We start from the raw sequence: 140106 nt of genomic DNA on the forward strand, positions 1-140106 counted from the left end.
CCCTGTTTACTTCTTATATATGAAAATATTATCAGTATTCTTATGACTTTCATCATTATTCGGGTAGTTTGAAAGAAAAGCTTCAGCTGATCCAAGTATGATGGCGTGATTCTAAAAAAAAAAATAAAACTATGTAGAGAAAGATAGAAAGGAGTAATTATCTCATACATATGAGACATAAAAGGAAAAACTGATACAGAAGAAGCTAGTAGGGGTTGGGCAGGTAGTGCTGGAGCCTTTCTCTCATTGGAATGGGTTAAAGAGTTAAATCTCTCTCTCTCTCTCTCTCTCTCTCTCTCTCTCTCTCTCTCAGTCTTCTAAACTCAGAAAGAAATAAGAGGGCAAGGGGATAGGGTGGGAGAGAGGACAAGAGAGGGATTTTTAGAGGGGTGGATAAGTTAAAGAATATGAGGGCAAGGCAGTGGGTAGAAGTAAAGCAGAGTTGTGAGGAGAGATGGGATAAATAGGGTGGGAAGGATAGTGAGGGAAAAATAAGAAGGAGAAAAATTATAGCTTGGAATATAAATGGGATGAATTTACCCATAAGATGGAAATGGATAGCAGATTAAAAATATAAATTCAACAATATGTTGCTTTCAGGGAACATTACAAAAATGAGAGATACACACAAAAATAAAAGGCAGAAATAGAATTTATTATGCAAAGAAAGCAGGTATAGTAATCATGATCTCAGACAAAGTTAAAGTTAGAATAGATTTGACCAAAAGTGAAAAATAGAAAAACTACACTGTGTCAGCAAAATTATCTGATATTATTTTAGACCATTTACAATACCTAGACATTGTATACTGAATGTATACCTGCCAAAACAGACACAAGAATTATATGAACATAAAGATAAAACACTTTTTATACAAATAATGTCAGATCTAAATAATTGAAGTAGATGTTTATTGTTCATGGGTAGGTAAAGCCAATATAGTTTTTAAATGACAACTTTATGTTACTAATCTATTTATTCAATGCCATCCCAATTAAATTACTAAAAAAATTTACTGAGTTAGAAAAAATAACAAAGTTCATTTGAAAGAGCCAAAGGTCTCAAATGTCAAAGAAACCAGGAAAAAAGAAGTAAAGGAAGCAGATTCAGCAGTATTAGACCTTAAACTGTATTATAAGGGAGAGCATTGTTGAAGTGTAAAAAGGATAATTTTGATTATTTTAAATTAAAATCTTCTTTTATAAATAAAGCCTATTAGCCAAGAATTGAAGGAATGCAGAAAATTGGGAGAAAACTTTCATAGGTCATCTCTCAGACAGGATGTGATTGGGTTGGAATGCTGCTATGGTGTAGGAAATGATGACCTAATTGATTTAGAAAAACATGGAAAGACTTGGACCTATGAAGGAAGATGACAGAGAAAGAGATGACAGGTGGAAATAGGCATGGTATGGTCTTACACACATGCGTATGAGTGCATATGTGTACATATGTATTTGTTTATAGATATTTATGTACATATAGGTATTTTATGTAGGTATATATGTAAGTATAGATATTTATGTAAATGTACATCCATGCTTAATTGTAGCCTTCTTTAGGGTGGTGGTCAGAAGCAGGTTAGGGAGGAGGAAAGATAAAGTAAAAAGGGCACAGCAAAGAACAAAAGAAGACCAACAAGGAAACAAAGAAAAGCCGGACAGCTTTGAAAACAATTATGTTGTATTTATTATATAGTTTTCTTGAAATGGAAATTTATTATTTTATATTGAATCCTTTCTTATGGTCTGCTGTGTACATGGCATTTTTTTCTTTTCTCATTTTGTATTTAAGTTTAAAATTTAAAAATTATTTTTAAAAATTAAATAAATTTTTAAAAAATACTTAGAATAGCCGCAAATTGAAGTCCCAAGAGATTCTTCTTTAAATAGCCAAATTTCACTAATTACAGCTTAGAGACAGACAATTGTCTCAAAATCTCATCTAGACTTTTTCAACTATTCACAGATTCCATCTATTCACAACCATCATTCCCCACCACCTTGGTCTTCAGATAAAGCCAAAGGGAAAACATCAGACCATTTGTAGAATATAAAGAGACAAGATGCCATCGGAGTACAGATAGACACTTTGGTCATACCTGGGCACAATTTCCTTGGTGAAAGCTATGGAATCAGAGGGAGCAGTGGCTTTAGCACTAGGGAATAGTTCAACCTTGGTCAAGGACTGACTTGGGCACAATAATTTTTTTTCTGGAAGTGCTCAAAAAGGGGTGCAAGTTAGCAGACAGCCACCAGTGCATGTGACTTGAAACACAAACTGCTTAAAAGCTACATAAGTTGAACAAGTTGTTGTTATGCCAGGACTTAAAAATGCAAACACAGGGATGGAGCCAAGATGATGGAGTATAGACGACTCAGCTTCCAACAACTTTGAAGTAATGTTTCAAATCAAATTTTGAAACACAGGGCCAACAAAAGGTCAGAATGATGCTTTTTCTAGCCAAGACAACTGAAAAGGTTGGTAGAAATCATCTGTGACACCAGGATGGGGGCTGGCCAGGAGCAACTGTGCCATCAACAGCAGCTATAGGCCTTGGAGGTGGCTAGGAAAGCAAAACCAACAGCAGCTTCAGGAGCCAAAAGCCCAGAGAAAGCAAAATTTATATCTCTAAACTTGCACATCAGTAAAATAATTGGGAACTGGGAGAAACCAGATTGGGAAAGTCCCATAAAATACATCTCATTTATTGCACAATTTCACAGAAGGCTGTGCTTATGGGGTAAATGTATGTACTGAATAAATAGGCACTGGATTTAGAGCCAGAGGACCTGGATTTGAATCCCATTTGAGCTTTCTGCTAGTCATGTGATCCTGAACAAGTCACTTCCCTTGTCCCAACCTCAATTTGCTCCTCTATAAAATGAGAAGGCTGGAATACAGATGTCAGTTGTCCCCAGGAGCCCTGCTTCCTCCTCTCCTGAGGCAGGATGTGTGGGTGATCTTTAAGTACCAGATCCATTGGAGACCATATCCACTGTAAAGTCCCCATCTTCCTTTATGGAATATTTCTCTTCTCCCATAGGAATATTTCTCAGTGGTACTCCCTCCCACCACTGAAACAAAGCTTTCCCCTTTCTTTCCCCCTTTCCAGTTCCTCCCTTTACCTTCTCACCCATTCTCCCATAGGTTCTTCTCTTCTTGAGAAACTAGGAGTTATTTTCCTTTCATTACTAGATTTCAACTTGATTAGGATACATTATATTCTCTTTCTTCTTCCTCCTCTCTTCCCTTTTATGTGTCCTCCCATTCTGTAATTTAGTCCCACAAAAAAAAATTTGATTTACCTGTAGGCAGTGTGTTGTGAGATTTAGATCATGATGTTTCTCCATCATCGCTGTACTTCTGCTTTCACCATTATCTCCCGGTTTACGTTTAGAAAGAAATCTCTAAATAGTCTCTTTGTGTGTTGTTTTCATTGTTGCTGTTAGAGTTATTGTCCTCATCCTTGGCTGCTATATTTGTTTACCCTTATATTTCTGTTGTCCAGGCTGGTTGAGAAGGAAAATAATTTCTTTAGGTCCGATTTTCTTTCTAGGAATGTTTCTAATGCTTCTTTTTCATTGAACACATCTTTTTTCATTTATACTTAGGCTCAGATATGTAGAGTAGGTCCCCCTAGGTTGAATTTTGAGCTCTTTTGCTCTTCAAAATATTTTATTCCCTTCCTTCCTATGGTTTGTGGTGGGTGCAGAATAGTCTTGTGTTATTCAAATTTCCTTTCCTTACTATATGAATGTCTAGAGTGCTAGACCTCAAATCAGGAAGACCTGAGTTTAAGTCTAGCCTCAGACACTTACTGGTCGTGTGACCCCAGAGAAGTCACCTGATCTCTGTTTGTCTCAGTTTCCTCAATTATAAAATGGGGATAATAACAGTACCTACCTCACAGAGTTTTCATGAGGATCAAATGAGATGATATTTTAAAATAGCACACAACCTACCACATAATAAATGCTATATAGATGTTGACTATTATCATTGTCATCAATATTTTCTTCTGGTCATTTGTAGAATGTGTTGTTTATCAATGGAATTGTAAAATTTAATCACTATGTATTATATAATTTGTAGCCTAGTGGATTTTTTTTCTGTAGTCGATCTGTGAATTATGAATTCTCTTGTTTGGCATTTTATTTTCTGTGTTCAAAAGTTCTGGCCAGTTTTCTTGTATTATTCCTTGCATTATGACACTTGGGTTTTTTAAAAATCTGTCATGTTCTTCTGGGAAACCTAAAAGCCTTAAGTTGTTTCTATGTATCCTGTCTTCTAGATCAATATGTTTCACTTACATGGAGAGAGTTTTCTTTTAATGTTATTGCTTTTCGTTTCTCTTCTTCCAGATTATACTTTCCTTTCATGGATTTGCATTTACAAAAGCAGTCCCTGCCCTCAAGGAGTTTGAAGTCTGTATCTGGGAACCTATGAGATCATACTGTGTAAGGATCAGTTAAAGGTTCTGGGGATATTCAAAGTGGAGGAGGGGAAACTCAATGGGGACCCGAAAGCTGACTTCAAGTATTTGAAAAGCTAGCTATTGCCTAGAAAAGGGATAAAATTTGTTCTGCTTGGTCCTGGAAGACAAAAAATAGGAACAATCTAAGCCTGGCACTAGATCCTGAGTGGCAAGTGTCTCACATGTGGTCCCCTGTATCAGGCATGATCCCATTAACTCCTCCATTACCTTCTCACCAGACACCTTGCCCTCTCCTATCATCACACACACACACACACACTCTCTCTCTCTCTCTCTCTCTCTCTCTCTCTCTCTCTCTCTTCAGTTTGGAACTTTCCAAACCAGAATATCTCTCCCTAACCACTGGCTGCCAGTACCTTCCCTCCCAAGATTACCTTAGATCTGCCTTATAGGTATTTGCATATGCCTTTTTATGTATGTGTGATTTCCCTTTTTGGAATGTTAGTTCCTTGAGGGCAGGACTGTTTTATTTCTGTCTTTGTATCACTAGCACTCAGCACAATGCCTGGCACCTAGTAGTAATCATAGTAGCTAACATATATTGTTTAAAATGTATCAGACACTGTGCTAAGCACTTCATAATTATTATCTTATTAGTTGTTATTGGTTGTATCAGCAAGGCAAAAAATCACAATATAGATGATAATTGTCAAAATGCCTATGTGGTTCTGTATCACAAAATATATGAGACTCTCCACCCAGAAGGTAGAAGAAGTAAACCATTTATTCAGACACCAAATAACCAGATCCCATATCCAATAAGTCCACAACATCACAGCAGAGAACCACTCCATCCCACAACCTTCCGCCGCCTCCTGGGGACCTGCCACCAACAAGCACAGCTATCACACGTCTGCTCTCTTTCCCTCAGTTCTAACTGCCGTAACTGCTCTCTCAGCATTTCCTGTGACACAATTTCCTTTTCTTCTCAGCAAGCTCCTCCCACCACATGTGACTTAGGTTTCCTGTGACATCAGCAGGTCACATGGCCTATGAATGGGTAGGAAAGATCTTCAAATCTAAATTGCTGTTACATCGGTGTTCAGTCATTTCAGCCAAGTCTAATTCTACAGGACTTAATTTGGGGTTTTCTTTGCAAGGATACTGGAGTGGTTTGCCATTTCCTTCTCCAGATCGTTTTACAGGTGAGGAAACTGAGGTGAACAGGATGAAGTGACTTGTCCAGGGTCACACAGCCAGGAAGTGTCTGAGGCCAGATTTGAACTCATGAAGAGGAGTCTTCCTGATTCCAGGCCTGGCACTCTATCCACTGCTCCACCTAGATCTCCATCTTATTAGTAGGTACTTATTAATGCTTATTGCCTGACTGATTGATTTGTTGAATAAACATTTTTTAGGGGACAATATTGGGACAGTTGAGTCAGAAATATATCTGAAGACTTAAAATAGCGGCCAGTAGACAGAGGAGAAAAAATGAGGTAGATTGTTAGAAAGTCTTTTTTTAACTTATTATTATTTATTTAATATTTTTAGTTTTCAGCATTAATTTTCACAAAAGTTTGAATTACAAATTTTCTCCCTATTTCTACCCTCCCCCCCACTCCAAGATAGTATATATTCTGATTGCCCTGTTCCCCAGTCAGCCCTCCCTTCTGTCACCCCACTCCCCCCATCCCCATTTCCCTTACTTTCTTGTAGGGCAAAATAGATTTCTATTCCCCATTGCCTGTATAGCTTATCTCCTAGTTGCATGCAAAAACAACTTTTTTAACATCTGCTTTTAAAACTTTGAGTTCCAAATTCTCTCTCCTCTTCCCTCCCCACCCACCCTCCCTAAGAAGGCAAGAAATTCAACATAGGTCACACGTGTATCATTATGTAAAACCCTTCCACAATACTCATGTTGTGAAAGATGAACTATATTTTGCTCCCTCCTATCCAATCCTGCTTTATTCAATTTTCTCCCTTGACCCTGTCCCTTTTTGAAAGTGTTTGCTTTTGATTACCTCCTCCCTGTCTGCCCTCCCTTCTATCATCCCCCCTTTTTTACCCCCTTCCTCCTTCTTTCCTGTGAGGTAAGGTACCCAATTGAGGGCGTATGTTATTCACTCCTGAAGTTAAATCCAATGAGAGCAAGATTCACTCATTCCCCCTCACCTGCTCCCTCTTCCCTTCCAACAGGACTGCTTTTTCTTGCCACTTTTATGTGAGATAATTTAACTCATTCTATCTCTCCCTTTCTCCCTCTCTCAATATATTCCCCTCTCATCCCTTAATTTGATTTTTTTAGATATCATCTCTTCATATTCAACTCACCCTGTGCCCTCTGCATATATATATATGTGTGTATGTGTATATATACATATATATATATATGTATGTATGTATGTATGTATACTCCCTTCAGCTACCCTAATAGTGAGCTCTCATGAATTACACACATCATCTTTCCATGTAGGAATGTAAACAAAACAGTTCAACTTTAGTAAGTCCCTTGGGATTTCTCTTTCTTGTTTACCTTTTCATGCTTCTCTTAATTTTTGTGTTTGAAAGTCAAATTTTCTATTCAGCTCTGGTCTTTTCACTGAGAAAGCTTGAAAGTCCTCTATTTTGTTGAAAATCCATATTTTGCCTTGGAGCATGATACTCAGCTTTGCTGGGTAGGTGATTCTTGGTTTTCATCCTAGCTCCATTGACCTCTGGAATATCATATTCCAAGCCCTTCAATCCCCTAATGTAGAAGCTGCTAGATCTTGTATTATTCTGATTATGTTTCCACAGTACTCAAATTGTTTCTTTCTGGATGCGTGCAATATTTTCTCCTTGATCTGGGAGCTCTGGAATTTGGAAACAATATTCCTAGGAGTTTTCTTTTTGGGATCTTTTTCAGGAGGTGATCTGTGGATTCTTTCAATTTCTAATTTACCCTCTGACTCTAGAATATCAGGGCAGTGCTCTTTGATAATTTCTTGAAAGATGATATCTAGGCTCTTTTTTTGATCATGGCTTTCAGGTAGTCCAATAATTTTTAAATTATCTCTCCTGGATCTGTCTTCCAGGTCAATGGTTTTTGCTATGAGATATTTCACATTGTCTTCCATTTTTTCATTCCTTTGGTTCTGTTTTATAATATCTTGATTTCTCATCAAGTCACTAGCTTCCACTTGCTCCAATCCAATTTTTAAGGTAGTATTTTCTTCAGTGGTCTTTTGGACCTCCTTTTCCATTGGGCTAATTCTGCCTTTCAAGGCATTCTTCTCCTCATTGGCTTTTTGGAGCTCTTTTGCCATTTGAGTTAGTCTATTTTTTAAGGTGTTATTTTCTTTGGTATTTTTTTGCTTCTCCTTTAGCAAGTCATTGACTTGTTTTTCATGGTTTTCTTGCATCATTCTCATTTTTCTTCCCAATTTTTCCTCTACTTCTCTTACTTGCTTTTCCAAATCCTTTTTGAGCTCTTCCATGGCCTGAGACCAATTCATATTTTTCTTGGAGGCTTTTGATGTAGGCTCTTTGACTTTGTCTTCTGCTTCTGGCTGTATATTTTGGTCTTCTTTGTCACTAAAGAAAGATTCCAAAGTCTGAGACTGAATCTGAGTGCATTTTCGCTGCCTGTTCATGTTCCCAGACAACTACTTGACCCTTGAGTTTTTTTTTGTTGGGGTATGACTGCTTGAAGAGTATAGAGTACTTTATCCCAAGCTTGAGGGGCTGTGCTGCTATTTTCAGAGCTTTTTCTACATAGCAAGCTCTGCCACACCAGTGCTCCTCCTCCCCCAAGAACTGCCAACCCAGATCACGAGTTAGAGCCAAGCAGGTTCTGCACTCCCTCTCTAATCAACCGCTCAGTTCCTCCCACCAGGTGGGACCAGAAGCAACTGCAGTTGTAGCTCGGGAAGCAGCTTCAGAGCTGCACCACCTCTGCTGACCTCGAGTGGTGACCGACCATGAACTTCTTTCACTCTGTCCCAGAAGCTTTTCCCACTAACCTTCTCTGTTGTCTTTGGCATTTGTGGGTTGAGAAGTCTGATAACTGCCCCAGCTCACTGATTCAGGGCACCATGGCTGCTCCTCCCGGCTCCTGGTCTGGTTGGTCCTGGTGCAGCCCACACCGGGCTCTGCTCTGCTCCACTCCCAGCTCCGTGCAATAGACCCTTCCCAGTGACCATCCAGGCTATCCTGGACTGGAGCCCTGCTTCCCTTTGCTATTTTGTGGGTTCTGCAGCTCTAGAATATTTTCAGAGCCATTTTTATAGGTGTTTGGAGGGACCTGGCAGGGAGCTTACACAAGTCCCTGCTTTCCAGCTGCCATCTTGGCTCCGCCCCGCCTCGATTGTTAGAAAGTCTTACAGGGAATCATGCCCAGCATAAAGACTATGGAACCTGAAATCACCTAATAAGGATGCTTGCAGAGATTAGAAGGGCAATTTGGTGAGGCTTGGGTGCCATATCAAGCAAATGCTAGATTCATTCAATCTACTATTCATCAAAAGGGGAAAAGATCCTTTTGAGTTTATAACTCAAGTGAACAGACAACTACAGAAGCTTAAAAAAAGAAGAGCAGTAAAATCAGAGGAAACAGATGTGACAGAGGGGAGCAAGGGCATTGGAGCTTGGTGGACTCCAAGGACTGATGGCACACGTCATTGGCCTTGGTTACCAAGAGAGCTGCCAAATTAAGATGAGTTGTTAGAAACAGTAACTCAACTTGAATGTGTTGATGTAGGAGATGAAATGCCATATGCTGGGGGAAATGCAAGGAGGCTATTTTGATAGGAACATGGAATCCATGAGGGGTGGAAAGGAGGCAGTGCACAATGAGCAACCAGCTTGGAAAGATGTTTGAGACCACCATGAGACAGAGGTTCAATGTGGTAACCAAAAACAGCCAGTGCGATCTTAGATTGTGTGGAGAGGTGAGTCTTCTAATGGTAGTAATCAGAGCTATCCCCAAATTAGATGGACTTCCGTGTGAAATGGTGGTCATCCTCCCTCTCCTGCGCCCATCCCCCACTACCACTGAAAGTCTTTATAATTAGTAGTCACTAGCATTTATATAGCACTTTAATATACATTATCTTGTTTAGTCTGCATAACAACCTTGTGAAATAGGTGCTGTTATCCCCACAAGGTCACACAGCTAGTGTTGGAGGCAGCATCTGAACTCAACCCAAGTCCAGTGTTCTATCCACTAGGCCACCCAGCTGCCACATTCTGAATGCTTAACAAATGAACGTTTCTGTTTTCCAAAAAATATCCATAAGGGTATGAGCTGTTGTGTAAATCTGCCAAGAGGCACTATTGCCAATGTTAAAAGGTTCCAAGCTCATGGAAGGCCAGTGGGGTACTACACACACACACACACACACACACACACACACACCACACCACAAATCCCATGCTAAGACTCCCCAAAATTAACAAGCTCCAAAGACTTATGGGTATTGAGTTCTGTGGATAAGCAGAATGAGTCAGGAACATCAAGCACCAAGGGAATCTCTGATGTCTTACATTTGTCAGCTGTCGCCTTGGGCCAAAGGCATCAGCCCTGAAGCTAGGGCATCCATCCTCTTGGCCTCAGTCACAGAGACCTTTCACAGTCCTGGGGCGGTTGGCCCTCCATAGCCCCCAGGGCCTAGACGTGCACTGCCAAGTCTAACGGAAGCTCCTTCTTGGAGGGTGTGCTGAATCCAGAATTTTACTATGAGAGACAGCCCAACCGTTGAGTTGGCCATGCTTTGGCCACACCCAGTGCTGGCTGGATCTTCCAGAAAAATGACCTGGGGCAGACAAAAAGAACTTTTCTTTAGTTGCTTGTGATAAACAAGTAATGATTTGATTTATTAGAAGGATAAATCGGAATTATTAGAAGAGGCTATTCTCTATCTCGTAATTGTTTTTAAGCCTGAGGAATGTGGACTACACTTGAGAGTTCATTAATGCAGAGAATTGCTGGATGAAGAAACTCCCTCTTCCAAAGCAGATGGGCACCAGCACTGTAACTGACAATCCTAGAGAGTTATCTTTAGGGAATTAATTTCTGTGAAAACTGGAAAGTAGCCTGGGAAAAACCGGGCTTAGACCAACCTCTTAAAATATATTCCATAATAAATTAAAAATGGATGGATGATCTAAATATTAAAGATCAGACCATTAAAAATTAGAAGAGAGAACTGTATATATTTCACAGATATGGGTGTGACATGAATTCTTAAACAAGAGGTAGAGGCAATTACTTTTTATTTTCTTTTTAAACATTGTTTTATTACAAACTAGGAAATCAAAAGCAATTATGACACATGATGTTACATAAGAAAAGCCAGAAAATAGGGTCTGTGAATGAAACCAGTAACCTATTACATAAGGTATGTTCCTTTTAACATAATTAAATATATAATTATATAAATATATATAATGTAATTAATTTAGTGTGATAGTAGCAATGTTATCCTGATTGCCTGCATCCTTTATAAAATAGATAATTTAAATAACATGAAATTGAAAATTTTTTGCACAAACAAAATCAATGCATTTGTGATAAGAATGGAAGTGGTGAATGAGGCAGGGGGAATCTTTGTATCAAATATCTTTGGTTTGTATCCAAAATACATAAACAACTAAGATAAATAAATAGATTGGAAGAAAGATAGGAAGATACACACACACACACACACACACACACACACACACACACACACACACACATATGACCAAAAGTCATTCCCTAATAGATAAGTGGTCACAGAGTAAAAGCAAGCAATTCTAAAAATAAGTTGCAAAGTATTAACAGCCACATGAAAGGATCCTCCAAATCACTAATAAAAAGAGAGAGATGCAATTCTGAGATTTCACCTCAGACCTGCAAATAAGCAAAGATAGCATGAGGTGAGAATAGTCAGTGTTGGAAAGGATATGGAAAGACAGACACACTGATGCATTATTGGTGAAGCTGTGAATTAGAATAAACACTGTGGAAGTCAATTTGTATTTATTTAAATAAGATGACCAAAATGGTCATGCCTTTTGACCCAAACATCCCACTACTAGGCATATATTCCAAGAAGGCTGACAAAAAGAAAATCCGCATATGCACCAAAATATTGATAGCAGTACTTTTTTTGATGCAAAGGACTGGAAACGAAGTGGGAAAAGCTAAACAATTGTGGCACATGAATGTAATGGAATATTATCATGCTGTAAGAAATTATTTGTGTGGTGAATACAAAAGAAACATGAGAAGATCTGTATGAATTGCTGCAGAGTGAAGTAAGCAGAGCCAAGAAAAAATACACATTAACAACAATAACAATGATAGCAAAGCAAATAGGAAAAACAACCACAAGACGATGAAAGATGAAGGTTGTGAAATTATAAAGAACAAAGGAGAAGAAGCCCCAAAGAAGAGATACAAAAAGACACCCCTCCACACTCTTGCAGACGGGGGAGTGGGGAGGGGCATTACATTTAACATTAGATTTCTTCAACATATCAATCTTTTGCTGGGGATTTTTTCTTTTTTTGTTTCTTTTTAAAAACTCTTTGTTATAAGGGATGGCTCTCTGGGAAGAAGAGGCAGAGGGATGAAAGAGAAAACTTAGGTGATGGAAAAACAAAAGATATTAATAAAATTCTAAATTTTAAAAAGAACTGTGCCATGCGGACTTTGTTGAGACCCTTTCTTGCAAGGGACTGGGAGAGATACTTGAAAAGACAATGCTTTATCCTCCCTAAGTTCCCAGAAGACTTTCTAGAATTGAGAATGTGGACAAATGTGCCAAAAGCACCATAACTGATTTGTAGAAGACAGAAAACATTAACCTAGGAGGAAAATATAATGGATATAATCAGCCCCACCCTCTAATCAATTGGACTGGGGCACTTCCTCTCAAACTGAATATGTGGCCTGGCCCCTTCCAGTGGTCAGTGTATCAATGTCCTTCTAAATGTCCCTCGGATTCCCATAAGGAGAAGACCCTAGCCTATTGTCATCCCCTTTCCATGGTGCCTTCTGGAAATCCTGTTGTCTCATGAATAAACTTTTCATGTTCAACCATTTTCTCTCACACTCCCTCCATCTTCCTTCTTTCATGAGAACTTGTCCCTATGACATTGAACCCATGGCTATCTTTGTTGGTACTAGGAGAACCTTAGAATATGGCCCCGCTTCAATGGTCCAAGAGAAAGAATAGACATGTTTCACATTCCTCAGTGACACTTCTAGACCCTCCCTCTGCCCCCATCTCTCAGCAACCTCTCCTCCTTCGATATTCACTCTCTCAAAATGTATCTCCCTACCCAAGTCATTGGTGTAGTCACCCACTGGTTTCCAGGTCATGTTCTCAATTAGGCTCTCACTGTTTTTATTCTTCTCTGACCAATTCTCTATCTCACTTGTCATAGTGTCTGTGCCAAATGGCCTCTTTTTCTCTCAAGTATCCCTCACTATCCCCTATGTCCTCCCTCTCAGTAGAGGACCTGGCCTCACACTTCAATGAAAAAAAAACTGCAAAAAAGAAAAGAAAAGAAAAAATTGCAACCCTCCACCATGAGCTCCTTCTCTTCCCCAGCGCTACACTCCACTCCAACATTATCTCTCATTCTCTCAACTCCTTTGCTCCAGTCCCAGAGGAGAAATGGCCATTCTTCTTACCAATCTCAAGCCCTCTTGTGCCCTTTATGCCACCCCCTCCCTTATGTGAGCTCACCCTTTCAATCATTCCCTCTCTTCCCAGTGTTTGATCTCTGCTTATCTACTGCCTCCTTCCATGCTGCCTACAAACCTTCACTTGACCCTGACGCTCTTGTCCTTGTCTCTTCTTTTCACAGGAATTCTCAGTTCTTGAACACCAGAACAAGTTCCTGTGATGGCGGTGTCAGTGCTGAAATGGATGTCCCACTAGGGGGCAATGTTGGCCATTTGGTCAAGGAACATCAGTTGATGGGCTCTTGTAATTGTTGGATTTCTTTGGCTTCCGTATCTTCCTCTGTTGCCTTAGCCCCAGGACTCTGGTTCTTCGAGGACTGCCCCAGTAGTCTCTCAGCTGGAGAGGTTTCAAATTCAGGTCCAAAGATGGACTGTGGCATCTGTCATCAGAAGGCCAGCCTGGCTAAACTCAGAGGATCGTAAGCAGATTGACCATGATGGGAATGGGAAAGGGAGGAATGGATCCATTTTTTCAGACATAATTATCAAGATCTTCTGCTAAGTTATAGACAGCTTGTGTCCTTCTGAGCCAGGGGAGAGGAACCTGGAGCCTTGAGGCCACATGTGACCTTCTAGGTCCTCAGGGTACAGCCTTTTGACCGAGTCCAAGTTTTACAGGACAAATCCTTTTATTATGGGGATCTGTTTCTGGGAAGTATGGATTCAGTCAAAGAGCCGCACTCCAGGACCTAGATGGGATTTGTTCTGGGAAGTATGGATTCCGTCAAAGGGCTACACTTAAGGACCTAGAGGGCCACAAGTGGCCTCGACAAGGCAGGTTCCCCACCCCTACAAGCCAACCCATATCTGAAAAGAATCCCTTCTATATGACAGGCTCATGGTAGCAGAGATCTGGGCCTAGAAGGCCCTCAGAGGCCATCCAGTCTGGCCATCTAGACTCTTTTTACAGAGGAGGAAACTGAGGCCCAAGTAGGTGAAGTGACCTGCCTGATGTTCCACAGGTGGAAGTGATAGAGGGAGGATTTGAACCCAAGTCCTTTGACTAGAGTCTCTACTCAATCACCTCTTTTTTTGTCATGAATATTTTATTTTTTCCCAATTACACGTACAAACAATTTTTAAGCTTTCACTTTTTAAAATTCTGAGTTCCAAATTCTCTCCCTCCTTCCCCTTTCTTTGAGACAGCAAGCAATCTGATACAGGTTATCCTTGTGCAATCATGTCAGACACATTTCCACATTCGCCAAAACAAACAAATAAGAAAAAATAAAGAAACTTTTAAAAGTAAGCTTCAATCTGCACTCCATCAATCCATTCTTTGGAGACAACAACCTCATTTAAAAAAAAATTTTCTTTTTTGTTATAAACCTTGTAGACATTAACAAATATCAGCATTTCCTAATACCAAGAACAGAAAGAGGAGCTTGAGACTTTTTATAAAAGTGTGTCTTAAATTTAAACGATAGTAACAAAACAACCGTGTTGATCCCCATTCCTTTCTGAATCCCCTTCTGAGTGTTTCTATAATGCTTCATTGATGCTCCTTTCTTTTCTTCTTTTTCCTTTTCTTTTTGGTATCTCTATCACTACACCCTCACTCCCTCCTATAACCTTTTCCTCTGAATCCCTCTGCAACTAAAAGCCTTCCCTTGCAATAAATAAGTCCAGCCAATCGAAACAGATACAGAAATTGGCCACGTCTAAAAATGTCTGCCTCGTTCTGCACCTACAGTTACTACCGTCCTGCCGAGAGATGGGCGGCTTGATTCCTCATGGCTCTCCAAGTGTGAGTGTTAGCCTCTCGTTTACAAAGGGGGAAACTGAGGCACAGAGTGGTTAAGTGGCTTGCCCTGGGTCACACAAGTCGGTAGTATCTGAGGTAAAGTTTGAACCAAGACCCTGTGACTCCAGTCGGTGCTCACTCCTCTCTACTGTGAAGTCTTCTACTTGTCGTATGCCTTGCAAATGGTATATTCTTATCCATATAGATGACAATGGTCCAGCAAAGGGGACCATTCCATCTGGGGACAGTTGTCTTGGTTCTTTGTTGTTTGGTGTCCCTGCACCAAGACTAAGCCCCTTTGGTGAAACACTCCAACTCTCCACTGTCACCTTTTCTGGAGGCTTTTCCTTCCTTATCCTGTTGCTTATCATGCCCTTGGATCACTCCCACAATCCACTGCTTTCACTCCTATTCATGTGCTACTGAATGAAGATGGAAAATCATGAAACCATATTGACGGGGTCCATTGCAAATTTGTATCAGGTTCCCTCACTGAGGCAAAGCAATCCTATTACACCGCCCTAATCAATTCATACCTGATCGCCACAGTGACTCTTCCAAACTTTCTCATCCCCCTCAAACCTTCCCTGGCTCCCCTTCCCCTGCCCCTCTCAGCTGAGAACCTGGCCTCCCCTCCCCCATCCCTCTTGGCTAAGAACCTGGCCTCGTATTTCACTGAAATCATTGAGGCCATTTGCCAAGATCTCTCTTGTCTCTCCTCTTCCTCATCTCATTTCAATCAATGCCCTCTGCTGCTATCTCCTCCTTCACTCTTGTCTTACATGATGAGGTGGCCCTTCTCTTTGCCAAGGCAAACCCCTCCACGTGCACAAACGATCCCATTCCAGCCTCTCCTCTCCAGCAGATTGCCCTTTCTACCATTCCTCTCTCTCCCGGCCATCTTCCATCTCTTCCAGTCTTCCCAACTGTCTAAAAACATGCCCATGTCTCTCCATCCTCACAAAACCCTCACTTAGTCGGCCATCTCTGCTAGCTAGCATCCCCTAGCTCCCCTAGGTTTTATGGGGTTAAACTCTTTAAGAAAGCCATCTGCAACTGCCACATCCACTCCCTTTCCCCTCATCTTCTCTTGACCCTGCAGTCTGGCTTCCAACAGCACCATTCCACTGGAACTGCTCCCTCAAAGTAATCAATCACTTCCCAATAGTCAGATACATTGGCTTAGATGCCGCAGAACGCTACTGATTGGCTGTCTACCCTAAGGGAGCCAGAAAGTTGTAGAGACCTAATCTGTACCCTATGAACTGAAACTACTCCTCCTGGACAGTGGCCTTCCTTAGCATAGGAATAAATCTTTCTACTTTGGTTGGCCTCCTATCTCCGACCCACAGTCATCGGACCTACTGACAGGTGTAACTCTTGGTCCAAAGAATTCTGTGACATCAGCTCTGTGTAGCATGGGGCTCAATCCTGGTGCCTTTGCATAAGACTCTCTCATTGATGGGGAGAATGATTACAGGGGGAAAGGGGGAAATGTTGGCAAGAGCTGGGGAGAACTTCTTGCTTCTCATTTTGAGAAGATCCACATGATTTCAAATTCTTTTGAGAAGGCTTTAGGAAGTAGCTGACACATGGAGGAGCCAGTGCCTCCATATGTCTCTGATTCCCAACTTGACTCCCTAGGAACTTCAGGGAATTTTCCCTGGACATTCTCTCTCTCTCTCTCTCTCTCTCTCTCTCTCTCTCTCTCTCTCTCTCTCTCTCTCTCTCTCTCTCTCTCTCTCTCTTTCCCCCTTTCTGTGTCTCTCTTCCTGTCTCTGTCTCTCTATCTCTCTGTCTTCCTTTCTCTGTCTCTCCCTCCCTCTCACTCTCTCTCTGTCTGTCTCTCTCTTAATTGTATAACTTCTTTGATTTCTGTTTGCTCTCTGGATAAATGTGTTTACACTGTTTTTGACGGTATTTTGTGTAACTAATATTTAGTGGAAAAGAGTCAAGCCTTTAGTTATAAGCTGGGGGCTCTCTTTGCCATTAAGGGATAGCAGCTACGAGAATGACAAAGCAAAAACTCATTTCCCCTGGGCTGATGATATGAAAGGGGCTCGTAGGCATAATTAGTGTCTGGTGACCCATCCCTGAAAAAAGAGAGGAGCTTCTAGCTCCGGCACCCCGTTCAATCTCCCATTCCCCTTCTAGCAAGAATCGAGCTGTCCCTTGGAGAGAAGAGGGAAGGGTTCAGGTATTTGTGCCTCCCCAGGAGGCTCATTTAGACAACCATTGTAGGCATAAACAAAATCTGCAGGAGCAACGCACACTTTATATGTGTTTAGTATAATGACCCCTGATTGTGTCTTTCTTAATTCACACGAGAGAAGGCTTAAGGTCTAACATGAGACACCTGGGAGCCAGGACGGGGCAGAGGGGTGGGAAGAGGAGGATACAACCTGGGTGGGGGGAGGAGCAAAACCTCAGGTACAATCTAACTTCGGGCCATGACAAGGGGGAGGAAGGAACCCGATAATGGCTCTGTGGAGAGGCTGCTCTTGACCTTGGCGTACCCAGTTTCACCAGCTCTCCATCACTCCCCACCAACTGCTAACTAATGCCACCTACAGGGCAGGCAAGCCAGCCTTGCTGAGATAAGGCACCCTGATAGAGAGACAGGAGGCAGCAGGTGCCAGGAGAGTCAAACCACCCCCGTGACCTTGACCACCATCTCCCCCCAGAAGCCAATGGAGACATCCCACGATCCTAAACCTAGGAATCTTGGGAAATGCCAGTGCCTGATGCCCCTATTCTGGGAAGCACCCCAGCCCTGCCTCCATGGACATATAGCCTGGTGACGGCTCCTGCAGCCACTGCTAGGATTTATCAATAGAAATTACCTTGAAGGAGAAGCCTGACCATCTGCTTTGGCCCTGATGCCCTAAGCACCATGGGACCCTCTGGCTTGCAGCTGAAGCCGTCATGTGCTGTGTCCCCCATTAGAATTTGGCTTTAGAAGTAGGGAGTGTCATAATGTTGCACATGTATTCCTTTGCACCCAGTAAGCACTTAATGAATGCTGATTCCTTTCTTGTCCTAGTAGACTAGGGTCCTCTCACCTTCCCCCAGGACAGCTCCATTATTCTGGCATCCATCATTGGTTTCAGAGAGAGGGAACAGGTTTTTGCTCATGCCACATGGGCCTCCCATCTCTAGTGTCAAAGGCAGGAAGATGCTGGGTTCTGGCCAGTGAGGCCCTAGCACATGGCATGGAAATTTCCAGAAAAAAGCAAGGGTGTAGAATCCTAACAATACCAAGGAAAGGGAAGAAGAAATCTGCCACCAGGGAGCTTGATAGGTCTCAGGAAAGCCCAAGAAATAAGAGGCTTTTTCTAGCTGTTTAATGGCTGGTTAGGAGGGCCCTCCATCACTTCTGGACCCTCCCTCACCTCTCTTGCTCTGGAGACCCCAAGGCCTCTCCTAAGGCAGGCTGAGATTACATAAGCATTGTTGGTTGCTACACCACTGTTGACTCATTCTGACCTCAGGCACAAGGTGAGCTGGTGACCAAGGCAGAGGAGAAGTCTGTCAGGGACTTTGGCCCAGTCTTTGCTGGCTCTCCTAGTAACGGCCCCAAAACAAGGTCCCTCGTGGGCCAGACACTGGCTGTTCCATCCCCTGGTGGTTTGTATCTCATCACTGTCGCCATGGTTCCTAAGCACTGAATCAACAGAGTGAGCAAACACTCCAAGCCTGGTGGGGAAGGGTTGGACTGTGAGCGCAGGTTGTGAACGTCTAAAAATCCAGTGTTTTTACAAAACTTGATTGGAGAAAATAGAATTTAAGGAGGACCTAGTTATCAAAAATTGACATGGGTCCCTTGGCGCCCAAGGCATTTTCACTGTGCTGGGACACATGGGGAGAGGAGGCAGGAAGCCGGGAGTGTACCATGGGCCAGACAACGGGCTCGTGCTTAGCAAAGGAAAGGGTAATTTAATGGGATGGAGAGAGAGCCTAATTAAAGGGGCCAGCAGTCCTGGGGCCAGCTCTGCTTCAAGCTTCCCCCAGTGACCTGGAGCAAGTCATTCCCCGATCCATCAATCGTTGGCCCTTGCTTCTTCATCCACTACATGAGAACTGGACCAGCATGTATCTGCAGGTCCTTCTAGCATGAATATTCTAGGTTCTAGGTTCTAAGTCTCCTCCCAGCTCTGACATTCCCTCTTCCAAGGGCCCTCCAAGCTCTGATGTTCTCTGTTCTAAGACAGATCCCAGTCCTGACACCCCCTGTTCTAAGGCTCCTCCCTGCTCTGACATCCCCTGTTCTGAGACCCTCCCAACCCTGGCATTCCCTGTTCTAAGGGCCCTCCCAGCTCTGATGTTCCATGTACTGTCATACTCCAGCTTACACTAAAGCCTCGGCTTCCTAATTTGGGGGCTAGTCCCAGGGAATGGTGACAGACTGTCCACCCTCTGGTCCTTGTCTCCTGTCTCTACCCTCCTAGCTTAACTACCCTCAGCTCCCCATTAGGAAGCCTTTGATCTGGTTAGTCTAGTCTTTTCACAATCCCCCAGACATACCTTGCACTTTCCTGTCTCCACATCTTTGTCCCCACTGATCCACACTGATCCCCTCAAGTGGATGCCCTCCCCTCTGACACCCATCCCCCATGACCCCTACATCTCCTCCAGTTGAAAGTGTGCCCATCCTGTCAGGCTCAGGTAAAAAGCCACTTCCTCTAGGAAGCCTTCCCTGTCTACCCCCAGCCTCAGAACTCCCTTTTTTAAGTAGTAACTTACCAGCCCTGGCACCATTGTGCCTTGACCTGTGGTTGTTTGTATCCTTGTCTTATCTCCTATCAGACTCAGCTTCTGGACACTTGTTTGTGTCCTCCAAAATGCCTTGTACAAAATACAAGGGGGAGCAGTGTGTGGAGGTGGAAAGAATGCCACAATTAGAGTGTCTAGGGTTGGTGGCAGCTGGGTGGTGCGGTGGATAGAGCACCCCCCTGGACTCAGGAGGACCTGAGTTCAAACTAGGCTTCAGATACTTGCTAGCTGCATGACCCTGGACAAGTCACTTCACCCCGTTTGCCTCCAAAGGAAAAAAAAAGAGTGTCTAGTTTTGATCCTGATTCTGCCATTTATTTCCTGTGTGACTTTGGGCGAATCACATTTTCTCATTTGTGAAATAATGCTGAATGATCTTCTAAAATCCCTCCCAGATCTAAACCTTTGAGCCTCCTGATAGCAGTGGATGCTCAGGAATTAGAGTCATCTCTGGGATCTGTGGCCACCTCCCAAAGGAGCCATCTAGGCTCTCCTCAAAGACCCCCCTCCAACAAGGGAGCCCACCACCTCCTGAAGCAGTCCCTTCTACCTTGGCCCAGCTCTCTTTGTTAGGAAGGTTTTCCTGACCTTAAGTCTAAATCTCTGTACCCAAAACTTTCCCTCATGGCTTCCGGGTCTGTCCTTTGAGGACAGGGAGAGTATGGCTATTGAAAACAGCTCCTCCTAAGTCTTATCTTCTTCACACTAAACATTCCCAATTCCTTCCATCATTGTATCATTGTCTCCAGTCTCCCACCAAAGCCAGCAGCCCTCCTGTGGAACTTGTCTCACTGAATGTGAGAGATGGAAGAAATCTTGGCTCTTATCCCTGAGTGGTCTTGTGGAAGTGGGAAAAAACCAAACATTGGACTTGGCTGGGGTTGGGGGGTCATTCAAGAAGCAATGGGGCACATGGCAAATATTTACTAAGCACTTATTGGTTGATTAATTATCCTCATTTCTGTCTCCCCACTGCCTCCCAGTAGAATGTGAACTTCTTGAGGGCTGGACGGCTTCGTGTTTGTCTTTGTAGCCTAATGTCATGCTTCACACACAAGAGCTGCATGACCCCTTGTCAGAGATATTGTAGAGAGGATTCTTGACCACAGGTGAGTTGGATGGGTGCCCTCCCAGATCTCTTCTAAGCCTTAGACTCTTTGATTCTGGAATCATTGAGTCCCACCCTCCCCTCTGCCCCTACTTCATTTTACTTAGGAAGAAACCCATTATTTGCCCAAAGTCACACAATTAGTATGAGGCAAAGCTAGGCTTCAAACCCAAATCTTTTGATTCCAAATACAGTCCTGCCTTGCTCCCCTTCATTCCAACCTCTTAACCCCAACCCAAAGTATTTTGCCTCTATGCCACTCAGAGAAGTCCCCCATCTTCTCCTGGCCCTGGGAGGCCCCAATGACCCCTGCTACCTCACCTTTCTCACCCTGCCCCCACCCAATAACCACTCCTGTCTTCTTGGCTTCTCCCCAGGTAACTTGGAGCCTCCAATTAAAGGGATTAGGGAGAGGAAAAGAGACTGGTGAGAAAACAGTTGGGGATTAGAGAGGAGGATTGGAGGGGGAAGGAAGGAACCCAATATAATGGCTAAGCTCAGGCTTCACAGGGAAGTGGGTGGGAAGGAGGAAGGCAGGAATGTGAATTGGGGGAGGGGTGCCAACAGACGTGGAGGGAACCTGGCCAGTGAGACAGGTACCCAGAATCTTTGGAGAGCAGCAAGGCACAGTGATTGAATGAAGGCTGTTTGTGGGCTGGGAGCAGATTGGGATACAGAATACAGTAGGACAAGGAAGTAGGATGGGAGACAAGGGGAGGGGAGGGAAGGAGAAAAGAGGGGAGGGGAAAAGAGAGGAGAGGAGAGGGGAGGAGAGGGGAAGGAAGGGGAGAGGAGGGGAGGGGAGAGGAGGTGAGGGGAGGGGATACTATTCAATAGAATATGATATGTGATATAATGCAATGAGGTACAATATAATCCAACATGACTCAATCGATCACCAAGCATTTGCTGTTTGCTGGGCCCAGTGCTGAGAGATGGGGGTCCGGGGCCTCCTGTGACTCTTCATTAAATGTCCCCTGAGCACAGAGCTGGGGGTAGCCCCTGCTCTCAGGGAGCTCTCACAGTCTAGGAAAGGCATCAGAGCCCTGCCCAGACAATGATATTCATGCTCATACTGGGCCCAGACATGAGAGGGACAAAGCAAAGTGCCCTGGGAAGCCTGCTGGGGCTGTTGCTGCAGCTCCTCTGTCTGAGGAACAGAGAGGGTTTGTGGGCATCTGTTGTTCAGACAAGTCTTTAATTTCATCAGTAAAGGGACCTCCCAGGTATGGAAATTCCCATCCCAGAATTCATCTGTTCTGATTTATTATCTCAAGAGTTGCCTAAGGTGACATGATGTGCTCAGGATCACCTGCCAGCAGCTGTATGAGACAGGACTTGAACCCAGGACTTCCTGGATTCAAGGCTAGTTCTCTATCCAGTACGCCACACACTGCTCTAAAGGATAGTGCGGGGAAATGGAATTCAAGAGCTGGAAAGGGTCTTAGAACGGAGAATATCAGGACTGAGAAAGGCCTTAGAACAGGGGATGTCAGGGCTGGGAGGGGCCTTAGAACGGGGGATGTCAGGGCTGGGAGGGGCCTTAGAACGGGGAATGTCAGGGCTGGGGAGGGGCCTTATGAACGGGGAAGTCAGGGCTGGAGGGGCTTAGGACAGATGATGTCAGTGTTGGGGGTGGGTAGGGATTGGGGAGGGGGTTCCATAGGAGATAAAATGTCCTGACTAGATGGGACCTATGAGTGTAGAACAGTACAATGAGAAAGGGCCATATAACTCAGGACATAGGGCATCAGAACTTGAACGGGGCCTAGTCACCCAGGCAGGTCTCCCAGGCGTGGGCAGTAGGAGCCACTGAGCTCCCTGACGCCTGGGTGAGGCTATTTTTTCCCTAAAACTGGCCAAGCTCTTTGAGCCTCAGCCCCCTGGATATAACCTTTCCGCGCTATTGTTCAGTAAATCTCCTTTTGTTAACTGGGCAGTGTCTTGTTTCATTCTAGTCTTGAACCCAATGGTTCTGAAGGCCCTAGGTCAATCCTGGCCCGGGACTCCAGGCTAGCACCATTTCCCTTGGGCTCAGAAGGCAAACTGCAGCCACCCAGAGTAGCTTGGATTCCCTGTTTCCAATGCAACATTCCATTCTGAAGATGGATGTCCTTGGTCCTCCCGGCCCATCCATCTGGGCCCTGGCCTTGAACCTGGGCTCCTGGGCTCACTTTGGTGGAGGGCCCAGCCAGGGGGTGGTAGGGAGTTGGGGGGTGGGGGGGAGGAGGATCCACACTTAATCTCCATTATGTAAGATGCAGCAGGGGCCCTGGGCCAAGGAGGGGGCCGGGCTTGGAGGCTGGCCCAGAGAGCCTGGCAAAAAGCTGGGCTGCCCCAGGTTGGTCCGACTCGGGCCCGGGATCCTCCTGGAAGGCACAGGAGAGCAGACCGCCGGTCATCATGAGTGGGCGAGTCGGGGACCTGAGCCCCAAGCAGGCAGAGGCCCTGGCCAAGGTGAGAGAGATCCTTCTCCCTACTCAGGGGCCCTGTTCACTTCCCTAAAGCAGCCACCTGAGAAAGGGGGAGAGGAGATCCCAGGTGAGACTGGGGATGAGGGCAGAGGGGATACTCCAGGCCCATGGATGGAAGACCTGGGTTTGAGTGACCTTGGACAGACCCTCTACCTTCTCAAGACCTCAGTTTTTTTTATCTATAAGATAGGGATATAACCCATCTCACCTTATGATTTAGAGTTGGAATGGGGCCCCCAAAATCACCTCTCCCGGGGATTCTTCAAAAGATCTGCTGGTCCCCAAGGATCCACGATGGGAAAACAATTACATCTTCATTGTCACTAACCTATAGCTGAAATTTAGGATGTCTTTCATTTGTGAATGTAGGCAAGCTACGTAATTCTGTAAAGGGGTCCATCCACAGACTGTCAGTCAATAAGCATTTATTAAGCACCTACTGGGTTCCAGGTACTCTGGAGGTACAAAGGAAGCCAAAAGACAGTCCCTGCCCTCAACAAGCTCACAATCTAAGGGGCAAGACAACACGGAAGCCAGTGTGGGAATGGTCAACAGAGGGAATGCACCAGAATTAGGAGAGGTTGGGAAAGGCTTCCCGTAGATGGTGGGATCTAAGCTTCATCAGACTGTGACCAAAGGGGTCCAGAACACAAAAAAGGTGAAGAGCCCCTGACCTAGTCCAACTTCCTCATTTTACAGGTGAAGAAATTGAAGCCCAGACAGAGGAAGGGGCTTGCTCACAGTCAGAGAGCTCAGTAGATTGAGAACCAGGTCCCTCAGACCCCCAGCCCAGCATTCCCTCCACCCACAGCCCCAGGGGTCTTTCTGTTAGGAAGGTGACAGTAGAGGCAGGCAGGGCTCAGATGCTAGGACTCCACTCACTCCCCAGGGCCACATTCACAGTCAACTCAGAGAGGCTGAAATGGGTCTTTGGTAGATCCATCCAGAGTTATAACTAGGAGGGGCCAATGGAGCTTTGTCCCAAGGCCAGAAAGTGAGAGGGTGCCAACAAGGGCATCCTGGAGTGTCTCCATCCTCTCCTGCTCTGGGAGGGGCTTATCCCGGGCCAAGCTCCTCCCCATTCAGAAACATGTCTCAGGCCTTGCTTCCTCCTCCAATGTCCCCCTCCCCTCACTGGCACCCTCAAGCTGCCCATCTCCAGCTACAGCCCTCCAGGTCATGGTCCCCCCCCCCCCCCCGGGGAGCCCTTCCCTGACCCTCCCCGACCACACACATACATAAACGTACACACACACACACACACACACACACACACACAGAGAGACCACTGCTTGGTGGTCCCAGGATAAAAAAGCTGCTTTGATATCCCTGGAAGAACAAAAAACAAACAGAAGGATTGTTTTATGATCAGCTGGTATTTCTGTACCAGACATCAGTGTAGCACAGGGGATAGAGGAGACAGCCTTGGAGTCAGGAAAATCCGGGTTCAAATCCTTCCTCTGACTGGCAGATACCTGCTGTGGAACCATGGGTGTCATGGATCTCCTCAGTGCCCTAGTTAAGTCCAAGGCCTTGGAACCTTTACTTCATTTCCTTGGACCCATTTCTTTGTCCATAAGATGAGGCAATCAGACTCCATAATCTCTGAGGGCCCCGCCCGCTCTAGATCTAGGATCCTAGCTTCCTCAGTGGTGGGACTTTCCACACTGGAAGTTCCCCGCACCACTAAAATCGCAGGCCCAGAACAACAGAAATGGCACTTTCCAGGCCTCGCAGCCGCAGTCTCATTTGGCTTTCATGATCTTCCTGAGAGGCAGGGGGTGCAGCGTTCCTACGTTCCAAGCCAGCTGGAATGTACCAGAACCTCAAAGAGTACCAACTCAGTATCTGTGCCTGTCTGTGCCTGGGGAAAGGGGCATAGCCAGGGCCACACATTGGGCACTCGGCTCAGAACGGCGTCATTGTTCTAGTGATGAAGAGACGGAAACTCCAGCAGGAGAAAAGGCTGGCCTGCTGGAGGGTAATCCCCCTAAAAGCAAACCGTAATCGCTCCTAATAATAAGCATATACACAGTGCTTTAAGCGCTTTACATATATCGCATCATTGGAGCCTCACAACAACCCTGACGGGTGGGTGGCCTTAGGATCCCCATTTTACAGATGACAAACTGAGACAGAGGAAGTGATGAGCCCAGAGTCAAACCACCAGGAAGTGTCTGTGACTGGATGACTGTGACTCGGGTCCTGCGACTTGGTTTATCTTCTCAGCAGAGCTAAGCCCAGGGTCCTGCATGAAGCAGGCTTTTAACAGTCAACTGTGAATCATTTGTTAAACATTGACTATATGCCAGGGAGTATGCTAAGTGCTGGGGATATACTAAAAAAAAAAAAAAAAAAAAAAAGCTGAGGGTCAGAGGGGAACACAGGAGCTGCCCTCAGGGAGTTCACAGCCTAATCAGGGAAACAACAAAGAACCAGGGAGTCTATAAATAGAGAAGCAGGATCCGCTGCACAGCTGTTTGCCTCAATTTGGGGGTGCAGTTGTGCATTTTGGGGAGGGTTGTGTTGTTTGGGTGTTTGCTAGCTCAAAACAAAAGGTCTCTTTTTTAAAATTAGAAAGTCCCTGCTGGTGACCGGTGTCACCCATCTCTTTCGACCCTGCCGGCCCAGGCCCAGTGGACAATCATTGGGTCCTGCTGCTCCGCAGGGAGCAGAGTGTGGGGAGGGCAGGTACATAGATGGAAGAGAAGACTTGGGGAGTGGAGGGCACCCTGGGTGGGCAAGGAGACCACGGGAGAGTGGCCCAAGAAGCAATGCCAAGGGCAGCCTCTGATATCCCTGGCCTCCAGGGCCCTGGTCCGTCCCGGGGGCAACTGCGCTGAGTCTTCCTGTAGATATCCACTCAACAAATGTTAGCTCTCTGTTTGTGCAGGACCTAAGCAGGCACTGATGGAGAGTGTCAGGGGAGTGAGGCAAAGTTATGGACTGCAGACATCTGCCCTCAGGGCACTTACAGTCCAGTAGAAGAGATGAGGCAGAGACAGTGTGGCAGGAGTCTTGCTAACACTGCTAACATTTAGCTCTAAAATTCTCCTCCAGAAATAAAGACCATGAGATTTGAGCAATTAAATGAGATAAGGTCTGGCAATGACTTTGGGACAGTAAGACTCAGTAGAAACTTGAATCTGGATTTAAATATCCGAAGGGCTTAGTCCTCACTTGTGACATCATAGCACCTGGTAGGAGGAGGTCGATGCATGAGAAAAACCTGAGGAAAAACTCTGAGGAGGGAGGCTGGTGGGATTTCCCTTATAATCCTATCTGATCTTACCTACCAGCTCTCACCTGAGCCTGGAAATAACCCTGTGAGTCAGGAACCACCCCATTTTCCAGATTAGTCAACTGAAGCTCTGAGAGATTAAATAATTTGCCAAGGAAATGGGATTTGATCCCAGGCCTTCCAGATGTGAAGCAGACACTCCCTTCACTAGACCAGTGGTCTCCAAACTTTTTTGATAGCACACACTCAGCAAAACAAAAAACCTCTTTTACACCTAAATGTGTGTGTATTTACTCCTTCATAAATTGTGCTCATGTACTCCTATAGTAATAATTGGTAACATAATAACTTACAAAAAATAGAAACGAAAAAGTGAGATAAGGATGAATAATGTTTTGGAAATCTTTTATTTATTAATGGTACGAAAACCCTTTTTGTTCTCCCCAAGACATTATCATTGGTAATATTTTTAACAACAGCAGTGTAATTGAGTATGCCTTCAATATTTTTAAAAATCTTGGCTTAATACTTTTATTAAACGAGAGGATGTAAAACACTTAGCATAGTGCCTGGCACACAGTAGGCACTTAATAAATGCTTATTCCCTTTCCCCATCCAAACCCCTACCTTCATTTTGTGGTCAGTGATTCCAAGGTCATTTGGTTCTAAATTCAGTTTCTTCCAATAACTGGTTTTAACAGCTGTCATGGCTGATGAAGATATTTCTCAAAGCTATATCAATCAGCCGATTAATAAACATTTATTAAGCCACTACAATGTGCCAGGAACTGTGCTAAGTGGTCCAAATGGAAGAATTGTATCATTGGCCAGGTTCGCTAAATCCTGATACTCACTTTTCGGTTCCTATCCACCAATCATGTAAAGGTTGTGGATGAAATTTACCCACTCCATTCCCTTCCTCCCCAATGACAATCAGCTGTTTCTCACTAACTAATGGGAAGAGGTGGTACAGGCCTGTAATCTCACCTCCCAGGAAGGTTGAGGAGGGTCTCTTGGACTCCAGAGTTCTGAGTTATGGTAGGCTGAGCTGGCTGGGTGTCCACACTAAATTCGTTATCAATTCAGTAAGCCACCAGCACTGAGGGCCACCAGGCTACCTAAAAAGGGACAGAAAGCCCTAGGTCAAAAAAGGACCAGGTCAAAGTTCCCATACAAACAGATCAACAGTGAGCTAGACCTATGAATATCTCCTGCACTTCCAGCTTGAGCCAGATGGGGAAACCCAGTCTTAAAAGAAGAAAAAAATTAACTTAATTGGAAAGTCTTGTTTTTTTTTTTAATATTTCTAACAAATTTGGTAGATTTGAAACCCATTGAAATTCCTCATCTGGGAGATTTTTTAGCAGGTTAGAAAGTTATGTTTCCAAGTTGTTCACACATGCAGACATGACAGTTTTTGTAGAAGACTCTCGTGCCTGGCGTTCAGTCATCCAGAGAGGCTAAGTGTCCAGGAGGAGAGGGTGATTGACAGATAGTGTCAAGAGCTTCAGGGAAGTCCAAGAAGGAAGCTGGCTGAGAAAACCCACTGGATTTGGCAGTTGAGAGACCATCGGTCCCCAGGACCGGACGTGACCTGACCCAAGTGGGGTCGGGCTCGGTGGGGAAACAGCCTGACCTGCCTATCTCTCTCCACAGTTCCGGGAGAACATCCAGGACATACTGCCCAATGTGCCCAACCCTGATGATTACTTTTTCCTGCGCTGGCTCAGAGGTGAGGAGGGAAGTTAGGGGAGTAGTAGGATCCTGATAAGTCCACCAGGGGGTGCTGTGGCATAATGTTGGCAACGTGAAGCCCGAGCATTTGGGCAGCATTAAAGTCCATACTGCCCTGTGTTGGCGCCTGTCCCCTACGCATCTAACCGATGGCCGTAATTACAATGACAACAATCATGCGGATGAGGATGAGGCCCAAAGGGCCCAAGGCAGAGAGGCCGGGGAGGGGCCGTATTTATTGAGAATATTAATAATCCCTAATCACCCCGGACATTCTGAGGCTGCAGGTTCCCCACCCCAGGACCTAGGTCACCTTGGGCAAGTCACAGACTCCCCAAGCCTCATGGTTTCTCATCTCTACAATGAGGGCACTGGACTGGATGGCCTCCGACAGCCTATGCAGCTTTGTGTCTAGGGGGCTGTGGCCACATTCCCCTTCTAAGTCCTATGAGCCTCGACTTCAGCACCTGTAATTGCGCAGGAGAAGACTTGCACCAAGCCTGCTCACAAGGTGGCTGGTGAGGCTTAAACTGGAAAATCCACAGAGAGTGTGTCGAGAGGCGATTTGGCCGGGGGGGAGGGGAGTCAGAAATTCCAGTGCTGGAACTGGAGTCAAGAGAGCCCTGGGTTTGAATCCCAACCTACTAGCCATGTAACCCTGGGTAAGTCACTGTGCTTCATTGAGACTCAGTTTTCCCATCTGTAAAAGGGGCCTCAAAGACTTGCCCTCTGATTTCAGAGTTGTGGGGAAAACAGGGGAAAAGGGTTCCTCACCCTTAAAAGGGTCCATAATGGCCAAAATGCTCCATGATGTTACTGCTTAGGATAGGGAGGCAGGAAGGGGGGACCCGGGATTTCATTAGTATTATTTTAGTATCTTTCTGGTGAAGACATTTCCTCTATCAATAGACCTTCTCTGCACCTTTTAGTCTCGGAGGCTTGTCTGAGAGCCCTGGGAGGTTGTGACTTGTCCAAGGTCACACAGCCTGTATGAAACAGTCTGCCTGGGCCTGGGGCTGGCTCTCTACCCACTACACCACACTCTCTCTTTGACCTACTATGATGATGCCTGTTTTCTCCTCCTCTTTTTAAAATCATTCTTGCCTTTATATATCCCCCCTTCAGCTCGAAACTTCGACCTGCAGAAGTCGGAAGCCATGGTCCGCAAGGTGAGTCCCCCCAGTCCCCAAAATGGCTCTAGACCGAGCTGCCCATTCCTGCCCACACCCTTCCCATTCTTGGCATCTTAGCCCGATAGCCCGGGACCCCTGCTTCCCCTCCCCAAGCTCTTCTAAGCCTGGCCCAGCCTCACAGGTGCTGCCTGTTATCTCTCTGCAGTATGTCGAATTCCGGAAGAACATGGATATTGATCACATCCTCGACTGGCAACCCCCGGAGGTGAGGCTCCAGCAATACCACCCAAGCATCCCCTGCATCCAAGGGTGCCTATGGAAGGAGGGGATAGGACCACTGAAGCAGGCAAAATTTAGTCATGCATTCACTCATTGACTCAATAAATATTGGTTAGCCAACCACAGAATAATGGTATGTCTTACATAATTGCTTACCATCTCAGGGAGACAGGAGGGGAAGGAGGGAGGGAGGAATAGAATTTGGAACTCAAAACTTTTTTTAAATGTTAAAAACTGTTTTAACACGTAATTGGGAAAAAATTAAATATTATATATAAATATGTGTTATATAAATAAATATTATACATATATAAATATATACAAATAAATATAAATATATGTAAATTAAATATTATATATATATATTTTTTTTAAAGAAGAATAATGGAGTTAAAAGCATCCTGGGCTCAAAGGCAAAGGACCTGGGTTCAAATTCTAACACTTACCATAAGGCAGGTTCTCCATCTCTCTGGGCCTCTGTCCTCAACTGTGGAACTGTGTTGAGGAAATCCCTTTGTATAAGGCTAGAGAGATAGAAGGTGCTATTATGAAGCACCTACTGTATGTATAGCTGAGTTGTGTGATCTGTATCCTTTGAGAGAATATCCACGTGAAGGAGAATACAGGCTGCCAGAGCACCCCAAGGTGCCTAATCTGTGCCACATACCACAGTCTGCTGCATGGGAGCTGGAAGGGCCCTTAGAGGTCATTACAGGAAACTGAAGTTTGGAGAAGGGTCATAGATTTAGAGTCAGAAGGGGCCTCGAGATTGGTTCCTAACCTCAGAAGGGAAAACTGAAGCCCAGAGAGGGAAGGGATTGGGTCAAGGCCACACAGCAAGGCCAAGCTTAGAACCCAGGTACCCCGTGCTGAGCACCCCCACACCTGACCTGAGCCCTGCCCCACCTCTGCCCCTGCCCAGGTGATCCAGCAGTACATGCCAGGGGGCCTCTGTGGCTACGACCGGGACGGCTGCCCCATCTGGTACGACATCATTGGCCCCCTCGACCCCAAGGGGCTCCTTTTCTCCGTGACCAAGCAGGACTTTCTCAAGGCCAAGATGCGGGACTGTGAGCGAATCCTACGTGAGTGTGACCTTCAGACTGAGAAGGTGAGGATGGAGGCTGGGGAGCTGGGCCTGGTTGGGGGCAGGGGGCTGGTGAGAGCAGCAGCTTCAGCAGGACAGCTGTGGAGGTCAACACTGTCCATGAAAAGAGAGGGAATGTGAGGGCCGGGGAATAAGGGGGTCAGAGGGACACTAACACTGGCTAGGACCCTGTGTGAAGGGTGAGAAAGCTGGCCATGGGCTCAGGCCTGCTGCTGACTCTAACCTGAGGAGAACACTGCCAATCAATCTCTCTCTCTCTCTCTCTCTCTCCCTCTCCCTCTCCCTCTCCCTCTCCCTCTCCTCTCTCTCTCTCTCTCTCTCTCTCCAGTCTCTCTCTCTCTCTCTCTCTCTCTCTCTCTCCCTCTCCCTCTCCCTCTCTCTCTCTCTCTCTCTCTCTCTCTCTCTCTCTCTCGCTCTCTCAATCTCTCTCTCCTCTCCCCCATCTCACTCTTCTCCCTCCCTCCATCCTTTTCTTTCTCTCTGTATACGTGTGTACACACACATGTACACACACACACACACACACACACACACACACACCAGCCTATTTCTTCATCCATAATGTGAAGGGAATTGGACTAAAAGGTCTTTAGGGTTCCTCTCAGTTCTGACATCGTGTGTTGTAAGTGCCCTCCCAATTCAGACCTTCTCTATTCTAAGGACTTCCCCAGCTCTGACATTGTTTTAAAGTCATCCCCAGCTCTGCCATGCCCTGTTCTAAAGCCCCTCTCACCAGCTGATCCCCTCTCCTGTGCCTGGAGGGCTCCTAGCTTTCTGACTCTCCTCCCCACCCTATCCCACCTGGTGGAGCCCCTCCTAGGAGCTCATCAGCCCCTCTCCTCTCTCTGCAGCTTGGGAAGAAGATCGAGACCATTGTGATGATCTTTGACTGTGAAGGGCTGGGCCTGAAGCACTTTTGGAAGCCCTTGGTGGAAACATACCAGGAGGTGGGTCAAGCTGCCCAGGGTTGGGGGGGGGTGGCACGAGTTTAGCAGCAGGACCCACCAACTATGTGCACCCTGGGAGCTATTTCCTTTAAGGGAGTAGAGTTTGAGCTAAAGTAGTAAAAAAAAATAGATCCCTTTTATTTTAATGGAGAGAGAGAGGTCAGGTAGGAGAGTTGTGCCTGAAGTGAGAACCTGGGTTCAGAGTCCACCTCTGACACCTTCTACCCTGTGACTTTGAAGAAGTGGCTTCATCTCCCTGGGTATCAGTGTTTGCATCTATAAAATGGGATTAAGAGAATAGATAGAGAGATAGCCTCAGAACCAGAAAGATCTGGGTTCAGGTTCTATTTCAGACCCACCTGGCCACTAGACCCTGAACAAATCACTCCACTTTTCAATGTGTTAACCAATTCCCCAACACTATTGGTTATGGAGACCCGGGATCACAGATTTAGAGTTGGAAGGAACCGCAGAGGTCACAGAGTGGTGGCATCAGTCCAAACCCACCCTTATTTACATATAAAGAAACGGAGGCACACTGAGGTTGAGTGAGTTGCCCACAGGCCCACAATTACCAGTATCAGAGGTAAAATTTGAATCGGGAATGCCTGACTCCAGTTCTGTGCCCTGTCCACTTCCTCATGGTGCTGATCTACCAGGGAAGCCACAAGACCAGTCCTGGTCCTTATCCCTAAAATGAGATTGAAAGACAGAGTCATCATAGATGGAAAATTGGCCTTGGAGGCAGGAAGGCCGGGCTAAAGTCAAGTCACTTAACTTCTAATTATCACACCCACCCAACCACACATACTTAAACATAGGCTGTCATGAAAATTTTGCTTTGTAAGGCAACCACAGTGCACGGAGCCTTGGACCTGGAGTCATGAAGATCTGAGTTCAAATCTGACCTCAGACACTTACTAGCTGTATCATCCTGGGCAAGTCATTTAACCTCTACCTGCCTCAGTTTCCCCATCTGTAAAATGGAAGTAATAATACCACCTGCCTCCCTGGGTTATTGTGAGATAATGTAAATGAGATCAGAACTGTAGAGCAGTTAGCACAGTGCCTGGCACACAGTTGGTGTCACATAAGTGTTAGCAATTATTATTGGCAGGAATAGCATTTGAGTTCAGGTCCTCTGATTTTCAATCTAGCACACTTCCTTTTACCCGTGTCTCACAAGGCTGAGAGATTTCATCCAGGAGGTCTGAGAGGGGGTTTTGGAAGAGGGGTCTCCCTGGGCTGTACCCAGAGAGGGCTGGTCTTGGGGAAGGGGAAACCCCCAGGAGAAGGAAGGGCTTGACTTCTAAGATGCCCTGATTCTGGCTTCCTGGAACTTCTGAGCTGGGAGGGACAGAGTGAAGGGGACTAGGTGTGACCAGGAGCCCAGGGAAGAGGGTTCCACAGGGTCTAACGGGCACTTATCTTGTTGGCTCCACAGTTTTTCAGTCTTCTGGAAGAAAACTACCCTGAGAGGCTCAAATTCATGCTCATTATAAAAGGTAAGTGTGATCACGCCCTGGCCTCAGAGAGCTCCACCCCATGGGCCCATGGCACGGAGCTGGGCTTGCCACCCACCATGCCCACACCAACGTCTGTCCTGAGCCAGAGGCCAATACTGCCCCCTCCGAGACATTGGCAAGAATCATTTCAGTTTTGTCTTTCTGGCCCTAGTGTTGAGCCCAAACCATGGCACATAACAGACACTTAATAAATACTTGCTCGTTGATAGGGTTTGTGGAGCATAGGCAAGCCAATTACCAACTCTCCCCATGGCTGATCTGGGAACTACAAGATATGGGTTCAAGTCTAGATTCTATCACTTACTATTCTGATGACCTTGGGCAAGTCCCTTTTACCACAGAGTTTCCTCCTCCAAAAAACATCAGAAGTCATGCTTGTCCTGCCTTGATTCAATTGTTCTCTTAGGTCCAAGAGGACAGAACCAGGAGCAAAGAACAGGAGATACAAAGCAGCAGAATTAGGCTCTGTGTCAGGGGAAAGTTCTAGACAATGAAAGCTATGATAAAGCATCCTGCCCCGAGGGTGGCAGGCTGCCCTGAGGGTGGGGAGCTCCCCTTCTGCATAGGATAGAGGACCACTGGTCACTGGGCACAGAATAGTGGTGTTAAACCTGAAAAATTTGGTTGAAGGAAACAACAGAGCTAGGTGATAGAAAAATCCATGTTGTTTATTATTTTCCCTTAAAGCATAGTGGAGCTAGCTTACTTGTACGTACAAGGAGTCAGAGCATAAGCTCTGGCTGTCTGAACAAAGGAATGAGAAAACCTAGATACGTTATTTTAGCAGAGCTAGCAAGCCTGTATTACCTCACGTTTATGACCCCCATGTATGTTTAACCATGATACAAGAAGAGGATTTTCCTTAATGGAGTAGAGTTGTAAAGGATGTTGACAAAAGTCAGTTGAAACTACAGCCCAGCGTCTCTGTGTCTCATTACATTCCATAACATAGTATATACCTGTAGAATATTAAGCGAGGTAGTCTCTCTTGGGGTTAGGGTAATGTCCTTAATGGCTAACAGGTAAGAATGTCTTGTTGACAGAGGTAAGGGTATTGCCTGAGCAAACTTTTAGAGAGAACAAAGAAGCCCAGGTCCTGGATCTTCATCCAGTTACTCATTAATTCAGGCTCTGGGTCTAGTTGAAATTAAAAATGATATAAAATAATATAATATTTTCCATAGTGGGGATTCCTTTCCTTGATGGATTGGACCCAGAAAATGGACCCTTCCATCTCTCAGATTCTGTGATTCCGTAATTCACTTCAATTAAGCACCGACTTTGTGCCAGGCACTGTGTGAGGCACAGGGGTAATGTTGACCAAAAAAGAACCAGTTTCTGCCCTCGGGGCATTTACAGTTTATTAAGGGCAACGACATGAACAAATAAAAGTAGATACAAAATATAAGCAAGATAATTTCAGGGGGGAATGCCAGGAGCTGGGGGAGGGGGGATCAGGAAAGGCTTCAGGGGCTGTGAGATATTAGGGAAGGGAAAAGTCACGCAGGTGTCTTAGGGAGGGCTTCATGGGGGACGGGCTCTTGAACTAGGTCTTGAAAGTAGGGGTGTATATCAACAGAGGGAAATGTGGGGGAAGTCTACTGCAGAATGGCTTGTCCAGGCAAGGGGAACAGATCAGGACCAGAACAGTCAGGATAGAGAAGTTCAGTACATGAAGGTGGCTAGTGTGACACCTTCATCATCATTATAGAAGCAGCATTTATACAGCACTTTAATGTTTGCAAAGCGCTTTACAAATATCATCGCATTTTATCTTCACAACAACCCTGCGACATAATTAGGCGCTATTATTGTCAACATTTTAACAATGAAGATACTGAGGTAGACAGCGGTTAAGTGACTTGCCCAGGGTCACACAACCAGCAAGCGTCAGAGGCAGGGTGTGAACCCTGTGCTTGCTACACTGTGTCAGTCTGCCTAAAGGTCACTATCACTGTCTTTAGCGCTATCTTGTATCTTTTTCCTGTTGTTTTCCATATGCCAGTTTCACCTCACACAACTCCAATGTTAGTTCCAGCTCCTCTCCAATCCCCACAACACCTAACCCAAGACTGGCTTCAATAAAAACCACTGTTCCTCTATTAAACTGTAAACTCCATGAGGGCAGGGGTGGTATCATACAAACTTTATATCTCCTCCGGGCTGAGCCCTGGGGCTGCACCCGATTGGTTTTTAATTACTTTTGATTGTCTGGATCTGTCCAGGCTTGTCCTTGCGCCACCAAAAGAGAGCTTTCTTCAGGGCTGTAGCTGCAGAGCTTCTCATCCAGCTCTCCACATTCCTCTTTCTAGCCACCAAACTGTTCCCTGTGGGCTACAATCTCATGAAACCCTTCCTGAGTGAAGACACTCGAAGGAAGATTGTCGTACTGGGAAGTGAGTATCTCTACTCTCCACCAGGCTGGATCCTCCTCCTCTTCCTCCTCCTCCTTCTCCTCTTTCTCCTCCTCCTTCTCCTTCTCTTCCTCAATCTCATCCTTCTCCTCTTCCTCCTCATTTTCCTACTTTTCTTCCTTCTCCTCCTTTTTTCCCCCTCCTCTTCTTCCTTTTCTTCCTTCCTCTCTTCATTCTCCTCCTTCTCTTCCTCTTTCTCACTTTCCTCCTATTCTCTTCTTCCTTCTCCTCCTCCCCCAAGTCCTGTCACCAACGAGCCTGCCCAAGAACTGGACTAAGAATTACTTCCCCCCAAGCTTTGGGTGCCATGAGAAGTAGGCATGTCCTGTAGCAGATTTTCACTATCTCAGGTTCTTTGTAAGCCCACAAATCAAGTTGGAGAAGCTGAATTGCCTCAAAAAAATGAGGTTATAATTAACCTACAATGAACCAACCAAGAGTTAGCCTGAAACCGCACCTGATAGGGCACCACGAACCTGTAGAGATACCCTACAAACTGTAGTAACCTTAGAGAAAGACCCAATAGAGTGTTGTAACATCACCAAGCTTACTAAGGTGTGACCCTGCAGAAAAACTCAGCAAGGCATCCCGAACCCAAAGACATCCCTGTCCCAGCACCCCAGAATCTCAGAGTGGAAAGAGGCCCCAGAAGCCATTGGGTCCAAACCAGACATAGAAAAGAATCCATTCCAATGGTGTTCTAGCTTTTGTTTGAACACACACACACACCTACACATACACACACATACACACACACACACATACACACACATACACACACACATATACACACACACATACACACACACACACACACACACACACACACACACACACACACACACGCACACGCACACGCGCACACACACTTGCCATGAGGGAATCTCACCCAAGAAAGCCTGGTCCAGTTCTGGATAACTCTTGTCAAAAAGTTTGTCCTGACAACAGGCCTAAATTTCTCCCAGGGTAAATTCCACCTTGTTCTGTCTTCTGGGGCCAAGCAGAACAAAGCTCATCCCTTTTCCACCATGACAACCCTTCACAGACCTGAAGATGGCTCTCACATCCCTTGAAATTATCTCTTGTACAGGCTAAGCATCCCCAGTTCCTTCACCCCATCCTCATACGCCATGGACTTAATGCCCTTCCCCACTCTGGCTGCCCTCCTCTCGAGCCTCTCCAGTTTGTCAATGACCCTCCTAAATTTTGACACCCTGAACTGAACCCAGCACTCCAGATGGGCTCTTCCCAGCACAGATTCCAAAAGGGCCATCCCTTTCCTGGTCCCTCCTGGACTCTGAACCTCTCTTCATGTAGTCTAAGATGTCATTAGCTTTGGCAGCCGCCATATTGCACTATTAATTCATGCTGACCTTGTGGTCCTTTGAAACCTCCAGATCTTTTTCAAATGAACATCAAGCCATTCCTCTCTTACCTTGTTCTTATGAAAATGATTTTTGAAATCCCTTTATCTCTTTTAAACTTCACTTTAGTAGCCAGAGCAGTCATAAGGCCAATTGATAGAATGTAATTAATAATATCTAATAGGATAAAGTTAATCCCACAGAACTAATAGTGAACCTAGAGAGACTGTCAACTCTTCATTCCTTACCTCTGGCTTTCCCCTACTGTAACTAAGTCCCCATCTCTTCTCCCCCAGTGGTCTGACCTGGTTTCATTTGGTTGCTAGGCAGCCATACAATGCATCTGGGCTCAAACAGCCTCCTACTGCTTCCAAAAACAAACCAGGCTAAGGATGAAGGGGAGGAGGAGAAAATATTCAAAGGACCCCAGGATCTGGACCTTAGAGATTCTCTAATCCAGGGTTGGGGAACCTGCGACCTTGAGACCATATTGTGGGTTTGGATTCAGTCAAAGGGCTGCACTTGAGGACCTGGAGGGCCACATGTGACTTCAAGGCCACAGATTCCCCACTCCTGCAAGTCTGATCCAACCTTCTCATTCCAAAAAGATTAAGTAACACACAGCTAGTCACATAGCTGGTAATTAATGGATCCAGTTATTCAAGGATTATTTAAAAAAAGAAAGAAAGAAGGAAGGAAGATAGAAAGGAAGAAAGAAAGGAAGGAAGAAGAAGAAAGGAAGAAGGGAAGGGGGAAGGAAGAAGGGAAGGGAAGGGAGGAAGAAAGAAAGAAAGAAAAAGAAAATCACTTGTCTGCCCCTGGCTGCAACATTGCCTTGTGAACACATCACAAAATCTTCTGAGCCTCAGCTTCTTCCTCCTTGCATCGCAAGGTTGCCAAGTGGAAATGCTGTATAACTGTGCTTGTGGCTTCTGTAGACATGGCCAGATCCCTCCCTGGCAGGAGCTGACAGGAAGGAGTGAGTGACAGAGATATATGGCAGAGTATAGCAGGCTATCTAGCCTAGCGTAGCGACCTGCCCAGCTGCCCAACAGGACGGTCAGCCTAAGCCAATCAAATAGGACAGAAAACCTACCCAGATACTCCACAGAGTAGTTAACGGAGCTAACAGAGTACAGCCCACAAAGTGTGAATAGCTTCTCACTCACACCTGATAACCCACTGTCCCTCGCCTTCTCCCCCACCCCCCAGCCAACTGGAAGGAAGGTTTGCTGAAACTCATCAGCCCCGAGGAGCTGCCTGTGCAATTTGGGGGAACATTGACAGACCCTGATGGGAACCCCAAGTGTGTAACCAAGGTATAGTGCCCTGGGCCAGGCTGGGGTAGGAAGGAACAGGGAAGGGGAGAGACAACGGAGGAGGGTAGCACTGATGTCCTTGTTCACCCTAGACTCTGCTTTCAGATTAACTACGGAGGTGAGATCCCCAAATCCATGTATGTTCGGGACCAGGTAAAGACCCAGTATGAGCACTCAGTACAGATCAGCAGGGGCTCCTCTCATCAGGTGGAGTACGAGATCCTCTTCCCTGGATGTGTTCTCAGGTAAGGGACCTGCCTCTCCCAGCCCAAGGCTTCTGGCATACTTCCCCAGACTCGGATGCATAACTAGGCTCTTGGGTCCATGACAGGTGGCAGTTCATGTCAGATGGAGCAGATGTAGGCTTTGGGGTATTCCTGAAGACCAAGATGGGGGAGCGACAGAGAGCTGGGGAGATGACGGAGGTACTTGCTAGCCAGAGATACAATGCACACATGGTCCCCGAGGACGGAAGTCTCACCTGCACTGAGCCTGGCGTGTGTAAGTCTGTTTTTCTATCTCCTTCCTCATCCTTCTCAGGACTTCTCCTCTCCTCTCCTTGCTTCCCCCTGCCTCTCATGCACACGCGCGCTCGCGCCCACACACACACACACACACACACACACACACACACACACACTCCTTCCCCAAACCCACCTCTACTTATCCATCTTTCCATACAAAAGACTATGGCAGCAGGCCCATCCATCACCATACTCTAAGGGGACAGAGTCCCTGAGTTCAACAGGGCAGTTTGGTAGAGTGATTTGGAGTCAAAGAAATTGGGTTCAAATCCCAGCTCTGTTATTTACTACCTGTGTGACCTTGAGAAGTCATTAACTTCTCTGAGACTCAGTTTCCTCACATACATGATGAGGGGAGTTGAACTAGGTGACCTGTAGCATCTCCTCCCATTCTAAATGCCATGATCTTCGGACCCTGTTCTTTGCCTTGGGGTTCACAACATTAGCTTATATGTTTAGGGTTCTAAAGTGTACACAGTCATTATCTCCTTCCGCCTTCCCAGGGAAGGAAGTCTTCTCTCCATTTTGCAGAGAAGGGATGTCTTACAGTCATAAAACTAATAAGTGAGAGGCCCTTTCCACTCCTCCTCCTCTGTGGACCACACAGGCTGCCAAGTGCCAGGACAATCACATGGGCTCAGGCCCCATGGCCTCTCCCCATTGGGGCAGCTTAGGCCAGGCTGGGGCAAGAGCCAGGTGGGAATTAGTGTTGGGTGACAGGCTCAGGAAAAAGGAGGGCAGTTCCCAAGGAGAAGAGAACACAGGTAGGAGGAAGTTGGTCCAACGGAGACCAAAAAACACAGTCACAAGGAGAACCCAACTGTCTAAGCTCAGAATGTAGCTGCCTTTGCCTGCCACCTGCCTGTCTCTGTCCCCATAGATGTCCTGAGGTTTGACAACACCTACAGCTTTGTCCACACCAAGAAGGTCAGCTTCACTGTGGAGGTGCTGCTGCCAGACGAGGGAATGCAGAAGTATGACAAGGAATACACACCCATCTAGCCATCGGAACATAAAGGGTTGGGAGGCAGGAGGGTCAGTCAAGGCAAGGGACGTCAGTGGTGAAGAATGGACGACTGACTCACGGCACCCCCGCCCCCACCATTTGCTACATCCTATTATTCACTTCTATAAGTTAACTAAACTCTGGGCAGGGGCCCTCTGTCAGTGAATCATACTCTCAATTACTTCTTTTGGTTAATTACACATAATCACTACTCATGTAAGGTCACTGGGTAGACCTGTGGGTTTAATAGACTGGGGTGGGCTGCTCCCTCAGTAAACTATGCTGTCAGTTTCTCCATGGACTCTGTTGGTAATCTCTAAAGGTTAATGACACCATTGGGTAGCTCTCCAGGTAAACTATAATCTGTCAATTTTCTCTATAAACTTTCTTAGCTGGGTCTGTAAGGTAACCGTACCCTTTGGGGTAATTAATTAGGTACATTCAATCAATTTCCTCTTTGGGCTCTATACATTATTTCTCTAGATTAATGTCATTTTGTTGTGCAGCTCTAGAGTTAATTGTACTCAGCAGAGCAGGGAGGAAGAGGTGGGCTCTGTAGGTTAACTTGGCAAGGTCAATTCCCCTCTGCCAATTTCCATTGGTCAATTCTCCTCTGTCAATTCCCCTTGGATAATTCTTTTCTGTCAATTCCCCTCTGCCAATTCCCCTCAGACAGTTTTCTTGGTTATCTCTAGAGCTTAACAGCAGTGTCAGTTACCTCTATAGGTTAACTTAGCAAGGTCAATTTCCCTCTGCTAATTCCCCTTGGTCAGTTTTCTTCTGTCAGTTCCCCTGGTCAATTGTCTTTTGTCAAGTCCCTTCTGCCAATTCCCCTCAGTCAGTTCTCTTGCTCATCTCTAGAGGTCAGTGATGGTGTCAGTTGCCTCTGTAGGTTAACAAGTAACTTGGCAGTTTTGTTGGTTAACTACATTCCATGGGTTGCCTCTCAGATTAATTGTGCGCTGCCTGTTGTATCAATCAGTTAAGCCCACACTGTGAGTTATCTCTATGACTTATCTATATTATACTGGCTATCTCTATTTTGTGGGATGTCTCTGTAGGTTAATTGCATTAGAGAGGCCAAATGCTCCCTCTCTCCAGGACTCCTCTCACCTTTTGAAAATCCCCTCCACCAGACCTTGATTTTTCAGGCTTCCTTTGACTTAAATGGCTCCCCCATCCTAGTATATTGTCTCCTTCTCTCCATTGAAGCCCTCCCTGCGTGGGTGGAGGGAGCTCTCTCTAGGAAAAGGGGGTGGAAGGGAAGGTGACCTTGTGATGAAAGTGAATGCTCATGACAGCCCCATGGAAAATCATCATGAAAGGACCTAGGATGAGGCCTTCCCCAAAGTACCCAAGCCACGCCCTGCAAAGTACCCAAGCCACACCCCCCCAAAGCTCAGCACCCTAGCCCAGCATAGATTAAACTGATGAAATAATATTGTGAATTGGTTACACAATGGTGGGAAAAGAGATTCCTGGGCACCCCAGCCTTAATTATCCCCCCCCACCCCCCCCCAATCTCACCTCCACCCTCTAGTGACTTAGCGATACTAAGGGAGGTCAATGGCATGGGGCTCTGTAGAAACATCTGGGTCACAGATCATTAGAGCTGGTAGGAACTTTAGACAGAGTGTGTCAGAGCTGGGGGGCCGGGGTAGAACATGGAATGTCAGAGGTGGGATGAGTCTTTAGAAAATAGATTGGAAGCTGGGAGGGACTCTCCACCAGCAGCCTTTTTTACAGAGGGGGAAACTGAGGTGAGAAGGGGAAAGGACTTGCTCAAGGTCCCCCAGCCCCTTTCTCTGTATACAAACAGTGAGAGTTAGCTGTGCAGGTGAAGCAGTAAAGGGATGATTAATGTGTTCAAGGATTTTGATAACAAAGTAAAACAAGTGTGAGAAGGAAAGGGGTGGGAGGAGAGGGGAGGAGGGAGAGAAGCTGAAGGGAGCCCCCTGAGCCCAGAAGTTGTGGCTGAGGAGCCCTTCCAGCAGGGGATGTGGACCAATAAAGTACCCGGTGTGTGCCGATGGCAATGGCATGGCTGTTTCCTTTCTAGGCCCCTCCCCGATTTCACACTTTCCTTCACGCTCTGACCCCGGGTCTTACAAGCAGAGCCATTTGGGAGATGTTGCTTTCCCCAAATTCTGCTGCAGAGAAGAAAGGCCCGGTGACTCCCCTGGGTGACCCACTCCAAAAGTGACCGGGAGGGAGCGGGGGTGATATACCCACTTCTTCTGACTATCCTTAGCCAGGAAGTCACAAAACTGTATCTAGAGCCAGAAGGGCCCTCAGAGGCTGGAAACTGAGGCCCAGAGAAGGGAAATGACTAAGATACCACATCGGTATCTTAGAGCCAGAAGGAACCTCACAAGCCCTTTGGTCCAGCCCTTCCATTTTGTAGATAAGAAAACTGAGGCCACAGAAGGAGAGTGATTGGCCCAAGGAAACACAAGGAGCAAGTGGCAGGACTCAAACCCAGGTCCTTTGACTCCACACTCAGTGCTCCTTCCAGTAGGACCCATTGCTTCCCCAAGTCATGACCAAGAGGAATGCTGGGTTCCATTGACTCAGACGCATTGCCCATAATGACCATAAGAGCTCATACTTGTCTAGTGTCCTGCATGGATCATTTCATTGGAACCTTGCAATCAGCCTGGGAAGCTGGTGATGTTCTCACCCCATTTCACAGATGAGCAAACTGAGACTCAGAGAGGGGCTCTTTTATAAATGAGGAAGCTGTAGCTCAGACAAGTCAGGTTATTTGCCCAGGGTCACCCAGCTGGTGAGTGTCAGACACAGGACACTGTCGATTCATGCAGGGATACACAGTGTCCTGTGTAGGGAGGAGAGAGAGAGCAGAATGGGCCGGCTCAGGCCCCAGAGAACAAGGCCCGAAGAGAGAGGCAGAACCTGGGCAGAACTGTGCGCTCCCGCTGTGTCCCCACCACCTGCAGGCTTACCTTCAAACCTTCTGCACCACCAAGGGTCTAACTAGGAGCACCTGTGCTCTGCCTTCACCTAGAAACTGTAGTGAAAAACCAAGGGATAGTCACGCTGATGACTCACGTTCTTAGGTCATGCCCACTTAACAGATAGGAAGGTTGAGGTTCAGAGAGGAAATCCAGAGAACTTCCAGCCAGTGAGCCACCAAATACAGATTGGCCTCATACAAGGGTGGGCTGGAGCCAGTTGTGCAGGCTTGGCAGAGCCAATCATTACATTTTCGGCATGAGCCTTTTCAGCCTTAGAAATCGGTACACACTAAGAATCAGGGCATTGTTTGTTGATTTAAGGGAGTAATAGAGAAAATGTTAACCATTTTTTTCCAGAAAACTAGCAATTAAACATGGCACCTCTGGCCCAGATGCCTCTGTTCCCTACCCAGTCACCTCCAGCTTCCTCCTCTCTAGGCCCCAGGCACCTATGTACCTACCAAAAATATGAATCAGGTTCTAAAAGCACTCTTCCTCTCCCCACCCCAATATCTAGATACCTTGTATTGCACTGAATCACATAGGATAGGTGAGAAGGGGCTGAGGAAGGATGGAGTAGACTTCACAAGTACAAGATGGTGGAGGTATGGTTAAACATTAGTTTGTCTAAAGAAGATCTGGGGGTGTGAGTGGACTGCAAGGTCAGTCAACAGCATAATGGGACAGCCAAGAGAGCTGATTAGATCTTGAGCTGCAAAGAGAGGAAGAGCCTCCAAGAATAAGGAGGTGGGAGTCATCCTGCCCTCCACCCTGGTTAGCCCAATCTGGAATTCTATGGTCAGTCCTGGGCATCACAGTTTAGGAAGGACTAGATAGAGACGGTCCCCAGGAACACCACCAGCATGTCAAAGAGCCTTGAACCCATGGCATAGGAGGATAAATCAGAGGAATTAGAGATATTTAGCAGAGACTCTCCGAGTTGGAAGGGGCCTTCCTCAGTATCCCCCCATCCAACTGGTGCTTAAACATGAGATGCCCATTAATGGTTATCAGGGCGCCTTTACCCCTTGAGGCAGCTCATTCCATTGCCCAAAGACCTCCTCCTTAGGAAGCTTCCCTCTGATGTGAGCTTCTTTGCGTCTCACGCCATTGCTCTGGTTCTGCTTGGCCTCAGGGGGCAGGACAAACCCAATCTCTTCTCCACTTGATAGCCTTCAAACACGTGGAGACAGCTCTCATATGCCCCTTGAGTCTTCCCACCTGCCGGCTATACATCCCCAATGTGTTCAAGGCTCTTTGTCATTGTCGGTGCCCTCAGACCCATCGATGTCCTCCACCCCCGACTTCCTTCAAGTCTCAGCTAAGATTCCACCTTCTGCAAGAAGCCTTCCTTGGTCTTTCCCAGCGCAGGCCCTCCCCTCCACACTTCCTTGCCAGCTACACTTTATATATCTCGTATTTTTTTAGTTATTTGAACATTGCCTCCCCTGTTGGAATGTGAGCTCTTTGAAGGCAGGGTGGATTTCTGCCTTTCTTTGTACCCCCAATCCTTAGGGACTGACTGATCATGGGCACACACACACGCACACACAATGGTAGCACTCCCGAGTCAGTGCAACGCGCCGCCCCCCCTCCAGCCACTGCACCGTCCAGCCCCTCAGGGAGAAGGTCAGTGGATTCCCCTTCCTTTGAGTCATACCCACTGCAAAGGACAGAAGAGTAAAGCCAGCAGGCTTTGAAGGCGCCCCCCCCCCATGCCAAGAGGCTGAGAAGACAGAGCACATGGAGAGAGACATCAAGGGCCTTCGGAGCTCTGGGCCAGTACCTGGGCCAAGGCTTCGGGTCCCCTGGTAACACATTCTAGGATGGAATGGCAGAGCTGGGAGGGGCCTTCAAAGGCCCAGCCCCCGCTCCTGTAGGACCCCAGACTTAGAGCTGGAAAGGGCCTGAGACCCTGGAGTTACAGATGAGGAAAAGCAAGGCTTATCCAAGAGTAAAGCAGGGGGCCAATGTCATACAGTGAGCTGACAGGCCAGTGATGGAGACCCGAGAGATTGTGACAGCAGAGGGAGAAAGGGACAAGCCTCTGTCATATTTATCGGATGACCCCCCCATCTTGCTCCTCTGCCCCCTTCCCCCAATGTCCTCTCGTTTTCTACCCCCTGTCATTAAGGGATGAGGCCATCGCGTTCAGTATCGTCCAACTCTCCGTGACCCCATTTGGGGTTTTCTTGGCAGAGATGCAGGAGTGGTTTGCCATTTCCTTCTCCAGCTCATTTTACAGATGAGGAAACTGAGGCAAGCAGGGTGAAGTGACTTGCCTAGGGTCCCTCAGCTAGGAAGTGTCTGAGGCTGGATTGAACTCAGGAAAATGAATCTTCCTGACTCCGGGACCAGCGTTCTGTGCACTATGGCGCCACCTAGTGGCCCAAGGATGTCAAAACACCTAGGTTCAAGTCTGGCTCTACCCATATGTCCCTGAGACTCAGTTTTCCTCCTCTGTGAAATGGAGGCAGGGATGCTGGTACAGAAAGCCCTGCGATCTTCGGGAAGAGCGGGATGGGGGGTGGGGCCCGGGCCCCCCACAAGGACCCCATCTGCTGACTTTGTATCTGCCCGTATACGCGTGTGGTCTCATCTCTGCCTGTAGAATGTAAACCTCTTGAAGGCAGGGACTGTTTCGGGAGTTTTGCATGTGTCCCCATTTGGCCTGGTATGGAGTAGGCGTAAATGCTCATCGACTGATTAATGCAGAGGCAGAAGTCCCAGCTCCACCAGTAATTTTGTTTGACGCTGGGGGACTCACTCCCCTCCCTGAGCCTCAGTTTCCCCATCTGTAAGTTAGGAGGGTTTTTGGACCATGGTACAATAGCTCCTATTCCTCTAGATCCCTGCTCTGAGGCCCCTCCCAGCCCTGACATCCCCTGTTCTGAGGCCAGGTTAGGAAGGGCTTTAAAACATCAAACAGAGGATTTTGTACGTGGTAGGGGGCCTCTGGTGTTTATTGAGGAAGAGGGTGACCTCAGAAAAATCACTTGAATGGCTGAAGGTCCTGGAGTGGGGAGACTTGAAGCAGCAGACCCACCCCCCAGCAGAGGGTCTGCACTGGAGTGGGGGCAGGTCAGAGGAGAGAAGGGCACCAAGAAGAGGGATGAAGCAGAGGTGAAATCTACAAGAGATGCTGCCCAGGTGAACTCAACTGACCTTGGCAACAGCTTGGATGGGCGTGGTGAGAGATAGTGAGGGGTCTGGGATGCCTGGGAAGGGAGGGGTGCCCAGGGACAGTGTTAGAGCTGGGGCTGCTAGTAAGATGACCTAAGACAACTCCAAAAGATTCGTGATGGACAATGCCCTGTACATCCGGAGAAAGAACTATGGAGTCTGAATGCAGATCAAAGCATACCTATTTTCTTGGTTTTTTTGTCCCTTTCTCGTGGTTTTCCCCTTTTGTTCTGATTCTCCTTTCACAACACAACTAATGTGGAAGTGTTTGAGGGTACGGGTACGGCCTATATCAGATTCCATGCTGTCTTGGGGGCAAGGGGAGACATTGTAGAACTCAAAATCTTATAAAAGTGAACGTTGAAAACTGTCTTTATGTGTAATTGGAAAAAAATAAAATACTGCTAAATAGAGGGAAAAACTGGGACTGCTGGAAGGAAAGAGGGGTGAACAAAGGGGCCTGGGGCCCAAGGAAAGGCCAGAGGATGCAGCCTGAGAGTTCTCAGCTCCTGGTCCGGGACAGGGTCAGTGATGGGGCTGGACTGAGCTGGTAGGAACATTGGGGCCAATGAGAAGACTTGAGGGATGAGGCCAGGGGTTTGGGGACCTGGCTGAAGGGGGCTGCTCTGATTCAGAGCCTAGCAAGGCACAGCCTGGTGAGTGGGCCTGGCCAGTCTGCTTCAGCCAGGCTTTGACCCATCTCCTCTGAGCCTGAGGGGGCTCTGCAGGCTGGAAAATGGCTGCCCAAGCTGTCCATCCTGGGGGCTGGGCCCCAACTTCACCCACAAATTCTCTTTCCTATCTGGGCCCTGCTCCTAAGTGCCCTCTTCCCTCTGGGCTTCAAATGAGCTGAGGAAGCTGGACCTGCCTTGGCCAAGAGCATGCCAGCTGGGCACCCTCCCTCTGTCCTCCTCAGTCCCTGCAGGCCAAGCAGAGGGTGCTGCTCCAGCAGCTGGACAGCCTGCACCAAGAGTGGAAGGAGCTCTGGACCAGTTTGGAGAAGGCCCACTTCTGTGCCTCAGCTTACCCTTCTGAGAAATGGGGCCATTTCCAGGGCAGCTCCACTAAGAGGCTGTTATGAGGACAGCCCTTTGTGGACCTTCAAGCACACAGACATGAGTGACTGCTCCTTCCCAGAGGGCCCAGGGTAGGGCAGGGCAAGAATGGAGGAACAGGGTCACAGATCAGGGATGAGAGCTGAAACCCAAGGCATCCTCCCCTTGGTGGGCCCTGGGCAGACTGCTGGGTCAGCCTTACCTTGGCCAGGTTGAGAAAGCAGAACCCGGGACAGTTTTGGAGCAGAAGAATGGGGAGTGAGCCCAGAGGCCCAGGGGTCCTTGTTCTAAGGGAGATTGGCCGCCCTGGGACTTCACTGGCCTGGGAGCCCTAAGGAGAAGCCTCCTGTGGCAAGGCCCATCAGCACCTGGTCAGCTCCCTGAAGCCCCTGTTCTACTCCCCCCCCCCACCCCACTTAGAGCTGGGGCCCTTAAAGCTCCTGCCTTCCCTGTCAGGAAGCCCCATATTCTCCTGTCTGTCCCCAGTTGTGGGCCTGGTCTCTGCCATTAGACTGGAAGCTCCTTGAGGGTAGGGACTATATCCTGCCTTTCTTTGGAGCCCCAGTGCTTAGAGCTCAGGGCATGGCACACAGTAGATGCTTAAGTGATCATGCCGGCCATACAACAGTATTGTTAGGATCAGCAACTCTGAAAAACACAATGGCTGCTTAAGGAGGCTGCCACAGCTGCGCACCTTCTGCAGGAGGGGGATGGACTTCTGGGGCCATGATTCTGGCCAAGGGCATTGCTGGCCCTTGTTCCCTTTAATTACACTTACTGGTACAAGGGTTTCTCTCCCTCCCCACAATGGGGGAGGGGCAGGGCTGGAGGAGAAGAGAGAAAAATCCATTTTTGCTCACTGAAAAAAATGAAATTCAGTTTTTTTTAAAAATGAAAGAAACTGACAGCCCTTAGAGAGTTGCCTTGGGGCCCAGAAGTGACCACAGCGCATGGTCGAGGCCGCCTCTCCCTCCACATGAAATAAGGGATGCTAAATGCTATGTGAGAAGTCCAGAACTCTCCGGATGGGGCCTGGTCCCTGTGCCTGCCTGGGCCCAGGTGGCTGGAATAGTAACAGCTAATGCTTACAGGGTGCTTTACCATTATCACCTCATTCGATCCTCACAAAAACCCTAGGAGGTTCAGGTGCTATTTTTAACCCCACTTTACAGCTGATGAAACAGTCAGACAGTGGTCAGGTGACTTGCCCAGGTTACAGCTAGTAAGTATCTGAGGCTGAATTTGAACTCGGATCTTCCTGATTCCAGACCTTGCATTCTACGTACTGTGGAACCCCCAATAACTACAAGGTCTGATGGCTTGAAGCCCATTCTGTTGACATCATGGCCTACAGGCTGATTCGCCCTTGATCACACAGCTAGTTCTCTGGGAAGGATTTGAACTCAGGTCCCTCCTGCCCAAACCCAGCCCTTTTTGCCTCTAACCTAAAAGTCATACAACATGCTGCCCTTCCCAGCTTTGGCAAGAGCCTTCTAGAGACAATTCCTTAACCCACATCCTAATAGAGGTTTTGATGAGGGCCCTCTAGACATCTGCCTGGTTTTCCTCTGTTCAGGGCACAGTGAGGAGAGAGACCCAGGGACCAATCCTACCTCTGACACTTAAAGGCCATGTAGCTCTCGGAGCCTTAGATGCTCCCTATCTGTGTCATCTTGGACAACTACTCCCCTTTTCCCCTTCTCTGGACCTCAGTTTCCTCATCTCTAAAATGACTCGATGGCCTCTAAGGCTATGACCCTAGAAAGCCTGTCTCCCCCATCCCAGGGGTGGAAAAGACAGGGAGTCAGGCATACCATGCTAGGCTTTTATTGAGAAGTTCTCCATCAGGCATTCTGCGGGGCAGAGGATGCAGAGTTCCCCGTGGGAGATGCCCAGCGGGCCCAGGTCTGAGACTTTTGCTGAACTCTGGTGCGGAAACAGAAGGCTGTGGCCAGGATGGCAAGCAACATCACCGTCAAAAGCAGTGAGCCCAGGATCAGCAGCAGGAGGTCTAGGGGCCCTCCTGGAAGGAGGTGGGGTGGGAGCAGAAAAAGCAGAGATGAGCCCTGAGGGTCAGAAATAAGACTGCTGATGTCTATGCCTTCATTTAATCATAACCTTGGGCAGAAATGCAGGAATTATCGCCCCCCTCACAGATGATGAGTGAGGCCCAGAGAAGGCCACCCGCTGGGCCAGGTCAGAGAGCAGGTATTTGGCAGAGCCCAGGCACAGAGACAGCCACAGTCAGAGACTTTAACCAAAGCAGGAGATGCCTGAGGCCAGCTGGGATTGGGCCTCTAGTTCTGCTCAGGCCTTGATGGCTGACCCTGAACCAGCTTCAGCCCTGCCTCGGAGGAAGCAAGGAACAATTGAGGCTTCAGAGATATGGAGGCTTGCAGCTCTGGGCATCCTTGATGCAAAAGTACCTCGAGGCCTTTTCAGAGGGGCCTGGCCTCTGAAACAGGGAGGCCAAAGTGCTTGGTCAGACCTCCTGGGGCGCGTTGGGCTCAGTTCTGAGGGCCATGGCCCAAGAGAAGCTGGAGAGGGCCCAGAGGAGGGTAGTGAGGATGGGAAAGGCCTGGAGCCTGGACCAAATGATCATTGGGAGAAGGGGCTGGGAATATTGAACCTGGAGGAGGGAAAAGGGAGGACAGGGACAGGAATCTGACAGTTGGCTTCAAGGGAAGGGCTGTCATATGGAGGAGGGAACCCAGAGCACAGAACCAGGAATAATGAAGGGTATGGAGGCAGATTTCAGCTTGATGTAAGGGGAAAAACTTCCTAATAATCATGGGGGAAGGAAGGAAGAAATAAGTATTTATTAAACACCTACTATGTGCCAGGCACTGTGCTAAGAGCTTTACAAAGTATGAAACTGGCTGCTTCTGGGGGTGGTGAGCTCCGTCCTCCTCCCCACACCCTCTCTGAATGTCAGAGATGGCAGGATGACCCCTCACTGGGAACTTTCTAGCGGGGGTTCCTTTTGTACAGTGCTTGGGCTAGAGGCCCTCAGAGAACAGGACTTAGTCATAAGACCCGGCCCTTTGACTCTGAGGCAGTTTCCCCTTCTGGGACTCAGTTTCCCCTTCTGAAACAAGGACTGGACGAGCGTTAAGTTCCCTTTTCTATCTCAGAGATTCTACAGTTCTCCCTAGAAGACCAGAGAGAGCCAAGCAGGGCAAGAAGGCACCTATACACTTAGGGCACTAGACTGGGAGGCAAGAAGATCTGGGTTCAAATCCTGCGTCAGACAACTATATATGACCCATGGTTGTCACTGCCCCTCTCTAGAACTCAGTCTCCTGTAAAAATGAGTTTTGGATGCAATGGTCTCTTGCGTCCCTTCCAGCCCAGCTTAAAGCCAGGATGCTAAGTGGATGGCTGGCCCAGATTTTCCACAGGGGTCCATAACCTTCGCCCCATCACTTACTTTTGTTGCTCTTGTCTTTCAGGAGCAGAAGAGGAGCTGAGAGCTGGGAGGAGTCTTCCTTTGTGACCGCTGGATTGCTTTGTATGTGAGTAACTTCAGAGGGCTCCCCAGACCCTGAAAGGCAGAGGCCACCCCCCCTCCCATCATCCTCAGCTCCCAATGGACAGCCCCTTCCCACTTCAGTGCATCTGCCCCATCCCCTCCCTCTAACCCTAAACTCTCCCTGCCCACAAGGCCAAGGGGTGGCTGGGCAGAGCCAGCTCCTACCTGCCAGATCCCTCCTATGCAGGGGCTGGTTGGGCAGGCAGCGGGTCTCACAGCAGTGGCATATGCTGCTCATCGAGGGGTCATCCAGAAGCACCCACCTGCAGCCATGGGTGGGGGCACAGTAAGGAACAGAGGAAGCAGCCTAGGCTAGGCCTCAGGATACCCAAATTCTGCTCCCTGCCCCCTGGTGTCCTGCCCTCTATATGGTCAGCCCCCCACCCAGCTGACCCAACCCAACAGAAATAGACCACGAATCAATCCACATCAAAGGCTCCATACTCTCATCGCCCCCAAAGGACCAAGCTATGATTCCCCTAAAGCACACATCTGACTAGGTCACTCCCCTGCTCATGAAGCTCTGATAGCTCCCAGTCTCCCCAAAGTTATAGCAGAACCCTTTGGCTTGCTGCTTTGGGATCATCACTCTCCTTCATGAGCAACCACCTGACAAGTCCCTGGACAGAGGCCACCAGGGCACCTGCCTCCACAATGAGCTACCGAAGACCCAGAGAAGAAAGTTCTCCAAAGCCCGTGGCACCACCAAATGGTGGCCTCATGGCCAAAACAGACCCGGTTTTATTCACGTAGATCCTACAGAGCCCTAAGAATCACCAGGCCTCTCACAGAGTCACAGTCAGAGCTGGAAAGGAACTTGGAGGCCATTCGACCCAACCCCCCTCATTTGACAGTAAGGTCCGGTGACCAGAGCCATTTGTCCTAGGTCACACTGTTACCAAGCAGCCAAGACAGGGTTTGAACCCATGTCTTCCTAAGAGCCAGACCAGAACTCTAGCCTCTAAGTCACCTGACTTGCAGCAGAGGATCCCTTCTCCCTAGCAAGGCTAGCTTTGCCCAAAGCAGGGACTGCTTGTTTCTTGGTCCCACAGGATCTAATTCGGGCCCCAGCCTCAAAGTGACACCTACCTGTTTGTTTCTCTGTCGAAGGAACAGGCCTTCTTCATGCTGTCAGAGGGGACTTTGGGGTCCCCTACCAGCAGGTGGCAATGAAGATGGACCTACAGGACAGAACCAGGCCTGAGGGGGGGAGGGCCAGGCCCAGGGGGGCCCAGCTGTACCTAGCACCCCACATTCAGAGGGGCCCAAGTATGTAAGCTCAGTCCTGTTACCAGTGGGGAGGGCGCTCCCCAAGGGGGCCATGACTAGATTTGCGGCAGGGGGAGTTTGGTGAACCCCGATGGCAGACAAGGTCACTTCTCTGTCGGCACTTGGCTCCATGTGAAAGTTAGCATTTCCTTCAAATACTTTAAAACTATATTCTTGAGAAGCCTGGCCACAGAGCGGGTAAGAGCCGGGGCCTCAGACCGGATTCAGGCCCCCGGACTGGGATGAACCAATCCAGAGGGAAATAAGAGAGACCAAGAGAATGAGACACAATGGGTACAACATTGTAAAGGAAATGATTCCCAAAAAGAAGCCAATTCTGAGTAACTGGAAAATAATAAAAATAAAATCTTGCAAAATATGATAATTACTTATTAAATTAAATAATTAATAATAAAAATTAAATAATAAATAATGAAGACGACCAAAAATCTAAAAATAAAAGATGCTTCCTTCTCAGAAGTGGGGAACAACTGGAACAAGATGGTGCATACAACATATTTGTATACCTTTTTTGCCTCCTTCTCCCTAGGCACCTTAATTTGGTGCCTGATGTACAGTAGGTGCTAATTAATGCTTGTTTAGAGGTACCTAGTTGGCACGGTAGATAGATCCTGGGTCTGGAGTTAGTAAACAGTTCAAATCCAACCTCAGACACTTACTTGGCTATATGAACCTGGCCAGGTCACTTAACCTCTGTCTGTCTGTTTCCTCTGTTGTAAAATGAGGATAATAGTAATATAAAAATAAAAAGGCAAAAATAAAACTTGTTTTTAAGAAAAAAGAAACAGGTCCCTTGCACACCTAGGGAAGAAAGCCCAGGAAAACATCCAGTTCCAGGCCAAGAAGAGTCCTCACTCACATCTGAGTCTAGCTCGGTGAATCGGAAAGCCTGCAGGGAAAGCAGCAAAGTCTCAGGGGCTGCCCGGGGCAGGAACCGGGATCTGGCTTCCCTGCTGTCCACAAAACACCTAAACAGAAGAAAGCAGAGGAAAAAAAGACATCCCATCATCGATTGGGTCCTTTAGGGAAAAGGCAGCAAGCCCGGGAGAGGCAGAACAAGGACCATCCCATTTTAAAGATGAGAGAAAGAAAAACAGAATGGATAAGTGACTCTAAGGGCACGCAGCACAGTTGGACCTAACCCCAAGTCTTCTGAACCAAGGCCGAAGGCATCATTAGAATTCACCCTGCCTCAGACACCTATACTGTTTCCTGGTAGGAGAAAAGTCCCAAACTCCCTCTGGAGAAGTGCAAGGGACCTGCCTTCCCTACCCTGCCCCACCCAGGCTGCCATATAAGAGCCTCTGGCCATAAGAACAACACACACGTATGTATGTACGTATATGGACAGACTAGAAACAAGCTCTCCCAACGCCAGCCTCTCTACCACAGGCCCATCTAGAAAGAAAGATCTGATGGGGAGCCAGGAGACACTGGTTTAAAGTCTGCCTCAGCTACCAACTGGCTTCATGACCTTGGCCAAGTTTCTTCCCTTCCGAGTCTCAGTTTCCCCTGCTGTGAAAAGAGGATTAAGATAAGTGATCTCTACGGCCCTCTACTGACATTCTAGGAGAATCTGTCTTTAGGATGCAGATGCCCATAGGGATTTAGAACCTCCAGCCAACCTTTATACCTGGGACAATCAGACTTGGACATGTCCCTCTGGATTTTTCAGGGCATCTGTACCTCTGATCCCAAACCATACGTAGCCTGCTCAAGCATGTCTCCCTACATGTCAACAGCCTCCCTGGGGCCACCCCCTTGGTCAATCAGCAAGAGAAGAAATAATGAACACCAAAATGAAACTGGGGGAGGGGCATTATGGGCAATAGCCCCTCCTCCACATTTCTCACTCCTATGCTCCAGAAAAGTACCTGTGGTATTGTGGCAAGAGACTTTTTCTCTATTGGCTTTGTGATTGATAGTTCCTTAGAACGAGTCACATCAACTAGCCGTAGAGAGCAGATATAAACTACAGCCCTGGTGCTATCTGGTTAGTTCCTGCTCCATCTGCAAAACTCCAGTTTGAGTTATCAGCTTTAACCCTGGTGTTTGCTAATCATTTTATTATTTATCTGACATAGATCTTTTTCTTCTATCAACAAATATTTGCATATTTTTGTATCAGCACTTTCCTCCCAGCCCCTAACACAGCCGGCCCTGACACCCACCCATAGTTCTCAATAACGTTGTAACGCAAGCCGGGCTGGTTCTGCGCTGGTCCAGGGTAGGCCACACAGGTATCCACGTAGAGCTGCAGGGGCTGCTGGAAATCACTGGTGACTGAGAACTCAACCTGGAGCTCAGAGCCCAGGGTAACGGTGGTGGAATTACCCAAGTTTCCTAGAAGAGGGAGAAAGGGAAAAGATCTATTATTTCAATTGGTTATAAACTAACCTCAATTGTATTCAGAGGCAGGTTGTAGGAAGGTGGGAGCCCTGACTCTGCCTCTAATTCACCGGCGACCTTGGACACAGGGAATTCTTCTGGGCTTCTGATTCCCCCATCTGCCTCATGAGGGTCCTAAACTAGATGGCCTCTGATGCCCCTTTCACTTCTGAACTTCTGTTCCAAGGCCATTCCCAGCTCTAACTTTGGCTACTAGATGACTCATGGACTTAGTGAATTCAGGAAGGCCCAAGTTAAAATCTTTCCATAGACAGTGCCAAGCTGTACCACCCTGAGAAAATCACTTCAGGTCTCCCAGAATCAGTTTTTTCAGCTGTAAAATGGGGATGATAATAATAGCATTTACCTCCCAGGGTTCTTGTGAGCGAACATGTAAAGGGCTTTATAAGGCTTAATGGGCTATTAATATTATTATTATGGCACCTCCCCCTACCAACATACTCTGTTCTAAGGTCCTTTGTTTTAAGGTAAGAAATATTCACACGTGCCTGGAGGAGGTGGTGAGACCTCGGCCACCCCCCTAGAAAAGGAAGCCTAGCTCTTCATACCCCGTCTAGATTTGGACCAGGGTAACCCTTCCCCTTCCACTCCCAGTTAGGACTCACCAGGCCAGAGTCTCACTGAGAAGTCCAGGTGCCCCATGCCAGACAAGGATCCAGTCACAGAAGAGACCTGGGAAGGGGTTGGGGCCTCTAGCCTTGTAAGATAAGCAGAGAGTTAAAGCTAGGAAAAGGGAAGGGATGTAGAGGTTGTTAAAGCCACTGGACTTCATCCCTCCCTACAAACTAAGGTCAGTTATAGAGGTAATGGTTGAGGTGTTAGGGTTCTCTTAGGTGAATACCTAATTGTGTTAGAAACAGCCTGGGTCTGAGGAAAGAACCCTGGATTCAAATCCTAGGTCTGCTATTAGTACAAACTTGGGCAAGTCATTCCTGTCTCTGAATCTATTTCCTGCTCTACAGACTTTGATGTACTCCTTTCAGACCTAGACAAATCTAACTAAAATTAATAAAATAAGATAAGGGGGGAAAAGGTTGGACTAGGAGTTCTAAACCCCCAAATTCTTAAATCTGCAACTTCAGAAGAAAACCCAGAGGAGGTTAGTGCTGGGATGTAACAGGAAAATGGAAGAAGTATCTCAAACTCAGACTCTACACCCCATCCCCAGGCTCCTAGCCAGCCACCTCCCAGAGGGGGCTCGAAGGGTACATCTATCTAATCTATTCCTTGTACTCTTGCTCAGCCTACCCGGCCCCAAACACCCTGGATATCATGACAACTTACCCAGTGTAGGTACAATTCACTCTATGACTGAAAGCCTCAAGGTAGGGCTGTGCTGAGAGCCAGGGTGGGGGGCTGTAGACCAGGTCAGCAAAGAACTCTACCATTCTCCCAGAAGTCTGCAAGAGACAGGCAGGTCTCTTATTCTCCAAATTCCTCAGTGCTGGAGCCCACCCAAGACCTTCCTGGAAATTCCTTGGTTGTGGGGCCTCCTTCAGAGGAGAGGCAAGCACAGCCAAACATAACTAAGATAAGACAACTTGATATGATCACACACACACACACACACACACACACACACAACCTCTTAAAAACAAGCAGCTTCATCCTGGATTGGGAAACCAAATTGTGCCCCCAATTCTGGGCCTTTGACTTCATAGAACCCCAAAATCTGACTTGGGACCTCAGCCTATCTAGTCCAACCTAGACCTAGATAGGAATCCCTTCTTAGAAGATCTTCCTCCTACGCCTAGTTTAAAGACCTCCAGCGATACAGAATTCACTGCCTTCAGAAGAAACTTTTAGATAGGTTTCATTAAGTTTTTCTTGATATTAGGCCTCAATCTGACTCTGTACAGCTTCCTAGGCTACCCCCAACCCCATCCCTCCTGGTTCTGCCTTTTGGTAACAAACAAAGCTTATCCCTCCTCCCTGTGACTGCCCTTTGAACACTTGAAAACAATTGGCATGCCTAGTCCAAAAATTCCTCTTTCTTCTGGTCGGTGGCCTCCATGGCACTGGCCTCCAATGGAGACCCTAGGTTTCTGTTGGAGGCATCTCCACCCTCCTAGTCCTTCAGGCTCTTGATCTCAGTCTAATCCTCAGCTCTTCCCTCGTTGACTCACCCCTTGGATCCAACCAATTGGCCATTTCCATCTCTGACTCCTTTCTCTTCACTTACATGGCACCATCCTAATCCAGACCCTCATCACCTCTCACCTGGACTATTGGGGCAGCCTCCTAATCAGCCTCCCTCCCTTTGGTCTCTTCCTTTTCCAGTCCATCTTCCACAAAAATGATTATCCTCAAATCTCAGGTCTAATCATGCTACTCCTCTCAAAATATAGATATGTGTGTGTAAATAAGCATATTATCCATATTTTCCAGTGGCTCCCTATTACTTCTAGTACAAAACACCCATTTCTCAGCCTGGCCTTTAAAATCTTTTACCATCCGGCTCTCACCTGTCCACATTTTATATTCCACCTCCTAACAGCACTTAGTCCCTTAATAAATGCCTGTTGCCTTCCTTCTTATCCAACATGCTCTAAATTCCAGCCAAGCTGGCCTCTGCTGTTTCCTATATGCAATATTCCATTTTCTACTTCCATGTGTGGTACATACTCCTTCCTTACCACCATACCTTGAAATCCCTAGCTTCATTTATTCAAAACTCATCTTAAATGCTACCTCCTCCATAAAGCTTTCACTGATGTTCCTGGTTAGTATTCTCTCTCCCTTATCTATGTACATATATTTTTCCTCTGTACCCTGGATAAGTCACTTCACCCTGTTTGCCTCAGTTTCCTTACCTGTAAAATGATCTGGGGAAGGAAATGATAAAAAACCCTCCAGTATCTTGGCCAAGGAAACCCCAAATGGGGTCAAGGAGAGTCAGACATGACCGAAAGTGACTTTAAAAAAGGTTGAACTCAGATCTTCCTGATGCTATGTCCAAGGAAAACAAAGTGACGTCCAGCTACCTATGACATTCTGAATGTCTACTGTGGCCCACATTGATTTCACCTTTCTCTGAAATTGTTGCCCTCCAAAGGAGCTGGGTTTACAACCAAGAATCACCTACCCAGCAAAACTGAGTATAATTCTTCAGGGGAAAAAAAATGGATATTCAATGAAAAAGAGGACTTTCAAGCATTCTTGATGAAAAAAGTCAGAGCTGAATAGAAAATCTGATTTTCAAATACAAGAGTCAAGAGAAACATAAAAAGGTAAATAGGAAAGGGAAATCACAAGGGACTTAATGAGTTTAAACTTTTTACGTTACTATATAGGAAGATGATATTTATGACTCATAAGACCTTTCTCATTATTAGGGTACTTAGGAGTGTATACATGTATGTGTGTGTGTATACGTATATATATATGTATACACACACACATACATATACATACACACACACTCGGGGTGGGGGAGGGCCCCCACAGGTGTGAGTTGAATATGAAGGGATGATATCTAGAAAATAAAACTAAGGGGTGAGAGGAATACACTGGGAGAAAGAAAAAGGGAAGGTAAAATAGGGTAAATTATCTCACATAAAGGAGGCAAGAAAAAGCTTTTACAGTGGAGGGGAAGATGGGGGCAGGGGTAAGTGGGAGTGAGTCATCAGGATTGGCTCAAAGAGGGAATAACATGCACATTCAATTGGATATAAAATCTATCTTACCCTGCGGGGAAAGTAGGAGTGGAAGGATAAGAGAAGGGAGATGACAGAAAGAAGGGCAGATTGGTGTGGGAATAGTCAGAAACAAAACACTTTTGAGAAGGGACAAGGTGAAAGGAAAGAATAGAATAAATGGGGGGTGGGGTGTGAATAGGATGGAGGGAAATACATTTAGCAATAGTAACTGTGAAAAAATTTTGGAGCAAGTTTCTCTGATAAAGGCCTCATTTCTCAAATATATAGAGAACTGAGTCAAATTTATAAAAATAAGAGCCATTCCCCAAGAGATAAATGATCAAAATATGATATTTTCAATGAAGTAATTAAAGCTAGCTCTGGCCATATGGAAAAATACTCTAACTCACTATTGATTGGAGTAATGCAAATTAGAACAATCCTGAGGTACTACCTCATACCTATTAGATTGGCTAACAGGGCAGAAAAGGTAAATGACAAATGTTGGAGGAGATGTAGGAAAAATGAGACATTAATGTACTGTTGGTGGAGTTGTGAACTGATTCAACCATTCTGTAGAGCAATTTGGAGCTATGTCCAAAGGCTATAAAACCATGCACACCCTTTGACCTACCACTACCGCACTTGACAATACCACCACAAGGTCTATATCCCCAAAAGGAAAAGGACCTATATGTACAAAAACATTTATAGCAGCTCGTTTCTGGGGTAAAGAACTAGAAACTGAGGGGATGCCCATCAACAGGGAAATGGCTGAACAAGTTGTGGTATGTGATGATGGAGTACTCTTGTACTGTAAGAAATGATGAGCAGGATGCTCTCAGAAAAACCTGGAAAGACTTGCATGGGCTGAGGATGCAAAGTGAAATGTACTGTGTACAAACAAACAGCAATGTTGTCAGATGATCAGCTGTGAAGGACTAAGCTATTCTGAGAAATACAACCATCCAAGACAGCTCTGCAGGACTTAGGATGAAAAATGCTCTCCATCCCCAGAGAAAGAACAGATGGTCCAAATATAGATCGAGCATACTTTTTCCCCCACTTTATTTTTCTTGAGTTATTTCTGTCTGCGTTTTCTTTTACAACATGACTTATGAATGTTTTGCATGAATACACATGTATAACCTATATTGAATTGCTCACCTTCTCAATGGGACAGGGGGCAGAGGGGAGAGAGTTTGGAACTCAGTTTTAAAAACAAATGTTAATAATTGTCTTTCCATGTAACTGCGGGAAAATAAAATACTAAATTTTTTAAAAAGTTGAAATTGTTGCCCTTATCTGTTTTGGTACCAAAACCTTAAGTTTTTAAGGAGTCCATAGACCCAGTGGATAAGGTTCTGGGTAGGAGAGAGGTCAGCCAAGAGCACCACCATGACTCATTTTGGGGTAGATGGCAGGTTTGGTTGGCTGCTTCAACTCCCCCTAAAAACCCTACCACCCAACAGGTCATCCACGCCCAGCAGCCCAGGCTCACCAGCTGGGAGAAGCCACAAGCCTTCAAGGGGCCAGCAAAGACGACATAGCCAGGCCTGGTGATGGCTCGGGAAGGGGCGCAGCTGCCCAGATGCAAGTATCGGTCATCCAGCGAGGGCAACTTCTTCACAGCCAAGAGGATGTCCAGGCCGTTACACTCCTGGAGGAGGGCATCATCAGCCAGAAAGCTGGCGCTGACTTGGGGAAAACAAAGATCAGGCCTTTGGAATCTCTGCTGCCTTGGATGGTCCTGAAGAGCTCAAGCAGTGGGCTGGGAAGCCAAGTGCCCTTGGAGCAGTGGGTGAGGAGGCAAGGGGACAGCTTCCATAGGACCCAGCCCAAGGCGGGGCCAGTCCTGCCCACAAGGCCAGAGACACCACCCTGGGCTCTCCCACTGGCCTGGTGCTTGTTCCATCAGGTATAGATCTTGTGAGGTTCAGTAGAGCCTTGCCCACCTGCTCTTGAAAGGCAATCCCTCCCACCACCCTCTCCAGAGGAAGGGACGTGAATCTCTTCCTCCAAAGCAGGGGCCCAACCTTTTTTTGTATGGTAGCCCCTTTGGGCAGTCTAGAGAACCACATCTTTAAATCATTGAAGAAAGCACTCCATTTTGGTGTGAGGTCAGTGAAAAGAAAGCTGGTGATTTTCTCCCATCCAGATTCACAAACTCCCTGGAATCCACAGAGTGCAGGTTAAGAACTCAATCTGCTCTTCAGCGATTGGGTTGGGCCATCTGACCTCTGCATTATTGTGTGTACACGTGCATGTGCGTGTCCCATCTTTCCAGGATCCCACCCCGCCACCACCACCCAACCAGCAGGAAGGCTTCTCAGTCTTTGGACTCCAAGTTCTCCGAGGCAGAGGACCCTCCCTCAGGCAGGCCAAAACCCCAGATCCACATTACTGAATGACTTTGGGGCAAGCTGCAGAGACTCTTGGCCGACCCTTTTAACAAACACCAAACCCTTGGTCCTTCATGGACCTTCCCAGCTCCAACATCCTTCCTTTGGTGTTCTAATAGTTTTCCCAAGTGGGAGATTCTCAGTTGTGTATCCTAAAAACCTACCCTTCTGACCTGAGAACCTCCTGTACGGTCTAAGGGTCCTGCCAGTCTTGACAGTTTATGTTTTGACAGCCTGTGTCCAGAGGCTCCTTCCCCACCTCCCTGAAACACCCTGGACTCTTAAGAACCTCGGTAGCTCAGAAAGTGTCAATTTCAGCATCGTTCGATGAGCTTTCCTCCAGCTGGGAGGGCAAATGAAGGAGGAAATAAAGGAGGAAACTGGGAAGAGAAGGGCTCCCCTTCCCCTGCGTCACTAGGGCCTGGGCCAGGCCCTCCTCAGTATAAAGAGGGCCCCCGGACCCAGGTGAAGGCCCCTCAGTGCCCATGGGCTCTCTTGGGCTTCCCCAGGCACCTACAGGGTATAAAAATAGACAGAGATATAAATACATGCCTTTGGAGGGAGAACCAAGGAGATTCACTCACCCTCCAACCTAAGACACCAGCAAAAGGCCATCAGTAGCTGCCACCAGGCCTTGCCTTCAGCCCGAAGGAGGAACATGGCCACATCACAACTCCCCAGCCCTCACCAGACTTTATAGCCTGTTGCCCCACCCCTCCTCAGGCCCAGGTGTGGGTCATTCCCCTCCTCGGGCAAGGGCTTCTTCTAACTTCCCCATACCTGCTACTCCCCCTGCCAGAGGCAGGGCTGGAGGCAAAAGTGGAGGGGGCTGGGATTCAAGTGACTGGGTTCCTTTCAGTTCCATTTCATCCAATAATTCATGGTGTGACCTTGGGTGAGTCATTTCCCTTTGTCTAGGACTCAGTTTTCTTGTCTGAAAAATAGGGACAACAACCCCTGTTTGTCTCCCTATCGGGGCAGCTGTAAAGATCAGAGGACAGAGAGAATCTGCAAGGTTTTGTCAGACCTAAAATGTAACATGAATCTAAGTGATTAATATAGAGCGTCAGGGCTGGCATGATGATGACGTTCAGTCTTGTCTGACTCTTGTGGTTTTCTTGGCAAAGATACTGGAGGGGGTTTTCATTTCCTTCTCCAGCTCATTTTACAGATGAAGAAAGACAAACAAGGTTAAATGACTTGCCCAGTCACACAGCTAGTGCCTGAGGCCAGATTTGAACTCAGAGAGATGAGTCTTACTGACTCCAAGCCTGGGCTCTACCCCACTGCACCACCCAGTCCCTCTGATTCCTGCCAGTCTATATTCTCTCCCTGTAACATGTGAGGGACTGAGACCCCGGCACCTAAAAGGTGACCGCTTCCCTCCCTGGCTGCCTGCCCATGGGTCACTGGCCCCTCTCTGGAAGTTTCTGGGCTCCTCAGATCTCTTAGCAGAAGTCCCTTTCAGACTTTCCCCATCACCTGCCCATCCCCAACCTGTCTTCAGTCAGAGGGCACCCCACAACACCTGGGCTGTCCCACTGGAGCCAGGGCACTTCCCTGGCTGGCCTTCTGCAGGGCTCATCCCCCCAGGGTTCTGACCCAGATCCCTTTGGCCCTCAGGTGGAGCCAATGGACTCCTTCTCAGAACAACGGTTTGAGATTATAATAAAATTAAAAAGCATAATATTCATAATAAAACTTAAAATGCACAAGATGACAAAAAAAGCAATTATCCTGGAATTGTTAAGAGTTAAAAAAAAAAAAGGTCATGGATGGCAGGCTAGGAGTCTTTGTCTCTCCTCCGGGACATCCTGGGTCCTAACCTTTGTATCTCAGACACTGCCTGTTCTAAAGGCTCTCCAGCTTACATCCTATTTTCACACAGATAATGGTGAACTTGCAGGCACCCGTTGAGGTATTTCTGGGCAGGGCCCTCGGCCATCTGTTCTACCCCCATATAAACCCTGCCCAACCCTCAGCAGGTGTATTGGCGTTCAAGATGGGCTCTCAGCACTTATTCAACCAAGTGCCCTTGAAGAGTTTGGCCTTTGTTTCCTTGACGACCTCCTTGCCTAAAGGGAAAGCCTAGTTTACATGGGTTTGAATGACATGTTTGTGACACCAGAGGCTTTTAGACCACGTGGGTTTAAGTCGCATTTTCGTGACGATCTTAGGTCAGGTGAGTGAGTCGAGTGTGTGACTCACCTTTGACCCTGAACAAGACATATAAACCCAGAAGTCGGCTCTCTCTTTTAGAGCTCTGAGCCATAGCAGGAGTGGCACTTGACTCTGAGTCAGCCATTGTCGAGCTCCCAGCTGCACTCAGATGTTAATGGTTCCTTGGTAACTATGAATTGTATTTGGTCTGTTTATATTGTGTATGTTTGTAATTTGTTTGCCTTTGCTCTAAAGTTCAGGGTGCTGGCTTTTTCCCTTGAACTAAGTGAATGATATTTGTACACTGGATTAAACTGAGACTGTTAACCCCTTAACGTTGCTTTCTTTAGTAGAGCAGATCTAAAGAACCTGGGCTTGCAGTGTTCTTGTTGTTGGGCTCATGTTGGTTTTTCGCCTCCACGGCAGCTGCTAGCCGGATTGCTGAAACAGCAGGGTGAGTCCTAAGGGAGAGGGAACAAGAAAGCTGGCCCACCCGCCCACTCCCTCGAACAGAAAAGGCGAATTCTGCTGGACATGTTTATTGAGCACCTCGAGAAGCCAGCCACCCAGAGTCCTGCGTGGCCGCCCACCGGGCCCTCCTCTGGGCAGAGAGACGGGGAGGGAGGGCTCTTCCTGGCTCTCCATGATTAGGTCACAGTATCCTGGCCTTCCCCCCTCCCCACTTCCGGAGAGACCACCAACAGCTCTGAAGGGTATGGCACACTGCCAGAATTCTCCCTGAGCAACTTTGGGCAAATTGTTCTCCCTCCCTGAGTCAGTTTCTTCGTCTATCAAACGGGGCTAAAAATACTGGCATGAAGTCCCTCTCAGAGCTGTAGGGAGAGAAAGCACTTTGTAAAAGTCAAAATACTGAAGAAATGGGGCAGGGGGCGAGGTGGGGTGGGTGCTTCTTACACAGTGTTAGTTTGGGGCAGGGGTGAGAGAAACCACAACCCAGCGGTCCCAGGCACTGGCTCTACCACTAACTTCACAGTATAACCTAGGGAATGTGCTTCCCTCCACTCTGGCCATCAGGCTCCTCCTCTATCCAATGGGGGTGGGGTGGACAAGATGATGTCTGGGCTCTGCTGATTTCAGGAGATGTCCAGGAGGTTGGGATGTCAGCTGGCATGCAGGCAGAGCTGGGCCCAAGACAGGGCCAGAGGCATCAGGCAGAGCTGGACTTCTCCCGGGAAGGGTAGATTTTACGTAGGCTGGAGTCCATCAAGAAGTCAACTGACCTGTGGACAGAAACGGAGGCAGCGTTTGGGATGGACAGGAGGGGGCGCCGGCGGCCCTGCAGGGCACGGCCAATCAGAGGTGGAAGGGACGTCAGTGGTGGTCCAGCCAGCCCCCTTTTACAGAGGCCCAGCGATGGTAGATGGCTCCCCCAGAGTCACACAGCCAGTAAGTAACTTAAGGAGAACTTGGATCTGAAGCCAGGTCTTCCAGACTCCCAAGTTTTACACGATTCTATCCACTGCATCCCCATAAAGAATGGAGCACCCGACCTGGAGTCAGAAAGACCTGGGTTCAAACCCAGCCTCAGACACATCCTAGCTGTGTGACCCTGGGCAAGTCACTTTACCCTGTTTGTCTCGGTTTCCTCATCTGTAAAATGAGCTGGAGGAGGACATGGCAAACCATGGTATCTATGCCTAGAAAACCCCAAATGGGCTGCAGAGTCAGACGCTCCCAGGTGCCTCATTCCAAGAGGTAGCCCCCTCCACCTGCAAATCGTTAGGAAGTTTTCTCCTGGTGTCAAGCCTAAACCAGCCTCTTTGCAACACGCCCCTGTGGCTCCTAGTTCTGCTCTCCGGGGCCAAGCAGAGTCAAGCTAATCCTTCCTCCACATGACAGTCCCCTCGGTCTCTTCTTAGCCTTCTCCTGCCTGACATGGCCAATTCCTTCAACAGAGCGTCCCATGCCATGAACTCAAGGCCCTAATCTTATCAAGGCTGCCCTCCTCCAGCCCCTCTCCAGGCTTTATCTTAAACCACAAAGCCCAGAAATAAACCCCAAGGCACAGGACAGTGAGTACTGCCTTCCTCTTCCAGGAAGCTCTGCCCCTCTTAGTGAAGCCCGAGATACTGGGGAAGCCAAAAAGCTACCAGCCTGCTGAGTTACTGGGCTGGAAATGTACTCAGAACCCAACTGTCTTCAGAAGTGCCATCTAATGGTCACACACATACACACCCCCCTACTGCTTCTTCTCAGTGCCTCCCACCATGCTCAGGCCTCCCTCATCCCTAACCACACCAGACTTCCAAGCCCTCCTGCCATCATCCCTTATCTCCTCTCCCTTTCTCAAACAACTCCTCTCCTCCCACTCTCCTGACTCAACACAAACTGTCCTGTCCAAAGCTGTCTCTTCACTGGCGGGTGTGATGGGCTCTTCTTCATCGTCCTCCTCCTTAGCCTCTGGGCTGCAGCTGACCCCACTGACCACCCACGCCCCCTTGGAGTCTGTGATTTCCAGCTTCGTCCCCTTTTCTCCTCCGGCCTCTCTGCCAGCTCCTTCTCTGGTCCCTCTGCCGACTCATCGTCCCCACCAAGACCACCAACCACAAATGATTTCCTAGAGGTCCATCGTATGGCTGTAGCTCTTTTCCGGTCAGCTACACTGGCCACCTCAGCAGCTCTCATGGGCTTCTCACATGACTCACAGACAGACATTTCCCTCAGCCTCAGTCTCTCCCTTGGGCCTGCACCACCAGGTGTCTACTGAACGTTTCTAACCGGACGTCCCACAGGTATGCCCCAAACCGAGCCCCTGTCCTTTCTCTACGCCCCCCCCCCTCCCCTCTTCCAAACATCCCTCCCAATGCCCAGGTTGGTAGCCTCAGCCTCACCCTGGGGCCTTCACTCTTCCTCATCCTCCTTACCCACCCTGTCTGCAGGCTTCCTCCTCTAAGACATCTCTCACATCCACCCTTTTTCTCCACTCATCCCCTCCCCTACCTTATTGCAACTGCTGCCTGGCCTCCCTGCCTCCTCTCCCTCCACCCCAGTCCATCCCCCACACTGCTCCCAGATTTTCCTTAGGCACAAATCTGACCACGTGACTCCCCATCCAATCATCTTCAGTGGTTCCTATAAACCTCCTCCTCCCGGCTGGGATTCTGACTCTCTGGACTTGACCACAGTGACCTGGACCCTCCCTCTGACCCTCTGCTCCCTGGTGATGCCCCTCCACTCAGGGATGGCCCAGCCTGCCAGGATCCACTCTCCTCCCAGCTGGGATTCTGACACTCAGGACTTAGCCCCCACCATGACCTGGCCTCTCCCTCTGCCATACCGGCCCCTCCTCTCCTGGTGATGCCCCTCCACTCAGGGACAGCCCGGCCCGCCAGGCTCCACTCTCCTCCTGCCTGGGATTCTGACTCTCAGGACTTGACCATGGTGACCTGTCCTCTCCCTCTGCCATGCCGGCCCCTGCTCTCCCTGGTGATACCCCTCCACTCAGGGATGGCCCGGCCTGCCAGGCTCCACTCTCCTCCCAGCTGGGATTCTGACACTCAACACTTTGCTCATGCCAAACAGATCTCTAAAGGCAATGGGAGGAAGGCCGGGGATTTCCAGCAGTGCTACCCCTGGGTGAGGGCCCTGTGAGCACCTGTCAATGGGGTGAATGATGACAGGTATGGCCATCAGCCCCAGGGCCGTGGTGGTCCACTTGCGGGCAGCCAGGGGCCAGCTGGTGGCTCTGTTGAGGACGTAAAGAGAAGCGGCGCACAGACGGTTGATGGTGAAGCCCGGGATGGCCACAGAAGCCAGCGCCTGCCAGACGAATGTGTCCACCACAGCCACCGCCACCTTGGTGGTCCTGCCCGACTCTGGGCTCAGGGCCTGTAGGAGGGACAAGGCTGCTGGAGCATCTGAGGGGGGACACACTGCTAAAAGGGGGGAGGGCCCACCAGGAACACTTTGAGAGGGGCACTCCCAGGGGAGTGAAGGTGGGGTGAGGGGCAGGACAGGCCAAGCTTTGTCCTGATTCTTAGGAAGAAGGAGTGGTGATACCATTCCCAGGGATGCAGAGGGGGTGGCTGGTGGGAGAAGGGACCACGGGGCTAGACCACATCCGAGGAAAGGGTGGGGTGAAGATGGGCTGTACCACACCAACAAACTCTCCCAGTACGCACAGCTCCAGCCTTCTGGCCCTTGTCCACAGCATCAGCCACCACATAGGAGCTGGCCACTCCATAACTCAGCCACACCACAGAAGTGGGCACAAGAGCTCTGAATGCCTCTCCTACTTCATTGGCATAACCTGGAAGAGAAAGGGGCTTTCTTTTCAGTCTTTTCAGTTGTGTCTCATTCTCTGTGACCCCATTTGGGGTTTTCTTGGCAGAGTTACTGGAGTGGTTTGCCATTTCCTTCTCCAGCTAATTTTACAGATGGGGAAACTGAGGCAGACAGGGTGAAGTGCCTTGCCCAGGGTCACACAGCTAATAAGTGTCTGAGGCTGGATTTGAACTCAAGTCTTCCTGATTCCAAGCCCTGTGCTCTATGCACTGCCCTCAGAGAAGGAGCAGAAATGGGTTGGGAGGAGGAGGAAGAACAAAGACGGATTAAGGTAGAATGAGGTCAAAAGTCAGGGAGGAAGCCTGGCTTGGCAAAAAGTGGGGAAAAGACAGGGAGACAGGCGTCTGTCCTTTGGCCTCTGGGAGAAGCTGCCTCTGGGGTCCCAAGGCCCAGACCCCTCCCCTCCATCTGCAGCTTGGGGCCCTTCAGAAGGGGCTCTCCCAGAATCCCCACTGGCTCTGGGCAAGCCCCCAAGGTGGTCTGGGGCAGCTTCTGGGCCTCTTCTCAGAATGGTTTTAAATGTACAAAATAAAATACACAGGATTACAAAGGAAGCCAATATTTGTTAAAAATTAAAAACCTAAAAGCAAAACAAGTTCCTAAGGCCCAAGCCAAGGGCCCCTGCTCCAGAGTCCGCCCAGCACGAGATGGGGGCCTGGGAAGGGAAGACCTCTCCCCATCTCTGTCCCTCCAAGAGGAGGTGGGTCTTTGGGGCAGAGCCAGGGAAAAGAGCCCCAAGTCTGAGCTCTGTCACGACTCATGGTGGGCCGGTGGACACGCCTCTTCCTCCCGGGGTAAGTGATGGGGAAGGGGGCTTTGTTTCTATGATGGGGGGTAGATCCCTCGATACCAGCAAAGCCCCTGTCTGCCCCATGCCTGGAGCCCTGTCTGGGAAACCAGCCAGATCCGTATAGCCACTCCTAAGGGGAGACCCTGAGCAGTCCCCTCCCCGGGCAGAGCCCCTGAGCTCCAGCCCCGCCCCACTAGAGTTGTCTGCCCAACGCTGCCAAGTTGGAAGGGGGTGGGGGCTTCCATTTAGGAAGGAAAGGGCCCCAGGACTCAGTCCCCACGGCATCCCAGCTTGGACTCAGGGTTAAGTGACCCCTGAGGCTCCCACAATTTAGAAACGGGAGAGGCGGAACAGAGCACCCAGACCATGCTGGTCAGCCCTGGGACAGACCCCGGGGCACAGAACCTTAGAATCAGACAGACTCCGGTACACAGAACCTCGGAACAGGGAAGACCCTAGGACACAGAGCTTCGGAACCGGACAGACCCCAGGGCACAGAACCTCAGAAACCCTAAGACACAGAAGCTCAGAACCGGACAGACCCCGGGACACCCTCAGAACCAGGCAGACTCCAGGGCACAGAACATCAGAACTGGACAGACCCTGGGACAGAGACCCTCAGAACCGGACAGACTCTGGGAAACAGAACGTCAGAGCTTGGAAGGGACCTTAGAACAGGGAATGTCAGAGGCGAGACAGACCGCGGGATGTCCAACAGCCAAAGTCAGCTGGGGAGGAATGTCTGCCCTGGGGGTCATCAGCAGCAGAGCGTGGGGCAGTGACAAGCCCAAGGTCACCCGGCCGGCCGAACTGGCCCCCGGTCCGGTGCCCTGCCTCCCAGTACGCATCCCCGGCGCTCCTGGGGGCTCCGTGCCTTGGCCCCCACGTGGGCGCGATCGCCCGGGGGCTGGCAGGCGGGGCGCCCCTAAGGTCCCTCCCACGACCCCGCCCGGCTCAGGGCTGGCCCCCCGCGGCGCGCGCTCACCCAGGTAGCGCACCCACGTGTCGCGGTAGAGATCGGGCTGGGCATCTTGGCCAGGGTCCGGCATGGCGCGCGCCGGGATGGGGCGGCCACTGTGCTGGCCACTGTCACCGGCCCTGAAGGACGTTCTCTCCGGCCGGCCGGGGACCGTCTGCAAATTACACGCCGGCTGCACGCGCGCGCAAACACACACCCGCACACGCGGAGACACACACGTGGGGGGCTGCGGGAAAGGGGGTAACCCGAGGCCCCGCCCCGCTCCGCCTCTGGGACGGTCTGAACGTAGAGACCGCCGCCACTCCCCAGGCTCCCCCTGGTCTTCCGGGCTTGATCCCTGCAAGGCACCGTGGAGGTGGTGGGACCCAACCTCCCCCTCCCCTTGTACAGATCGGGAAACTGAGGCTCAGAGGGGGACCCGGCGGGCTGGCGGGGCTCAGAGATTTAAAGGGGGAAGCCATAGAGGCCACAGATGAGGAAACAGCCCCACAGAGGACAAAGGGCTTGCCCAGGTTCACCCGGTGTCCTAGGTAACACTCGAACCCCGGGTCCGAGTCCAGCCTTCCATCTGCTACTGCGCCATGCTGGAAACGGGACTTGCCCAAGGTCACACCGCTAGGAAATTGTGACGTCAAAATTCGGCTCTTAGGATGAGAAGGGACCCTAGAGGTCATCTGGTCTACTCCAACCTTCTCATTTTACCGATGGGGAAACTGAGGCCCAGGGAAATCAAGAGGAACTTGGGAGTCAGGAAGTCCATCTTCAAGTCCTGTCTCAGATACTGTGTGACCCTTGGACCTCTGCGAGCCTCAGTTTCCCCATTAGTAAAATGAGGGGGGAGTATGAACTTCCGGCTCTAAATCTATGGTCATGTGATGCATGACTTGCCCAAGGTCACCTAAGTTATCACTGAGGTGACATTCGAACCCAAGCCCGGTGACCCTCGCCCAGCGTTTCCAAACCCTCTTCGGAACAGGAGGCCGAGCACTTGCTCGTGTCCCTGGAGCCCCGTGGGGCGACCAGTCCGGAGGGAGAGCTTCCTACTAGACGGCTCAGCCTCAGTCTACCTCCTGGACCCGGGGGCTCCGGAGGGGGCTCCAAGAGATGCGGGAACGCTGGGGGCGGGGCAGAGACCGCCAGGAGTCTGAAGGTCTGGGGGGGCAGGGACCACCGGGGGTCTGAGGGCCTGGGGATGGGGAGCAGGGACCACCGGGGCCTGAAGGCCTGGGGGTACCGCAGAGGCGGGCACCCCCATTGCAGAAAACCACAAGCCTTGGCACGGGGGCGGGGCTGCTTTTCTTAAAGATTCAGCACGAGGACTTTCCTGACCGCCCCCCTCCCCCGGCCAAGTTCCGTTTCACGAGCGCGCATTGCCGGCCCCGCCCCCACCCTCCAGCTCCTCCGGGGGCCGCCCACCCCCCATTTGTGTCCCCAGTGCCTAGTACGGTGCCCTGCACACAGTAGGCGCTCAATTAAAGGTGGTCGATTGACCCAGGAAGCCTGGGGGAGGGGGGAGGGGAACCTGGTTGGGGGTTGGGACTGGAAGGCTCTGGGCTCGCCAGAATGGGGGTCTTGGACCAGGCCTCTCACATGGGGCTGGGGGTGGGGGTAGCCCTCGGTGGGGAGGGGTCCCGCGGAACCCAGGTGCAAACTGGGGGATCCAGGGGAACTCTGTGGGACGGAGGTACTCGGGAGATCTGGGGGTTCCCATGGTGGGGGACCTGGGCGGAACTCGGGGGCGACAGTCAAAGGGGTTCCCGAACCCCCAAAATGGAATTCAGAGACAGTCCCCGGGGCCATGTGGCTCCCTCCAGCTCGATTCCCCCTCTCCCCACCCCTCGCCCCCGGATTCCCGCAGATCCTACTCCGAGCCGCAAGTCCCCTAGACTACGTGGGGAGCCGGCCTCTGGTGTCCTGGGGGCGGGACTTCCGCCCTCAATGAGAAGCCCACACTTGTCCCTCAGTAAATATGGTGGAAACACGCGCCCACCAGTCCATCCAATGACAGGAGCTCCAGTGCGCAAGCGCACCCGTTCATTTAGCACAGAACCACCGAGACTGAAGGACGGATTCTTTGGTCGGTGATTGAGCATTTGGAGTTCTCTGGCGCCCCCCAGAGGGAAGTAGTGAAAACAACACGGCAGAGAAAAAAGGGTGGAGAGCCAAAGTCACATATTTTTCTTTATTTGTTGGTTAATTTTCCTAACAGAGCATTTGTAAACCGAGACACGCTCCAACCCACCTCTGGGAGTGGCCAGCTCTGAGCATCTAGTTCACCCCATACCTGAGCAAGAACCCCATCTACAGCATCCCTGACCAAGTGGGTATCCTGTCTCCACTTGAATAGTTCCAGTGATGGGGAGCTCACTCTCTGTCTCATTCCCCAGAGAATCATGGAATCTCCAGAGCTGGAGAGGTTCCAAGGGATCTAGGTATCCTTCCGAAGGAATCCCTAACAAATGGCCTCCCTTTGAAGGTTTCCAGTGACGGGGAGCTTACCATCTACCACCCATTCCGCTCCTAAACAGCTCGTATTGTTAGAAAAGTTGGGGTTTTCTGCCTTAAATCAGTTGATGAAGTCTGTCTCCCTACCACTTCCTACCCACTACTCCTGGTGCTGCCCACTAGGGCCAAGCCTTCCGAGGGTTTGAAGGGGAACATGGGCAGTCTGCCCTGGACCCCCTCTGTCACGAAAGACACACAGGAGGCTCTGGTCCCTACTCCCCAGGCCCCTTAAACCCTTGGTCATGCTGGGTGATGCACCTTGGACCCAACTACCTAAAGGAAAATGGATTTCTTTGAATGGGGAAATGGCCCTTCTTCCATTCCAAGGGGGTTTGGCCTGGCCCCACCCCAGGCTGCTGAAACATCCAGTGACCAATGGCTGCACATCCAGGGGCTTTCCCCAGTCCCCAACCACACACCTGCCAGCCCCTGTGTCCCCCACTTTAGTCAAGAACCAACAGGAGAGTGGAAAGAATCCTGCGGCCATTGGAGACCGATAGTCTAGCCTTGGCTCTGCTGCCAACTCAGCAGGGGTGACCATGGTCCAGTTCCTTCATCCTTCCAGGTCTCTGTTTCCTGCTCCTTAAAATGAAAGGGTTGATGGAGATGCCTTGGACAGCCCGAATACTCTGTGCTTTGGGGGTTTTGTGCCAGTTTTGGGCTGGGTTAAAGTTGGCCAGTTTATCTTATTGGGAGCTTACTAGACTCTAAGCCCCTGAGGGCAGGGACAATGTCTTATTTGAGCTTTGCATCTCCTTCTGTATGGCCCACAGAACAGAGGCTGGCAGTGCTGGGCAGAGGCCCAGGCCTTGGGGGTAGTTAGCTCTCAGTATTAATTATCCGTATTCATTAGCGATTAAGCCAACCTGGGCTGTAGGAGGCCTGGAATCTCTTAAAATAGGGAACAGCCTGGAGAGACCTGTGCCTGACCTCCTGTCGAGGAGGACCCGCCTCTTCTGACCTAACGTGGGGACAAAGCGCTCCCATGCCCAGCCCGGCCCCCTGATATCAGCTAGCTCTAGGAACGGGCTTCTTAGGGCCCAGTCCCAGAGTCTCGATGTCTAATGCCAATCATTTCCCTCTACCCTTCTTCCCTCACCAATATCTGGCTCCCTTTCCCCCAGCCTGGGGGAGCTGGCCCAGGACAGAAACTGAGCTTGGCACTAACCAAAGGAGGGACAGATCCCATCAGCGCCCAGCACCCATGGAACCCTGTGTTCAGCTGGAGGGTGAAAAGAGGGGAGGTGGGGAGGGACTTTTCCTGAGCCACCCTGCCTCTATCCACCCCACCAAGTTCTCTCTCACCCCATCTCCAGACTGGGCTGGCTGCATCCCAGAGGTGAGGCAGGGGTGGGCACTGTCCTGACCTCTGCCCAGGTTCCCTAGTTCAGAGCTGCAGGGAGTGGGGCCTGGGCAGGGGCTGAGGCCAGGCGGCTGTGATCTTCACTGCCGAGAAGGAGCCATGCCCTTCTCTCCCAGCTGCTGCAGCCTCTCCTCCGAGGCCTTGTCCGGGAGCAGCACCTCCACAGTGAAGCTGACCTTCTTGGCATGGATAAAACTATAGGTATTGTCAAACCTCAGGACATCTGCAAGGGACAGAGATGGAGAGGAAGGTTCTCAGATGTGGGCACGGGTCAGTTCAGAGGCCCTTAGGAAGCAGGGGCTGCTTCGTTGCTGTCTGGAACATAGTAGGTGTTTAATACACGATTACTGATTGATCTAGGGACTCGGAGGGGACCAGGTGGCTGCTGGGACAGCAGGCCTGAGAATGGGACCATAACTCGGCAATATAAACAATTTTTAAAGCATTCCCCAATTCTCTAGGTTTTTACTAAGCCTTTTCCTTGAAACGACCCTGGATTGTCTCCATTTTACAGATGAAGGAACTGAGGCTGGTAACTGAATGGGGGGATCTTAGACTCTCAGGGCTGGAGGGTCCGCTAAGTAAGGAGTCCCTGCCTAAGCAAGCATCCTGACCACGATGCTGATAACGATGCTAGGTAGTGTGGAATTAGTACTTTCAGGTCAGCAAAGCTCTGCCTCACAGATGAGATCTCATTTAAACAACTCAACTTCACCAACTCCGGTTTTAAAAATAGATATTTGGATAACTGCATTTCCTCTGGTTCCATTGTAATCCCAGTGTTGCTATCATGCACCACCATTCTGCACAGGGCTTCAGCAGACTACCCAGGGGGTGTGTCACCAACAAGAGTGAGAACCCCTGGTCGGGAACATCCTCTAATGTGGGGCGCAGCGCTCCCTAAGAGAACCCCTGATCTGGAACATCCCCTGACACGGGGCGCAGCACTCCCTAAGAGAACCCCTGATCTGGAACATCCCCTGACACGGGGCGCAGCGCTCCCTAAGAGAACCCCTGATCTGGAACATCCCCTGACACGGGGCACAGCACTCCCTAAGAGACCCGGCAGCGATTCCCTAGCCTCCATCAGCCCCAGTGTCCCCCCAACCCTTCAGGCACAGAATCAAAGGAGCATGGGATCCTAGACTTAGGGCCGTTGGTCCCCTGAAGGTCATGGGATCTGACAGACAAGCAAAATGGGTCTGACGGAGGCCAAGCCCCACAGCTAGTCAGAGTCAGTGTTGGCACTCAGGTCTTCCCGACGCCCAGACTGTCGCTCTATCCGCTTCACTACCGGCTGCCTCAAAAAGACCACAGAACATGGGAGCAGGCAGGGATTTCCAGAGCACCCGGGGCCAGCTGCCACCTGAACAATTATCGATGTCCAAAGTGCCTGACAAGTGGCCTTAAAGAGCTCATGGAAGGGGAGCTGAGCACCCCCTGAAATAGGCCATTTCTGCTTTGGGAAGGAAGGAAGGAGGGAGAAAGAGAAGAAAGAGAGGGAGAAAGTGAGGAAAGAAGGAAGGGAAGGAGAGAGGGAGGAAGGAAGGAAAGGAGCATTTTTAAGCACCTACTATGTGCTAGGTACTGTGCTAAGAGCTTTTATCGATATTATTACATCCTTACTACAAACCCTTGGAGGTAGAAGAGCTAGCATACCCCAGTGCGTTGGGATAATGAAGGGGTGAAGGGAGCCAGTGAATGAGTGAAGTGGAATGGGCAAATGCATGAAGTAGATAAATGAGTGAAGTGGAACAGATGAGTGAATGAATGGAGTGGATATGAAGAAGTGAATGAATGGAGTGGGCAAATGAGTGAAGTGGATGAATGAATGAAATGGACTAGATGAAATGAATGAAGTGGAGTGGGCAAAAGAATGAAGAAAAGTGGATGAATGAATGAAGTGAAGTGGAGTGGGTCAATGGAGTGAATGAGTGAAGTGGAATAGGTGAACGAGTGAAGTGGGAGAATGGAAGAGTAAGTGGAATTGATGAAGAAACGACTGAGTGGAGTGAATGAATGATTTAAGTGAGTCCAGAACAAAGTGGACTCCGACCAAGTTTCCAGTTTCTAGTTTCTCCCCCGTGTGCCTAGCCCAGGTCCAGCCAGGAGAGGCCATGTGGTACAGTGGACATGGCCGGGCAGAGCCGGCCCAAGCTGGCTTCCAGACAGACTCTGGCCAAGCCACTTCACCCCTGCGTCCCCAGGTAACTCTCCTAGAGAGTGCCCACCTGCCCCTGTAGAGGGACTGTCCTCTGCTAATGAAATCCCAGACGAGTCCCTGGCCCCTGGCTCCCCTCAGGTGCTCCTGAGTCTCAGTGTCCAGCCTGGCCAGCCCGAGCTGGGCCCTCCTGCCTCAGCCGAGGCTGCAATCTAATCCTCCCTTCCTTCCAGGCACCTGCCCCAAGGTAAACCTGAGCCCAAGTGGGAAAAGAGCAGGCTCAGCCCTCCCGGTCCTGCCCGTGGGGTGCGGGGGCAGGGCCGCCCAGCTGTCTCTGCATGTGGCCAGACCTGGGGTTGGCTTTACAGGAGTGTTTGTGCACCTAGAACTTGTGCAGCCTAGTGTCTGGAACACAGTAGAGGCCTAACGAATGCCTGTCCTGGCCAGTGAGGAGGCTGGGCCAGGGGAGGAATTAGAGGCCATTCTATCTTATTCTGCCCCTAGGATGATGGCCCTGGGCCTGTAGCTTCCTTCCCTCAGTTTCCCTCCTGGGAAGAATCAGAAGTTTTGCAAAGTAACACAGCAGAAAGAGTGTCGATATTGGAGTCACAAAGTTCTGGGTTCCAATCTCTCCTCTTAAAATTTACTAGCTGTGTGACCCTGGGATAGTTACCAGGCCTTGCTGGGCCACTGTAAAATCAGGGGTTTAGGCCACTCACAGACTCAGCCGCCCACCCCAACCAATGGGATGCCCCTCCCATCAGGACCAGTTCTGACAGAAGAGTCTGTAGAGAGGCCGGATATCTTAGGGCTTCCCGGCCTGCCGGCACTCCAGGCCCAACACCTCATTGGTAGCACAAGGGACCTTGGACCAGTCCCTGTTATCACTAATCCCCAGGCTGTGCCAGCTAGGGCTAGTGGAGGGGCGGGAGCAGGCCAAGATTGACAGTGGGAGGTGAAGGCTGGGCTTGGGGGGGCAGGGAGTGAGTGTGGGTAGGTGTGCGTGTATATGCGAGTGCAAGTGGGGGATGGGGGTGAGTATGTGGGTATGCAGGTGAGTATGTGAGCACGGGGAGATGTTCAGGTGAATGTGAGGGGGGGAGTGAGGAGGGTATGGGGGGCTGGGGCAGACACACAAGGCCAGGGCACAGAGGCAGCTGGGCTTGGGAAGGAGGCGGGCCTAGGAGGGCCACTGAGGCACTGATCAACCACAGATCACAGTGGAAGTCTTGGGTCCACCCCCTGCCTAGGCTGCCATGGAGATGAGCCTGGGGCCCCTTGAGGCTGCCATCATCCTCTCCCCTGTGCCCCATCATCCCTCCTCCCTGGTACTGCCTCCCGGCCCCCTCCCCATGGGCCTGGCCCTGATGCTGCTGGGGGGAGGAAAGCTAAGGGAGCTGGAGCTTCAGCTCCCCAGCCCCTAATTGGGCTCCTGGGGCTTCTCAGAGCTCAGTGATCACCAGGAGCCTCACACCTGCCCAGCAGCCAATGCTCTGAATGGTCTGACCGATAGCAGAACAGAAGCCCACAGAGAGGGCTGGCCATGGGTTCTAGCCACCAAGTTCTGGAGCTGGAACCCAAGTGATCTCAGCTTCCAGAAGGTGGAGGTCGAGAACTTTATGATTTAATATTTATAAAATGAGAAATTGGAATAGATTATCTCTATGACCCATCTACTCAGCTCTGACATCCCCTGTTCTAAGGCCCCTCCCAGCCCTGACCTTCCCTATTCTAAGGCCCCTCCCAACTCTGATATCCCCTGTTCTAAAGCCCCTCCCAGCTCTTATATGCTGTCATTCCATGCTAAGTCCAAGCATCTCCTGCAGAGAAGGTGTCTTAAATCAAGACAGAGGAGCACTTACAGATCCCAGGCTCACTGCAGGTAAGTGTCCCATCCTCAGGGACCAGGTGAGCATTGTACCTCTGGTTGGGAAGGACCTCCGTCATCTCGCCTGCTCTCTGCCGCTCACCAGTCTTTGTCTTCAGGAACACCCCAAAGCCCACGTCTGCCCCATCTGACATGAACTGCCACCTGCAGGTAGGCAGAGACCCCAGTCACAAGCGTCCCTCCCCAGCTTGGGCCTTTTTTGGGGCCAACAACCTCAATCTGGCTTGAGAGACTAGAATCTGGGGCCAAAACTAATCAGATGACATTTAATAGAGATAAATGTAAACTCTTGCACTTGGGTCCAAAATGTCAATTGCGCTAGTCAAAAATGGAAACCCTGTGGCTGGCTGGATGACAGCTGGATGGAAAGAGACCTGGAGATTTTATTGGACCACAAGTCCAAAGACTAACTTTGTGACAAGGTCATCCAAAAAGTTAACACAATCCTAAGCTTCACTAAGGGGGACCTTTGCTGGGGTCTCCTCCCCTCTCCCCCGCCCCCCGCCATTAATATTAATCTATTTTGTACCAGTCATTGTGGCTAGAGGGCTGGCCTTGTAGCCAGCAAGCTCCGGGTTCAAGTCCTGCCTTTGACACACACCAGAGTGTGACCCTGGAGAGTCCTTGAGCCTCTCAATGCTCTGACCAACTCGCTAAGACTATTAAATGGCAGAGGAGGCACCGGCCCACCCCTCCACCAAGGAGATCCTGGGTCTAGCCCCTGTACTTAATTTGCATATAATTTGTATCTAATTTTATGTGTCCATGTTTCCCACTCCCCAGTAGAATGTAAGAGCCTTGGGGGTGGGGACTGTTGCATCTTTAAAATGTTTGTATCTGTAGCACCTAGCACATTACCTAGTACCTAGTAGGTGCCTAATAAATGCTTGTCGACTGATTGGTATATCCAGAACACAGAAGGTTCTGGTCAGACCCCATGTGGAATAGGGTTTTCGGGCCTGGATACCACAGTCCATAGTTTAGAAAAGCCACTGATGGAGAACAATCAGGATAGGAAAGGGCTTTGAGACCATGCCATAAGAGGAGGGACTGAGAGAACTGGGAAGGCGAGTCAGAGTGAGGCATGATCACTCCATCAATAAACATTTATTAAGTGCCTACTGTGTGCCAGGCATTGTGCTAAGTGCCGGTGGCTGTCTTCAAGTGTTTGAAGGGCTATTGTGTGGAAAAGGCCTTGGCACAACACCTGGCACACAGTAAGGACTTAATAAATGCTTGCTGCCCACCTGCCTAGACTTGGTCTGCAGAACCAGATACAATGGACAGGAAGCTGCAAAAAGACAGATTTGGGCTTGACAGAAGGAAGAACTGAACTGAAGCTATCTCAAAGGGATGCATTGGGAGGTAGTGAGCTCCCCATAACTGAAGGTCTCCAAGCAGAGGCCTGTCAGGGTTAGACTAAAAGATTGAGGAGACTTCTCTGAAGAAGTCAGCTCCTGTCCTTCCCTGCTCAGCTCCTGATAATTCTGAAGGGCTGCAGAGGGAAGGTGGGTAGGGCACCTGGAGGGCCTGGGTCCCCCCTTACCTGAGGACACACCCCGGGAAGAGAATCTCGTACTCCACCTGATGGGAGGAGGCCCTGTTGATCTGGACCGTGTGCTCATACTGCTGCTTTACCTGGTCCCGGATGTAATACTTCTTGGGGATTTCACCCCCGTAGTTGATCTGCAGGGAGCCCAGGGGGTGAGTAGGGGGCGGGAGGGGGAGGAGAAGTCCTGCCCGAGCTCTACCCCTCCCCCTGCCCTCGGACCCTGGAGGCCCCGTACCTTGGATTTGCATTTGGGGTCTCCATCGGGATCTGTCATGGTGCCCCCATACTCCACGGGCAACTGGTCCGGGCTGATGTGCTTCAGTAAAATCTCCTTCCAGTTAGCTGGTGGAAAAGAAGGTGGTGGGATCACCACAGGGCAGAGGGGCCATTATTTCCAATGGCTCCTGTATTTAGCTTGTCTGTCCATAGGCATCTCTCCTATTCACCTGTGACTTCTCACAGGAACTGTCTTTTACCTGTCTGGCACATGCCTGGCATGCAACAGGCGCTTAATAAATGTTTATTAAAAATCCAACATGAAAGAAATGGATGGTTCTCTGAATCTCAAAGTGAGGGGATCATCTGAACCCAGTACTGGAAAGGTTGGCTGGCCCTCTCCTCGTCCCATTAGCCAGTCTCCCCAAGGCCTCTGTTTTCTACCCAGCTCCAGCCTTACTGGCCTCCCCGTATCTTAGACTATGAAAAACCACAGACCCTCAGAAGTACAGGCCTCAGAGATGGAAGGGGCCCTGTCCCTGTAATGGGGAAGCCCAGGAAACCATCAGCTACAGACTGGAAAATCCATGAGGTCTGGGAGAAGAGGAGGCCTCAGCTTGACCCTGGTCACTGACTAGCTTGACCCCCTAAAGCTGGAAGGGATCCCAGGGGCCAGCTAATACAAACCTTTCATCTTCCAGAGGAGCCTGAGGTCTAGTGACTTGCCCAAGGTCGCATGGGTTTCATAAGCATCAGAGACAAGATTTGAACTCAGACCCCAGAGCCCATGTGCAAACCTTCATTTGCTGAAGGAATGGTAAGAGCCAGGGTTCACACTATCATACGAGCCTGTCTACATCTACGCTCTCCTCACCCATTCCCTGTGGAAGGTGAGCTCCCCCAGGGCAAGGCCTATCCACACCCAGCACCAGGTAGAGGGCTAGGCACAGAGGAGGCATTTAATAAAGGCCGCTGGGATTAAATGGTGGCAGGAGAGGTGAGGGTTGGGACAGAGGGGTGACCAATGCAGGATAGAAAAGGATCTTGCTGTGATTTCTTCCTGAGCAAGGCCAGAATCATCGGACATTCACAAAAACGCAGAAAGAACCAAAGCTTCCCGAGCCCGTCTCCTGACGCCAGTTCAGCCCTGGTGGGTTCCAGCTCTGTGCCCACTGAGGCCAGATGCTTGCTATCATTCATTCATGCCTGACTCTTCGTGACCTGGTGGACCATAATGTCCACAGTGTATTCTTAGCAAGGATACGGGAGTGGTTTGCCATTTCTGTCTCCAAGACATTGAGGCAAACAGAGGTTAAGGGTCTTGCCCAGGGTCACACAGCTGTAGCTGAGGCTGGATTCAAACTCAGGTCTTTCTGACACCAGGCCCAGGGCTCATCCACCAAGCAGCCTCTTTCAAGGCCAGGAGAGGGCAGGGATTGAGGCTGAGAGATGCAGGGGCTACTCACCCCCCAGAACCATGATTTTCTTCCTTGTGTCCTCGCTCAGGAAGGGTTTGATGAGGTTGTAGGCCACCGGGAATATCTTGGGAGCTAGGACACACAGACACAGGAGGGAAATCATGAGGCAGCCAGGTCAGGAGGGGGCACTAGCCCACCTGTGCCCTCTTTCCAGGGCTGCCCCCTGAAGCCAGGTAGAAAGCCTTGGCTCACCTCCCCCCTCCCCCCATCCCTGGTCTCTGAGCCCTCACTCAGCCCACACTCCTGTTCTCCCACGTCAAGGCCTCCAGACAGGGAGCAATCCCCTCCCCCATTCTTGAAGCCCAGGGTCAGTCACGGCCTCCAGGGAGCCTTCCTGGCTGCCCTGGCAGCAAGTGTTCTCTCCCCTCCTCATCTCTCCTAGCACCCTGTCCTCTCAGGCAGTGACCAGAAGCAGCTCCTATCTCCCTTCCAGCCTGCAAGGTCCCGGGGTACAATGGCCACCTAACCACTAAAGCAAACACCGATTTAACCCTCCTTAGGCAAGACACCTCGCCTGAGCCTGGAAAACAAAAATGCACCAAAGATCCCCTCCCCCCCTGCAAAAAACTGAGGAGGTTGGACTAGGTGCGCTCAAGGTCCCTTCCAAGCCCACGATCTAAGAGCCCAGCAAACAAGGCACAGTCCCTGCCTGCAGTGATAACAGCTGACCAATCCCACATGACTCCCAACCAAACCAGCCCACTTACTGTTCCCACAGACAACATTCCATCTTCCCACCTCCACACCTTTGCACAAGCTGTTCCCTCCTCCCCCCATTCCCTCCCACCTCACTTCCTCCTCATGGAAACCTGAGGTCCCTTTAAGGGTCAGCTGAAGTGCCACCTCCTACAAAAAGCCTTTCCTGACCCTGTGCTATCACTGGTGTCTTCTCCCTCCCCAGTTATTTACTTATCCACGATCACATTGTTTTCTGAACCACCCCCCCACCCCCCAAGTGTGAGCTCCTTGAGGGGAGGGACTGTCTCAGGTTTTCTTGAATCTCCAGAACCTACCACAGTGTCTGGCACACAGCAGGTACTTAATAAGTGCTAGTTTCATTAACTGACTTATTGAGACAGCTTGTAGAATATAAGCTTATAGAGGGCAGGCACTGTTTCACTTTTGTCTTTCTACCCCTCCCTTCACAGGACCTAGCACAGCATCTGGCATACAGCAGGTGCTTAATAAATGCCAGTTTCATTAATTGACTCTCACCCCCTTTTATTGAGATTGCTCACAGAATATAAACTGTTTCATTTTTGTCTCTCTCCCCCACTCCCCCCAGGACCTGGCACAACATCTGGCTTAATAAATGCTTCTCGATTGGTCGATCTATCCCTAGTGTTGAGAGGGCTTAGAGAATGTAAGCTCCTTGGGGCAGAGAAGAGTTCATTTTTGTCTGTATCCTCGGCACCTAATATGGTGCTTAAAGCACTTTTAAGATTTACCAATTCCTTTGTAACTATTACATAACTTGAGCCTCACACCCATGAAGCTGAACTGTGTGAGGTGGGTTCAAAGTACAAAGATTATCCCCATTTTGCAGATAAAAAATTGAGGCTCAGAGAGGGAACAGATTTGCCTGTGGTCACACAGCAAGAATATGTCAGAAGGGTCTTTTCAAACATAAGAGTGTTTGCCATCTGATCAGCATCTCTCTCCATGCCCAGCACAGTGTTCTGTATACTGCAGGCACTTAATAAACAGCCTTTGAATGACCAAAGGAAGCCCTCAGCAGTGGGGGCACAAGGGTGAGGAGCCCCTGAGTGACCACCCTAATGGCCGTGCTCACCACCCTCTGGTAGCCAAGGTTTAACACCAGGCCCATCCACCGGGCCTCCTCCGCACTGACCTCTACATCTCCTTCCCTCTTGTCTCACCATTCAAGGCCCCCACTTACCTTTCACAACAAAGAGGCGTCCAAGGCTCTCTGGGTAATTCTCCTCAAACATGCAGAGGAACTGGGGGAGGTGGGTTGGAGGTAGAATGAAGAGACCTGTTACATTCCTAGCCTCTTTCTCTCCCTAGGCAGGGCTGCACCAAGCCCCAGCTCCAGCCCCACCTACAGTGTTCCGGACCCTTCTCTGACGGGCCGGCAGGGGGTGACCTGACCCCTACTGTACCACCCTCCCCAGCCCTGGCCTCCACCTGGACAGCCGGGCACGGGCTGGACGTGGCCTTCGACTAAAGGAGAGAAGGCCGAACGATTCCGGGCCCTGTGAGCCGGCATCGTGGGATGGCCTGGGAATCTCTGCTGGGACTCTCAAGCTAGTGGCCAGGCCAATGCAGCTCCCCAGGCCGACCGGCCGGCCCCTTCCCATCTCCCTCAACCACAGCTAAGGACTGTAAGAAACAAGCCACATTTCCACATCAGAGGCACAGATGTGGAGCTCAGAAACCTCGGACACCATCATACAGATTAGGAACCCGAGTCTCCAGGAAGCTGACTGACTCGCCCAGGGCCATTAGACCCTCGATCTAGAGTGGGGAGGGACCTCAGAGGCCCTATCTAGGCCCAGCCTGTACCCAAACAAGAATACCTCCAACAAGTGGTTACATAGCCCCGACTGGAAGCCCCCGGTGATGGGGAACTCGCTACACGGAGGTGGCCCAGTGGATAGAGCACAGGGCCTGGAGTCAGGAAGACCCGAGTTTAAATCAAGTCTGACACTTTCTAGCTATGTGACTCTGGGCAAATTCTGTCTGGCTCAGCTTTCTCCATTGTAAATATAGGGATCATCACAGCACCTGCCTCCCAGGGTCATTGTGAGGATCAAACGGATATTTGTAAAGTGCCTAGCATGTGCCTGGTACATAGTAGGAGCTTAATAAATGCTTATTCCCCTCCCCTCTCTAGCCTGTCCTGATGGAAGCTAGAGGTCCTGGTGACCTTACCTCCCCATAGAGCTCCACAGCAGGCTTCCAGAGATGCTTAAGGCCCAGCCCCTCACAGTCATACACCATGGTCAGGGTCTCGATCTTCTTCCCCAGCTGTGGGAGACGGGAAAGGAGCTGCCTATTGGAACTGCTCAGCATAATGCCCCCCTTTCCTCCTTTACCCACCTTCTCAGGCTCATGACATGGCAGAGCTGGGAGGGGCCTGGGAACAGGGAATGTCAGGGCTGGGAGGGGCCTCAGAACTGGGGATGTCAGAGCTGGGAGGGGTCTCAGAACAGAGGATGTCAGAGCTGGGAGGGGCCTCAGAACAGGGGATGTCAGAGCTGGGAGGGGCCTCAGAACAGGGGGTGGCAGAGCTGGGAGGGGCCTTAGAAATCATTTAGTCTGGTCCCTTCATTTCCCAGAAAAACAAGAGGTAATTTGCCAAGGTTCCATGATGAGCTACAGAGTCAGGAGTAGAATCCAGATCTCCTGACTCCCAACACACAGAAATTAAATATAAAATCCTCTTCCTGACAGGTAAAGCCCTTCCCAATGTGGCCCCTTCCTCCCTCTTTTGTCTTCTCACACATTCCCCACCTCCATGAACTCCAGATCCAGTGACACTGGGACTTTCCATCTCCCAACTCCAAGCCTTTGTCCTGGCTGTGCCCCATGCCTGAAATGCTCTAGCCCTTCACCTCGCCATCTGAGTTTCCCAGGCTTTCTTCAGGACTTGGCTCCAAGCCTACCTTCTGTGGGCCTGTTTTGGGGATCCTTGAAGAGTTTGGCCTTTGTTTCCTTTGATTAATTCAGTATGTTTGATTCTTACTAGGTGCTAAACCCCAGGCCCAAACCTCTATCTATTAGGTGCTAAGCCTATGTGGGTGTGAATTGGTAACTAAGGTGGGGCTCCAGGTGGGGCCAATGAAGGGAGGTGCTAAGACCAGAGCCAATGGAAGGAGTCTAAGTGACGTTTGATGACATCTGAAACTGCATAAAAAGGGAAGACAGAGCTATTTGCTTAGGGCTCTCACTCTCGGCCAGGTGCTGGTGTGGAGACTTTGGGCAGCTGTAGCTAGGAGCCCGCCAGCTCATAAACCCGGATGTTCAGACTTGGTTAAACTCTGGTAACTATGAATCGAGATTTGAATCAGACAAGGTGGGTCTGTCATGTTTGTAGTTTGTGTTTGCTCTGAAGCTCAGGGTGCTGGCTTTTCCCCTGAGCTGAGTGAATGATGTCTCCGTGCTGGATTAACGTAAGATTGTTGACCCCTTAACGTTGCTTTCCTTGGTAAAGCACATCAAAGAACTGGGCTTGCAGTGTTCTGTGTGCTGGTTGTTGGTTTTCCACCCCCGCAGACGCTGCTAGCTGGATTGTTGCAACAGGGCCTTTCCAGGTCCCCCCAGCTGCTGTCTTCCCTTCCAAGTTACGTTTCCCCTGTTGCCTACGTCTTGTTGTAAGCGCTTTGAGGGCAGGGGCTATATTTTTGCCTTTTTTTGTATCCGAAGGACTTAGCACAGTGCCTGGCACACAGTAAGCGCCTAATGAATGCTTGTGACTGACTGGCCCTTCCTACCTCGTGGCTGCGTCCTTCAGCTTCTCATCAATGAAGAGGACTCAGAGGGGCCCATGGCAGGCTTCTCCTCTGGGCAGGACGTATCTCAGGGGACACAGGGAGGGTCCTTCTCCCCTCCCCCTCCACCCACCTTCTCAGACTGCTGGGCACACACTGTCCGGATCATCTCACAGTCTCTCATTTTGGTCCTGAGCAGATCCTGCTTGGAGGCGGACAGCAGCAGCCCCTTGACATCCAGCGGCCCGATGACATCGTACCAGACGGGACAGCCATTGAGGTCGAAGCCGCACATCCCCCCGGACAGGTACTGCTGGACCACCTGGGTAGAGATACGGGCAGCAGCCCATCCTCTCAAGGCCTTGGCCAAGGCTGGCTGGAGGAAGGAGGGGAGGGCCCAGGACAGAGGGGCGCCCCACCCCTGCCCTCGGGGCAGCCCCGGTCCCCAGAGAGGTTGTGGTTTAAAAGAGAATTCTAGCATGCCAGCCCCTTTGGGGGTTGGCAGAACTGGAATTGGGTGGGCATGCGGGGCTCGGGCTGGGGGTAGCAGGGGAGGGGAGAAAGATGCTTTTGCCTCCTCACCTCTGGGGGCTGCCAACTCAAAATATTTTCAAGATTCTTTTGTTTCCGGAACTCCACATGCTGTGAAAACACACACACACACACACACACACACACACACACACACACACACACACACACACACGCAGCATGTTCTGAAATCACTCATTCCCACAAGGACCTCCACAACCTTCAGACCAACTGCACCAGGAGCCACAAGAACCGGATTCAAATCCTTATTCGGGCAAATACTGACTGTGTGACCTTAGCCCAGGCCCTTTCTGTCTCTGAGCTCCCTGCTCTTCCCACGCTCCCTCCCTCACTTGGACGTCTTCCTCGAAAGGACAGAATTTTGTAAAGTAGAAGTGCTCTAAAAATGGGGCGTTTATTATTAATCTTATCAGGCCGGATATAGGCCTCCTTATCGACTCCTTCCTTCTCCCACAAGAGCGAAATTTCTAGTGACCCTGAAAACGTTGGGGTTCCTGGGGTCTTGTTCTCAGTGATCATAGAAATGGTCTAAATGAAAAGCCAAAACCCAGGGGCAGCCCTCTGCCCCACCGATATCCATACAATGTCTCTAATCGGATCTTTCTGTGGCTTCCGCAGGGTCAAGGGAGCAGGAGTTAGGTGCCCGGAATCCTCATGAGGACTTCCCGGGAAAGCAGACAAGAGTCACCGGGGAGGAGAAGGTCTGGGTAGGCTGCAATCTGCAACAGTGGAGGGTATGCCCACACAGGTAACTTCGCAACAACCATGATAGTCCTAATTCCATAATGGCTCCCAATGCTATAATACTTTGTACACCTCTTCCTCCATTGCTTCATTGTGGGCTGGCAGTGACCCTGGACTCTCCCAGGTAATGTCAAGCTCAGGCAATTTCCAATCCCAAAAGAGAGCTCGGCACTTAGGAAGGGACCAGAGCACTTCAGAAGACCCAAGTTCGAATCCCACCTACCCTCCAACGCTTGGTAGCTATAGAACCCTGTCACTTAGCCTCTTAAGCTTGTAAAATGGAAATGTCACCCGACACTCCCTACCTCACAGAGCTGTCATGAGGAAAGCACCTCGGAAACCCTAAGTGCTAGAAAAATGGAAGTTGTATTTATTTGCATCGTGACCACCAAGCTAGAAAGCATTCAAGGAAAGGCCCGGGGACAGGCTGCATGAGGTCCAGCCTGGCTAAGGGAGTCTCATCGCCAGGAGGACCACAGGCAGATGAATCCGGGGGGCCCGAGCAAGGGGCCCCTGGAAGAGTATCTCCTCAGGATCAGAGCCATCCGGGTCTGGGCTGGTGGAGGGAGTGAGGACCCCTCCTGCAGAATCACAGACCCTGGGAAGCCTGACTCCAATTCCCCTCAACTAGCACACATTAGGCACTTGGTTTCATGGATGCCTTCAAGGCCTAACAGAGCAATTTCACCAGAACTATCCTTTTGGGATGGAATGAAGAGACCCCAGGGGAGAGGAGAAAGAGGAGGGGACCGGCGGATGAGCTGAAAGGGAGCCTCACCTTTCTCAGCATGGCTTCCGACTTCTGCAGGTCGAAGCTTCGAGCTATAAGGAGAAAATGGACTGGGTCACAGCGAGGTCGCCGGACTGAGGTCATTCTTCCCACCTTGGACACCCTCCCTCCTCCAGCCATCCTGCACTCACTGGGCCTGAAGTATAGGGGCTTCCAAGGTTCCTTCCTTAGAAGGGCTTGGGCAAAGATGGCAAGTTTGGGGAAGTAGGCCTCTGCTTCCTTTTCAGTAAAATAAGGGCAGTGACTTGTCACACAGGTCACGCGGGTCACACAGGCAGTGGTAGTGACAGGCGTGATCGTAGAAAGAATGAGAGGAAGCCAGGTTTTGTGGGTGGAGGGTCAGCCTGGGCTCCCTATGGTCTCTCAGCTCCACTATGGTTCTATAACAACCCACCTGGGCCATGGCCTTAAGCTGGCACCAGGTTCACCCCTGAGGTCAGGAGAGATCGGAGCTCTAGGGCCAGGGAAGGCCTTGGCTTCCATTGATCTTTCTCTTTCCCCAAAGCAGATGAACCCTGAGCTCCTTTATCACCCGGCCCTCCCCCTACCCTGGGCTTATCTTCCTCCTCGGGGACTTTGGCCCATGGACTTGGGTGCTGGAAGGTGATCAGGCCAGCCAGAAGGAGGAGAGACTGGGCCCGAGGAGGGAGCATCTCCAGGGATGGAAAGGCAGTGGAGATTCCCAAAGCCTTGGATCCGTCTCCCAGAGCCCTCCAGAAGGCAGGGAAGTCACCAATTTGGCCATACCTGACTCTGAGCCTGGCCCACATTTTGGTGACCTCTCCCCTGCTCTGTAAAATGAAGAGGTCTGAAGGCATGCCTTGTATGCTCCCTTCCAGCTCTGAGCCTCTGAGGCTTCCTGAAGGTCTGTGTGACCTTGGGTAAGTCATTTCCTTTGTAAAATGAGAGCATTAGGGAATACAGCCCCAGAGGTCCCTCCTAGGTCTGGCTAGGCTCCTACCAGCCTAATTCAGTGGGATCTCATCAGCCTCAGCTCCCTTATTTTCAAAACAGAAATATCGCCGCCTACACTACCCACCTCCCAGGGCTGGGGAAGGAGGCTTCAAGAGCACCTCAGAAACCTGAAGGGCCATTATCATTAGAAGAGCCCAAGGGACTGAACGTTTCTCAGACCCTGGAAGTCTTCTTCCTGCGTGATGTTATCCCACAGCGAGAGCGGGGGGATGAATGGAACCTCAGGCCTGGGAAGGACCCTGATAATAACCACATCTATTTCTAAAACCTCATAGAGTTGGCCAAGGCCCTTCAAGGTAAGAAGCAGGAGCAAAATTATTCAGTTTGACAGGATAGGATCTGGTAAGGAACTCAGGGACCAGAGTCAGGAAGACTCGAGTTCAAATCTAGCCTCAGACACTTACTAGCTGTATGACCTCAGGCAAGTCACTTAACCCTGTTTGCCTCAGTTTCCTCATCTGTCAAATGAGCTGGAGAAGGAAATGGCCAAGAAAATCTCGAGCAGGGTCACCAAGAGTCGGACATGGCTGAAAAACAACCCGGCAACAGCAAGCAGGACACCAGGGGACCATAGAGGAAGAAACTGAGGTCCAGAGAGATTTGCCCAAGTGACTTAGCCAAGGTCACACAGTCAGTCCCAGGGGTAGATTTTAAACCCGAGTCCTCTGCCCCCAGAGACATATAGATCTTTCCAATGTACTTGGTCATCTCTGTGAGGGGAAGAAGGGACTCGTCCCCAGATCATATGGCGAGTGGTAGCCGGAACGAGAACGATCGCCAGCTTGTCATCATAAAAAAACATGAGAAGCAGCCCAGCAGAGGGGACACACGGCAGCCTCAGAGTCAGAAAGGCCTGGGTTCAAATCCTCCCTCTCATGCTTCCTGGCTAGACGACCCTGAGCAGTGCTTGGCCTCTCTGGGCCTTGGGCAGCTAAGCCCATGGGCACTGGGAGAGGAAGCTCCTGTCAGAGTCAGGCACGGGGCAGGACGTGAGCCCCTCAGAGGACCAGCCCTTTACAAATCTAATTTCATGTGGGCCCACGACAACCCTGGGAGTCAGGGTTTATGACTAGATCCATTTTACGGATGGAGAAACTGGAAGAGGCTGAGCAATATGAAGGGGCTTGACCAGAGTCACACAAGATCTGAGACAAGATTCAGGTCTCCAGACACTCAGTGGAGCCCTCGGGCTTTCTTCCTCAATGCTGAGACTCTGGAAGGAAGGTCTGAGGCTTAGGGCAGGAGCTGGGAGCCCAGCCAAGCTCCAGGAGCCCCCGGGAAGGACCACAGACTGTTCTAGAGCCCTTATCTCCTCAGGGAACTAAAGTAAACTATGAGCTCCCTTATCTTAGCAAAAAGCTCAGGTTACCCCTTATCAAGCAGGGTCTAACCTCCAGGGTCTTCTGCCTGACCTTTGTCCCCCAGCCTAGTACCACCCAGGATCCTGAACTGTCTTCCTTGACCCTGGGGTGGGGGGTGGAGCCTGACCTTCAGCTCTGGCCCACGGCCAGTCCCAGGGGACCGCCTGGCTCATCCTGGCCCCATGTCACACTATAAATGCAGCTCCACTTTGAATCCCAACCCCTTGGCCCTCACAACAAGTCTTCCAGGGAGGGAGAGATAGCTGGACCCTCCCTGAGTACCCAAGGAGGCCCAGAGAGGGGAGGCCAGCAGTTTGAGGTCATCCAGCCTGGGATTTGGCACTCAGGTACCCAGGAGGAACAGAAGCATGTGCCAGGTGCCTGCCTAAGAGTTGAACCAAGAGCCCTTGGACTTCCTCCTTCCTGCCTTGGCCCAGCCAGGCCTCCAGGCTAAGGCCAATGGACACTGGGCACATCCGTGCCTGGAGGCCTCTCCTGCTCCCCTGCCAGGAGAGTCAGAGACCTGACTAACCTCCAAGCTCCAGCCCCCAGCCAGGAGAAGCATCCTGCTGCTTAGAGTCATCTCCCTAAAATCAAGAGGGGGCAGCCCAGAACGTGAAAGTACACTTTACATGACTGCATATGTAGAGCATCTATAAAAGTGCTTGCCTTCTCAAGAAGAGAATTTGGAACTCAAAATTTTTAAAAACAAATGTCAAAAGCTTTTTTTAAACATGTATTTGAGGGAAAAAAAAGTCACAAAAAAGGAATAATTTTTTTTAAAAGCTGTGTCTCCTTGGTCAAGGCACTTAGCTCCTTCCAGGCCTCAGTTTCCACATCTGTAAAATGCTGCAGGCATCAAGTCTTTTCCAGTTCCAACACCCTAAATGCATGTGGTCCTGGGAGAGCAGAACCTGGGCTTGGCCCTGGAGCTTTCCCCTCTGAGATATGATCAAAAGAAGGTTCCCTGAGCCACAGGAAAGACACTCAGCCATTTCCTAGGTGTCCCTCATGGAGCTGTCATGACCCTTTAACTGGGCCTGGGCTCTTCACACCCCTGTCCTCTTCCCAGTGGCTGAGGCTGCTGGTAACTCCCTCTCCTCTCTGTACAAGGGATGCATGGGAGCTGGGATCTAGGGGACTGGAACCCTCCCCCTCGCCCCCCCCACACCCTCCACCCCATCCAGGCCCTGGCCCTCCCCCATCCTCTAGCCTCCATCCCCTGGACCACTTCAGCAAAAGCTCAAGCCTGAGGGTGATGGGAACACGGCCCCCCTCCCCTCCCACTTCACGGTGCCAAGCTAGCTCTGGGGCAAGCAGCCAACAGCTCTCCTCTAAGAGAAGCAAGACACTGAGTCCAAGGGAGGGAGAAAGAGAAGACACAGCCAGAGAAGCATTAGCCTGAGGCTCCCAGGGTCCCAGGTCCTGACTGCAGGGAGCCACAGCCCCAAGCCCAGGCAGGAACCCCCTCCAGCCCCTCCTACCCCCTGGGATCCAGGTCCGGCTGGGCTCCCCCTTCCCCCGCTCATGTACAACTATACCAGCAGAGCCTCCCTCCCCCAGAGACCAGGCTCCGGGCTTCTCCTCCCCCGCTCTGCCAGTGACTGTCAGGTCCCAGATTCTCCTCTCCCCTCCCACCTACCCTGCCCCCTCTGACAGGCAGGAAGGCATGGGCCCAGCTTTAGGGAGCAGAGCCAGTGAATGACAGGGGGTCGTTTCCTGAAAGTCTAGAGGCCCGAATTCTAATCCTGCTCCTCTCACTACTGGTGACCTTAGGCAAACCATTCCCTCACTTGTAAAATGCGGAATTGATCTAGATTCCCTCTGAGGCCCTCCAAGTTCTGACATTCTAGGTTCTAAGGAGCTTTCCAGCCAAGGCATTCTAGATTCTGGGTTCTAAGGACCCTTCTGCCCCTGGGACTCTAAAGGCCCTTCTAGCTTGGGCAAGTCTAGGTTCTATGGGCTCTGGCACCCTAGGTTCTAGATTCTAAGGTCCTTTCCAGACAAGGCATTCTAGATTCTGGGTTCTAAGGACTCTTCTGGCCCTGGCACTCTAAAGGCCCTTCTAGCTTGGGCAAGTCCAGGTTCTATAGGCACTAGCACCCTAGGTTCTAAAGTCCCTCCCAGCTATGGCATTCCAAATCCCGGGTTCTAAGGACCCTTCTGGCTCTGGCACTCTAAAGGCCCTTCTAGTTTGGACATTCTAAGTTCTAAGGTTCTAAGGGCCCTCCTAACTCTGGCACCCAAAGAATAATGAAGATTCAGATCTCAGAACACCAGAAACAACAGGAGTTTCCAAGGGATGATATTCCTGTATTAGCCTGATAAAAAGTTCCTGGCCCCAGCCAGCTCTCCTCCCCAATCCCAGCTCACCTCGGAGCCATCGCAGAAGGAAATAGTCATCTGAGGTAGGTAGCAAGGGCAGCACATCCTGGACATTCTGCCGGAACTATGGGGAGAGGCAGGAAAAAGGTAAGGCCCCCAGCAGCCAGCCCCCTCCACCTGACCAGTGCCTACCCCACATCCCACTGGGCCCACCCTTCTTTGGGGCCTTCCGAGATGACCGCCCTCAGAGATCACAGGGATCCATCAACTGTCCCATCCAACTTACTACATAAAGCATCCAGCCCTGCTTTCATACTTCCAGTGACAGGGAGCTCATTAGCCCAGGACATGGCCCACTCCATCACCAATGCTTCTAATCTACCTCCCATATTGTTCCTAGTCCCACCTTCTACAGGCCAAGCAGCACAAGGTAAACCTGCCTTCCTCATGACCCTGAACGCTTAATAAAGGTTGATTGAGTGATTGATTAATCTCTTCCAATACTTGGACCCTGTAGCTCCCCTGTACCTTCCCTTCTCCACACCAAGCACCCCTAGCTTCTCCAATGAGCCCTTTGATAGAGTCCCTGGACTTCAGGGTCAGAATGCTTTCAGTTTCACCCCCATCTCTAACATGAGCCAAGCTCTGGGCTTCATCTGTAAAATGGGGAGAAGGCATCCTTCCTCCCTCACAGGGCTGTGGCGAGGTTCCAGCAAGATGCAGAGGAGGCAGCCACTTGGCAGAGATGCTAGAGTCTGGCAGACAGCCCCTCCTCTGCCACATATAGTCCCAATGCCCTGAGTACTTAAGTGACTTCATACAGTCTGAAGGCGTCAGGGGCTGGACTTGAACCCAGGTCTTCTGGGCTTTGAGACTAGCAAATGTAGACCCCATCCCCAAACCACTTTGAACCCCATCACCTGAGAAAGGTCTAAAACCTCGATTGGCCAATCAGGAGACATTTTGGCCCATTCTGGGCTTAATCTACCATAATGCTTTGCATGCCCTGGCATAACAGACGTGCTTTGCTTTGCTCTCTGAATGAACTCAAAATGCAGCAAGTACCAGGCCAGATGAAGCTGACCAGGAGCATTCTTCTGTTTCTGGCCACCAAGGACAAGGCACCTTGACCCAGACACCATCTTGAATAATGGGGCTTTTCTTATCTCGGTATTCTATAGACACATGTTATGTTACGTTATGTTATGTTAGGTAAGGTTAGGTCAGGTTATGTCATGTTAATGATAGAAGAAACACAGACATTCTGGATCTATAATTTCAATTGACACCTTGACATTCTCCTGCCTCATTATGTTTACAATCTATCCACTTAAGAAATTCCTTTCTCATATCATGGTTAAGACATATGGAGACTATCATTTTGGCTGACACGGCATCCTGAGCCAGGAGGGGAGGGAGGGGTGAGAGGGAATTGCTCTGAAGATCTTAGGTCCCCTTTGTCTGTCCATCTTTGGGTTCATTGTCTACAATGAACTCCCATGAGTATCTCTATAAGCATGTTCCACCAGCTTTGAGGTAAATAAACATACATGTGCAGTCTAATTTTGTTTGTCTTTCTTAGAAAGAACACTGCCTCTTCCTCTATAAAAAAAAAGTGTGGGGGGCGATAATAGCCCCTGCCTCCATGGGCTGGTGTGAAGGTTCAGTGGAGATGCTGTGTGCAGGGTTCTGGTGGCCAACCAGCCCAGCCAGGATGGGGACCGGGGCCCCGTGAATCACTCAGGGCTCAAAAACTCACTTACTAAAAACATATTCTAATACCCCAGGGCTCAGATAAAACTGTTCAAGAAAATTCAGAAAGAAAAAGAAAGCTATCAGCAAAGGGGTTAAAAACCATGGGCAAGGAGGTTCCCAGGAGTCTGGAGGCTCTCCACCCAAATCCCAAAGACAGCTTTTTCACCCTTTTCTACTCTTCCAGTCCCCAGGGCCCCCAGCAAAGTTAATCTCAACTGCCCCAGGTCTGGATCCCTTCCTCCATTACTAGAGGCCCAGCCGGTGGAGTGGGAGCATAGGGGGTTAACCCATCCCCCCCTCCAGTTCCACTAGCATCCCAGCCCACAAAAGCAGGTCACCTCACCTTTATCACTCCTATACTGCCATCTGTGAAACGGACACAATCATAGCGCCTGCCTCTCAGAGTTGTTGTGAGGATCAAATGAGATAATATTTGTGAAGAACTTTGCAAACCTTAAAGCTCAGTAAAATGTCTATTGTTATTATTATGAGCGGTGGCATTACCAGGGAGGAAGGAAGGAAGAAGAGAGGGAGAGAGGAAGGAAGCATTTATTAAACACCTACTACATACCAGGCACTCTAACCTCATTTGGCCCTCCCAACAACTCTGGGAGGGAGGTGCTATGATTATCTCCATTTTACAAATGGGGAAACTGAGGCAGCCAGAGATTAAGTGACTTGCCCAGGGTCACACCGCTAACAAAGGTCTGAGGCTAGAGAAGAAACTCTCTCTACAAATGGTACCTGCTTTTCAGCTCAAGAGTCCCAAAGGCCTGGGGCCCAGAGTCATCCAAGGGCACTTGGGCCCTGGCCACCCTAACTTAAGCCTCCCTCTCTCTGCTGTGGCATCCCCCTTCTTGGTGTGCCACATGCTGTCCTAAACTGGCCTCAAAGAACTACACACACACACACACACACACACACACACACACACACACACACACACACCCATGCTCCATAGACCTAGACTCCAGCCGTGCTTGGCTGGGGCAGAGGACCGAGTGGGGGAGGGGGAAGCAGGCCTCTCCCTGGGTCAGAATGCCTGGTCCAAATCCCGGCTGCCACATTCTCCGGCTGGGTGCCCTTGGACAAATCACTACATCTATGTTAGTCTCAGCTTTTTGTCTGAAAAATGGGGACCAGAAAGACCTAATCTTGAGAATCCCCTCCCTGGGGATGGCCCAGAATAAAGGGGGTTGGAGAACCTGGGCATGCCGTCTGTCTGGAGGGAAGACTTGGGTCCTTGTCAGCCCCTCACGAGAAGGCTGGACTATATCTGACTCTGTGATCAGAATGTGTCATCATTACTGGGCTCTTGGGCCCCCAAGCCTCCCCCTTAGTTTTTTATACTTCCTTCTCCAAGAGTGAGCAAGGTGCTTAATAAATGCTTGTTGACTTGACTCCACATGTTCCCACCCATCCCCCAGCCCTCACCCTGCTCCCCCATCCTGGACTTGCACAGCTATTGATGCCATTTGGGGCATAGATGGTGACTGGGCTTCCTTGCCTGACCTTCTGCCCCCAGGCCCATCCCACTGGTCATTCACCCTTCAGGGCAGCAACCACAGGAAACCAATGGGAGATGGCCACCTCCACCCTCTGGCACTGGCCTCTTCCCAGTGCCTGAGGCCATTCTGCCCCCTCACCACCCCAGGCCCTCAAGCTGGAGGGGGAGGGCAAACCCAACTTCCTACAAGCTCCCAGTCAGGCCCTAATCTCACGCTAATCCCATCCCCCATGTGACCCTGGCAGGTCAGTGGGATGGCCTAAGGAGACTCCATCCCGCTCCACCTTCAACCACCCCCTTCCTGGGTGGCATCCAGGACCAAGCCTCCCTGGTACTGCCAAGCCAGGCCAGAGGAACCCAGAGCCCGAGGGCTAAAGAATCAATTAACCCCTGTCAGACTGTGGAGCCCCAGGGGACCAAGTGACCAGAAGGGACTGCTTTTAGGGACCCAGGACATCTTCCAAAAGAAAGTCACAGAAAGCAGCAGAAGTGGGGACCAGGAAGCTGGCTGTAGAATGCCCAGAGGAAGGCACAAGAGCCCTCCCTCAACCTCGAAGAGAGGCAGCCCCAGGAGGAGCCTGACAAATAATACCTGGGAGGGGCCTTAGAACTTAGAACACAGATTGTCTGACTGGAGGAGACAGACAGAGAATGAGACTGACCTTAGCAATGAGGTCATGGAGGGGAGCGCCCTTCCAAAGCATCTCTTCCCACCCCCTCAAAAACTGATGCTTGGAATGGAGCCAGTTTTCAGGGACGGGGATGGGAAAGGAGGAGGGGAAGGAGGGGGGCAGGACAGAGTCCAAGTGACTGTACTTCAGCTGGCTCTGACCCCCGGACCGTCTGCCTGGGGCTGGGCCAGCCTGGTCCTCCACCCACCCACTGGCCCCTGGCTTTTTGCTCCTGGCCCAGGAACATGGGGCAGCACCTAACTCCTTCTCCAATCCTTGTTCCCTCACTGGGAGAGAGAGCAAGTTTTCATCTGGCGCTGAGAGTCTCGGGACTAGAAGCGGGACTCTTCCCCCTCCCCTCTGCTCCCCTCCCACTGAAAGGGCCCTCGGCTTCTGGGAGAGCCTCCTTCCTCCCCACACCTTCAAGAAGGGATGAGCTGTCCCGGTGCCAGGAGATACCCCCTGCCCCACCCCACCCCTGCTCCTGCTTCCTTGCCCCTTCCCTCTTGGCCTCCTTCTCTTCTCCATCGGGAGGTGACCCACCCACCTAGGAAACCCGAGTGAGAGGAACCGTCCCCCCTTCTCCTCGACCTCTAGGAAGGGTGGGGGAGGGGGTGGGTAGGGCGGCAAGGCACCTTCTCTGCCCAGCCCTGAATGCCTCCTTTGTGCTGGGGAAGGCTTCCTGTGCCCCTGGGCAACGCTTTTCTCCTGGGGAGAAGGAGAGGGGCAGAGAGGGGGAGGGGGAGAAGAAAAAGGGGAAAGAGAGAAGCTGGGAAGGGAAAGGAAGGAACTTCCCAGCCTGTCCTCTCCATCCCTCCTCTGACTGCCCTCCCCAGCCCAGCCCGATCCGGGCTGCCCCCAGCCTCCCGGGCTGACCTCCCCAGCCCAGCCCGGCCCAGCTGCCCGCCGGCCGTAGCGTGCGCGGGGGAAGGGACGCCGCCTGGGCTGCTGCCAACGCCAGCCTCCTGACCAGCTGGGGTGCCGGGCACCACAGGAGCGCGCAGGTGGGCTGCGCACCATCCGCACTCGCCGGGACCCCAGGGGGCTGCCCGGGCCAGCTCACCTTGGCCAGCGCCTCCTCCTGCCGCGGGCTCAAGTCCCCCACCCGGCCGCTCATGGTGCCTCCGGAGCCCGAGCCTGCTGTGCGCTCAGGGGGTGTCCCGACCCACTCTCCCGCCGCCCCCGGCGGCCCAGTCCCAGCCTTTTTGCCCGGGCCGCCGGGGCCAGGTGCCAAGCACCGCCCCTTAAAGGGGCCGGGCAGCTGCGAGAGGGGGAGGGGGACCGGCACGGGGGAGCGGGGCAGGCGCAGCTCCCCAAACCGTAGGACGTCACGCTGGAAGGAGCGTTGGGGATCAGCTAGCCCGGCCCTCTCATCTTGCGGGAGGAAACCCGAGAAGCCCAGAGACGGGCATCGACTTGCCGAATGTCGCAGAGCCAGGACTGGAGTGGGTCCCCTAGGCTGGGGGCTGCTGCTGCTGCCGCTGCACTTGTCCCAGTCCTGGAGCCGGAGGAGCCCTCGGAGGCCAGCCCCGCCCCCAACACAACACACACACTTAGTCAAGTCACTTCTGAGGCCAAAGGTTCCACTTCTGAATGACGAGGGAAAAGGGATGGCAGCCTCGGTGGGATGCAATGGGAGGGTGGCCCAGTGGATAGACCCTGAGCCTGCGACCAAGAACGCCCGAGTACAAACCTAGCCTCAGACTGCCACTTGCCTCAAGTTTCCCCATCTCTAAAGTCGGTTTAACAATAGCACCTACCTCACAGGGCTAGAAAGTAGTTGTGCTTTTAAGTCATGTGCCATTCGTTGTGCCCCCATCTAGGGTTTTCTTGGCAGAAACACTGGCACGGTTGGCCATTTTACACATGAGGAAACTGAGGCAAACCGGGCTAAGTGACGGAGGTCAAACGTGAACTCAGGACCCATCCCCCTGCACAACTTAGGTGTTTAATAAATGCTTAGAGTCCTGAGAAATTAAGTTGGGAACCTGACCCTGCCTGTGTCCCCTAACCTCCCTGGGCTTCAATTTCCTCTTCTGTAAAATGGGCCTTTAAGACCACTTGCGCCCCCAAATTCTCTGAGTTATGCCATGGCCCGCTTGGGTTTTAGCTTCCTCTGCCCCGGGATTTTTTTTCTTCCCTTCCTTTCAAGGTTGCCGGTCTTTAACTCTGCCCCTCCTCCCCTCACCAACCATGGACAGTCAGAGCTGGGAACGATCTGCAGACCATCTCGTCCCACCCTTCATTTTCCAGAGAAAGGGAATGAGTCTCCCTGGCAGCTGGTGGCGAGGAAGAGGGGACTTCCACAGCCTCAGTTGCTCCACTAGCTCAGGCCCCACCCCCTACCCTCAGCCTCTGGGCGGTGGTGTGGAAGAGGACTAATGTGAATGCATCCAGTGAGAGTCCTTATCAGTGGTATCTGCTTCCTTAACCTGAAGCCAGAGCCAGCTCCCTCTCCAACCAGTAGGACAGGAAAAACACTCCCTGCCCCACTCCTGCCAGCTCCAGGGGCCCTCTGGCGGTGCTGCTCATGGCCCAGCCTCTGGGTGGGATCTTCTTGAGCCCCATTTCACAGATGAGCAAACTGAGGGAGGCCCAGGATAAAGCATTTGAGGTAGAATTAGAACTCAGGTCTTCCAGATTTCAAGTCCAACATTCTGTCATCTGTGAAGCAGAGGCCTGGATTGGGAAGGATCTCCCCTTGGCTGACTCAGAGAGTTTTGTCAGAGTCCAGCCCCAAGTCTAGAGCATCATAAGTACTGGGCAGAATCACGAGCCAAGTGTCCTCTGAGCCACAAGCTGTTTTCTCCCTCACTACTGAGGGGGCCTGAGTCTGGCCCCTTCCCCAGCCTCAGAAAGCCCAAGACTCAAACGGAAGAACTCAAAGCTGGTACTATGACACAGCACCGGCTTTTAGGACTGGGGTAGGAAGAGAACTGGGGCTGCCCCTTCTGTGCAGCAAAGAAGAGCAGGGACTGGCTGATGGAACATAGGGGTCTGACTCTAACTTGGACATCTCAGCCCCAGCCCTGACATCCCCTGTTCCCCTTCTGGCTCTGGCAATTGTATTCCAAGTTTTTTAACATACCCTGTTCTCTGTCTACAGTTATGCTAGAACCAGCTTCAGGAGCTCTGGAGGGCCACTGTCGAATGGTAGATGCTACAAAGCCGGGCTTGATGCCTTGTTTTGGTGATCGTCTAAAGTAAGTGCTAACAATGCTATTTCAGGTTAAAAGTAGGTTGTGGGCACATTTTTTGAGGTGGTTGTTAAAAACCTTTCCCAATGGCCCCTGTTCTGTGTCTCCCCTCCACCTCCCCCATTCCATGTCTCCTGTTCTCCATTTTGTGTCTCCCATCCCCCTGTTCTGTGTCTCCTATCCTCTGTTCCATGTCTCCCATCTATTCCATGTCTCCCATCTATTCCGTGTCTCCCATCTATGCCGTGTCTCCCATCTCCCTGTTCCGTGTCTCCCATCCCGTTCTATGTCTCCTGTCCCCTGGTTCCTTGTCTCTCGCTCTGTGTCCTTTGTCCCACATCTAATGGCCTAAGCCCCCTATGCCCATGCCAGGCTGGCCGTTCTCAGTTCCAGGCTCTTGGGAGGCCCCACTCAGCCATGCTGTGTGAGGAGCCTTGTCTCATGCCAGCCTCTTATTATCTGTCCGCACCTGCCTGCTGCCCAGGTGGAGGATCAGAGCCCCAAAGCCCTGGCCACCCAGCTGTGCCAGCAATATCTGCTTTCAGGGCACAAAAGGGAGAAATTGAGCAGCTCACCCAGTACTACCTCCCTCCTGTTGGGCCCTGGCCTTTCTGAAGACACAAATCCCCAGGCCCCCCTCCAAGCCTGAGCTCAGCTCATTTTGGCCCTGCCCTTCCCTTCAGATCATCTTCTCAGCCTAATCCCCCCAGCTCTTTCTCACCAGTCTCCAATTGTCTCTAGGGAAGTCAAATCCCTTTAGAATGAAGTGTCCCAGTTATGGGAAAACCGAGGGGGGGGCGGGAAGAAGGGGATAAGGAGAGGGGGAAGCCTGCCAAGGCAGGTGTACCTGGTGGGAGAGCTCAGGGCCAGGACCGGCTCCGGCTCCCACAAAGGTCAGATCTCAAGGCTCCTGTCCCGCCCCCACCCACCTCACCCTGTTCCCAACCTACCCTCTGTGATCCTAGGCTATGCCCCAGACTCAGAGTCCAGGAACCCCAGTTCAAGGCCTGGTTGGTTCTGCTACTCACTACCTGTGGTATTTGGTGTTTGGTTTAACCTGTCCAGGCGTCAGCTTCCTCAGCTGTAAATTGGGGCTGATAATACCAGCCCCTTCCTAACTCAGAGGCGGGGTGGGGAGAAAAATGGGATAAGGAATGCCCTCAGACCAAACCCCCAATGGTGCCCAACCTGGGTTAGCAATGGGTTGTTGCTGGTGAGTCGTTTCAATCATGTCTGATTCTTTGTGACCCCATTGGGGGTTTTCTTGGCAGAGATACCGGAGCAGTTTGCCGTTTCCTTCTCCAGCGCATTTTACAGATGAGGAAACTGAGGTAAACTGGGTTCAGTGACTTGCCCAGAGTCACACAGTCAGCAAATGTCTGAGGCTGGATTTGAACTCAGGAAGATGAGTCTTCCTGACTTCAGGCCCAGTGCTCTATCCACTGTACCACCCAATCTGTCTCCCATTGGGAGACTTACCTCCACTCCTACCCTCCTCCTAGAACATGGGCACTTCCCCAGTTAACACCGTCCTGTCCGTGGTACCCAATGAGCACAGACCCTTACCAGCTGTGTGACCCTGGACAAGTCACTTAACCTTGTTTGCCTCAGTGTCCCCATCTGTAAAATGAGTTGGAGAAGGAAGTGGTGAACCACTCCAGTGTCTTTGCCAAGAAAACCCCCAGTCGGGCACCACTAAAATGACTCCCCAACGACCACAACAACAAAACAGGGATAACCATAACGCCCACCTCCCACGGTCATTGTGGAGATTAACGGGGTCTGACTGAGCCAGTCTCTAACCTGAGAGTGATGCGACAACGGCTGTCCAGAGACAAAGCGCCAGTAATCAGGGAGCCGGTTAATTAATTAGTTTCATTAGGAGGAACAGATTTGCAAATGGAGCATTCTCCTGGTCAGAACTCCTCCCAGCTGAAGTGAAGACCGAGATTATAAACACAGATCACAGGAGGGAAGGGAGGAGGGGGAAGGGGGGTCACAGACTCAATGGAAGACAATACTACTGCTCTCGGGTGAGTCCTTAGGGTCAGTCCTCCGTGCCTCATGGGGCCAGGGGTCTGGGACCAGAACAGGTTCTACAGTCTTTAATTCCCTTGACTTCAGGTCCACAGGCACAAGGTTGCCAGAGACTGTGAACCTTGTCAAGGTTGGATTGGCCAGTTCAAGCTTCATCGTGAGCTCTCTCAGAAGAGAGACAACTCTGCAAAACCGAATCTATTGGTATGTTCATTACACATATTGTATCAATTATTATGAAAATCAGAATTCCCTCCCCAATTTCAAATGAGATAATATCAGTATAGTGCCCAGCACATAGTAGGTACCATATCACACTAATACTGCTCCCCTGATTCCTAACTGTGGCTCTGGGCCTGATTAATTGGACCAGACAAACTTCTCCCATCCCTTCCTGCTCCCCAGCTTTAGGACTCAGTGATCCCAAGGCCAGTTCCCCCCTGTGTCTTGCGCACCTGACCTCCTGAAGAGTTCACAACATCAGGCAGTGTGGTTCAGTGGGGAGAGCGCTTTGACCGGGGTTTGTGTCCCAGCATGGCCACTTGCTTGATGTGGGACCCTGGACAAGTCACTTCCCCCCAGCTCTGTGAAGAGTTTGGACCAGCTAGCCTCTGCAGGACAGCTCTCAGTATAAGACCCTGTGATCCAGTGATGGAGTGAGTTGGGTCTTAGGGTGCCATAGCTGGGCAGTGCCTCAAATGTCACCTAGTTCATCTTGAATGTCTCAAACTGCATGAGTTCCTCCAGGGACCAGGGACTCACTCCCTGAAAAGAATCACAGAAAGGGCTGTCTGTGTCACCAGCAGATTGCCATCCCCAAATGGGCCCTAAGCCTAGTGTGATAAGCCTTCCGGCTGCCCCTTTCTTCAGACCCAGCCTGACTCACACCTAGCAGGGCTCAGTCTAGGAGCAGTGGGTAAGTGAACTATATTGTCTCCTCTGTGAATCACAGGATCTCAGAGCTGGAAGGGACTTTTTGGTCCATCCCCTCCCCTCCAACAGGAAATCATCCTTATGAAGTGGTCATCTAACTTTCATTTGAATACCTCCAGTGATGGGGAGCTCAGTACCTATTAGGGCATAAAGAGCCCAGGGGCATATACCCCAGGAATCAAGTTTGGGGATCCTAGAAGTTGCCCCCACCTGGCCAGGGTTGAGGGTGTGAGCAAGAGGGTTCAAGGACCAGGCTTAACCTCCTGCTCCCCAAACAAAGAGGGCAGATTCCTTAGGTCTGCCCCTCCCTGACAGGGCTTAAACTAGTCACTTTCATGCCCAGCAAATTCCCTCCCAGAGGCCTCTGGAGGCAATGAACCTGAGACGGGAAAAAAAAAAAAGCCCAACATCTGAGAACTTGGGTGGTCTTGGGATGCAAGCACCCCATCCGCCCAGGACACAACAGACCCGGCCCCCTCCCTCTATTCTGGCCGGAGGAATGAGTCAGCCCAGCCCAACCCGGCATGGCTTGAGGAAAGCCTCAGTCACACAATCACTATGTATGGGGGTGGGGGTGCAGGAGCAGACCCTCTGCTCTCTTTAAGGGAGGGAGCCCGTTCATTCAATTCTGATTTGGAGGTTTGGAGCAGAAGGGCACTTAGAACCCATGGGGTCCCAGTCCCTCATTTTACAGAGTAGGAGACACACCCAGAAAGACTGAGTGACTTGTGCCCAGTCACAGATTTGTAGGATTCAAACTCAGGTCTGACCCTTTATCCATTGCTCCCCCTGGCGGCCACGAGGGCATTTGCAGGTTCGGTGATTCCAAATAGTAGCATGGAGAGAGGGAAAAAGGCAGAGAACCGGAGGAGAGGGGAGCCTGGCTCATTGGGGAGCGGGTGGGATGCGGAGCCAGGAAGGTGGAGTTTAAACCTGCCTTTAACACTTGCCAGTTGTGAGACCTTGGACAAGTCACTTACCTTCGCTCAGACTCAGTTTCTTCTTCTGTAATACGGGAATAATGTCTGGAGAGTATATGTCGCCGAAGTTGAGACAGGCTAAGGCCCCCCAGCTCTGACCTTGGATGGCTGGGAGGTGCAGAAGAGATGACGGGCTTGTTTGGTTGTCTGAGGCTGAAAATGGTTGATGCTCATGATGCATAATGAAAATTAGCTTTCAACAGCTGAAGGGGGAAAAGTGGGAAGAAAAAAAGGGAGAAGGAAGGGAGGGAGGGAGGCGGGAAGGAAAGAAGGAAGGAAGGAAGGAAGGAAGGAAGGAAGGAAGGAAGGAAGGAAGGAAGGAAGGAAGGAAGGAAGGAAAGGAAGGAAGAAGGGAAGGAAGAGAGGAAGGAAGAGAAGAAGAAAGGAGGGAAGGAAGAAGGGAAGGAAGAGAGGAAGGAAGAGAAGAAGAAAGGAGGGAAGGAAGAAGGGAAGGAAGGAAGGAAATAAGGAATAAAGGAGGGGAGGAAGGAAGGAAGGAGAAAGGAATGAGGAAAGAAAGAAGGAAGGAGGAAAGGAAGGAAGGAGGGAAAGGAAGAAGAAGGAGAGGAAGAAAGGAAGGAGAGAGGGGGGAGGGAGCGAGGAAGAAAGGAAGGGGTAGGAAAAAGGAAGGAAGGGGGAAGGAAGAACAGAAAGAAGGAAGGAGGAAAGGAGGGAAGAAAGGAAGGGAGGGAAGGAAGAAAAGAAGGAGAAGAGAATGAAATAAAAAGAAAGGAAGGAGGGAAGGAAAGAAAACTGAATCTGGAGCCAGACTCCCTCTGTCTGAGTCTCACTCTGGCCCCTGCTCCCTGGATGACCTTGGGCCTGTGTTCCTGCTCTTTAGGGCCCAGCTTCTTTCTTGCTAAAATGAGGGAATGAGACTCCATGCCAGGAGGCTATAGTAGAAAGAGAATTTGTAGTTAGAAGACCCAAGTTCAAATCCAGACTCTGCTGCCCTCATGGCCTACACCTCCTCTCTCCACCCCATTGGCTCAGTCCCTCTTCAGCACAAGTGGGAGGAAACAGGTGGCCCTAAGGCCCCTCCAGCTCGGCTCCTGTACCATGGCCGAGGTCCCTCCAGCTCTAAATTCATCTTATTCCATTTCAAAAACCATTGTGTGGACATTAAAGTTCTTTCTGTCCATCTTTCCCATCTTCACAGCGGTGGGGATCTAGGGGTTTGGAGTAGCATGCCCACTGTGAGGCAGGGTAATGGCGGTGGTTTTGCCGAACTGCCTTTCTCTCTCTTTCCTGCTGAATCTTCAGGACAGGGATGTGTGAGAGATATGTTTGGGAATCGAGGCAGTATCTGCAGGTCAATAAAAAGAAGTTGCTTTAGAAACACAAGCAAGCGCCTGCCAACGCTGTGTGGGGGTGCCCTGTGGGGGGAGCTGAGAAGACACAAAGTCTGGGAAAGATGCCATCCGGCCCCAGGGAGCTCAAAGTCTAGGAGTGGAATAAGACACAAACACCGATAACCAGAATGTCAACAGGACATGATAAGGGTATCGGAGAAGGGCAAAGGGCTGTGTGGGGTGGGACACTCGGGATGAGGGGAGACTCGGCGAAGGAGGGGGCGGTGTGTGGGCTCCAGGAATCTTAGCTGTGGCTGATCTCAGAGGGAGCCAGATCCATTCCAAGCTGGGCTGGAAGAACTCCAGAGAAATGATGGGGAACTCATTCCAAGCTAAAGAAGGGTAGCCCAAGGAAGGTCCAGAGGCAAAAGGCCCAGGGTGTGGTGGGGCCATAGGATTCAAAGAACAGACTCTCTGAGATAAGACTGGAAAGTAGGCAGAGCATGAAAGGCCTTGAATGCCAGGAAGAAGAATCGAGGCAATAGGGAGCCACTGTGGATTTTTGAGGGAGGGATGATGCGACCTGATCCTCTCCCTTCCAAATGAGTCCCTTAATGCAGAAGTCTTTACAGGACTCAGGACTTGGGAAACAAGAGAAATAAAAGGCCTCCCAGCCTCCCTGACTTCCTTGTACATCCTTAGCACAGTGCCTTGCACGTAGTACATGCTTGCTTATAAAAACGACCCCAAAAGGCCCAGTCAGTGTTGGATAGGGTGTGGAATGGCGCACTGATACATTGTTAGTGGAGCTGTGAGATGGTGCAGCCGTTCTAGAAAGAAATTTGGAATCACGTAAATAAAGGGACTAATGTGCCCAAACCCTTTGAACCTGAGACTCCATTTTGTGGCTTATACCCCAAAGAAGCCATTGATAAGAAGTCCGCGTATACTCCAAAATATTGATAGCAGCACTTTTTGTGATAACTAAGAATTAGGAACCAAGTTGATGCCAACGGATTGGGGAATGGCAAAACAAATTGTGGTCCACGAATGTGACAGAATGTGACCGTGCTATAGGAAATATCGTGTAGGAGGAGTACAGAGAAGCATGAAAAGATCTACATCAGCCGATGCAGAGTGAAATCGGCAGAGCCAAGATACAATATAGAGACCGACTTTTGTCGTTCAGTCCTTTCCGCCCTGTCCGACCCTCCACGACCCCACTTGGGATTTTCTTGGCAGAGACACTGGAGTGTTTGCCATTTCCTTCTCCAGCTCACTTTATGGATGAGGAAACTGAGGTGAATAGGGTGAAGTGACCTACCCAGGGTCACACAGCAAGGAAGTGGCTGAGGCTGGATTTGAACTCAGGTCTTCCTGACTCCAGGCCCGGCATTCTATCCACATGCTCCGCGATGTAAATGGAAAAACAACGATGCCCTCAAAATTCAGAAGTCGATGGACCAAAGTGATAAAGATCAAATACTGGAACTCAAAGAGGGATGAGAAGGCAGCCCTTCACGGAGGTGGAAAGGTCCCAGGCTCCAGACTGCGGACGGGTCTGTATATTCTCAATGTATCCATCCGCTGTGCTGCCTTTTGTTCCTTTCCACAAAATCCTATTTGTCATATGGGATCCCGGTTCTCGGGGAGGCGGAGGGGGAGGAAAATGGGATACTGCGGTGGTGTAAGAAACAGAAAATAGCCCTAGAAACTTATTTTTAAAAATGCTTGCTTGATTGAAGGAGTCGGGCAGCCCCGGTGTGGAGAGCTCCTGGCCTTGGACGCGCCAGAGGGCTGCCCAGCCCCTTTCAGGGCCGCTCATCCACCCATCCCCCACCCATCCCCCAGCTCTCCCCGGTGGCCCCAAGAAGCTGGAGCATGCACAGCGGCCCCACCCCACAACAGCCGTCTCAGCTGACTGGCTACACCAGGCTGAGGGTAACCACAGACCTCAAAGCCTTGGGTGAGTCAGGGGGCCGTCCACCGCAAGCATGAGAGACTTCTCCCAGCAGAAGTGTGTTCCAACGGCCACGAAGGCGGCTGAAGCAGGTGCTCCGTTACACATCAAAGTCCCCGAGGGCATCCTGGGCCATCTCCATCTCCATCTCCATCTCCATCTCCATCTCCATCTCCATCTCCATCTCCATCTCCAGGCTCGTGTCCCGCCGCTGAACTCCAGCGACCCTGCAAGAGAGAGTGAGGCCGACACTCGGCACAGCTCTGCCTCACTTCGATCCAATTCACCCACGGGTCCGGGCATCGCCCCCAACGTCCCTGGCCCTCTTCGAAAAGGAAGAAACGTTTCCTCCATTTGCCTCGGTGGAGCTCCTTACCCTCCGAGTCTGAGCGCATTCATCGGTAAAAATGGGGCAATGCCACTGGCCAGTCTTAACTCATGGAGTTGTTAACATCAAATAAGGGAAAAGATGGAGAATTTCTCAGCTACCTGCTATGTGCCAAGCACTGTGCTAAATGCTTTACGTACAGCATCTCATTCCATCCGCACAACTCTGGGATGTAGGCTTTATTTGTGTCTCTGCAATTGAGTCACTTACCTCGGGGTCACACAGCTAGAAATTATCTGAGGTTAGATTTGAACTCAGAGCTTCCTGACTCTAGACCCAGATCTCTTTATGCACCATCTAGTTCACTAGTGTAATAGATATAAAGTGCTTTGAGACTATAAAGCTTGTGTGCATTGGAGATGTCACTGTTGGAGAAAGACTCACGCATGGGGCAGTTAGTCTATGAGGCAAAATTGTTTAACTGCCTGAGAGACCTTAGACAAGTCCTGCACCCGTTCGGGTCTACAGTCTTCTCTGTAAAATGAGACACTGCAGGATTTTTAAGGCCCCTCCCAGCCCTGACATCCCCTGTTCTAAGGCCCCTCCCAGCCCTGACATCCCCTGTTCTAAGGCCCCTCCCAGCCCTGACATCCCCTGTTCTGAGGCCCCTCCCACCTGACATCCCCTGCTCTAAGGCCCCTCCCAGCCCTGACATCCCCTGTTCTGAGGCCCCTCCCAGCTCTGACATCCCCTGTTCTGAGGCCCCTCCCAGCCCTGACATCCCCTGCTCTAAGGCCCCTCCCAGCTCTGACATCCCCTGCTCTAAGGCCCCTCCCAGCTCTGACATCCCCTGTTCTGAGGCCCCTCCCAGCTCTGACATCCCCTGTTCTGAGGCCCCTCCCACCTGACATCCCCTGCTCTAAGGCCCCTCCCAGCTCTGACATCCCCTGCTCTAAGGCCCCTCCCAGCTCTGACATCCCCTGCTCTAAGGCCCCTCCCAGCCCTGACATCCCCTGTTCTGAGGCCCCTCCCAGCTCTGACATCCCCTGTTCTGAGGCCCCTCCCAGCCCTGACATCCCCTGTTCTGAGGCCCCTCCCAGCTCTGACATCCCCTGTTCTGAGGCCCCTCCCAGCTCTGACATCCCCTGTTCTAAGGCCCCTCCCACCTGACATCCCCTGCTCTAAGGCCCCTCCCAGCCCTGACATCCCCTGTTCTGAGGCCCCTCCCAGCTCTGACATCCCCTGTTCTGAGGCCCCTCCCAGCCCTGACATCCCCTGCTCTAAGGCCCCTCCCAGCTCTGACATCCCCTGTTCTGAGGCCCCTCCCAGCTCTGACATCCCCTGTTCTAAGGCCCCTCCCACCTGACATCCCCTGCTCTAAGGCCCCTCCCAGCCCTGACATCCCCTGCTCTGAGGCCCCTCCCAGCTCTGACATCCCCTGTCCTGAGGCCCCTCCCAGCCCTGACATCCCCTGTTCTGAGGCCCCTCCCAGCTCTGACATCCCCTGTTCTGAGGCCCCTCCCACCTGACATCCCCTGTTCTAAGGCCCCTCCCAGCCCTGACATCCCCTGTCCTGAGGCCCCTCCCAGCCCTGACATCCCCTGTCCTGAGGCCCCTCCCAGCTCTGACATCCCCTGTCCTGAGGCCCCTCCCAGCTCTGACATCCCCTGTTCTGAGGCCCCTCCCAGCTCTGACATCCCCTGTTCTCAGGCCCCTCCCAGCTCTGACATCCCCTGCTCTAAGGCCCCTCCCACCTGACATCCCCTGCTCTAAGGCCCCTCCCAGCTCTGACATCCCCTGTTCTGAGGCCCCTCCCAGCTCTGACATCCCCTGTTCTGAGGCCCCTCCCAGCTCTGACATCCCCTGTTCTAAGGCCCCTGCCGGCCCTGACATTCTGTCAGTAAATCCGAGTCTCAGGTGCAGCAGAAGGAGTAGCACAGTCTGTCATCAGATTCCTATTTGCCTCCTGTGAGCCGGTCACTGCTAAGTGCTTGTGTGATAACCACTACCACCACAACAATAAGGTGGTCACTCCTGTAGCTCCCAGGCTGCCTGTGCTCCTAACAGATTTTCTCCCTGGAGCCTCACACCAGCCGGCTGAGGTCCGCTCTCATACTATTCCCATTTTCCTGACTGTCCCCATGCTCTATGGCAGAATTTGAACTCTGCTCCTTCAGACTCCCAATCCAGTGCTTTATCCAGCTTGATGGCCTCTGGGTGCGAGTCCTGCCTTGGACACTTCCTAGCTGTGTGAACCTGGGCCAGTTACTTAGCCCTCTGGAACTCAGTCTCCTCATCTGTAAAAATCGGAGATTAGACTTACTGGTCTCTAAAGGTCCTTTTAGCTGCACTGCTCTGACCCAATGAGTGGCCAGGCAGTGCTGCCTGGGCAAGATAGAAGCTTGATCTGGGCCTTAAGGATGGGGGCAAATCATAGAAACTGCCCACGTCTACCAGTGAGCATTTCGGGTTCCACAGCCTGCTCCTAGGTCATCTCTTTTTTTGGGGGGTGGGGGCAGGGCTATTAGGGTTAAGTGACTTGCCCAAGGTCATACAGCTAGTACATGTGTCAACTCAGGTCCTCCTGACTCCACAGCCGGTGCGCTACTCACTGCACCACCTAGCTGCCCCCACCCAGGTCATCTCTTGATCCCTACCGAAGCCCCACAGGGAGACGGAGTACAAGAATCGTTATCCCCATTTTCCAAAGGCCTCTGAAGGACTAATGTGCTACAAGTGGTAGACACAGCCTGAGCAAACGTGCAGGGGTGGGAAATGACCTCAGCACCTACTGGGGTATACACTAGCAAGCCTCGCTCATAGGGGTGATAAGCAGATGCCAGGGAATATAGCGGCAGGCACCAAGCATCAGCTCAGAAACAGCTGGGGGGAGCTTTGATTACAGGGTGTCTTGAGGCAGCCATCTGCTTCTCTGCTCTGATTACAGGGTGGCCCCACTGGGCCTCTATTTCCTGCTGGCACAAGCTCCCGTGTCCTCTGTAGGGAGCCAGGGTGGGCCTGAGCACTCCGCTTCCTTCTGTATCACCAAGGATTCTTAGCAGTCTTTGACTGACAGGCTCTAGAGACAAGAGACCAAGCCCTCTGGCTCAGGATCCCAACATATGGACCCACTTTTCTGTTATTTTCCCCAGGACTGAAGGCTGAGCAGCGCCCCCAGAAGCAAGGTAGGGCCCCTGCAGGGAGCTGCAAGTCCCTGGGTGGGGGTGGCAGGAGGCAGGTTCACCAGCGGCCTGCTGGGATTCCTCAGGGCTCTCCCCAGGACTGTCTCAGAGTTTCCAAACTCCCAGAGAAGGCTCCTGCTCTCCAGGGACCCCAGGAAATAGAGTCTGCTGGCCTGATAGCCAGGGAGAGCCCGAAATCCTCCAAGAAATAACACCCTCTCCCCAACCTACTCTAACCCCAAGTCATAGACTTAAGCTGACTTCATGCACTTGGGGGTCTTTTTCTCCATCACACGTCAAAAATGCCCTCATTATAATGATGCACAAACACACACACACGCACACATACAAGATTGCCCAGTGTGTGTAACTGCCTTAACGGGCATTTTGGGAGGTGGCAAAGAGGCCAGGCACTGCTGTTTTCTTAGGTATCTACTCTGCCTCAAACTGTCTCTCATATCTCCTCTCTGTCTCTCCTCCTCTCTCTCTCTCTCTCTCTCTGTCTCTCCTCTCTCCTTTTCTCTCTCTGACTCTGTCTCTGTCTGTCTGTCTGTCTCTCTCTCTCTCTCTCTCCCTTCCCCCTTGCTCTCTTCTATTCCCTGGGTCTCTTCATCCCCCCTCCTTCCCCTCTGTGTCCCTCCTCTCCCTCCCTGCCTCCTCTTGCTATCCACCCATCTGTCCGTCTGTCCGTCCATCTGTCTCTCTCATTCCCTCTCTCTCCCCGCCCAGCTTTTCTTCCTCTCCGGCTTTTCCTCCTCTCTGTCTCTCTCACTCCTTGCTCCCCCCGGCTCTCTGTGTCAAACTCTCTGTGACCCCATGTGGGGTTTTCTTGGCAGAGATGCTGGAGTGGTTTGCCATTTCCTTCTCCAGCTCATTTGACAGATGAGGAAACTGAGGCAAACTGGGTGAAGTGACTTGCCCAGGGTCACACAGCTAATCAGTGTCTGAGGCCACATTTGAACTCAGCCCCACTGTTCTCTCCACCTTGCCACCTGGCTGCCTTGCCTAGCACATAGTGGGAGCTTAACAAATACTTGTCTGTGGCTTGCTTGATTATACTCCTATCTGTAGCCACTTAGAATGGGCAGGGACTGGTTTTCTTTTTCCTTGGTATTCCCAGAGCCTAGCACAATGCCTGGCACACAGTAGACCCTAAATAAATTCTTACTGATTAGCTGAGCTTTGCAGAAACCAGGGATATTGGAGGCAGGGAGGAGGGGGGATGGCATTCCAGGGTCAACGAGGCACATCCATAAATTGTTGCAGGACAGCATCCTGCAGGCCTCGGAGCCCTCTATCGACTTCAGCCATGATGAGTCAGGCCTGCAGGATGCTGTCATCCGGAGCCAGCTAGACATCTCACCAGAACCTATGCCAAGGTGAGCCTTCCTTCCCCCAGGCCTGGCCTTCTGGACTCCCGCATCACTGGCTCCTAATTACCCTGGCAGTATCCTGGACTATTCACTCTCATAACTAGTCAGTTACCAAGGCCCGAGGATTTTACCCTACCCCAAGCCCCTTCCTCTCTATGCTCAGCACTGCCACTCTGGGTCCAATCTGCACTCACTGTCCTCCTGCAGTGGCTTCCGGCCTATGTCCTCTCCGCCCTCCAGCCTTACCTTCACACCATTGACAAAACCTTTCTTTTGTGTAGACCTGGTCCTATCTCTCCTTAGCTCAAAAAACTTTCAGTGGCTCCTTACTGCCCTACCAGTAAAGTTTAGACTCCTTTGCCCGGCATTAGGGGTCTTTGGCAATCAGGTTGGCCCTCCCTCAGCCTTGGTAAACACTTAATAAATTTTGATTGACTGACTCTTCAGTTCTGTCACAACCTTCCTCTCCAGGCACTCACCATTCCAGCCAAACAGGTCTACTCTCCTTTCCCAAAATATGCGCCATGTCCTCCCTCCCACTTCTGGGCCTTGGGTCATGATGCTCCCTATGCCTGGAATGGCTTCCCCTCCCCCACTTCACCTGGTGAATCCCTACGAATCTCTTTTTTTTTCCTTTTAATTGTTTCATTTAATATTGTTTAGTTTTCAACATTGATTTCCACAAGATTTTGAGTTACAAATTTTCTCCCCATCTCTACCCTCCTCCCCACCCCAAGATGGCATATAGTCTGACTGCCCCTTTCCCCAGTCTGCCCTCCCCTCTATCACCCCACTCCCCCTCCTTACCCTTTCCCCTTACTTTCTTGTAGGGCAAGATAGATTTCTGTACCCCATTGCCTGTATATCTTATTTCCCAGTTGCATGTAAAAACAACTTTTTTTTTGAGCATTTGTTTTTAGAACTCTTGAGTTCCAAATTCTCTCCCTTCTTCCCTCCCCACCCCCTCCTTGAGAAGGCAAGCAATTCAACATAGGCCACATATGTATCATTATGCAAAACACTTCCATAACAGTCATTTTGTGAAAGACTAACTATATTTCCCTCCATCCTATCCTGTCCCACTTTATTCAATTTTCTCCCTTGACCCTGTTCCTTTTCAAAAGTGTTTGATTTTGATTACCTCCTCCCCCTATCTGCCTTCCCTTCTATCATTCCCCTCACTCTTAACCCCTTCCCTCCTACTTTCCTGTATGGTAAGGTACTCAATTGAGTGTGTATGTTATTCCCTCCTTCAGTCAGATTTGATGAGAGCTTCAAGATTCATTCATTCCCTTTTACCTGCCCCCTCTTCCTTTTCAACAGAACTGCTTTTTCTTGCCACTTTTATGTGAGATAACTTACCCCATTCTTTCTCTCCCTTTCTCCCTCTCTAAATATATTCCTCTCTCATCCCTTAATTGTATTTATTTATTTTTAGGTATCACCCCTTCATATTCAACTCATACTGTACCATATATATATATATATATATATATATATATATATATATATACTCCATTCAACTACCCTAATACTGTAAAAGGTCTCATAAATTACACACATCATCCTTCCATGTAGGAATGTAAACAAAATAGGTGAACTTTAGTAAGCCCCTTATGATTTCTCTTTCTTGTTTACCTTTTCATGCTTCTCTTGATTCTTGTATTTGAAAGTCAAATTTTCTATTCAGCTCTGGTCTTTTCACTGAGAAAACTTGTAAGTCCTCTATTTTATTGCAAATCCATATTTTACCTTGGAGCATTATACTCAGTTTTGCTGGGTAGATGATTCTTGATTTTAATCCTAACTCCTTTGACCTCCAAAATATCATATTCCAAGCCCTTTGATCCCTTAATGTAGAGCTGCTAGATTTTGTGTTATCCTGATTGTGTTTCCACAGTACGAGAATTGTTTCTTTCTGGCTGTTTGCAATATTTTCTCCTTGACCTGGGAACTTTGGAATTTGGCGACAATATTCCTAGGCATTTTCTTTATGGGATCTTTTTCAAGAGGTGATTGGTGGATTCTTTCAACTTCTATTTTACCCTCTGGTTCTAGAATATCAGGGCAGTTTTCCTTGTTAATTTCTTGGAAGATGATGTCTAGGTTCTTTATTTGATCATGGTTTTCAGGTAGTACAATAATTTTTAAGTTATCTCTCCTGGATCTATTCTCCAGGTCAGTGGTTTTTCCAATGAGATATTTCACATTGTCTTCTATTTTTTCATTCCTTTGGTTCTGTTTTATAATGTCTTAATTTTTCATAAACTCACTAGCTTCCACTTGCTCCTACCCATTTCTCAAAGTAGGATTTAGCGGCCAGTTGTTCTTGGAAGCCTTTCCTGCCTATCTCTCTGTCTAGTTCTCTGTCTCTCCAGCTCTCTCTCTCCCCCCTTCTCCATCTCTGTCTGTCTCTGTCTCTCTCCCTCACATCTCTCTCTGTCTCTCCTTCTCTCTCTGTCTCTGTCTCTCTTTCCTTCTTCCTCTCTCCCTCTCCTTCTCTCTCCCCCCCCCCCCCATTCCTCCCTTTCCCTCCCCTCTCTCTCCCTCTTGTCTCTGTTCCCATCTCTTGCTGGCTCTCAGCATCTCTGGGTCTCCCCGCCCCTGGCCCTCCTCCGGCCCCTCCTCCCGGACCGGCCCCCGCCCCCTGGCCCGCCCCCGGTAGTCTGCAGCCTGCAGAGGGCGTCCCTGGGCCTGGGCCGGGGCCGGCGCCGGGCCGGTGTTTGTGTTGCTGTCCGGCCGGGCGGGTCCACAGCTCAGCGTCCAGAACCCGGCCGAGTGCCCCCCTCGCGCGCTGAGCCCCGTGGGCTCTGCCCCGCCGCGTTCCGTGCTCCCATGGCCGGCCCCGCGCTCCTGCGGCCCGGGCCGCCTCCGCCGCCGCCGCTGCTGCTGCTGGCCGCGCTGCTGCCCCTCGGCCTGGGCCTGGGCCTGGGCAGCCCCGGGTGCGGGGCGCGAGTGGACGTGCGGCTGCGGCGGCCGCAGGCCAGCTACACTCTGCAGGGCGCCGTGCTGGGCGGGCCCCCGCGCATCGCGCCGCCTCCGGGAGCCGGAGCCGGAGCCGGAGCCGGACTACAGGGCCGCCTGGTGCTGGTGAGCGAGCTGGGCACCCCGTGCCCCAACCCCCCTGGCACCCCTCCCCCCCGCCGCCCAGGGACCCGAAGCCTAGGGGGCTGGCAGGGAGGGAGCGATGGTGCCGGACCTCCCCGTGACTGGGCCCCTTCCTCCCCTCCCAGCCCAGGGAACCCCTAACGGGCCCCATCCTGATCCCTTCTTGGGACCCTCTACCCAAAGTGGGTGGAGAGGGGCAGACCATCCCCTGCCCCAAGGCCCAGTCAGGCAGTGCCTGAGCCAGGAGTCCAGGGACCCCAAGGCCCTCTCCTTAACCCCAAGCCCAGAAGCCCATACTTCTCCAGGCACCTGCTGTGCCCTGCCAGGAACTCCCACCCTGAGTCCCAGGACCCCTGTCTCAGTGAAGGTCAAAGGCCATGACCCTCACCCCACTCCTAATAGGTACCTGAGCCATCCATCACTCCTTTGAGCTCCCCAGCCTCATCCACATTCTAGGAATTCCCTAGACCAAATCTCCCCAGCTTGGATTAGATCTGAGCCCCAACCAACATCTACCACAGTGAGTCCAGCCCAGGGGGCCATGACCCCCCAACCCATCCTCCTACCCCACTCCGCTAGGACCTACCCCAGGGCTGGCTTGGGATGCTCTATCCTAAGCCCCAGGGGTCCCAGACCTGTCTAAACCATTCAATCCCTCCAAGCCTTGGCCAGGAGCCCCCACCTGAGCCTAGGCCAGGGAGATTTCCCCCCCACCCACCCAAACATCCTCCCAGTGTACTGGGGGCTACGCTAAGGGCAGCTTGGGACACTACCAAACCCCTACCTGGGACCCACCGGTAGACTCAGTCTGGGACTGATGACCCCAGGCCCCCTTTAACCTAGAGCCATATCCCAGACTCAAGCAGTTACCCTAAGCCCCAGCACCCCTCCACCAGACCCTCACTGGACACTGGATCTATATTCCCTGGGCCTCACAGGATGCTAGCTCCAGAGCTGGAAGGGACCTTAGCATGCCGTCCAGTGCACCCACCCCCTCTTATAGATCAAAAAATGGAGACCCCAGGTGGCAGGAGCAGGCTTTGAACCCAGGCTGACTACAATCTAGTGTTCATTTCACTGTCCCCTGCCCCTAACCCCAAACAGCTGCCAACCTACACCCAGGTACCCCTGCCCTGGCCCCTGACCCTGGCCCCAAACTGCTGCCAACCTACACCCAGGTACCCCTGCCCTGGCCCCCCTGGCCCCAAACAGCTGCCAACCTACACCCTGGTGCCCCTGCTCTAAACCTTGGGATTGGCCTTGGATTGGGCCCCATCAGACTCAGACACTAAAGACCCTGGCCCCCGCCCCAGCCCCCAAACCTGACTTTCAGACCTCTACCCATGGATACTTAGACCTTAAACAAAGCCCAGACTCTCAGCCTGCTCAAAGTCCCAAAATCTTCCCTGTCCTCCAACCCCAGACATCCCACATTTGGGCCCCAAAGGCCTCTCCTATAGTGGGGAAAATGTGAATGCTGGAGCCTGCAGACCTGAGTTAGAATCCTCTCTGTTCCCTCCCAGCTGTGTGAGGCTGAGCCAGAGGAATGATGGCCTTGACAGCCCTTCCAGGGCTAAATATAGGAGCCCATGATTTTGAAAGTAGCACCCCCCACCCCCACCCATCAGGACTCCAGACAGAAATCTCTGACCCTCACACAGTGCATCAGCCCCTCCCCAGGCTGACCCAAGCCCACTTGACTCAGCCCCAGCCCTGCCCCTGCCTCTCCCCATCACAGTCCTCCTTGGCCCTAGGTGGGGGATGAGGAGCCCCAGCTTCAGGCCGGTGATGACTGGATTGGAGTGGTCCCAGTGGGTGAGGAGCAGGTGGAGGCCCAGGGAACGGGCCCTGAGGAGTCCTTCACCTCTTCTGTGGTCAACAAGGTGATGTCAAAGGCTAGGCTAGGAGGGTGGGCCAATGGACTGGGAAGGGAGGACTTCTGAGATGAGGAGGGCCTAGGGGCCTAAGGGGGCTTCCTGTTCAGAAGGCCTAGTGGGGTGAGAGGGGGGATCCCCAGTGCTTCCAGCCCCAGGGGTCCCACTGTGCCCACTTCTCTGCCTGTGTCCTACCCCCACAGATGAAGCGAGCTTTGGTCCTGGGAGCCTCCGCCTTGCTCATCCTGGCCCTGAATCAGAATTCTGTCCGAGAGGTAGGCAGGCTCAGAGTAGGCCGGGCTGGGCCAGGGCATGGGTGAGGTTGGGAGGCTGCCCGGGGAGAGCCCCAGCCCACACACTGACCTCTCTGTTCCTGCTCACCGAGAAGCTGGATGTGTCCCAAGTCCTTTCCAAGCCGATCATCGTGGTCCAGATGTCTGACAATGTCACTAAACTCCTGAGCGCTTTGTTAGGGTGAGTGGGGACCTGGAACCCGGAGCCAGGACACATGAGTCTACCATCCCAACATGCTGGCCTTGCTTTGGGCCTTTCTCTTACTTAAGACCTTAGTCTCCTTATCTGTAACATGGGCACAGGGAGAGGAAAGGTTGTTCAGTGAACAAAGGGAATGGGTGCTGTCTCATGACGAAAAGTGTGGTGGAAATAACCCTCTGGGGCAGGCCTGGCTCTGCTACTACTAGGTAACCCTGCCAGGGCCCTGAGACAGGGTTTGAACATCAGTCTCGTTTGTGGCTTTTCCTCGGCAGGGGCCTGCAGGCCACGGCCAAGATCACCTCTCAAGCCACGCTGCTGGAGAATGTGGGCCTGACGCTGACCTTGTGGTCCACCTGTGGCCTGTCTCGGGGCGGCCTCTATGGGGAGTGGCAGGGCGTGATCTGCCCTGGAGAAAGTGGCTCCAGGGTCCAGGTATGTGTGGGACAGGGCCCGGAGGGGGCCTCCATCCTCCAGGGGGAAAGCACGCTGGCTCCCCCACTTCTGGGCACTCACTGCCAAGTCATCTACTCCAGTGACCATGGCTTGTGTCTTAGCTCCCCTTCTAGACTGGAAGTTCCCTGAGGGGAGGGGCTGTGTCTCATAGAAACTTGATACCACCTGTGTCTGTATGCCCTGGAGGACACAGAAATGGATGGACGGATGGAGGGATGGAGGGATGGATGGGAGGGAAGAGGGAAGGAAGGAAGTAGGGAGGGAGGAAGGAAGAAAGGAAGGAATGAAAGAATGAAGGAGGGAAGGGGGAAGGAAGGAAAGGAGGGAGGGAAGGAAGGAAAGAATGAAGAAGGAAGGAAGAGGGAAGGAAGGAAGGAAGGCAGGAAAGAAGGGGGAAGGAAGGAAGAGAGAGGAAGGGAGGGAAGGAAGGAAGGAAAGGAGGGAGAGAAGGAAGGAAGGTAGGAAGGAAGGAAGAGAAAGGGAGGGAGGGAAGGAAGGAAGGAAAGAATGAAGAAGGAAGGCAGGAAGGAAGGGGGAAGGAAGAGAGAGGAAGGGAGGGAGGGAAGGAAGGAAAGGAGGGAGGGAAGGAAGGAAAGAATGAAGAAGGAAGGAAGGGGGAAGGAAGGAAAGGAGGGAAGGAAGGAAGGAAGGAATGAAGAAGGAAGGCAGGAAGGAAGGGGGAAGGAAGGGAGAGGAAGGAAGGAAGGAAAGGAGGGAGGGAAGGAAGGAAGACTCCCTGCCCTCCAGAAGCTTACACTCTAAGGGAGGAAGGGGGTATAGGCTGCCACAGCCACATATAACTGTAAAACCAAGTGTTACCAGGTAAAGAGCAAAGGGGGACAGGACGTGGTGTGGCAGGCTAGCTGTGTGACCCTGGACAAGATAGCTGAACCCCTCAGCCTCAGTTTCCCCATCTCTGAAATGAAGATAATTATATCACCTGCCTCTTGGGCCACCTCCATCACAAAGACTGTTGTGAGAATTTTTTAAAATGTGCTTTGTCAGCCTTAAAGCCCTTTAGAAATGTGGCCTGCTCTGATTAATCCAGCTGGGCCATCGGGGGTGGCATGTTGAACAAGCTGGCTCCCTTCAGGGGATGGCAAGCCTGGTTCCCCAAGAGTGGAGTGAACAGGAGAGGGGCCAGAGGGAGGGAAAGCCCGGAAAGGTAGATTGGAGCCAGACTGGGGGAGGGAGAGATGAGGAAGACAACTGTGGATGGTCAGCCCAAGAGACTAGTCATTGACAAATGTTTGCTGCAGGAATGGGTCCCAGGGAGCCCGGGAGACTTCGGAGCCAGGGGGCTGATGTGGGAATCAGGGCAGTCTCTCTGGTAGCACATGTTGCATGGCCTGGGGAAAAGACTCATTAGGTTTCTAGCACAGCAGTACTCCAGGAAAAGGGCTGAGAAGCAGAACTAGGGTGGAAACCATAGTGGAGACTCCCTGTGTGTGGAGAATGTCAGCCAGGCAGCAAGACATTTTGCTGAGATCTTTCCTTCTGGGGTGTCCGGTCAGCTGAGGGCCACAGCTGGGAGGCAGGCGCTCTGGGCTTGGCTGTGCCCAGTGACTTTGGGCATCACCTCTGCTAGGGCTGGCTTCAGGCTCCTCTGACATGAGGGCATTAGTTTGATTGGGGATGGGGGGAGGGGTCACCAGGTTTGTGTGTAGGGTTGGTTTCATGTAACTTATTTCTTTGTTACAGGAATGGGGGACATCCACTGGGGGTGGAGCTGTGGGTGGGCAGCTAGAAAGGATTGTGATGACAAAATGGAGGGCGAGAGTAAAAATGAAAGGCAAGTAGGAAAGAAAAACAGCCCAACAGAGGCAGAGGAAGATGCTTTCTCAGGCCCCTCCAGCTCTGACAGCCCCTGTTCTAAGGCCCCTCCTCTCTCTGACCTCCTCTGTTCTGAGGCCCCTCCCAGCTCTGACATTCCCTGCTTTGAGGCCCCTCCCAGTTCTGACAGCCCATTCTAAGCTCCAGTTCTGACGCTCAGGGGCTCAGGACCCTCGTCTCAGGTAGGCTCGTGGGTGCAGGGTTGAGCCTCCTGACCCCAGCACTCCTCCCCCAGAAGTACCTGCAGAAGCTATGGAATACCATCCTGCTGGTGGCCTCACTCCTGTGCATGGGCCTCATCATCCAGGCCCGGCGGCAGGCCCGGCAGGGCCCAGTGGAGCCCGACCCCCAGGTGAGAGCCCCCTCCCTCCCTCCCCTGCTCTCCCCCGTCCCACAGCCCTCCCCACTGTACTGGGCACCTTCTCTCCCCAGCTGGACCTCAAACAGCACATCTTGCAGACACTCTCGGCCCTGAAAACCCGTCGCTACCACCCAGGCCGCCAGCACCGGGCAAACGTGCCCGACATCCAGACCTGTGCCATCTGCCTGGACCGGTTTCACCGAAATCAGGTGAGGGCCCTTGAGCTGGAGGGTGTGAGGATGAGGCCTGGGGGCCATGGCCCAGAGACAGAGGGTGTCCCCAAAGTCTTAGTGCATCTGAAAGCTTTACTGGCCTACATCTGTACACATGCACATACACACACATATACGCACTCGCACACACGCTCATTCACATGCACACACACACACACATACTCGCTCATACACAGATACACGCACACATACACATAGACACCCTCACACTCATACTCACACTCACATATACACACGCGCATGCACACACTCATACTCATGCATGCACACACATGCACACACCCTCTCATATACATGTGCGTGCATGCACACATGTGCACACACACACCCCCGCCTGACACAGCAGACAGTCAGTCAGGCACGTGGGTTCCCATCCCGCCTCCAGCGCACACAATCATGAGACCCTGGGCAGGTCATTTCTCTATCAAGGCCTCAGTTTCCTCTTCTGTAAAAGGGGGTGGTGGCCCTGGAGACACCAACCTCACAGCCTTTTGGGATGTACAAGCACTTTTTAAACTGTGACACGCCCTATGCAGACACTAGAGGGAGTGCAGCTCAGGGTGGCACAAAGCCCTGGGCCTGGAGTCAGGGAGACCTAAGTTCAAATCCAGCTGTGTGACCCTGGACAAATAACTTCCCCTCTAACAGCTCTCACCTCACAGGATCTGTAAGACGCTAGGCAGTGCCTGGCACATAGTAGGGCTACATAAATGCCGCTGTTACCATCATAGTCTCAGAACGTGAGGGCCAGAAGGGGCCTTGGACGTGGCCCACCTGGAGGTTTGGCGCTGGGCCTCTCTGAGAGGGCTGGGGCAGCGGAGCAGGGCCCAGGCCTCAGGGAGCTTGCTTCTGCCTCTGTCTCAGAGGGGTGTGAGGGGTTTGCTTCATCCTTCCTCTCTGCCTTCTCCCCTCTCGTCCAGTGTCTGAGAGTCCTGCCCTGTCTCCATGAATTTCACCAGGAATGCATAGACCCCTGGCTGCTCCTCCAACAGACCTGCCCCCTCTGCAAACACAACATCCTTGGTAACCGACGTCCCCAGGGTCCCTCTTTGGGGCACGGCCACCTCTGGGCTTATCCCTGGCCCCCTGGTCAGTCCCCGGTGAACCCGCCTCACAGGGCACGTGGGCCACTTTGGGGAAAAGAGGAACCCTGACCCCTCCACAGGTAGCCAGAGGAGGGGATCAGGCAGGCCAGCTGGGAGGGGGACTCCACCTTGGTTCCTGAGCTGGGGGGAGGCCTCCTGATGCCCACTCTCCCCTTGTCTTTGCAGGGAGCTCTTGGGCTGAGAGCTAGCCCCAGCCCAGCCCAGCCCTGGGGGACCGAGGGGGTGGAAAAATCCATCTTAGAGGTGCCCATATGGCAGTCTCAAGAACACCGTGCCTCACTCATCCAGAATGCGGATCCCCTCTGCTGGGAAGGCGAACCGGCCCCCCGCCTCGCCTCCTGTCACCACCCAGGAGCAGAATGCCCATGCTGCATCTCCCCTCCCCATGGGAGGGAGGCCTCTGGGCTGAGCCCATGGTGACAGCAGTTGGGCTATGTGGGGGCCTCACGTGGGGGAGCAAGGTCCGGCCTGCCTGGGCTCCACTGAGGCTAGGTCAGCCTGGTGGGGGAGGCCACCCAGGCAGAGACTAGGCCATCAGTGACTGCCAGGGAGCAGTCCTGTGTTCCTCCTCGGGGCTTAATTTCATACTAATTTATTAGGGTTAATAATGCCTGAAGGCGCTGGAGGGGAGGGCCTGGCCTGCTGGGCACATCTGTGTACAGTGTATAACATTAAATCAGAGATACTAGCAGCCACTGTCCCGCATTTCCATCCTGGGTGCACGTGAGCCTGCTTACCCCAAGTTGGCCTCCCTCCCTGGCCAGCCAGTTTCCTCCTGATGCAGCTGGCCACATAGCCGAGCAGCTGGAAAGTACCACATACAACTTTAAAGCCAGATTGTTCCTTCCTTGAACATGCTGGTTCACACTCCCCTCTCTTCAACCTGGGGGGCTAGAGTCAGCCTGAGGGAGGAGGGAAGGCTATGGGTCCATGTAGGGGGAACCTGGGGAGCCAGAGTCAGCTTGAGGGAGCTGTGGGTCCATGTAGGGGGCACATGGGGAGCTGGAGTCAGCCTGAGGGAGCTATGGGTCCACATGGGGGGGGAGCTAGGGGGGCCAGAAACAGCCTAAGGGAGCTGTGGGTCCACGTGAGGGGGACCTGAGGGGCTAGAGTCAGCCTGAGGGAGCTTTGGGTCCACATGGGGGGACCTGGGGGGGCTGGAGTCAGCCTGAGGGAGCTATGGGTCCATGTGGGGGGCACTTGGGGGGCCAAAATCAGCCTGAGGGAGCTGTGAGCCCACATGGGGGGGACTTGGGGGGCCAGAGTCAGCCTGAGGGAGGAGAGAGGGCTGTGGGTGGATCCATGTGGGGGGGGCCTGGGGGACCGGAGTCAGCCTGAGGGAGCTTTGGGTCCATGTAAGGGGGAACTGGGGGGCCGGAGTCAGCCTGAGAGAGCTATGGGTCCATGTTGGGGGGATTTGGGGGGCCGGAGTCAGCCTGAGGGAGCTTTGGGTCCACATGGGGGGACCTGGGAGGGGCTGGAGTCAGCCTGAGGGAGCTGTGGGTCCATGTGGGCTCCAGGGTAACCACAGGCCAGGGGCAGGGTTGACCTCTGGTATGCTGAGGGCAGTCCTGAGAGCCAGGACCTCTGGCTTCCAGGCCCAGCTTTTCCATATGACCCCCCACTTTGTGCCCCAGTTTGCTTCTCCATAAAGTGGGGCTAGGCAAGCTTAGAGGCCTCAGCTCTGACCCCCGGAAAAAGCACTTCCTGGGGAGGTGGGAGAGGAGTAAAGGTAGAGCCCTAAGGACCAGGGGCTAACGGGTCATCTGTGTCCCCTGCCCCAGTCTCTGAACTTCTGCTCCATGTCAAGCACCTCCCTTCTCCAGCTCCATGGGAGAAGTCTAGGCCCAGCTCCTCCTCACCCCAGAGGCCTGATCCAGTTAAGGTGCCAGGCTCACTATCTCCCTGCTGCTGCCAGGACTTGGTGCCCAGGGCCTAGGGAGGTCCCTGAGGCCCCACCCTTTGCCTAGCCCACCTGCCACCCCCACTCTGCCAGGCAGCCGCCCTCCCCACCAGGGCCCACTGCCCCAAGGCTGCAGCAGCTAACGTTTTGGTGGGAAGGCAGAGGCTGGTGGCTTTATTGATTCGTGGGCTCAGCTGACCAGACCACCTCCCTGTCCCCACGGCTGCCTCCTGCTACCTGAGCTGGTGTGCGGAGCCCACCAAGCTACGTTTCCCGCTGCCCTTCCCTCGCAGTTCCATGTAGGTGATGCTGGTGCCACCAGAGGCCTTTGAGGAGCCGGTGATGATTAAAGGCGAGCGGGGGGACCTTTGGGCAGGAGGAGCCTTGGGGCGGCCAGGCTGAGGCCGGGAGGCCCGGCCAGAGACACTGCTTTCACTGCTGGGGCGGTTGCTAGGGGGATGGTCCCGGCAGGTGGCAGGTGTACTGTGGTGACTAGAGGAGGGACACAGGGCATGGTGATCAAGGGCTGAGGTCCAGCCCTGCTGCCCGCCCAGCTGTCTTGCCAGCCCCACCTCCCCACCTATGTCTTGTCATTCAGACTCACCCTGGAGAAGGTCTTCGGGAATGGCTGAAGGTTCCTGGTTTTTGGGTCCCTTTAGAAGGTGAAGACCAGAGCTGGGCCTCTGGGACAAGCTGGAAAGAAGCACAGAGGGTCAGGGCTGGGGGGGCCTCAGAACAGGGGATGTCAGGGCTGAGAGGGGCCTTAGAACAGAGAATGACAGAGCTGGGAGGGCTTTAGAATAGGGGATGTCAGAGGTGGGAGGGGCCTAAGAACAGGGTATGTCAGGGCTGGGAGGGGCCTTGGAGCAGAGAAGGTCAGAGCAGAGGACCAGAGTTCAAATTCTGCCTCTAACACTGCCCGGGTGGCTCTGTGGGCCTCAGTTTCCCCGACTGTAGAGTGAAGGGGCTTGGCCCAGTTCAGCAGCCCCTGAACTCCTAGTCTAGACCCATCCTCTCCTAATTCATTCTTTTTCATTTCCCACAGACAGCTGTGGGGAATAACAGCTTGTCCTCATGGAAGTTTCCTCCCCAGTCTGTTGTCTGTCCAGGGCACTAAAGTCACACAGGCCCTACGTGGCCAAGGAGTCACCGGACCCCAGGCCTGGGTGAAGGTGCTGTGGCCAGCCCTTGAGGTCTCTGGTTCTCTCTGCTCATGATAAGACTGTCATTGGCCAGGCCTCCATGGCCCTCAACAGTGCAGACCTCAAGAACCAGCAGCACTAGTGTACTAGGTGGCAGGGTGGGCAGTCTGGCCTCCAGGGCCCCAATGCTAGAAGCCTGCCCGTAAGGGCCACCTGCTGAAGAATGGGATTGGCAGTCAGCAGAGCTGGGTTCAAACGTTCTCTGGCCTCCCTCTACCTCTCCAGCCTTGGACAGGCCCCACCTTCTCGCCCATTCCCTCCTCCCTCTGGAAGCCTTGCCCTGGGCCTTCGGCTCCAGCCCCCAGGAGCTGTGGGGGCCCCTCACCTTGAGGCCACCTTGCTGCGCCACCTCCTTCAGCTTGGCCAGTGTGGACCGCAGCCGGCTGTTCTCCTCCTCCAGGATGTGAATGCGGATGTCATTGGCCTGCACCTGCCTCTCCATGTCCTCGGCCACGTCCCCAGAGCCTGTGGGGATGGGCACATATGGTCCCTGGTGCCGGCTCTGAGGAGCCACACCCACATGCTCACACTCACCCACACACACCCACCAGCACCTCATTTTGCCCTTTGGGGTCAGGGTTACAGCAGAGCTTCACACGTGCACTCACCCTCACTGTGACACACCTGCAGCCACTTGTACATACACACACACTCACACTTGCACACATACACCCCCACATGCCCTTCCTCGCACACACACACATCCGTTATGAGAGTCCAAGGCAGGATTTGATCTCGGGCAGCCTGTGGCACAGGGAGGCCTCCTGAGGGAGGGGGCTCAGCCGTAATTCTGACCCCAAAAGGTAGAACTCGATGCTATTGGGGAGGTAGTGAGCTCCCTATCCCCAGAGGTCTCAAGCAGAGACTGAATGATGAGCACTTGTCAGGGGGTGTAAGGCCCAAGGTTCCCTCTGACTGGGAGCTGAGCTTCTGTCCCTGTTTTATGGATGAGAAGGCTGAGGCTGCAGAGGGAGGCCATCTCCAGGGTCCCCAGGGGGCAGGAGAGAGGCCTGGCCTGAGCTCTCCCTGCTGCATGTCCAGAGTCTTCCCTGCTTGTATGGGGAGGGTTGGAGACTGGGGGAGGGGGACCCAGGGCTTCCTCCCGAGGCTTTAGTGGCATGGCATGGCTCATAGCGGGCAGTGTGGTAGCATCTAGAGTCTGGTGACCTGGCTTCAAACCTACCTCTGATCATAACTCCTACCCCTGAGCCTTTGGACAAGCCCTTCCCATCTCTGGACTCTTCCCCTGTCGGGGGCCCCGCATGCTGGAGATCTCACTGCCTGCCATAAGAGCTGACCCCCAGCTACCCCCAGGCTCCTTCCTCCTTGGTGGCTCCAGGGGGGCCCACGGGCTGGCCATTCTCCATCCCCTCTGATTAGGGGTGGCCCACTGCCCACTCCTAATGTCCTTGGTGATGTCCCTTACCAAGTCGGGCCAACAAGCACTTATTAAGCATCTACTGTGTGCCAGATAGCTAAGTGCTGGGGATGCAGAGAGGCCAAACAAACCCAGGCCTGCTCTCCAGGTGCTGGCAGAAAACTCTATGTATAAACCAGCTCATTATGGGATCAGTTAGATATGATCCACAGAGAGAAGGGAGGCCCTAGAAGGGAGGCGGGTCAAGAAGCTTCCTGCACAGGGGGCATCAGAGCTGAGAAGCCCAAAGACCCTCACAAGTGACCCTGGGCCCCCAGTCCTCTCTATCCATCATTCTCGGGTTGTCTGCACTGCTGGGGCCCTTGGCCCCCCCAGCACCTGCGGAAACCCCAGGGTGCTCAGCCTCCTAGGATGGGTCTGCTGGCCATCTGCAGCCCTGGCTCCCTCACTGGCTTCCTGGGGTCAGCCTGCCCCAGCTCCCAACTCCTCTCTCTCCATCATCCTTGGGGTCTCCTGCATCACTGGGGCCCTTGGCACCACAGCACCTGCAGAAGTGTCTGCCGTTCATGAGCTCCCAGGCCATCTGCAGCCTTGAGAGTCCCTCCAGCCTGCCTGCCCCACCCCCACCGCCCAACCCTCTGCTCTTACTCTCAAACTGAGCCTCGCTGGGAACATGGAGGTCAGGGAAGGCCACCAGCAGCCGCTCCCGCTCCTTCAGCTCCTGGATCGACTTGTCCAACTTGCAGATGGTCACCTGCAGCTCCTCTGTGGTCCGTTCCAGGCCCTGCTTCTCCTGCTGGAGGCTCTGCAGCAGCTCCTGGGGCCGGGGGACCAGGGGAACAGTGAGGCGCTGCTGGGCGTGCACCATCTGGGCCAGAGGCCCCAGGCAGCTCCTCAGCAGGTACAGGTGCTGGAGACCCTGCCCTGAGGCAGGCAGAGCTAGCAGCCCAAGGGGTGGCAGGGGCTTGCTCCCACTGCCCTGGACTCTGGGCAGAATGAGACCTGACCCGCCCCACCTCCCTCAGGGTGTCCTGAGAAAGACCAGGCTGGGCCAGCCTTGAAAAGCCAGAGAAGCAGGTGTCACAGTAACAGCCATGGAGGGAGAGTGGGCCACAGCACCTGTCTCTGATGCATCCTGGCTGGGGAGGGCACTGAACCTCTGGGTGATAGGTAACTCTCTAACCACTAAATCAACTAGTGTTTATTAAGGGCCTAGCATTGGGGCTCCAAAGAAAGGCAGGAGACAGTCCCTGCCCTCAAGGAGCTTCCAGACTAATAAGAGACCAGGCCCACAACTGGGGACAGACAGGAGAATATGGGGCTCCCCGAAAGGGAAGGCAGGAGCTTTAAGGGGCCTGCAAAGAGTGGGGGTGGACCAGGGGCTTCAAGGAGCTGCCCAGGCGCTGATAGGCCTTGGCACAGGAGGCTTCTCCCTTGGGCTCCCTGGGCCAGTGAAATCCCAGGGACGGCTGATCTCCCTTAGAACAAGGACCTCTGGGCCTCGGGGTTCACTCTTCATTCTTCTGCCCCAGAGCTATCTGGGGTCCTGCTCTCTCAGCCTGACCAAGATAAGGCTGACCCAGCAGTCCGCCCGTGGCCCACCAAGGGGAGGAAGCCTTGGGTTTCAGCTCTCATCCCTGACCTGTTCCTCCATCCTTGCCCTGCCCCACCCTGGGGCCCCTGGGAAGGAGCAGTCACTCATGTCTAGGTGCTTGAAAGTCCACAAAGGGCTGTCCTCACAACAGCCTTTTAGGTGAGCTGCCCTGGAACTGGCCCCATTTCTGAAGAAGGGTAAACTGAGGCCCAGAGGTGGGAAGTCCCTTGCCTAGGGTGACTCCAGGGGCCTCCCTGCCTTCAACCCTCACTGCTGAAATGCAGCCAGCATCATGGCACCCGGGTTCCTCCATGGCTCTCGGGCCCCCTCTGGACCCTGGCCCTGCCCACCTGCTGGGCCTTGAGCTGGACCTCCACATGCTCCTTGTCTCCACGGAGAGCCTGCAGCTGGCCCTCAAGGTTAGCTTGCTGTACCTCAGCCTCCTCCAAGCTGGTCCGGAGCTCCTCCCGCTCTTGGTCCAGGCTGTCTAATTGCTGAAGCAGGGCCCTCTGCTTGGCCTGCAGGGACTGAGGAGAACAGAGGGCAGATTCCCAACTGGCATGCTCTCTGCCTCGGCCAAGGCAGGTCCAGCTTCCTCAGCTCATTTTGAAGCCCAGGGGGAGGAGGACACTTAGGAGCAGGGCCCAGATGGAAAAGAGAATTTGTGGGTGAAGCCCAGGCCTAGCCCCAAGGATGGACAGCTTGGGCAGCAGCCATTTTTCAGCCTGCAGAGTCCCCTCAGGCCCAGAGGAGATGGGCCGAGGCCTGGCTGAGGCAGGCTGGTCAGGCCCATTCACCAGACTGTGCCTTGCTAGGCTCTGAATCAGTCAGAGCAGCCCCCTTTAGCCAGGTCCCTAAACCCCTGGCCTCATCCCTCAAGTCTCTTCATCGTCCCCAATGTCTCTGCCAGCTCAGTCCAGCCCCATCACTGACCCCATCTTGGACCAGGAGCCGAGAACTCTCAGGCTGGATCCTTTGGCCCAGGAGCCAGCAGGCCTTTCCCCGGGCCCCAGGCCCCTCCATTCACCCCTCCCTCCCTCCAGCAGCCCCAGCTCTAAAACTGCCCCGGGACCCCTTCCTTCCCAAGTGCGGCCAAAGCTGCAGGACAGGAGGAGCCTGGTCTGGATAAGTCTTGGACTTCTCTCAACCCCTGGGGTTCCATAATCCCACAAGGAGATAGGTGAGAAAAAGGAAGGAGGGAGAAAGACCCTGGGAAGTACCCACTTGATCGCCCACTTGCTCCCTCTGGCATGGCTTCCCAATGGGCCACCTGAGGGCCACAGGGAGGAAGTCACGTCCATCCTGCAGACATGGAGCTCCCACGTTAGCAGCCTCAGACTCTGGGCAGCCAGAATCCTCTCAGAGGCCCCCAGGGCTCTCAGAGGCCCTTCACTTTCTCACTTTTCCAGGCAACTTCCCCTGACACCATGCCCACAGAATGCCAGCTCCCTGGGGGCGGCAGCTATCTGTCCAGTTCCTAGCATGACACCAGGCACAGAGGAGGCCCTGAGCTGGTGCCTTCTGGGTGGGGCTGAAGGAGACGGAGCAGACTGTGGGCCCGGCAGCTGGCCTCACCTCCTGGCGCCGGATCATGCTATCTACTTTGGCCTTCTCCTTGTCCAGCTCTGTGCTGGCCGAGCAGAACTGCTGACTGGTGTTCTCCAGGCGCCCGGCCAGCAGCTGTACCCGGGCCTCCAGCTGCTGGGCTTCACTTTTTTTCACCATGTTGCTCATGTCCTCCAGCATCTGCTGTTTCTTTGCCTCTGGGAGATAACCCCCCCCCAATATTGTTAGGTCCAGTTTACCATGGGGGATTGGGGGTGGGGAGATCACATCAAATGAATGGGTTGGACCAGATGACTTATGACCCCATGAGCCTGGGGACACAAATACACTAATCGAGGCACAATCAGGGGCTGGTTTTGGGGGTAACTGACCTCAGACAACTCTCTGGCCCTTTCCTCTCCTAAACATCCCTTCTCCCTGGCCATCCCCCAACAGGCACCAGGAGCTGCAGCCACTTCGGGAAGGAAGAGCAGGCAGCAGCTTCTGCCCCGAGAAAAGCTCATTCCTCCATATGGGGCCTCAGAAAGGTCTCTGGCCTGTTCACCAAGCTCCCCAGAAGCTTGCTCCCCAAGGTCCCCAGAGGCCTGCTCCCCAAGGTCCCCAGAGGCCTGCTCTCTGGAAGCTTGCTCCTTAGGGGCCTGCTCCCTGAGATCCCTGAAGGGCTCCATTCTATATAGCTGCCTTCCTTTCTCTCTCCAGTGAGGAAGGCTCATGCCCCATCTCCCCCCCACTGGGGGCCATATGGGCTCCTCTACCACCTTTCCCTCTGCCATTCCCTTGATCCTTCATCTGCTCCCAGGGGCTCGGTCCTCATCTCTGTGCTGAGGATTCCCAGATGGATCCACCCAGCTCTAACCTCTCTCCTTGGCTCCAGGTCTGACTTGGGCTGTTTCTTGGACAGCTCCAACTCCACATGCCCCAAACAACACTCATTCTCTCCCCCAATCCTCCTGCGATGGCCACATTCTCCCTGTTTCTGCTGGGGCTGCTGCCCTTCTTGAAGCCTGCCAGGCTCAAACCTGGGCATTAACCTTGGGCCTCCTCACTCCCTAAAGCCGTCCAATCTGTGTCTGCCTCCCCAAGCTGTCCTGTGTGTCTCCCCTCCTCTCCTCACCCAGGTAGGCTGCTCCTCGCCCCAGGCCATCCTCCACACAGCCGCTCTAGTGATTCTCCTGAAGGCCAGCTCTAGCCACTTTACCCACTGCTCAGTGAACTCCAGCGGCTCCCTATGGATCTTTACAGCCCTTCACAGCAGGTCCCAACCGAATTCTCCTGCCACCCTCTGTGGTGAGCCAACACCAGACTGGCCTTCTCTCTGCTCCCCACACACAGCACTCCCTCCCCTCCCATCACATGCATCTGCAATAGCAGTGTCCCCTCCGGTGTGTCGGTACCAAGTTCACCTCAGCAGCAAAGCTTCCCATCGGCCCTGGTCTCTGCACCTCTAAGCCCCTCCCTCATGATGGCTATAAGGTCTGATTGTGCTTCTTAGAATTCTGAGGATGTAGACAGACTCACGTCATTCAGGACAGACTACATACAACCACCTCTCCACACACACACAGCTCTATTGGTAAGGATGGCCTTGGGAGGGTCTTTGCCACCTCTCCTTCCCTGTAGAATCTAAGTTCAAAGTTCACATATAGAGTCCCAGCGGACAAACACTACACCCCCCCGCTCCCCAGCAGATAAAAATTACAAGCTTCTAGTGAACACCATGACCCCTCCACCTCGCCCCCTTCCAGGAATGCCTCTATTTGAAACTTTCAAAGCTACTCCTCCTGGAGCTCCTCAGATACCTGGCCCACCCCTCGAGCTCACCAGCCTAGAAGCCTCTGGGTCTTTAACCAACAGTAACTTCAGAAACAAGTGTCCATCTGAGCCCAGACAGCCCCACTGAGCCTGGCCCACAGGCAGCACCATCTCTAGGTCCCTTGCCAGCCAGCCTGGGTCAGCCAGAGAACATTCCTTCCTCCTCCTCTTCCTCTTCCCCCTCCTCTCAGCCCCTTATACAATGTCTGTGCTCAGATCCCCAGGTTTAGCCTTGGGGGCAAAGCAGTAGAGAATGCCTTGCTCCCCCTCAGCATGCTGGGATCCCAGGAAAGAGGAGTATCTCTAACCAGCTTCAGAGAGGGATCTTTTCCTACAAAGACCAGGAATGCTGGAATGCCATCTGGGAAGTCGTCCCACACCCATCTCCTGCCAGCTGTTGAGAAACTTCCTTTGGAGATTTTGGGTTTCCTTTTCTTCCTGGTGTGGACACAGGGTCCCCTGTAATCACTCATTTGGAGATGTGTGTGCTCCCAGGAGAAAAGGATCTGTTTCCTCCTCATTTTGACATTTCTAAGCCCCAAGGGGCCCTTCTTCCAATGGCTGCAGCATTAGCCCCTCTGGGATGTGCACCCTCACCCCAGAGGCCTCTCTTTCTTTAAGCTCAAACCTCTCCTGATCCCCTGGCTCCCCTCCCTCCCTGCCATCCTCCCCTCCCAAGCCACCCCATGTTTAGTGACTGTTTCCTTTTGGTCTTTCTATCCCCAGGGCCTAGCACATACAGGCTCTTAAGCACTTGTGGACTGACTGGTCGAATGCTTGGCAAACTGCAAAGCACCTTATGGGGAATTCCTACTCCATCTGCTGAACAGGGTTATAAGGTGACCCTAGAAAGTGAGAGGGTCAGAAGCCGATGGCAAGAGAGAGGCAAAGGCCTGGCGGATGCACCAGATGCTGGCCCATCTCCACTCTGGGCACAGTTGTGCCTCAGACTGGGGCCCAAAGGAGCAGGCTCACCCAGGTCCTGGATGGTGTCCTGCTTCTGCTTCAGCTCCTCACTCAGCATGTCCACGTTCTTCTTCAGGACACTTACGTCTAAGGAATCCAAAATAAACACCTCTTAGCCAAGGTCCCATGCTGAGGGACCTTAGACATGGCTCTTCCCTTCTCTCAGACTGTTTCCTCATCTGTAAAAACGGGCACAAGTTCAACTAAATGATCTCTGAAATCTCTCCCTCTGCCACCAGGCTCAAGTACAAAGTCACTGTAAGACACTCGGCACAGCAAGGCGTGGTAAGTGTGCCTGAGTATCTACAGTGTAGCAAGGGGAGATACATGGTAGTTGTGGTTACTGTTATGATGATGAAGATGATGTTCTCAGTCTCTTCTAGCCCTGCCATCCCCTGTTCTAAGGCCCCTCCCAACTCTGACATCCCCTGTTCTGAGGCCCCTCCCAGCCCTGACATCCCCTGTTCTGAGGCCCCTCCCAGCCCTGACATCCCCTGTCCTAAGGCCCCTCCCAGCCCTGACATCCCCTGTTCTGAGGCCCCTCCCAGCCCTGACATCCCCTGTTCTGAGGCCCCTCCCAGCCCTGACATCCCCTGTTCTGAGGCCCCTCCCAGCCCTGACATCCCCTGTTCTGAGGCCCCTCCCAGCCCTGACATCCCCTGTTCTGAGGCCCCTCCCAGCCCTGACATCCCCTGTCCTAAGGCCCCTCCCAGCCCTGACATCCCCTGTTCTGAGGCCCCTTCCAGCTCTGACCTTCCATGTTCTACCCCCACCCCCTCAGCTCTCATGAGTCCCAGGGCCTTCCTTGCTCAGGCCCAATCTCCTACCCTGGGCTCTAGGACAGTTTCTAAGGGATGTAGAATACGTCCAGTCAAATGGGCAACAGGGTAGGCCAGGAGAAGACAAGAAGTTGGATGCACCGAGCTATGACTAGGTCAGGAAGCTTCCTTGCTTCATGCTCCAAAGCCCCCACACAGAAGAAAACACTACCACTCAACCCTGGGTCAGGAGATCCAGGTTCAAATCCTGGCTCTGCACCTTTCGCACTGTGTGACCTCTGACAAGTGACTTCCCCTCTCTGAGGCTCAGTGTTCTCCTCCATAGAACAGGTACAATGCTCACAGCACCTGCTCCATGTTATTTGCTCTGTTTATATAATTTCTGTCTGTGTTTTCTCTGAAGTTCAGGGTGCTGAACTAAGTGAAGGATATGATCGAGTTTCTTCACTCCTTCCACTGGTTCAGGGCTTGTTCACATTTCATTTAGACCTTAGGTTTTTATTGAAATAACAGACAATATATTTTGATTTGCTGTTTTAGTGAGAGCTCAGCAGGCGCTCGGATTCCTTTACTAAAGCAGTGATGTAAAGCCTGCAGGCAGGCCGCGTAAATCGCACTGTGGGCACGTGGGCTGCATTTTGGACAGTCCCGGCTTAGACTACTGCTTGGTTGCCTGAGTCGATCCAACTATCTGGACCTTCAGTAATTAGACTAATTGGAGCAGGACTAGAAACCCTGACCTTTACAAATGAACGGTCTGAATAGCCTGGTCATTAATGGTGTGAAAATCGACACTCTCCTTCAGAAATCTGGGCCTCAGTGGCCCATGCTACAACAAGGAGAAATGCACTCAAATCATCAGTTTCGTGGTTGAGATCTTGTGGAAGAAGTGAAACAAAATGGGAGGGTCAAGCAATCCAGCTTGTTAGGAGTCCTCTAACCCAGGGAGTGGCTGCGCTGCCAAGGAAGGTGCCCTCCTACTTCCTACCCTGGAAGGACCAGGCCCGGTCTCTGTCTCAGGATGGATGTAGAAAGATGCCCTGCTTCAGATGGGGACAGATTTGTTTGTCTCCAAAGACCCTCTGCCTCTCAATAGTCTGAGATCCTGTTCTGGAATCGCCCATTCTTGGGTGTGCGAGGGGCCTATCCACAGACGAAGCAGATGGAAAATCCTTCAGGTGACATCTTGGCACCCCACTATGGGGCATCCAAGGGCAGGCCACCCGCTGCAGGGAGGGGGGGCAGCTCTGAACCGGCCTGTCTACACGGGGCCCTTGACAGCTTCTCTCATGGCCCTCTCAGTACTCGGAGTCCTAGGAGCCTGGACCCAGAGCTGGGAGGGGCTCAGAGGCTGGTGGGCGCAACACCCTCCCCTGCTCGCCTTCATTTTACAGATGAGGAAACTGAGGTCCAGGGAAGTTCAAATGGGGCTGTGTGTCTCCCTGGCCCTGGGTAGGCAGCTGGCTGAGGCCTGTGAGGCCCCTGCAGGCTGGCCACCCAGGGGCCAGGGGCTAGAGGGCAGGGCCAGGGGGAGGGCCAGAGAGAGAGCCAGAGGAAGGGCAGGAGGGTAGCAGAGAGAGGAGGTGAGAGGGCAGGAGGGCTGTAGGGCAGGGGGAAAGAGAGGGCTGGGGGAGGGCAAGAGGGCAGAGCAGGAGGGTGGGGGAGCAGAGGGGAGGGGAGGGCCAGGGGAGGGCGAGGGTGGGGCAGAAGGGAGAGCAGGGCCGGGGGGAGAGTGAAAGGGGGGCAGAGGGGAGGGGAAAGCTAGGGAGAAGTGGGGAGGCAGGAGGGAGGGCGGGGGGTGGCAAGAGGTGGCAGAGGACCTGAGAGCAGCGCCTGCTTCTCCTCTTCCAGCTGGGCCAGGGCCTGCTCTTGCTTTCGGGACTTGGCAGCCCAATGCCTGTCGGCATCCAGCTGCTGCTGTCGCTGCTCAGCCCTCTCCTTCTGCAGTTCACGCCCCTGGTCCTCCAGCTGCTGCTCCAGCTGCTGCTTCTGCTGCTCGGCCTCCTCCAGCTGTGTCCGCATGGGGCTGACCACCTGCCTCAGGGCCGCTAGGTGCTTGTTGATCCGGGACAGGTCTTTGCTCTGTTCGGTTGCCCAGTAGCTCAGGTCCGTGACCGACATGGGCTGCTGCCCCATGGTCTCGTGAACCAGATGTTGAAACTTGTCCAGGGACGAGGGCAGGTTCTGGCTGGTGCACAGGCTGACGATGGCTTTACTGACCTCCCACAAGCTCCGTTGGACACTGCTACAGGCATCACAGGGTATCAAGGCCGTGTCGATGGTCTGGGCATGAATGCTGCGGGTGGTACTGGGGAAGGCAGCAGGTACCAGGGGCTCAGGAGAGCTGGCATCCTGAGGCTGGGAAAGTTTGGGGGGGATAGGTGTCAGAGGGCAGGAGGCTGGGGGTCTCGATGTCAGGACCTTGTGGGTCTCGTTCTTGACCCCTTCTGAGGCTTCGGGCTCGGGGATGACTGGGTGGTTCTCGGTTGCTTCACTTTGGTCGGGGAGGATGGGGGAATCTTCCTGCTTTGTCTTCTTCTAATGGGGGAAATGGAGCGGGAGAAAGTGATGTTGGGAGGGCCAGGATTCTCAGTCATGTTCAGAAGTGGGGATGAAGCACCATCTAATTTGGCAGAGCCTTGGACCTAGGCTCCACCAATACCTTTGTTCTGTACTCAGCTCTGCCCCAGGGCTAAGGCAAGGAGGCCCTAGAGAGAAAACCTTCCCCACCCGACCCCCTTCATTCTAGGGCCTCTCCTGGCTATTTCTAATTTATCCTGTCTCTAGCTTGTTTTGTGTTTTGCATGAGGTCTCCCCCATTGAATTGTGAGCTTCCTGAGGTCAGGGACTGTCTTGGGCCTTTCTTTGTATCCCTCATGCTTAGCACAGTGCCTGGCACACAGTAGGTGCTTAGTAAATGTCTGTTAACTGAGTTCCAGTCCCACCAAAGCAGGAGTTTCTGAGTCCTGGCCTGGCCCTCAAAGGGCTATGGCTGCTCCCCGAGAGCAGCTTGGTTGGACTGGGAGGCAGCAGGTTGGATGCCAGGGCCTGGATGTGGGGGCCCCAAGGGCCAGTGTGTCCATCTGTCCAAGTTCCGTGGGGGCAGCCCCCACCCCCACCTGGTGCACATCATACTCCCCAGGACTTAGGCAGCCTCTGGGAAGAAGCCATGCTGGGGCAGGGGCTGCCATGGAGAGGCCCCTGTGTAACTGTGAGCAGGCTGCCTCCCTTCTTAGGGCCTCAGCTTCCCCATCTGGAGAATGGGGAGAGTAATCTGCTCTCCTCCCTTGGGGGCAGGGACCTCCTGTCGTTGTAGGCACATCTCATGTGATTTGCCTCAGTTGTGGAAAGAGCTCCAATATCTCCCTAGTTGCATGGCCCACCCCTTCTATAAAAGGTGGCACTGGACTTGGTGGTCCCTGGGTCCCTTCTAGCTCTAGGTCATGAGTGCTAAGCTCATAAGACCAATTTGGAGCATCAAACATCTGAATCCAGAAAAGATGGGGGAGGCCTCGAATGCCAGAATATACATTTATCATTTAGAGCTGTCAGGACTTGACTCGGGAGCTAAAGGAAGCCAAGGAAAGGCATTGGGTGGACAAGGGACCAACAAGATGATGTTGTCTTATGCTCTCAGGCCTCTCCAAATGGGGAATTATGCACCCGAGAGAGTCAGTTTGGTCGTTTCTATGGTCTTGGACACCAAGAACCCAAACAAGGCAAAAACTCAATGAATTAACTACAGTGTAGGCCAATGATCCCTAACACACCCCGCCCCCTTCCACCACTGTTGGCATCAGGGTCGTACCATCCCCCCCATGGGCTGGCAACAGGACCTAGATGTGTGCCACATTCCCCCACTCTTCCACATTCTGCTCTTCCAGCTGAAGCAGAAACCTGCTCAGGCCGGCATCGTAGCCAGAAGAAGTGATGCTCTGTGTCACAGCAGAGCTCAGCCAGAGAGTGGAGGAACAGAGGGAACAAACACACGGGGGAGTGCAGGAGGTGGAGGCATGCCACCCAACCCAAGGGCGAAAGCTTAGCATCCACCTAGGACAGTTCTGTCCCTCCACAAGTCCCTGGGGGAGACACCCACACTGAGCCAAGAATGGTCAGCAAGGGAAAGGGCCCCAGGGAAACTACTACCAAAGGAGAGCGAGTCAGAAAGGGAGAAATAAAGAAGAAAGACCAAAACTTCCAAAGTTCTCAGGAGGAAGAAAATTCAGGCAATGACTGAGCATAAACAGCCAGCAGGAAAGACACTAAGAACAGAAGGGCAAAGGGCCTCTAGAGCAGGGACGAGAATTCAAGCATCTGTGAATATGTTTTGTAAGACCTTGTGGATTCCCAATTGAACATCCCAGAACATCCCATGGCAGGATGTTCCTACACGGCTTAAAAGAAAAGTCAGAATTGTGAGAGCAGATTGACAGCCTGCCCGAAAGAAATCATTGGCAGAATGGAAAAACCTGGATCCACAGTGCCAAGTCTCACCAAAGAAACAAAAGAGAGACTGTTTGGGAAGTAAAGGACAATCTGTGAGAAGACAAGCAAAGAGCAATGACATTAAAAGAAAGAACGATCTCCAGGCAAGCAAAACATCAATCTGGAAGAAAGGATGCATAGAGACGACCTTAGGATTAAAGGTCTCAAGGAGAACACGAGTCAAAAAACCTGAACTCCACAATATGAGAACTAATACAAGAAAACTGTCTAGAACTTCTGAACACAGAAGACAAAATGCCATTTGAAAGAATCCACAGATTCCCTTGAGGGAAAAAAAAAACCTAAGTTGCAAATTCATATTTTAATTTAACAGTTCCACTAACGAACAACAAATGATGTAAGAAACCAAGAGAAAGACCTTTAAATATGAAGGAAAGAAAATTCAAACAACACAAGACTATTCTGCAACCACTAGAAACTATAAGAGGGAATGGAATAATGTATTCTGAAGAGCTAAGGAGCTCAAGATGAAGCCTAAGGGTGACCTACCCTGCACACATGAGCCTAATCATATATGAAAAAAAGATACCAATAAAAAGGAAAAATTCAAAACATTCCTAAAAAGAAAACTAAACTTGAAGAAAGTATTTGCTTCTTAAACAGTCCAGACAACAGAAATACAAAAAGGGTAAGTAACTATACTAGCCAACAACAACAACAAAGCCATTCAGAGATTTCTCTCTAAATGTACACCAGGAGACAGGGAAGAAAACAAATGTCAGATACAAGCGGTGGCGGAGAAACAGGCTTGAAACAATTATGCTCTAAATCTCACAATCTCACAACACACTCTCTAAAGGTGAATCAAGGTTCTATTTTGTTTGGGGGGGAAGGACCAAATTGAAGAACGGGAGGGCACATAAAAGGAGAAAGGGGAGGAAGAAGATGGAGGGGAATATGTGATGTATCCTAATTAAGTCAAAGGCTAACAAGGAAGGGTAAATAACTCCTGAGGTCCCACAGGAAGAGAGCCTACAGGAGAATGGGTGAGAATGGAAAAGGGAGAAAAGGCAGAAAGGGGGAAGGAAACCTTGTTCCTCTGGTGGAAGGGGGTACCACTGATGAGTGCTACTATGGGAGAAAGGAGATATTATATGAAGGGAGATGGGGACCTTACAATGGACATGATCTGCAATGGATCTGGTGGCATGTTCTGCCTCAAGAGAAGCGAAATCAGGGTTCTTGGGAGCAACTGCACCCAAAGGAGGGGGAGTGGGAGGGCACAGAGTCTGGGAAGAGACTGCAAGGCAAATGGGGGGAAAATGACCCCAGGGAGGGCAAAGGTCAATAATGAACTTCACAATCAAACACACAGGAACGAATATTCCTTCCCAAGGGAAATGTGCTCTCTACCATCTGCTGGTGATGGTACCTCTAAGAACGAAGTAGAACAACAATCAAGAAAAGGAGGCCATGGGGCAACAACTGAAATTCTTTAGAAGAGGGAACCCAAAATAGGTACTTCAAAAGTTTTAATTCCATTATGAATATAGAGAATAAAGCCATGGATGAAAGAACAAAACTCTAGATTGTATAGAAAAAGCAGATAAATAATGAAAAAAAGGGAAAGACATCCTAAAAAGGATTTTTTCTAAAAAGAAAAAAAAGGTATGGAGAATGAAATTTTAAAAACTTATGAACAAAACAAATTAAAGGGGAAGGGAGGAAGGGAGATTTTCATTGGCTACTTAACTAAGGGAAAATAAAAGAGGAGAAAAATTTCAAACTCGATAAAAGCAAGAAAGATAAACTAATAAACAAAACTGCAAATATACAGAAAGGGGTAACAAACATGAAGAGGAGGGCAGATTTATGGGTGAGGGGAAGAGAGCAGGTGGAAATAGGGCTACTTTAAAATAAATTAAGCTAAAATAAATAAAATGGTATAGTATTGCTTTTACAGAAGAAGGGGAGAATTCTAATTTAGGGGGAAAACAATTTTAGAGACAAATGGAAAAAAAATTTAACTTCAAATGTGGATGGATTGAACAATCCAAGAAATTCAAGAAAAAGGATGACTGGTTGTATTAGAAAAGAAAACCTCACACTCTGTGGCTTACAAGAAACACATCAAAAGACAGAGGCATATAGAGAATAAAAATGAAGAGCTGGAAAAAAAATTTACTATGCATCAAGTGAATCCAAAACTGAGAAGAAGCTACATTAGTCTGAAAGGAATCATAGACGACAACAAGTTAAAATCACTATTAAAATTAAACCCTCCCAATAACTTAGCAACTAAATTCATGAAGGAAATATTATCTGATCTACAAGAAGACAAAGACAACAACACAACAGTGACAGGGGATTTCAATGTCTCTCATTTTGGGATAAGTCTAACAGAAAGATAAACACAACAGAAAATATAGAATTGAACAATTGCTGGAGCTAAACTAGAGCTAAAATATTTATGGTGTCTTCTTAATGGAACTACAAAAGAATATACATTTATCAGCACCACGTAGAACTTTTACAGAAATTGACCATGTGTTGGGGCAAAACAATAATAAAAACAAATGTGTAAAAAGGCAGAAATATTAAATACATTCTTTACAGACCATAACAAAATAAGATAGGCATCAAGTCAGGGAGCACAAGAAAAATACAAAGACTCAAATGGAGACTTAATGATGAAATTCTAAATAACGAGTGGGTCAAAGAACAAATCATAGGAAAAATTAGTGATTATGTGAAAAAAATGACAATGATGAAACACCAAAATTTCTAGAATGCAATTAAAGCAGTCCTTAAGGTGAAAATCTGGTTGTTACAAACACATGTTAATAAAATAGAAAAAGAGAACATTGGTGAACTGAAAATACATTTAAAAAAATGAGATAGTCAACAAACAAACCTAAAAGAAGCACAAAGGAGGAAATGATAAAACAGGAAAAATATATAAACCAAAATAACTACAGAAATGATAAAATAAAACAAAAAACTAGTTCTTTGAAAATACTAGTAAAATTGATAAGCCTTTAGCCAATATGACTAAAAAGGAGAGGGTAGAAAATAAAATCAAGAAAATAGTGAACCAGGAAGGAGAAATCACAGCAAAACCTGAGGAAATAAAAAGAATAATCAGAACCCATTATATACAATTATATGCTAACAAAACTAGAAACACAATAGAAATAGAGAAATAACTTTGAAAATGTAAAATACACAAACTAAGAGAAGATGATATAGAGATCTTTAATAACCCAGCCTCAGAAGAGGAAATATATAACTGCACAGGAACTACGAAAGAAAAAAATACTCTTGGTCCTGATGTATTCATGGGAGAATTCCATCTAACTTTTAAAGAATTAGTACCCATATGATACAAATAATTCTCAAAAATTGGTAAAGAAATTACCCTAAAGAATCAACACAGAAGGAGAGCTATAACCAATATCATAAATGCATATAGATTCAAAAAATTGACATAAAATCCTGTCAAACACACTACAGCAATTTATCCAAACTATCATTCATTATGACCAAGTTAGATTTATACCAGGGATGCAAGGATGGTTCAAAATTAGGAAAACAATCAACATAATCATTTTAGAAACAAAAACATTCAAATCACCTGATGATCTCAATAGATGTGGGAAAAGCTCTTGACAAAGCACAAGACTCATTTATGCTAAAAATAAAACAAATTTTTAAAAAAAGAAAGAAACAAACAAACTAAAAAAACCCAACCTACAAAGTACAGGCCTATAGGCATATGGCAGGTGGTGGCCTTTGGGATGCCCAGAGAGAGTGCCTCTGCAGGCCAGGCTGGATGGCCAGAAGCATCCTTCCCAGGTGGAGGCTCTCTGGCCTATCCAACTCAGGGGCTTCAGTCTTTCCCCCCACCCCCCGCCATTTTATTTTTAAAATAGCATCAAAAAGCATCTATCTGAAGCCAAAACAAGGTTCATAGACAACAGGGATAAACTAAAACCTTTTCCAATAGATAAGAGAGTAAAGCAAGGATGTCCACTCTCCCCACTAGTATTTGATACAATTCTGAAATACTAGCAATTGCATAAAGAAATTAAATGCATTAATAGGTAAAGAGGAGATAAAAATATGCCTATTTGCTGATGATATGATAGCCTACTTGGAGAATCCTAAGAATTATTGAAGATACTAATTGAGACAATAGGTTAAGCAAAGCTGAAGGCCTCAAAATAAACCCTCAAAAATTAACTGCATTTCTATATAATGATAGCAAAATCCAAGAGGCAAAAATAGAAAGGGAAATTCCATTCCAAATAACTCTACAATGCATTCAGTACCTGGGAATCAGTTGACCAAAACACACAAAAGACTTGGATAGATTCAATCACCATAAAGAACAACTTCAAGAATTGGATAAATATACATGATCATGGCTAGGCCATGCCAATAGAAGAAAAGTGACAATACCACCAAAGTTAATTTATACTTTTTAAAATTTTTTTAAATTTATTTATTATATTTAGTTTTCAGCATTGATTTTCACAAGAGTTTGAATTACAAATTTTCTCCCCATTTCCACCCTCCCCCCCACTCCAGGATGGCATATATTCCGGTTGCCCTGTTCCCCAATCAGCCCTCCCTTCTGTCACCCCACTCCCCTCCCATCCCCTTTTCCCTTCCTTTCTTGTAGGGCAAGATAAATTTCTACACCCCATTGCCTGTGTATCTTGTTTTCTAGTTGCATGCAAAAACTTTTTTTTTTGTTTTTGAACATCTGTTTTAAAACTTTGAGTTCCAAATTCTCTACCCTCTTCCCTTCCCACCCACCCTCCCTAAGCAGTCAAGCAATTC

General features: G+C 50.9%; 5 protein-coding genes across 7 annotated transcripts; 2 read left to right on the forward strand and 3 right to left on the reverse strand.

The window, feature by feature from the left end:
- The first annotated feature begins 23152 nt into the window (after positions 1-23152).
- On the forward strand, positions 23153-40895 carry LOC118833785 (SEC14-like protein 3). The gene is made up of 12 exons (XM_036741184.1): positions 23153-23243; positions 28158-28233; positions 29361-29404; positions 29574-29633; positions 30570-30758; positions 31607-31702; positions 33147-33207; positions 35541-35624; positions 38219-38325; positions 38431-38570; positions 38657-38826; positions 39730-40895. The coding sequence occupies exons 1-12, from the start codon at positions 23190-23192 to the stop codon at positions 39849-39851; spliced, it is 1203 nt and encodes a 400-aa protein (XP_036597079.1). The 5' UTR covers positions 23153-23189; the 3' UTR covers positions 39852-40895.
- Positions 40896-48912: 8017 nt separating this feature from the next.
- Positions 48913-60999, reverse strand: LOC118850380 (zona pellucida sperm-binding protein 3-like). The gene is made up of 9 exons (XM_036759773.1): positions 60924-60999; positions 59439-59635; positions 55584-55699; positions 54905-54996; positions 54062-54233; positions 52750-52858; positions 51690-51781; positions 50766-50863; positions 48913-49091 (listed from the first exon to the last, which is right to left on the reverse strand). Exons 1-9 carry the CDS (start codon positions 60997-60999, stop codon positions 48913-48915), a joined length of 1131 nt encoding a protein of 376 aa, XP_036615668.1.
- Positions 61000-63022: 2023 nt separating this feature from the next.
- On the reverse strand, positions 63023-68724 carry MTFP1 (mitochondrial fission process 1). The gene is made up of 4 exons (XM_036738192.1): positions 68580-68724; positions 66642-66769; positions 66116-66348; positions 63023-63740 (listed from the first exon to the last, which is right to left on the reverse strand). The coding sequence occupies exons 1-4, from the start codon at positions 68641-68643 to the stop codon at positions 63668-63670; spliced, it is 498 nt and encodes a 165-aa protein (XP_036594087.1). The 5' UTR covers positions 68644-68724; the 3' UTR covers positions 63023-63667.
- Positions 68725-70741: 2017 nt separating this feature from the next.
- SEC14L2 (SEC14 like lipid binding 2) lies at positions 70742-96093 on the reverse strand. 2 transcript variants are annotated; one of them, XR_005010240.1, is made up of 13 exons: positions 95934-96078; positions 90986-91061; positions 86265-86308; positions 84773-84832; positions 84324-84512; positions 82632-82727; positions 81637-81697; positions 79725-79808; positions 78278-78384; positions 78037-78176; positions 76465-76634; positions 72384-72664; positions 70742-71660 (listed from the first exon to the last, which is right to left on the reverse strand). XR_005010240.1 is itself a non-coding variant. In XM_036756965.1 (12 exons), the coding sequence occupies exons 1-12, from the start codon at positions 95985-95987 to the stop codon at positions 72522-72524; spliced, it is 1224 nt and encodes a 407-aa protein (XP_036612860.1). In that variant the 5' UTR covers positions 95988-96093; the 3' UTR covers positions 70742-72521. The 2 variants fall into 2 exon arrangements, 1 of the variants encoding a protein (XP_036612860.1); XM_036756965.1 differs by having other exon boundaries at positions 70742-72664; positions 95934-96093.
- A 16798-nt stretch (positions 96094-112891) lies between these two features.
- RNF215 (ring finger protein 215) lies at positions 112892-120299 on the forward strand. 2 transcript variants are annotated; one of them, XM_036756379.1, is made up of 9 exons: positions 112892-113242; positions 115015-115143; positions 115338-115409; positions 115523-115608; positions 115902-116061; positions 118151-118267; positions 118348-118485; positions 119430-119532; positions 119781-120299. In XM_036756379.1, exons 1-9 carry the CDS (start codon positions 112988-112990, stop codon positions 119801-119803), a joined length of 1083 nt encoding a protein of 360 aa, XP_036612274.1. In that variant the 5' UTR covers positions 112892-112987; the 3' UTR covers positions 119804-120299. The 2 variants fall into 2 exon arrangements, with proteins under 2 accessions (XP_036612274.1, XP_036612282.1); XM_036756387.1 differs by having other exon boundaries at positions 118375-118485.
- Positions 120300-140106: the final 19807 nt, after the last annotated feature.

This window comes from Trichosurus vulpecula, chromosome 1 (assembly GCF_011100635.1).
Source record: "Trichosurus vulpecula isolate mTriVul1 chromosome 1, mTriVul1.pri, whole genome shotgun sequence".
NCBI lineage: Eukaryota > Metazoa > Chordata > Mammalia > Diprotodontia > Phalangeridae > Trichosurus > Trichosurus vulpecula.

Bases quoted from the DNA above. Each gene is read 5' to 3' on its own strand.
- MTFP1 (XM_036738192.1), bottom strand. From the start codon at position 68,643: ATGCCGGACCCTGGCCAAGATGCCCAGCCCGATCTCTACCGCGACACG. The intron at 66,770-68,579 runs GTGAGCGCGCGC...TTTCTCTTCCAG, and splicing joins CACGTGGGTGCGCTACCTGG to GTTATGCCAATGAAGTAGGA. The intron at 63,741-66,115 runs GTGCTCACAGGG...TTCTGTCCACAG, and splicing joins ATCATTCACCCCATTGACAG to GTCAGTTGACTTCTTGATGG.
- LOC118833785 (XM_036741184.1), top strand. From the start codon at position 23,190: ATGAGTGGGCGAGTCGGGGACCTGAGCCCCAAGCAGGCAGAGGCCCTG. The intron at 33,208-35,540 runs GTAAGTGTGATC...TCCTCTTTCTAG, and splicing joins ATTCATGCTCATTATAAAAG to CCACCAAACTGTTCCCTGTG. The intron at 38,326-38,430 runs GTATAGTGCCCT...CTCTGCTTTCAG, and splicing joins ACCCCAAGTGTGTAACCAAG to ATTAACTACGGAGGTGAGAT.
- LOC118850380 (XM_036759773.1), bottom strand. From the start codon at position 60,999: ATGTTCCTCCTTCGGGCTGAAGGCAAGGCCTGGTGGCAGCTACTGATG. The intron at 54,234-54,904 runs GTGAGTCCTAAC...TCCCTCTTCTAG, and splicing joins CTCAGTGAGACTCTGGCCTG to GAAACTTGGGTAATTCCACC. The intron at 51,782-52,749 runs GTGAGTGAGGAC...TCTGTCCTGTAG, and splicing joins TCACCGAGCTAGACTCAGAT to GTCCATCTTCATTGCCACCT.
- SEC14L2 (XM_036756965.1), bottom strand. From the start codon at position 95,987: ATGAGCGGCCGGGTGGGGGACTTGAGCCCGCGGCAGGAGGAGGCGCTG. The intron at 84,833-86,264 runs GTGAGGCTCCCT...GTGTTTTCACAG, and splicing joins CGGAAGCCATGCTGAGAAAG to CATGTGGAGTTCCGGAAACA. The intron at 78,385-79,724 runs GTGAGTAGCCCC...CTTTTCCACCAG, and splicing joins GAAAATCATGGTTCTGGGGG to CTAACTGGAAGGAGATTTTA.
- RNF215 (XM_036756379.1), top strand. From the start codon at position 112,988: ATGGCCGGCCCCGCGCTCCTGCGGCCCGGGCCGCCTCCGCCGCCGCCG. The intron at 116,062-118,150 runs GTATGTGTGGGA...CTCCTCCCCCAG, and splicing joins AAAGTGGCTCCAGGGTCCAG to AAGTACCTGCAGAAGCTATG. The intron at 119,533-119,780 runs GTAACCGACGTC...TTGTCTTTGCAG, and splicing joins CTGCAAACACAACATCCTTG to GGAGCTCTTGGGCTGAGAGC.